The sequence below is a fragment of the Maylandia zebra genome, linkage group LG6, assembly GCF_041146795.1.
Source record: "Maylandia zebra isolate NMK-2024a linkage group LG6, Mzebra_GT3a, whole genome shotgun sequence".
NCBI lineage: Eukaryota > Metazoa > Chordata > Actinopteri > Cichliformes > Cichlidae > Maylandia > Maylandia zebra.
In genome coordinates this window covers 35,699,757-35,842,947 of record NC_135172.1, presented here as the reverse complement: position 1 = coordinate 35,842,947, position 143,191 = coordinate 35,699,757, and the positions used below count along the sequence as shown (strand labels likewise).

The window sequence follows — 143,191 nt, the reverse complement described above, 5'->3', positions numbered from 1 at the left end:
GGAACAATTAGGAGCTTTTGGCTCGTAGTTGGTATTGTAAATTGGAACTGTGATAAAGTATTGCAAACTCTCTTTTGTTGCGGTTTTGGTCTGAGTTTCAAAATTGTTACACCTCTGGCATTTCTTTACGTGTGTGCTGATTAATTGGATGATGGTTACGTCAGTGGGTTCCTTTGGCCTATCAGCAAATAAAATATCTTAATCAATTGCAGCCATTACATTACAGCATCAAATTTGTCTTTGTACGCGATCATTCAAAGAGGTTTCTTTATTTTCCCAACACAAACAAGAAAATGAACAACAAAAACTAAATAATAGAAAATGCCAACAAAACATTGGATTAATCATCAGCCATACTGCAAATTTCAAGCAGCTACCAGCCCAGAATTTCACAATCTTTGCATCATTAATATTAACATCTTTTACATGTATCATGGTTACAGGACATATGAATTTTGCATAAAATGACTTAATGAAGAGGCCAAGATGGCACTTTTGGTTTCCGTTGATGCTCAAAATTAGCATTAATCATAAACATGTTGTATGTGAAAGGTGTTTACAGAGGCAAGATACGTTACAAAAAGAGCAATTAGTTTTAATAGTTTGTATAGTCATAAACAGCTCATTAGTGCTATTCAAGCAGTAAAAAAATGTAAACATTGTGAGCATCAGCAGTGGCAACACTAAAAGGAACAGCTGAGTGTGCTTTAAATGGTGAGGTTAGAGACTCCAGCTGGCAATAACATAGCATTTCATGCCTGGTCAAATGCACCCTTGGCTCCATAGTGTAGTAGTTTACACATTTGCTTAACAAGCAAAAAATCCCATGCTTGATCCCAGGAGGAGATGCACATCTCTTTGGAGTTGCGTCAGGATGGGCATCCGGTGTAAAAACCTGCCAGATTAAATATTTGTAGAGCTTCCTGCTGTGCCGACTCATTGTAAATCAGGGAGCAACCAAGAGTAGCTGCTGATAAAGTGAGTTTTGTGTTTGTTTTTTTTTATGTCAGACAGCTTCACTGTGGCTCATCATTGTAATTTCTATTCCTCGTGACTGTTTTTCCTTCTATAGTCAGTAAAAAGACTGATTGCAACAGAAGCTGAGCTGAAGCAGTGGTCGACAGTGGAACCACAATGTAAGTTATCAGTTCTGGTCAACTGGTGATTTCAGGTTTCTAAAAAAAAAAAAAAAAAAGATATAAATCATAAATGTTGTGTACTTTATCTTTTAATACAATTGACCTTTTTTATTTTTCATGCAGTGCTGGCAGAAAATTCTGAGATTTTGCTCGAAGCAGGAAAAGAAGAGGTGTGGTTAAGTTAAACAGTGAACTATTGCTTTTGCTCATTTACATGCATCACTCACTTTATGCAATCTTTACTTTTTCCATAGATGCACAAGCTGTGCTCTGAACTTGAGATGGTTGCTTCCTGTTTTGAAGCCAAAAGAGACAAACTGAAAGAGACTAAGGAACTGTATGTAACCCTTTTGTTACACTGTACATATTACATTATTTACTGTCCTTCTTCTGGTTTTATGGATGCCTTTCAGGATTGGATGAAGGAGACCATCCAGAGACTTTCCCTTTGCTATACTTTGTGTATAGTTGTGAAAATGTGATGCTTGTGTGTTTGTTGTTAGTGAGCTAAAATGGCTGGAGGAGAAGAAACAGGTGCTGGCTGCTGCCAGTGGTCACAGTGAACGACTTCAAATTGAAAAGGAGAAGTTGTCAGAACATACGTGAGTAGGATGGCAGCATCACACTAAACCAAAAGGGATCAGGTGTTTATTTACACAGAATAGAGCAGAAAACAGAAATGCTTCAAGGGTAATATAAATTAATTCAGTTGAATTAAATTTTATTTATACAGCGCCAAATCACAACAGCAGTCGCCTCAAAGTGCTTTATATTATAAGGTAGACCCTACACTAATACATACAGAAAAAAACCCAACAATCGTATGACCCCCTATGAGCAAGCACTTTGGCGACAGTGAGAAGGAAAAACTCCCTTTTAACAGGAAGAAACCTCTGGCAGAACCAGGCTCGGGGAGGGGCGGGGCCATCTGCTGCAACCGGTTGGGGTGAGAGAAGGAAAACAGGAAAAAAAGGCATGCTGTGGAAGAGAGCCAGAGGTTAATAACAAGTATGATTCATTGCAGAGAGGTCTATTAACACATAGTGAGTGAGAAAAGTGACTGAAAAGGAAATGCTCAATGCATCATGGGAATCTCCCAGCATCCTACGTCTATTGCAGCATAACTAAGAGAGCATTCAGGATCACCTGATCCAGCCCTAACTATATGCTTTAGCAAAAAGGAACGTTTTAAGCCTAATCTTAAAAGTAGAAAAATAAATCTATAAACTTGTTGATGCATGTGCATGCATTCTTCAGGATACTGCAGGACATCAAGGAAAAAATACAGAAAATGAAGGTCTACCAGGAAAGGCTGATGGAGAGCTTGGCGTACATCCTGGAGAAGCACGTTCCTCTCCCTCAGGAGGATTCCAGTACAAACAAGAAGAAGAAGGTGTAGATTATGGCTTTGCATGTGAAAAGTGCCTTATTATGAATTCATTGCACCTTACAGTCTTTTATCTTAATTTTCAGAACGTTCCTCATGAGATTCATGAAAACTTGATTTCACTCAATGAAATTCTGGAGGTGAGTTTTTTCATACAAAAAAAACGAACTGTTTAACTCGAGTTTTTTTTTATGTAATCAAAAAAAATCTCAGTATTTGGCTTTGGACAGGTAGGTGAATGAAACAGGTGATGAGGTTTGATATTGAGGAGAGAAATGTGAAAGGAAAGATGGACCGCATAGAGGCCCCCTGTGTTGGTGTCAGGAGAGAATGTAGCTTGGCAGCATTGGATGGTAGTCTGTATGATGACTTTGGGCATGAAGAAGAGGAAGCGAGTGAAGGGAAGTTGAAGAAGGAAGAATGTTGTGGAGAGTGCAGGAAGAGGTTGAGGCAGGCTGTCAGTGGTACGGAAGTGTTGCCAGATGGCTGGCAAAGTAGAGCTAATGTTCTGGGGGAAACTGCCCAAAGGTTATCCTCTGGACAGAAGAAAAAGGACAAGGACACTTGGTTTTGGAAGGAGGAAGTAAAAAAAATCTGTTCAAATGCAGAGGTTAGCAAAGAAAAAGTGGGATAGTCTGGGAGATGAAGAAAATGGATGAGTGCTGGGAGGTTAGCAATGAGAGAAGTGGCAAAGTACAAGGCTTGAGTTATATGTGAGGCTGGACACTAAGAAAGGTGAAAATGACTTGTATGAAGCATGTGATGTGATATGTAAGACGTTATCACAGAAATGGAAATGTGCTAACAAGTGAAGAGAGTGTGGTGAGCGCCTGAAGGAGCTCATGAATGAAGAAAATGAGAAAACACAATCCTGAAGAGTAAGAGGATCCCTGAGGAATGAAGTACAGATTTTCAAGTACAAGGGTGATGTGCATCTCTGTAGCAATTATAGAGGGATAAAGTTGATGAGGCATACCTTGAAGATATGGGAAAGTGTTTTCGAAACTAGGTTGAGAAGAGAGGAGATGATTGGTGAGCAGCAGCATGGCTCCTTGCCCAGAAATAGCACTACAAAGTCAATGTTTGCTTTTATAGTATTAATGGAGAAATATTGAAGGTCGAAAGGAGTTGTACTGTGTGTTTGTATATCTACAAACAGGGTATGATAGGGTGCCAAGAGAGGAAGTGTGGTACAGCATGAGGAAGTCATGTGAGGCTGGTGCCAGACATGTACGATAACAGCCAGACCTTGGTGAGGTGTGCGGTAGGAGTGGAAGATGAGTTCAAGGTGGGGTGAATTACATTAGGGAATGGAGTAGTAAAACATTGATCAGGAAAAAACCCCTAAATTTTCATCCCAATATTTGAAATACTTCTGTTTTGAAGATAGCTTCACACATAGTGTTTCCTTTTTTTCACATCAGCCACTGACACTTTTGTATGTGACTGAAAAGTATCCTAGATATTGAGATAAATAATAGATTTTGCTGAAGATAATTTAATTATCTCTGATAAACCCCCCCAGTTATCAACCTCTAGGAAAGAGCTGGCACTCCACCAACAGATATTTGACCTATTATAGAATAAATATGTGTTTAATTATTAACAGCTGCATATTTCTTATGTCGACAAGTCACATATAAATTAGCCCTATGTTTGTTGGCTGTGGTGGAACTGGAAATTATAAAAACCCATTGTTAATGTTACATTTTCTATAGAGATGCTGTTTAAGGCCCTATTTTAACCACACAAGTGCAAAGAAAGCAGCAGGTCTGACGCATGTGGACTGTGTGGGTGTGTCATGTTGCTTTTGTTTATCAAAGTAAAAGGACAAAAAGGCTGACGTAAGTGCTATAAAAGCGAGAGTGTAGTGATTAATCGATTCACAGTAATGATCACCCATGGCAGCAAAAGCTGATGTGTACCAAAAGGCATGATATCAACTTAACCTTTAGACCTGAGGGCAGCTTTTATGATTTTTTTTTTTTTTTTTTTTTTTTTTTTTTTTTTTTTTTTTTAAACTTGTTCTGTGATTGAATGTTTCTGTTCTTGATAATCATGTAAATATCCTATATTTTTGTTAGTGGCCATCACCTATTCCTTCAATAAGTAAAGGAAGTAAAGGCAAAATAAAACTCTAAACTTATAAAACTGTTTAAACTTGTACCTTTACTGCAAATATGCTTCAGCCTGGTCTTCATCTCCCTTTTTATAAACCTGCAGATTCTCATGAACAAGGCTCTGAACACACCACACGACCCCTATGTGGCGATAGATGACACATTCTGGCCACCGTATGTAGAAATGCTGCTCCGTTATGGAATTGCAGTGAGACACCATGAGAATAACTTTAAGCTCCGCTTGGAAACCTTTTTCTGAAGCACTGGTGCATTAAAAATCTAAAGCACTGTGCTGAAACTGAGTCTGCTTGTGCAGGGAAACCATTATGCATGTTTTTGTAAGCTAGTAGGAAGTCCATGGTGGAGAAACAGTGATGCTAGGGTGTTCCTGAATTTACTAAATGCATGTGTAACATTTCTATGTAGATACTTTTTTATGGTTGTCTATTTAGACTTCTTAAATACTGTTTAGTTAAAATGTCTTGTAAGCGCACCTATTTTTCTAGTTCCATTTTTACATATCCAAATGTTATTCAAATGTATGAGTGTTTTATCCAAAGTATGTGTTTCTAGAAATCCCATGTGTATGTCTGTTTTTCATGAGAATTCATATTTATCAGCATAAATTTAAATTAATCTTAATTTTGGTTTCACTTAACTGTTTTCTATTATGTTTGAAAATTAGGAAAATATGTTCAGTAATGGTGTGTGTGTGTGTGTGTGTGTATTTTGTTTGTGTTTATACATTTTCTTGTCCATGTTTAATAAATTTGGAAACTTTAGATGTGGTGTTGCTATGTAATTATTGTTCCGAAGAAATTATCTCTGGGTATCTTCATACTGTTGTACGAAAACAACTAGCATAATGTAAATGTTTTAGTGAGGTGATCATTTAATCATGTTTAAAACTATGTTTGTACTTACAAACAATGTACAGAAAATAAAATACGAATTGACAAAGTGAAATCGTGCAGATATTCCACACAATACAGGGAGTGCAGAATTATTAGGCAAATGAGTATTTTGTCCACATCATCCTCTTCATGCATGTTGTCTTACTCCAAGCTGTATAGGCTCGAAAGCCTACTACCAGTTAAGCATATTAGGTGATGTGCAACTCTGTAATGAGAAGGGGTGTAGTCTAATGACATCAACACCCTATATCAGGTGTGCATAATTATTAGGCAACGTCCTTTCCTTTGGCAAAATGGGTCAAATAAGGACTTGACAGGCTCAGAAAAGTCAAAAATAGTGAGATATCTTGCAGAGGGATGCAGCAGTCTCAAAATTGCAAAGCTTCTGAAGCGTGATCATCGAACAATCGAGCGTTTCATTCAAAATAGTCAACAGGGTCACAAGAAGCGTGTGGAAAAACCAAGGCGCAAAATAACTGCCCATGAACTGAGAAAAGTCAAGCGTGCAGCTGCCAAGATGCCACTTGCCACCAGTTTGGCCATATTTCAGAGCTGCAACATCACTGGAGTGCCCAAAAGCACAAGGTGTGCAATACTCAGAGACATGGCCAAGGTAAGAAAGGCTGAAAGACGACCACCACTGAACAAGACACACAAGCTGAAACGTCAAGACTGGGCCAAGAAATATTTCAAGACTGGTTTTTCTAAGGTTTTATGGACTGATGAAATGAGAGTGAGTCTTGATGGGCCAGATGGATGGGCCCGTGGCTGGATTGGTAAAGGGCAGAGAGCTACAGTCCGACTCAGACGCCAGCAAGGTGGAGGTGGAGTACTGGTTTGGGCTGGTATCATCAAAGATGAGCTTGTGGGGCCTTTTCGGGTTGAGGATGGAGTCAAGCTCAACTCCCAGTCCTACTGCCAGTTTCTGGAAGACACCTTCTTCAAGCAGTGGTACAGTAAGAAGTCTGCATCCTTCAAGAAAAACATGATTTTCATGCAGGACAATGCTCCATCACACGCGTCCAAGTACTCCACAGCGTGGCTGGCAAGAAAGGGTATAAAAGAAGAAAAACTAATGACATGGCCACCTTGTTCACCTGATCTGAACTCCATTGAAAACCTGTGGTCCATCATCAAATGTGAGATTTACAAGGAGGGAAAACAGTACACCTCTCTGAACAGTGTCTGGGAGGCTGTGGTTGCTGCTGCACGCAATGTTGATGGTGAACAGATCAAAACACTGACAGAATCCATGGATGGCAGGCTTTTGAGTGTCCTTGCAAAGAAAGGTGGCTATATTGGTCGCTGATTTGTTTTTGTTTTGTTTTTGAATGTCAGAAATGTATATTTGTGAATGTGGAGATGTTATATTGGTGTCACTGGTAAAAATAAATAATTGAAATGGGTATACATTTGTTTTTTGTTAAGTTGCCTAATAAGTATGCACAGTAATAGTCACCTGCACACACAGATATCCCCCTAAAATAGCTAAAACTAAAAACAAACTAAAAACTACTTCCAAAAACATTCAGCTTTGATATTAATGAGTTTTTTGGGTTCATTGGGAACATGGTTGTTGTTCAATAATAAAATTATTCCTCAAAAATACAACTTGCCTAATAATTCTGCACTCCCTGTATATGCAATGATCGATGGTTTCAGCTACCAAGTACTTAAAATACTTAGACGGTTTTTTGTGTTTATTTTCTTTAATTGCAGAGATTTGTTTAGGGCCTTGCTTTTAAGGCTAAGCTTCCAGTTTCTTGGCGGAAATGTTAAAATTATTTCGTCAGAAATGTTTTGCGTCATTCAACGTCACGCCTCCCATCCAATCCAGTGAGGCCGCCGCGTCAGCTATAGAATACCTGTGGGCGGAGAAGCGATTCCGGTTCCGGGTGTTTTCATATCCCAGTCGGAGGCGATCATACCTCTGATTATGCTATTTTATCGGAAACTTTTCTCGATTGACCACTGAATAAATTAGAATTCTTTTAATTAAGATTGCCCGATCAAAGCCGACAGCATGGCGACACGCTCGGAGAGAGAGAAGGCCCAAAAACTCAACGAACAGCACCAGGCCATCCTGTCCAAAATGCTGAGAGAGGAAGACAACAAGTACTGCGCCGACTGCGAGGCGAAAGGTGTGGTGTTCGTTTTGTCGGCGATTTTATTGTTTAACTGTACAAAGTTAGCAGTTTCACTCAGAATCAAACAGTAACGGTAACTAACAGTATAACATCCGCGCTTCTTAGCTTAGCTTAGCTAACTGGCCCAAGCTAGTCACCTGACATTCTTCCCTTTAAGCTAAACTAAGTGGTTAACCAGCATGCTAACTTCTCTAAAGCTACATAAGCTCCCCACAGGGCTTCTCCCTCGTCGCCGTATGCTTAGTTACCGGGATTTGCAAGCGGTAAACAAACTGTGTCAGGTCTTTCTAAGAAACTTCAGCCAACTTTTTTTTTAATTAGATCATTGACAAAGAATGTAGAACTTGCATCCTACGTTTCAAGTCACAACAAAGACTAGAATGTTTGAGTGTTTCTTCCGGCGTTTTTGTATCTTCACCTCCCAAACTGGGTTTAACTGTCATTAACAGGTCCAAGATGGGCATCCTGGAATCTGGGGGTATTTATCTGCATCCGATGTGCTGGCATCCACAGGAACCTGGGAGTGCACATATCCAGAGTGAAATCAGTCAACCTGGACCAATGGACAACAGAACAAATCCAGGTACTGATTTCTTGTTTTTCCACTTTTCCTGTGTGCATTGCTGAACTGACCTACCGGGCAGTAGCCCTGGGGGCTGAGAGGTCAAGGGACTCTGGGTCTAAGTCCCTCTGGACTGATTTGCTTACTGGCACAACATGAATACAAAAAATGCAAAACAGCTTAAAGGTGTACCATAACTTCTATACACTGAAAATAAATAAAGCAGAAAATGTAAATGAACACAAGAACTGAATGCATTTCTCCTTTTTTAAATGTGACATTTAAATGTCTTTGCCAAGTATTCCACTATTGGCTCTCTAATCCTTTTTTATGTACAGTAAGCATAAATATGGTTAGAAACTGAAATGTTTTTTTTGATTGGGCATATGTGTTCTCCACTAAATGTAACCTTCCTTGATGGTTCAGAGCTGTTACAATATTGCTGATTTTTCATTTGCACTTCAGGAAACTTGGCCAGACACAAAAACAGGAAATTCTGTTCAGTGGCTAAAGACATAATTTCTTGTCCGTAATGTGGGTCAAGCTTTAATTTTCATTTTGCACTGTCATCAGGACTATCAATACCCTTCATTTATGTCATTTAGAATTTACTTTAATAACCACTTTTTAAACTGCAAATTACTGTACAAGTGAACTTGCTGTCATACTAACAACTAGTTGACATTTTAATGACAGCTTCAAAATATCCAGGCTTGTGTTGTTAAATACTTAATTGCCAGGAATATTGAAGAAATATTGGTGTCAAACCTCAGTCAATGACTAAAACCAAAACTGATTGCAGTATTTTTAACCTTAACAATATAAACTATTCAGTCAAACTGCATAAGTTGGCTTATCACCTGGGGGCTATTTTCTCATATCTGAAAAGTGCCACATAAGGTATTGTACACCCATTTTTATCTGTTGTGCCATATTTGTTATGAGCGAACTTATCATGTGTTTAGTCAATTGATTGCCCCAATGAAACACTGTATCCTAACATTATCCATTTTGTTTACATCTTTGTCTTCTCTTCAGAGTATACAGGACATGGGTAATACCAAGGCCAGGCGGCTTTATGAGGCCAACCTTCCAGATAGCTTTAGAAGACCTCAAACAGACCAGTATCCTTCGCTTAGAGTAAATCCACAAATGTAACAAAAAAGTGCCATGCAGCATATGTTTAACCGTTTTTTGCCTTTTCTTGGAGTTACATTTTTCTCTTAACCCTGACCTCAGAGCAGTGGAATTCTTCATCAGGGATAAATATGAGAAGAAGAAATACTACAGCAAGAATGTGACCAATGGCACCAGTGTATGTATCAACTAAACATTTCATGAAATTATTCATTTATTGTACTATTTTCTAAGTTTAGTCTGTTCTTGGAGCAAATGTAACCCACATAATTTCCTTAGTTAATAATAAAGTATTCCGATTCTGATCTAGATCTTCATAATGTTTTGTACTCACTCATTCTTCTTTCTTTTATTCTTTTTTTATCAGCCAAAAGATGGTAAGAAAGAAAGGGAGCCCGACAGAGGAAGCAAGGTGTCATCTTACACCAAGGTAAGTCTCGCATGTATTCCAGTAATAATAAACCTGTCTCAATATGCCCTTTAGCATTGTTTTCTTATCCACACTAAGTTTGTTCTGCTTTTGAATTTTACAACCCTTTCATTTTTTTTAAAGAGTGAAGAGTCCAAGCCAGTTCCCAAAATCAGCCCTGCTAAGACTGCAGAACCCTCTGTGAACCTACTAGGCCTTGGTGAGTGTGAAAATGATTCAAGTTTAGCACCACCGCCAGAGGACATCCTTATTGGGGGATTTAGTGAGAGTAGAATGTGCTGTGGGAAAGTTCTGACTAATATATTGTGTACAGAATTAGGATAATTAATATGTCTGAGTTTATTTGTTTTTATTTTTAAGTATAGATAAGTTTCCAAGGTGATATCTGGATGTAGTACATGACATCTAGCAATCAAAATACACTGTAATTTACACTGTAAAATCACTGTTTATGTGATGGTGATTACCTCTACACTTTGCTCAGCTCTGCATCTTGATGCTGTGGTGTTACCTGAGATTGTTTACTCTTTGGTTCAGCGTTAAAGATTGTCTCCACCCTTAGCTGTGCTATCTTCTCGTTTCAAACATGTGGCTCTGCATGTGTTTACCAAACAATGGAGGAGAGAGAAAGTACCATATTTAAAGGGTTTGGTTGCGTCAACTATCAGCATATCTGTAACACAGCAACTAAACCATCTCACTTGTAAATGATAGATAGCAACACCATTTGGTCTTCTCCGCTGTCTGTATCAACATTGCGCTGACGTCTTTTCAACACGCTGCTGTTACTTGTGGCTGTGATATTATTTCTGTTGCTTTCAATTTAAAAAACCACTGCAAGGTTTTTGAGTTGAAAAGAGGAAGTGCTTCAGCTGCTGCAGTAGACATGTAACTTCTTGTTTCTACTTTAAATCCTGATGTTTATCTAGAGTATAACTTTTGTTGGATCAGTATTAAGTAAGTGTAGCAGGAAAGAAAGAAGAAGGGGCAACACTGGATTGCACAACATAGATATCTCTGCCATCCTTGCACCAAGTATAGGTTTTCTTTTGGCTTGATTGCTAGATCACTTAAAGTAGGTCTTTTAGTACATGCAAGGTTTTCTGGCATGGATAGATTTTAGCAACTTCTTCCAAAGCGTTATTAACTAAGGCACTTTTTTTTTTCTTTTGTAGAATTTTTTTTCATTTATTAATGCATTTTTGACAACTTTGATTTCTCAAATGGTCAGAAATAAAGGAGAATGCATAAACACAAACATGTTTCCTTTACAGTATGAGGACAAGCTCTGTTTGCATAAATAGTCACTCCCCAAAAGCTCGTTCTGAGCCAAGAGGAACTCTGATGTGAATGGAAATGGAAGTTATGTATATTTTTCTGTCTTAATGTTCAGCTGTTTTGTTTGAACAGTGTGCGCCTTTGTCATCAAATTGTGATATCTTCACATTAGTTCTTGCTTTTAAATTTCTGTACTTTATTTTTTTCAGCATTATAGCTATGATCGGTTTTTGGTTCATAGGAATAATTCATTTTATTAAAGAGGCTTCCTTTATTTACAGTTAAAAGAAGATGCTGTTGTGTTTTTGACTGGCTTAAGGGTTGCTTGCATTATTTGGATATCATGTTTACTGTTATTTTTCTTCTGTGGCTAGTGAGCTAAATGGGCTAAGCTGATTAATTTTTTATTGCGCTAGCTGTTGTTCTCACTGCGTGGGCAGCTTTGTAGCTGTGGGAGGTTTTTACAGTTGAATATTTAAAAAAGAAAAGAAAACATTTTATGAAAGCAGTTCTGTTCACTTTTAACACCCTTTCTATGTCAATTAGCCTGTTCTATAAGGATTATATTCCTGAACTTTAAATAAAGATCTTTTAATTAATGCAGACCACAATCAGGAAATGGTCAGTGGGTAGTGGGAACTATTATTTCCTGATGTATTTTTTTTAAGTTCCACCTGTAAAACAAATTTTTCCTTCTTTCTGTCACAGACGCACCAGCAGCTGCATCAGCTAACAACGGTAGCACAAGCACAAGCCAGAATAATGACCTGGATATATTCGGCCCCATGGTCTCCAATCCCCTGCCCTCATCCACATCCACAGCTCAGTTTTCTCAGGTAAAATTGAGAAAGCATTTCCCAGTTCAGATTTAAATCCAAATTCCGATTATTGCTCAGCAGGGCTTAACAGTCACTGTTGCCTGGTTGTAAAATTGAAATTAAATGTGCAGTAAAAAATAAAAAGGCAAATGATAACCATCAGCGTCAATAGCCCGCATGACAGTATCACCAGTGCTGAGAGACAGTGAGTTTAAATGAAAGAGAGGCAGAAACACACTTCAGAATATGAATGCAGTAAATCAGGCACTCTTGACTTAACATTGAAATGGGGCTTAATGCAGTGTTTACTTTTATTATCACTGCATTCATTAATTTTGATTAATCAAAGAATTTATCAGTTAGGTATAAAATTTAAATATATTAATACTTAGTCAATTTAATCAATAATTCTCTTTTATTACCTATATTATAGAGATAAAGCCTATCTCTGTCGGCTACTAACATCTCACTAATAGATCACAGCTGAATCAGAGTAATCATGCAGAATAGGCCCATTTTGTATTTATGATCTACATTTATACATAGCTAAAAGAGGCCCCCCAACAAGACCGCCCAAACAGTACTGTTATTGAAGGATCTACTGCTGTTTGTTAATGGTAGTTGTCTGCTAATTTGTAAATTTTGTTTAGTTGCGTTTGTACAGCACACAATAAAACCGTGTGAGCCATAGATTTGTCACAAAAATGGGTGCTTTTTTTGTCATCGGACTTTAAATCTTCTAAACATCTCAATCTCTTTCCTGCCTCCAGGTGAGCTCCAATAACTCGGCAAGCACTCCGACACAAGCTCCAGCACCTGGAGTGTCAGGAGGAGTAGCCAACTCAGGGTCATTACAGGGAGACCTCGACCTGTTTAGTGAGAGCAGTAGCACCACTAAAGCTGATGACGCAGCCAAGAAGCCCCTGTCCAAGGACTCCATCTTGTCTCTGTATGGGACTAACAGCATGTCCCAGCAGCCCCCCACCGGTAAGGATTTACACACAAACTGAAATAACACCAGTGCCATATTGTAAATTCAACCCTGTTACGAAGAAAAATCTATTTTATGTAGAAACAGTCATGCTTAAAACTTTAACCACAACTCTTTTTGACCTATGAGTCCTTTTAGTTTTTATTGGATTAATTAGTCTACATTGACAGCTTTCGTTTTGTCACCTAATAGATGCAATTCTTTCCCTGCCATTGATGAGCTAGAAGATGCAGAAACCCTGGATTCTTATTTGTTATTTAAATGCAATGCAGTATTTTAAGGTCATTGATCCACTGAGTTGAAAATAAACTGGTTCTTATTTTTTTGTAAACTGCCTCCTTTTCCCTGCAGTACCTTAGCAACACACCAGAGGGCCACAGCCCACACTTTGGGAACCACTGCCCTTGACTAATACTTTGCTTGTTAAAGTAATGCAAATGTGGTGACATCACATGATCCACAAGGAACAAGTAGATACCTGTATTTTGCAGCTCAGTCTCACAGAGCTTTGCTGACTTATTTTCCTGCTTAACTAACAGACTCCTTAAAACACACAAGCAAGTTTTCAAAACAGACCCATACCTCAAAAACTAACTTGTTTTTTTTATGTTCTTGCCTCCTCTCAGCTGGCATGTTCATGGGCCCCTCTCAGATGCAGTTTCCTGTCCAGGCAGCAGCTGGTTACCAGGCCTTCCCTGGTATGGGTACAGCCATGCCACCCACTACTGTCATGGGTGCCATGATGGCTCAGAGCGGTGCACCCATGATGGGGCCCAGTCCAGGAATGATGGTTGGGATGACGATGCCTAATGGCTTCATGGGGAACGCGCAAGCCACCGGTATGATGGGCATGGCCCCCAGAATGATGGGACCACAGGGTGGTGCAATGCCTACAGGCATGATGCCTGCTCAGGGCATGTATGCCATCCAGCCTGGCCAGCAGGCTCAGTGGAACATGGGTCAGGTAAGGAAATAGCTTCGCTGTACTGCAGCATTGTGTGAGGTTATTTAACAAGAGACCTCATGTTAAGACTTGTGCTACTGGTTTCAAGTATGTCACAGTCACAGGAGACTTTTTTTTCTCAAATGTGACCACACCCAGAAGAGTTGGTGCATTGCAATTACAATGAAGCCCTCTACTGTACACTTTGTAGAGATGGAGCATCCAGTATTCACTAGATGGCAGCACAAGCATGCAGCAGATTTGTAACTATGCACTAAATCCCTAATATATACTGTAAGTAGTTTAATTGTAAGTGTGGACACTCAAATTGAAGATGAACTTAAAGCAATCTGTACACATGCTATAAAAATTGCATGCTGTCTGTACACAATTATTTCCCATAATGCAGTGTACGCAGAAATTGTAGGAGCTGCTCACAGCTGTAAAGACTAATCTATTATTAGCATAAAACATTACATTATTTAGAGTTTTATTACAGTTAGCACGCAGGGTGGAATTGGGACACAGTCAGAACTTCAGTAATGAACTACTAGCGGGTGGATGGGTAGTAGTATAATGTTGTCCCAGTTAATCTTCAGTGATTATTTCTAATCCAGGCAAGGTGTGGTAATAAGTCAGATGTAGGTGATCCTGCTCTAGTGTTACTCACACTAACCTCTGTAACATCCCCAGGTGAACCAGCAGATGTCAGGGCTGACTCTGAATGGTGCGGGTGGTCAGATGGCCTTTGGTCAACCTCCGTCAGCTATGGGCGGGTGGGCTCCCACTGGTTCTGGCCAGACTCTGAGCACACAGCTATGGAAGTGAGCCTTCATGCGGGTCGGTGGTTGGGCAGAGTAAAAGTCGAGGTTGCAGGATGTGCTTCTCCGTACCTCACTATGAACTGATGCCCATTTCGATCACAGACCAGCCTTCAGAACATGAAAATTGTATCTCTTTTTTTTTTTTTCTCTCCTTCTCCCTTTTCTGTCTCTCTTTCTCTCTATTGTGTGAGTGAATTGGGAGTCATACAGGATTACAGCCTGGCAGTTTCTGCCTGTCGTATGGTTTTTGATCATAACTTTTATTTTCCTTTTTTGGAAAAAATGACAAGAAAACAACAGTCCCATCATCAACATCGACATATCAGAAAAGCTGCAGGACCAGTTAAACAAGCTTTTATTGTATCACTGTATCATTATAAGATTATAGAACATTTAAATGAATAGTATTTAAAGGGAGAAGGGTATGACTATGAGGTCAGTTGACACTGCTCCCAGATGTACAGCGCTGTATAACCTTCTTTTAAAGTACTTGGTGGTTCCCCTATAAAATTAAAGTGATAATAAATAATTTCCTTTTACGTGTGTTCTGTAAAACAGATGTCAAAGGTTTTTTTTATGTCTCAAATTGGTGAAATGTAATTGTTGCAGGGACACACCCACTTTTATTTCTCTCATTTGTCTAACATTCGATCTAGTTCTGCTGTGGCCCTAAAAATAAACACAGTGAACTTAATAATCTTCACAACATGTACCCTGGATGCATTCTTGTTAGCGGACTCACACAAAGCACTTTGGCCTTGTACATAGATGAAGCACGAGACTCCCTCTTCACAAATCCACTAGTCTGCATTCCTATTGTGCTTCTCGATCCTGGGACAAGCATTCAGGCCCAAAGTTCATAAAATCATGAACTAAACTGAAGTTCCTGATTTGATGTGTTTTTGTTACTTAGTCCTTACAATTTTAGGACACAGGTTACATTTATGAATTGTTTTCATGGAGGCAGTTGTTCAAAAAGCGTTGGTTTTTCACACTTGGGTGGGGTTACTGATTACATGCAAACTATTCCTGAGACCAACTGAACCACACCCAGAGCCACCCCTTCAAGCGGAAGAGTCATACGGGAAGAGAACATTGTCGCTGTGAAATACACATTTTTATCATCAAGATGGAATGAAAAATAGACGGTGGGTACTTTGCAAACCAAGAACATCCCCACGTGAGGTGGTTATAATTCAGAACCAGTAATGTACACTTCCATCTTCTTACTGAAGCAATACTTATTGAATAGTCAAACTTGGCACAATCAGTTTTCTCATGAGTTGCTATGACCACGAGTCACTTGAACTCATGGTCACTGTGTCTTGATTCTAATTTTTAATAACCATAATTCAATATTTCAAAACCATGACAAAATATCCCACAAATATCTAATTGGATGAACTAATTATATCCAAAAGGTCATGTATCACAGCTTGACATCACATTGCTCTGCAAAAACATCTTTCGTAACATTATCCAGAACCTGAAATTGGGAATAGGATAGAAGGAATTTACCATATTTTACATTTGAAGTCATGATACTACCTACCTACACACGAGTTAACTCGAATTTTACTGCTTGGTAGAGACATGTAGCCTCTGGTTGCTATTCTAATTCCCAACATTGAGAGTATCTGACATTTAGCACAGCACAGCTCTCTAAAAGAGTATGTTGCTGCTGTCCTCTAGATGACAGTGTTGAGACAGTGGAAAGTTTTAGCTGGACAGAAGTATTTCACAGCGACTTTAAAAAAATGGGATTTAAGACCCAAACTACACTGCACCATAGTGCGGACCGAGAGTCCCTGTGGGCTGTGAACCAAAGGCGTTTTTCTGCTGTGAGTCACTCCTCCTCTTGTAGAGCAGAGTGGAAGAGGTTCGCTGGACTGTGGTTACATTATTTCAGTAACTTGTTCTCTGTGCACTGCTAGTAATGCCAACGCATTGTAGCCCTTCACTTGAGCTAGAGGCTTTTATTTAACAATAGAGCTCTGTATAGCAGCACAATGAATCTAAACCAACACAAAGCATCTTCAAGTAAGTCAAGTTAGAGCTTGTCTCCTGAACTTTGATGGATATTCATTTCAGCAACACAATGTAGATGTGACTATGCCATGCTCACTGTATTACTGTTATAAAGTTTAAGTTAGGTGCATGAGAGCAAGTCTCTCAGTAAAGAAGCAACTTCTTACTTACCAAAGTGTGGCGGTAACAAGCACCTGGTGGCAGTGTAACATTAATCTTTGTAATAGAAGGCCAAGTTATATGATAAGTCTTTGCCCCAAATCTCCTGTCTTACTGATAAGCTATGTGCTTACTATTCTGCGGATATACGCTCATGGTGTAATGTGTATTTACGTATTTGATTTTATTTACTTGGTAACTTGCTGAGTTTTCTCCCTTCCTAACATTGCTTGTGCAGTATTACATACAGTATATAAAGTTTTTTATATAGCTGGTGCAGTGAATGCTCTTTTGTTGAAGTTAATTTGTGGGCCTTGCAGGAGCTGGAAAATCATAGTCAGACTATGTGTTTACAGCCAGTAGGGAAAATATGCTTCAGTCTGCCTCAGAGTAGTTTTGATCAAGTGGTTTTTGTCTTTTTCATCCGGTAGTTATTCCGAGTTTTGTGTTTGTTAAATGGTATTTTAATTGTGTTCTTTTCAGTACACAAGACATGTCTTTTGTTTCTCCACCTATTGCATGCTAGGATGTGTTCCTCTACACATCCACCCAGCTTATGGGAAACTTTTAAAAATGGATGTGGTTTGAAAAATCAGTTTTACAGTCATTGGAGAAAAATGCTACAGGATCAAAGCTATTCTTTGGGATAAGCTCCCTCTTTCATAGTAGTAAACATTATTGTAAGCACAGCCTTGCCTAAATAGATGCATACTGGTCTTCACGCTGTGGCTTATCAAACCAGCTCTACCTGTTAAACAGCCACCATTCAGTTAAGTCGGAAGGATATGTGTCCCTGAAAGGTGTTCAGTGGTGAGAATGTGCTGAAAGCGAATACTCTGCTTGCACAGGATGATCAAAACACTTACAGAGGCTTGAAAAATAACATGCAGCTCATGCTTGGCAGGGCTTGAAAGCCCCTTGAATTTGTTTGGCCTTGTTCCACTCTATCTCTCAACTGTTTCTGCGCCCTGCTGCAACTCCAACCCAGTTTGAAAACTTTCACAGTAAGGTCTGATGCCATGAAGTGTTTGAGACCTTTAGCAAAGAGGTTAGGCATTCCTCTCAGCTTGTATGGCAAACTGTACAATGCTCCAGAATAGAGTCCGCCATCCGAGTGAAGAATGTTCCGGCTTTCACCAGCCCCTTAATGGACTTTTTGACCCTGAACCATTAACAGTGCTGCCAATAAGTACATCAGGCTGTTTCAGACATCTTTAATACTTAACTAAACATTTTTCTGATAGGAAAGGTTAATGTACTTTAGTTAAATTCCACATTGATATACAGCAGGCCTAGTGAAGTGTTGAATAAACTCTGCTTTCTTAGTATAATCTTGTTATCAATTGGGTCAAGAAGTAGTTTTGAAAGGTGCAGTAAAGCTTCTGTACTACGTCTGTGCTAAATGCCTGCTAGCAGCCAGCTAACTTAGCTAAGCACAAAGACTGGAAACTGCTAGCCTGCCCAGTCAGGAAGAAAGCAAAGTGTTTTGTCCAGTGTGATGAATTGCTGTTGACTGTGGAAATTCAAAACTGTGCCAATAGATAAGCTGTTATTAAAAAAAAAGTATGACTACAACTAAAGGTTACTGTTGCAGTTAGGGTTGCCAACTCCCTGAAAAATAAATAAGGGACACCTCGTGGCCAGGGCCGGGCAACCCAGTTGTCTTCACCCTTCCCAGTGTGGTAGCTCTTTTTTTTGTGTGTGAAATTATTTTTTAACCATTTGACTTGAATTTGATTTAAGCAGATGCATATTCTTTGTGATATGACCATATGGGAAACAAATGATCATTTAGCCGTTTATTTTTAACTCAAAATGACAACATTAACACAGTAAAACAGGTCTCTTTCTTAAACAGAAGCCTGTCATGCTTAGCTTTTGAGGATATAAGTAAATCTTTCTTTAAAAGAACTCTGTCCTGCTTAACTTAAAATTATATAAATTAATAGAAAACAATAGAACAAAATCATTCTTGTAACTGTGCACATTTAGTGCATTTAGTACAACTGGCTTCAGTTGAGGTATTATTTCAGCTTTTCTAAAGCTAATCAGGTTTGTAAACCCACTTGTTCCCATGATTACGCATCATAACTCATCATCATTATTCATCTATGTATTACTTTTATGTATTAGTGATCTATTTGTTGTAATCATCTATCCTTGCAGTTGTTTATTACACAAAATAAGTTATATTATCACACTTCTGGCCACATAGCGCTGATATTCACTGCACATGCCCATATTAACCTTAACCAGAGGGTTTAAACAACAAACCAGTGTTTACATACCATATCTGCTTCTGCCTTGGCCTGGTGGACAAGAAATTGGTTAAGGGTTCCCCGAGCTTTCACGCCCCTCATGTTCTTCATGTGCCCACCACTAGAAGCATGCCTATGGAAAAAGTGCGCCGGCACACAGTGCAGTGCGCTTTAAAGGTGTTATGGTGTATTTTCCCAGCCAGGTGTTTCCCTTTTCCCATTCCTCCCAGTACTTTTGCAGCCTATTTTTCTTTCTCTGAGCGAACAAACATTGCTGCTCTAACGCTGGGCTTACACTGTGCGATTTTTGGCCCATTTTGAGCCGATTTTTGAGTCGTGCGACCGATTTGGTGATCGGCCCGATTTTGGCCTTCATCGTGCATCGTGTAGTATACGTGGGGTAACGAGAAGCGATTAACACCTCGAGCAGCTCCCGATCATCAATCGCTCGTGAGCCGCTCACACTGCTCACGCGCAAACACGTAAACGTCGGTGAAAAAGACGGCGCAGCACGGCAGTGCAGCGTGTGATCTGGACACAAGTGATGGAGGCACAACTTGTAGAACTTTGGAAAGCTCATCCGAGCCTTTTCGATGTGGCATCACAAAATTATCACGACCACAACAACCGTGAAAATAGTTGGATCTACACTGCTGCTCATTCACAGCTGCCTGATCATGTTTTTTTATTAGCAATTTAGCAAAGTTGATGGTGGTGGTGTGTCTGTGTGAGTGAAAGACAGAGAGAGAGAGCGACAGATTTTCTGTTATAACCTTCATGTTATGGAGGCACAGGGTGAGCACTCAGGTCGCATCAGAGCATCGGGCCGTATAGTGTGAGACCCTGCATCGTGACCTGCAAACTTCTAACCCCTGCGAGTCAATCGTGCAGTTTGAGCAGGAGCTGAATAACGTGACTGAAAATCGCACAGTGTCTGCCCAGCTTTAGGTGTACTGTCGTCCGAGACTTGCACCGCAGTGTCGGCGTTTGTTTCCCTGTTGGCCATGCTTCTTGTTGTGGTCATCTGTTGTCTTCCGGTATTTTCTCCGTAAGCGACCTTTCATCGACCAATGAGATGAGCGGTAATCTGAATTGTCATACTCGAATTGTCATAAGTGTGCTGTCAGCTCATTGGTCACAAAGCAGGAGAGGGGCTGGGAATTATGCTTTCCAACAAAGCGTTAATTCCATTAACATTTATAGACTACTTTTGATTCTCACTGTATTACGGGACAAAGTGCGTCCCTTATTAGCTCAATACGGGACGTGTGCTTTTGTTTCTAAATACGGGACGATTCCGTATTTTAAGGGACGGTTGGCAACCCTAGTTGCAGTTTATGTTAAATGTTACATGCAAGGTATTGTGTGAAGGTTTCTTGTATGGATTAAGACACTAATCGTGATAACGCTGTTCTACCTTCTAGCTAATGTATGATGAAGGGTAGGTTACCGCCTGGATGGGGCACATCTGACTATGAAGCCAAGAGACACTTCATGCTCATACTTTGATGTGTTACTCATGAAGTAGGCCTGCAGTAAACAACTTTCTTTATGATCCTATTTTTGTTTTTTTATCCTAATAGGGACCAGCATGGACTTCTTTTTAAAACCACAATAATATTTCCCTTGTAGCAAGTAGAAAACATACGGGTTTAAGATGCTTCCAGATGTCTTCACTTTTCCCTTGAATTAACTTGAATGTTCATCTTTATAGCCTGTGATTCAGCGGATGGCGAAATTAGCTTAGCCTGGCACTCAGCACCACCTAAAAGCTGGGATGTCATTTTCTGTCTAAGTTAAATATTATACCAGATAAGTTGTTAAAACAAGTGGTGAACACAGCCAGAGATTAGTGATACTATTGCAGGGGATGAAACCACTGTATGATGTGGAAAGGTTTCTTTTACACAAAGACCAAATCCACTAAAGCCAATGCTGACTTTAACAATCAGTTCATTATTAGTTTGATTGAGCAGAATTTCTGTTATATGCCAAGTGTCTTCCTCTTTCACTCTACAAGCCCCAGGCTAGCCTTGAATGGCAAGCAGCCACAACAGTGGGAAATACAGAAATCCTGTTTGCAACTTGGCAGCGCTTTTTATGGGGTTCCTTTATGCAGCCACGTGCAGACAGTTATTAACCTGTTCATGCTGCACATGACATGACAGCTATTTGTTGTAACATTCATTATAAGGTGAGGCTCCTCTACAAATTAAACCAAATTGCTTAAACACTTCCTCTTCCAGTTATGTGGGAAAGTCAGTGGTTTATAAATCATTCATAAAATTGCAGTGATAATATATAATGTTTGGTCCTCTGTTATAAAGTAATTGGTTGTAAAGATTTCGGTCAATGTCATGGCCCACTTGTCCCAGATAATGGAGGAAACTTATATAGACTGAGGGTGATTAAAATTTTTGCAATTCAGCCTACAGCCTCTAGGATGGTACATCCATATATGCCATTTCCAAAAGGCAAGGCAAGTTTATTTGTATAGCACAATTCAACAACAAGGTGATTCAAAGTGCTTTACAGAGACATTAGAAACAAAAACAAATAAAAAGCATGATTTAAAATTGATTAAAACAAGCAAACAAACTAACTAACTAATTAACAAACAAACAAACAAACAAAACAGTATATAAAATCAAAACAGATAAAATCAGAACAGTAGATAAAATCAGTAGTTAAATGTAAGTTTTGAAATTTAAGCTTAAAAGTGTGGATTTGGTGCTTTATTCAAATGCAGCTGAGAACAGGTGAGTCTTCAACCTGGATTTAAATAAACTGAGTGTTTCAGCTGATCTGAGGCTTTCTGGGAGTTTGTTCCAGATATAAGAAGCATAAAAGCTGAATGCAGCTTCTCCGTGTCTGGTTCTGACTCTGGGAACTGATAAAAGACCGGATCCAGATGACCTGAGGGATCTGGAAGGTTCATACTGGGTCAGGAGGTCACTGATGTATTTTGGTCCTAAACCATTCAGAGCTTTATAGGCCAGCATCAGAACTTTAAAGTCGATCCTCTGACAGACAGGCAGCCAGTGTAAAGACCTCAGAGCTGGACTGATGTGGTCCACTTTTTTGGTCTTAGTGAGGACTCGAGCAGCAGAGTTCTGAATGAGCTGTAGTTGTCTGACTGATTTTTTAGGTAGACCTGTAAAGATGCTGTTACAGTAATCAAGCCTACTAAAGATGAATGCATGGACTAGTTTTTCCAGGTCCTGTTGAGACATCAGATCTTTTATCCTTGAAATATTCTTGAGGTGATAGTAAGATGATTTTGTTATTGTCTTAATGTGTTTTTCCAGTTTAGGTCTGCATCCATCACTACACCCAAATTTCTCGCCTGGTTTGTGGTTTTTAGGTGTATAGATTGAAGTTCTCTGGTGATGTACCAATTGCTTGTCTAATCTTTTGGATTTTTTCTGTGAAGAATTTGGCAAAGTCATTGCAGGCCATGGTCGAATGAAGTTCAGCTGCCACTGACACAGGAGGGTTTGTTAGCCTGTCAACTGTAGAAAATAAGACCTGAGCATTATGGCTGTTTTTAGTGATGATGTCAGAGAAGTAGGACCTTCTTGCACTCCTCAGTTGTAAATTATAATTGTGAAGTTTCTCTTTATAGATGTCATAATGAACCTGGAGTTTTGTTTTTCTCCATCTGCGCTCAGCTTTCCTACACTCTTTTTTTTTTCATTTTTCACTAGTGTGGAGTTTCTCCATGGAGACTTTTTCCTTCCAGAGATAACCTTCACCTTAATGGGAGCAATAGTGTCCATTTCATTTAACATGTTAGCATTGAAGCTATTGACGAGCTCATTGACTGACCCTCTGGACAGGTCAGGTGTTAATGGGAAGACCTGGTTAAAAATCGCACTACTGTGTTCAGTTATACACCGTTTTGTGATCACTGCTGTTGATATATTTATGTGGGCTGAGATTTTACTTTCAAAGAAAACACAGTAAAGGTTTGCTGTGTCACCCAGCACAGTTTCAAGACTAAGAAGCACTGCCACAACCATACAAAATGACCTGCAGTTAGAGACCATTGTTTGGTCTGTTACCAGAATTGGCAGGTACATCCCTGAGCACATGATGCATTAACAGGTCAGGAGAAGTTGTGGAGAATGCTCAGCTGCTTACATCATAGTTAGCTGGTTTGATGATGGGTCAGTGGATCAGAGCTCGACGGGCTAGACAACAGCCCCCCGACTGCCATTAGGGATCTGGATAAAATCCTTGGATCCATCGACACAACAAGGCCCAACCTCATGTGGCGAGAGTATGCAAGCAGGAGATTTCCAAGGTCAACATCCGTCGTCTCAATAGGAGCACCGACATTGTCAGGCATGCATATAAGCACATGGGGGCCATACAAACTACTGTGTACAATTGTTGCTACAATGAAATTCTGGCAAAATTGACTAGCCCGCTGCTTCATTTTTTCACTTTGATTTTCTTGGTGTCTTTGAATTCAGCCCTCTGTAGATTGATAATTTTCATGTACATCAAATGATGTGAATCATCCTCTTACCCAGTCCATGTCCGTATACACATCCAGCATGGTGTTTTTTTCCCCCATTGAGACCTGATTTTTGAGCAGTATAAAGGATGGGTCTAGCCACCATGATATTTTGTAGCCTTGAACTGACATTGAGCAACTTGTATAGCCACACGCTAAAGCATACAGTGCCTCATGTTTTACTGTTACTAGTTTCATAATTTACAAAAGTGTACCATGCTGCATTAGATAGTGATTGAGATCCTAAACTCTTCAGGAAAGTTTATACGGAAACGACAGCACAGTGGTGCAATGGTTAGAACAGTTGCCTCACAGCAAAAGGATCCTGGGCTGGAATCCACCAGCCAATTGGGGCTTGTCTTTATTAATCTGCATGTTGTCCCTCTGCCTGCATAGGTTAGTTCTGGACACTTGACCTTTCTCCCATAGTCCAAAAACATGTCTGTTAGGTTAATTTGTGATTCTAAATTGGCTGTAAGTGCAAATGATTGTCTACCTGCCCTGGACTGGGGATAGACTGGTGCTCTACTCCACCTCTGGGACTGCTGGGATAGGCTCCATCAGTCTTGAACTGGATAAGCAGTGAAGAATCAATAGAGACCATAAATCCTTCAGGAAAGTTTTTACAGAGTTTAAAGATCAAATGAGCAATAGGGTCATTATTTCACAAACTCCAGTGACTTTATTTTGCAACCAGAGGAGTTCCCCTTTTTCCAGTCAATAGAAAAAATGCAGGTTCAAAGCACTTAAGTGGGGGCTTCAAATTTCAGACCCAGATTAATCTTTTTAATGCATTTCAATCTTCACAAACGTTTTCAAGCACATCAGCTACTGCTGATGTGCTTGAAAGCAGTCATTTTAAGCAGTAATAGATGCAAAGGCAGACCTGCCCTAAGGTAACATTTGTAATGTAATGGTATTGTCTAAGTCTGAGACTCTTCAGAACTGCTGCTGGACCCTATGACACAGATTTTTGATAATGCACTACAAATATAAAAGTTGCTTGATGAAAAAAGAAAAACATCATAGCACATTTTAATCACTGAAAAAAAAACATACATTACAAATTGTCAGTCAGTTGCTTTCCAGAGTTTTCTAAAGATGGGTCCAGCGGGTTAGCAATAATCTGAGTAAAATAGTCTGGAGTTGGTTCAACGTGTTTTTATGACCTCTGCTGTGAATTTTTATCTTTATACCAGTGTGGACAGACTCTGATGTGCAACAAAAATGGGTCCAAATATGGGTGAGAGAATCTCCTTAGAGAGGGGTAGAAGTTGCAATTTAATCCACTTCTCTTCTTGCCAACAAGCATTACACCATCACTTGAGAATTCGCTCTAATTTGAGAGGCTGTGACTTAACACACACACACAAATAGGCAGAAATCTTGTCTCTCTTTCTTTCTTTCACACGAAACATACAATAAGCTAGCAGCAACCCCACCCTTAACAGTTTTTCATCATGACAGCCCACACTGGTCATTTGGCTTCCCTCAGACTTCATAAAAGGGGGCAGAGTTCAGTACTGATAGCACAGTGTTTGCACAATGACTCTCTTTGTTCAGTTAAAGGCTGTTTGTATTTCCACTCTGTGTTTCTGTCCTGGCCGGTGTGTGTTCTTGTTTCCAGGTGACAGTAGTTACACAGACTTCATATAAAAACTTTTGAAAACCCACATGGGGCAAGGATTAGTCAACCATCTGGGTGTGTCTTTCTCTGAGTAAGACTTGGGATCATTTGCTTCATTTGAGTTTCTTGTCATGTTTGAATTTTTCTAACATCAAGTTTGCCATAGATTTCTGCCCGGCTTCTCCTCTAAGTCCCAGTGCTTTCCACACTGAGCTGTTAACCATTGTTCACCCTTTCCTGAAAGCAGTGCTGTTACGTAACACAGATTTCCACAAGCCCATATCCCACCTCCCAGAAGTTATCGGTTGCCATTGCAACTGCATAAACAGAGCAATGTTATGGAGGGGGAAAAATGTATACCCTGAGTATGTTCTGAAAGATCAGTAAAGTGACAAAAACAACACAACTCTTATATTCACTGGCAGATTTATTTTTCAGAGACACCACACACACAAACACACACAGTACATCAGGAATTTCGTCTTCTGATTTGCAAACTTGGATCGTGAACTCTTAAACAGTTTTTTTTTCCAACATTTTTCAGTACAGTTTCCTCTCATTTAAAATCTTTTATTTGTGGGAGTATGTGTGTGTGTGTGAGTGTGCGTGTGTCTAAGAACAGCTTGTCCTGCCAGCTGGAGCTCCTAGCTGGAAGTGCACACAGTGGTGGTTGTGACTGTGGTACTTCAGCCCCCTGTTAAAAGAAGAAAAAAAAATTTATGCTGTGCTTCTAGCTTTTATTACAGGAACCCATCAAGTCTTCGTGGTATTTGTTAAATAAGACATTACTTACCTGTACTAATTGGTCTAACAGTGAGAAAAGAAGTACGGTGCAAGAAATGAGTGCATTTTCACGTAAGGAGTCTCAAAAGCACATTCACCTGTGTCTATCTGGACTCTTCTGATTCCAACAGGCTCCTGTAGGTTGCAATTTCCTGCTCCAGCCTTGACTTGATATCCAGAAGCATCTTGTAGTCCTGGCCCTGTTGCTCAATGCTGGCACGAACGTTGGCTAGCTCTGCTTCAAGCATGTTGATTTGGTTCTGGAAGCCGGCGAGCATGGCGCTGTATCGAGCCTCTGTCTCTGCTAACGTGTTCTCCAAAGCCCCTTTCTGTTAAAGTGGGAGGAAAAGCAGAATTAGGGCACACAAGTAGTGATGCCTAAATCATGTTATCTGTACGTGCAAACAATTCAGTGTTTTAGGTATATTTGTTCTTAGGTATATATGTTTTTCTATACTGTTTTATCTCTCTTTATGAAAGTATAAAAGGCAAATGCATTTAAGTGCATGTGTCTTTTTCTCCCTGAGTGTGTTTGTTGCAGGGAGTGTTCAGTGACTAACTCCAGCTGAGCACAGATAATCTGTGGGAGTACAGCTTCTGAGCCATCCAGTTCAGCATTCCTTCAGCTTTCTTTAAACTCTTTTATGTCTCCCAGAATCTGGACAGATGTCTGTGAAATGTTTTCCTGACCATGAGGCCCTCCCTCCTTCCTTCACTGCTCCAATCATTCTTATCTCGCTCACTCGCTCTCTCTCCTTCTTCATTCTTGCAAAAAAACCCTTCCTTTCCTGCCCTCCCCTCTGCTCCACACCCTCTGTCATTGTCCCTTTCTTCATTTCTTTTAGACAAGACAGCAATGTGGGGATTTTGATCATATAAGGCAATATCAGTGAGATGTGAATAGATGGGGTTTCATGTTTTTCTTACCATACTAAGCTGAGACTGCAGCTCAATCTCCAAGCCCTGCAGTGTGCGCCGTAGGTCACTGATCTCTGTCTTGGACGTCTGGATTGTCTCTGTGTGGATGGTTATCTCTTTTGTCAGGGTTGCCGACTAAAGCAGGAAATAAAGACAAAATTAGATGATAGTAGTTACTCATCTTGGCTTCAGAGATTGTGTTTAATTACAGGATAGACTGCTGCAGGCCTAAACCTAGTCATTTGCAATGTGTGGGATATAATGACTTTGTTTATGTGAAAATCTTTTTACCTTGTCATTAAACCAGGCTTCCTGATCGCGACGATGTTTATTGGTAATTGCTTCATACTGTGCACGGATCTCCTCCAGAACTTTGTTCAGGTCTTGCTGAGGTGCGGCATCTACCTCTACGTTGACATTGCCTGTAAGCTGAGAACGCAGTGCTGCCAGCTCCTGAACAAACAGAGAAAAAAGAGGGATTTAGATCTGTTTGATTGTTTCAGTTTATTCAGCTCTACAGAATAGATGATTCATCTAGCAGTTTGTATATAACTGATGGCTTGTAAATTCAAGATATCTATAAATCACCTCTGCATGATTTTTCTTCAGGTAGGCCAGCTCATCTTGCAGGCCTTCGATCTGCATCTCCAGGTCAGCCTTTGTCAGGGTGGTCTGGTCGAGCAGGCGGCGGAGGTTGGCAATGTCAGCCTCAACTGACTGGCGCATCATCAGCTCATGCTCGAATCTAATCATTTTTTTAAAGTAGAGAACATTGATATGAGACAACAGCCACTTTAAGCCATTGTGTTTAATCTTACAAGGACAGTCAGTCCACAAAATTATAACAGTTCTTGCTTACTTGGTCTTGAAGTCATCAGCAGCCAGTTTGGAGTTATCAATCTGGAGCAGGATGTTGGCATTTTCCATTGTGGCGGCATGGATCTTAAGAGAAGAACAACATTGTGAGTTAGTTTTGGTTACATCACTATACATTAGTTAGCTTAGGCTGGTTTTGATTTTGATCTGTTGCTAGCTTTGCATACTTATGTTAACTGTTAACATGCAGTTCCTCTGTGCTGCAACACCGTCTGAAGTGTTGCAGCTATACTAAATGATCACGCACAGTGTCACTCAAAATGTGTCAGTTTTCCTTGCTTAATTTGAGATTTTGGAATTAATACATACTTGTTAACTGTCCACTAAAACACCAAGTATTCAGTAGCACAATAGATTATGCAGTCTGTCATTATGCCTATCATGTATGTTGATTTTTGAAATGCTTCCTTGTTAACCATTTACAGCACAACAGATATTTGAATTTTCTGGTATTTAAGCAGTTAAGCTGGTACACACATACCTTGTCCCTCAGGCCGTTGATGATGTCCCAGTACTTGCTGTAGTCCTTCTCAGCTGCTGGTCCCTTCTTCTCATAGTACTCTCTGATCTGTTTCTCCAGCTTGGCATTGGCTGCCTCCAGAGAGCGGACCTTCTCCAGGTAGGAGGCCAGACGATCATTCAGGTTCTGCATGGTGGCCTTCTCGTTCAGGCGCACTGTTCCCTGGTCCAGGGCGCCTGACAGGTCAAAGCCACCGCCACCCATGCCCAGGCCGCCACCCATCCCCATGCCGCCACCCATCCCCATGCCTCCTGATGAGGACACAAAACGTGCACTGGAAGCAGAGATGCGAGGTGTTGATCTGAGGCTGAACCCAGACACACTATGGGCCTTCTGGGGAGCAGCACTTGATGTGAAAGTGCGGGTTTGTCTGATGATAGACATGATGGCTGTCTGCTGGTCAAGAGAGGACGCTAAAAAGAAAGAACCGTTACACAGCTGTAGACTGCGGCAGGACTCTGGGGTTTGATAGAGAGAGGCAGGCTGTTGATATAGTGCTGCTGGTGTGGGGCGGGCCTGAATGGGAGGGGCAAGGTGGAGAACTGGGCAGGGAGTTTTCTGTTACAGCTTTAAAGCGACATTTGTTTTCTGTTAAGGACCAGGGTTTGGTTTCTGCACACCCCTGTGAGGGAACTCTTATGGAATGTGTGTGTGTGTGTGTGTGTGTGTGTGTGTGTGTGTGTGTGTGTGTGTGTGTGTGTGTGTGTGTGTGTGCGTGCGCGCGCGCGCGTGCGTGCGTGCGTGCGTGTGTGTGTGTGTGAGGACTGTTAGTACCGTATGTATGTGTGCATATCTTTGTTCGTTTTTGTATTAATACATTTTGTGTATGCTTTTATAAATACCTGCCGGTATAGTCATGATCACACCACCCATTTGGTATCTCACTGTAAATGGAAAGGCTCCAGATTTGATGTTTTTGCAAAGTGCTCATATGAATGTTCCACCATAGGTCAACATTCATATGAGCACTTTGCAAAAACAAAAGTTTCCATGAGTCTCTTTCACTTTAAAATCCACTGATGATAAAATCAAGCTGTAGTAGAGTTAGTCCAAATGAAGCATTTAATCTCACAGCCTTTAACCTTACAGTGCTTTTTACAGATGAACAATTTGATTAATCTTCTGTTTGCAAAAGACTTTGCTGTAACGCCATGCATTTGTCTATACCGAACAGGTAAAGTTTTTAAACAGCTATTTTCTAAAGGCAAAAAAGAATAATAAATGATTGTGGACTATTTAATTTAATTTATGACCAATGTTTTTCAGTAACATGTTAATTTGTCACTGTGATGGCTCTCAGTTAGATAAAAAGAATATGTAATAAATAAATGTGTTACTGGGTGCTGAATGCATTAAACCAGCCTTGACCCACTAACTAACATTGTTTTCTGTCTTTTCAGTCAAGAGAATACATCAGCACCCATTGTTCACTATTATCACACACAACATCCCCCCTCAGTCTTGTATCCTGTGTGCGTGTGCACGCGCTTGTGTGCGTGCGTGCGTGCGTGCGTACGTGTGTGTTTGCGTGTGTGTGTCCGCTCTTTTTGTTGGTTTTGGACTGTGTCACAGTTCTTGAGCGATGACACAGAGCCCCAACAAATTGTGCAAGCAACTTATGTGTTAGCACATGAATGTGTGGGTGGTTCAGTGTGCACACATGTGTGCGTTGTCATTATCTCAGTGTTGGGCTCTGGCCAGTTTCTGTGCTCTAGCATCTGGTGTCAGCTGGGGGAGACGAAAGAGGCACAGGGGGATCAGTTTACAGTCAGAGGGAAAAGTAAATCATGCTTCTTTTGTACTTTGTTTAAGGGGCAGAATCTGGCCACTCTATATTTAGCTGGGTTACACAAGCTACTTAAAAAATTACAGATACAGATTTTTGTCTAGACTACATCTGTACCGTTAGAAGCTCTTAATACTCATTTTAACCTTCAAACTAGAACTCACCTTTGCTTTAATTTACTTTTTTTACTTTTGTCATGTTATTTGACGAGCGCGGCAATGCCACTTTCATGCCTATGCCCAAAATATGATGCAAAAAAATCTCGATGGGTTGTTAATGCCTGCAAGACACGGGTCACATGACCAGAACTAGCCACAGAGCTATCAGTCCCTCTTACTTAAAATCTTGAAATGAATCAGTATTGCACAATTTATTAGGCGCATTGGAGTGAAACGTGCATCTTACTATAAATTCTACTTATGACATTTATAAAGATATAATTGTGGGCCAGAGTGCAGGAAAGCTGCTAGGCAACCAGCAGTAACTTTGCATGGTCAAAGTCAAGCAGCTAGCAGTAGCTTTCTGCTTAGAGTGCATATTTATATTTAAAGTGCACATGTGTAAGAAACCGCAATGGTCTTTTTAGAAAGTATAAGTGCCCTGCAAAACCTAAAGCATAAAGCACCTTCCAAATATGCACTTGTTTCCATCAGTTTGACAGCATCTTAATGTGTATACTTCACGTCTGTGTTAAAGGCCTGGTCGGCACGCCCAAGATCCCAACTGTGCATGTCTGTGTGTATCCCAAAAGGATAAACAACAAAAACATACATTTTAAAATGTCCGCTTTGCCCCCATCTCCAAATCATTTTTGCACTTAGGTTAAAGCATTCCTCATGTATGATGTTTTTTTTGTCCTTTTAAAGGAAATAGATTATTTTTTAAGAGCCTGTATGCAAAGGGTGGGGTCAGGCACAGACATTTAGACAAACTTAACATTCAAAGGTGTGGTTACACTAAAGTTAGTGTTCTCTCTGTCACTGTCTTGTGAAGGTCTGAATAAAGCCCTGAGGGTCATTACAACAACGAAACAATGTGTATTTATGAGTAACAGAATGCTTCTGCGTCATCAGGTTGATGAAGCAATCAGTATTTCATATTCTTTTAAAAACAGCTAAGATTTAATCCTGCAGATCAGTTCATCTCCTTATCAGTTCTACTTTGTTTTTCCAAAACACCATTTAAGAAAAATAAGCCTTTGTATAGCTGAAATAAGTTTGTTTTTGTTAAGTGTTAAAGACTAGGTGTTTATTATAGCCTTTTACGGTCTTTAAGTGTCTGTGAGTTACAGTTTTCCCTTGACTTGAGTGGAGATAAAGACATGTCTAGTCTATTTGTATAACCCTTAATCACCTTTAATATGTAGCGTCTCAGCGGGCGTGCCAGCACTCATATTATGAAAACAGTGAATGAAAGATAATTCCTCTAAACTAATATCCTCACAGTGAGTATGTAAAAAACTCCCACTGGAAGCTCAAAGGGGAAAAAATGCACCAAACCCTGGGGGAGTTGGTGCTAGGTTTCTCATGAGCTCTGATCTTATACACAACATGCTGTCTAAACAACACTTGGAAAAAAAATTTTTAAACTGAGACTTCCTGGCATTGTAACCGATAAAGCATGAATCAAACCTGGCACAGGTGCTGAGAAATATGCAGGTACGGGCAGATTCATTACCAAAACAGATGAGTACACTTTAGAAACGTGTTAAAACAGAGTGGTTGACCTCATGTCTGACTTGGGTTGGTCAATCAAGCTGGGTGTTTTCACTAAAACCAAATTATGACTCATGTATTCACAGCAGGTTATAATCTCCATGACAGGCGACTCACACAGACACCTTTCTTCTTAATGTCCATTTTTATTTAAATATCAATGCAACCTTCAGTTACAATGTATTCACTACGGTGATGTGATGCATGTGACGACAATGTCTTCAGACCTGAGCTTCAAACTCAAATTGATGAGCTTTTTGTTATCAAGCTGATGATGATTGAGAACAAAGTCTATGCTCAATGTTTACTAAAACATCCTCCAGAGTCCTCCATCAGTGGCCTAATAGTTAAAGCTAAATCATTTAAATCCTGTTAGCCGCCCCTTCTACCTTTGTGGCAATCCTAAGGTGTCTGACCGTGTCCTTTATGATGCTTTTATTCATACTGAGTAATTTACTATCTCATCCAGTAAAAATATTACTCCACCTCCACCTACTTCAAAACCCTCAGGCAAATTGGCTTACTGCTTACTTGCCAAGAAGTCAACATGAAGATAAGATCATCTGATAAAGAGTGTTTACAACCTGCAGCCTGTTCAGATAACACTCTGTTTCATGACTTGCTTGACAGCTTTTGTGACTATTTTTTTATCACAGTATTGCTTTTCTTTCTTCTGTGTATATCATGATAAAAGTTCATGAAACAACAATGCACTCTACTACCTGCAGTCTTGAACTTCATTTTATTCGTCTGAATGAAAATCTGTTTTCTGGCTATGTTACAGTCTTTCATTGAGGTCCCACAGTTGCATTTCGTTTTAATAATGTAGACTGACTGATATGAAATTGCACTTTTTTTTAAATGCTTATTTTTAAAATAATAGTCCGATCAAGATTAACTCAATTTGAGCTGTATGTGGCTCTTAGACTAAAATTCATTACCCATGTTTTAAGTCCTTACATCTAAAATAAACCACAAATAATGACTGCATAGTGAAGCAAACTTGCAGCTAACAGTAACAGGGGGAACAATAAAGTGCTCCATTCATTGTGTTCAGTTTCCTTTTCTCAGCTGTAAGGACTAATGAGATGGTTTCTATTCAATGTTAAAACAAAAAGAGTCACAACCTAAGAACATGAGAGGAAGCCCACTGTTCTCCTCAAAGTTACCGTAGACTCAAAACATCAAAATACTCCACTATTTGGAAGACTGTTTGTAGCATAGCAACTACAAGGATGGCAGTGTGCATGCGTCACTGTGTATACCTGAACCTTATCTATTGTATTCTGCAGTGTTCTGGATGGTTTGGATTCCTTTATCTGAACATAACCGAGCAAAGTGTCCTTGCCGTCAGTTTCGTTGTACAATGAGAATGACAGTTGGCTGGTGTTCCCATGTCTTTCACAACCAGGCTACTTTCTTTATTAATAATTGGCACATTATATCATATCAGTGCCATTTTATTCTTTTTTATTGCCTCTTGAAATCTATTGCACACATGAACCAAATAAAGTTTAATTATTGCCTTTTTATTTGTAGATTACACCAGATCAAATGTATCTCATCACACTCGTTTTTTAACACATCTCTTGTATTTGATACCTGCAAAGCATTTTATTCATCGGAGTTGGTTTTTACAACACGCTGTAGACAAACTGCAACGTTAACAACAGAATTATGGTGTATCCTCTTGTATTCTCTCAAGTGATGGACTTACACATGCATGTGTCAGACACGGGGACTTCTTCAAACTGGCCAGGTCATGTGAACTGCTGAAATCATTTAGCACTGTTTTAACAAAATGTTCACTTGTCCAGTATTTTGATTTAAGAGCAAAACTAATCAAATTCAGCTGCACCTTGTGATTTGTGATAACTAGCATCTACACTAACAGGTAAAGATATGCATGGAAGGTTAATAGATCACAGTTATGTCACCCGTTGGTGTGTAAAGATGCAGTTTAGTTTAACAGAAGAGAGGAAAGTGTTAGATGATTCAGCTAACTTTGTTGGCAAAATGCGGAAATCTGTATCGGTGCATCTATTAAAAGTACTATTTGGACCTGCATGAATGCAAATACTCCAGTTTCGCTTGCCAACAGGATATTAGTGCACTGGCCAGACAGAAAGCCATAATTCGAGCATTTCAGCACATGTTGGCATTCTAAATTAACCTCAAGTGGCCACGATAGGAAGTGCGATTTTTGGCACTTAATCAATGGAACATTGTTCAGGTCGAGGTTGCTCAGTAAACACAGAAAAATACAATAAACAGTGTCTGTGATAGGCTCATTATTGTCATGTTACCATGCTGATGCTGGCAATACAACTAAAGCAATGGGACAAAAGACATGGTTGAAAACAAAAGTAAAGCTGTAATTAAGTAATTCTTATTAGTTTCAGCATCTGGTGTGCAGTTGTTTTCAGGGAATACAAATTTAATAATTCAAGGTATTTGTGCAGGATATACTGTGCAGCCTTACTGCACCAGAGTGTGTCAATATTAACTCAGTAATTAATGAGAACAGTGTCATTGCATGTTTGTCTGGATCTATCATCTATTAGGGAGCTCCCAAGTTATATGAACAAATAAATAAATAAATAAAACATCCTCAATGTCTAGCTATGAATGCAACTCCGTCTTGGTTACAGATATACAATGCACAAACAGTAGGGAGTGGAGCTCATTGCAGAGAAAGTATGAATCACAGTCTGTATGGAGCAACACAGTCCTTAAAGTCTCTAAATGTACCACACCCTTCCACAGACATTATCAGATACACTTTAACTATCAGGTCTGTACCACACCATCAGCAATATTTCTGACAAAGGTCCTGGGCTAATTTATTGACTGAAAATTCAAAGTGTGAGTGTACCAACCTGTGTGTATATCTATATGGTGGATTTTGTGTGCTCGGTTTATATTCCCTCTCTCATCATGCAGTAAATCATCAGCTGTGCATAGACTCACTCATGTCCATTCATCAACAGTAGTTTGAGCAAACTGAAGTGTGTTGACCCACCATGGTTCATTCCAGCAGTGAAGCCACTGTTCAATGTTTTAAAGGGGAGCTTCTTCTCTTCTCAAAGTACTACAAGCACTTTCTGGATTCTACTTAATTACCTCAGCGTTTGGTAGGTGCAGCTAATTTAGTGCACCTAAAGCTACCCTCTGCAGAAAATGAAGGAAAGAAAAGTACAATTTAACTTCCATCTGCTTACATGCTTGGTCTGTTGTCTATTCTAAAAACATCTAATATATAAAGAAACTAATAGAACATAAAAAGATTAGACACAGAGACACAAGGAGAAGGTCAGATAAGGTCTTGTTGGGCTAATGTACTCTCACAGGGCCACACCCTGCATACAGGTGAGATTCTCAGTAGAAGTGCACCATCTAGCGATATCCAAAGGTATCACTTTTGTATCACACACAGAACTGCTCACTGTGTAGATTATTAAGCATGTTTTCAGTGACTCACCCTGCCACACCCAAAGGGGTCATGAAAGTTGTGTAAAGTGAGAGCAGCAGGTATGCTAAACTTAATTTTCCAAAAGACAGTTCGTCATCATCTTCCTCTCTTATTGAGGCATCTGATAGATAAATACAATCAATGATAAAAGGAAATTGATGCTGTAACATTATTAGTTTAATAATAGATAATCTTGCAGTTAAAACATGAATATCACGTCACAAAACAGGCACACAGTCTTGCTCTTCCCTGAGACGCACAGAGTCACATACAAAGTGTGTAACTATTCAGCACACGCTCATTCGCAAGTATGCACAGAGTATCCAACATGTAATGACAGCTGCAGAATGTTTCTGATTTAATGACTAAAAGAAGCTGAAGAGTAAAAAGAAAAAAGGTGCACAGTGGAGCTCTGGATCTTTATTGCAAGTCAAAATGTGGGTTCCTTTTGATCTGTCTGCCTGGTCTTCTTGTTGAAACAGCAAAATTAAGTGGGTGTGGAGAGCTGATGGAAGGTGGTGAGCCCATGCTTGGTCAGGATTGGTCTAAAGTTGAATCTTGTAAATTCTTCTCTTGCCCACCCCTTTAAACACTGGATGATCATTTAACCATACGATATAATCATTTAGATCCATTGCTATCTCAGATTTGGGATCAGTGGGATTTAAACTGATAATGCTGTGACATTGGAATTCACTCTTCCATAAATCGATTACATTTACCCTCGTTGAACAGCTGCTGTTACCATCTATGAACTCTTATTTTCAAAAAAGAAGTTTTTCAACTTTTTAAAAAGCATGCAAGTGTGCCTTGATATGCAATCAGATATACAAATCAGTGAACCTGTAGTAACACCACAAGGCATTGGCGGGAAGTGCGACATTATTCTCATGTTAAACTGAACTAAAAGATCTTTCAACAGTGACCTGAGGAAAAGTTTTTGAAAGGATTATGGTAACGTGAAAAGTTGTCCGTCAGGTCAACCAAGGCTATCAGGTTGCTTCTTCACTGGATGGCTGTTAAGCCCCCGAGGCTTTGGGGAAAGCAGGCTGACTTTCCAAAACTGACTGTGTTGCTCAAAATCAGTCAAAATAAATTGAATAAATAATGAACTAGATGAGATGACATGAATAAAAAAACACATTAAGAACTGAACGATTTACTGCAATGTGAACAAGGTATTCTTGTATCCTCATTGTTTGTACCTTATAGTTACAGTTTTTTGCTGTCAATCAACATGAGCTCAGTCATGTGAAAAGTTTTCAAAGTCTTGATGACAGCTCAGGGGTTTTTTACCGTTTCTCTGAGCTTTGCACAATCAGGGCTTTGGGTGAATTTTATGCGAGTTTCACTCAAGGAAAGATTGAAGCATTTTGTTACCACATAACTGAATACTCCAGACCAGCATACTAACAAGATTAGCTTTTTTTAAAGGTCGTCACACTTGTTGATGATGCTAAACGGAGATATAACACACACACAAACAACACAGTCTAAAATTGGACTACTAAGTCAAGTGTTTAAAACAGGAATCACCTTATCAATAATAATATTATTTATTAAAAAATATAGTTTGTAGTTTCTGTGCTTCTAATGCTACTTTCTCTCTTGCAAAACAGACTGAGACTGACTGTCATTCCTTAGATGCAAATCAACCATCACTCATTCCTTTTTCTGGCCTCTCCCAGCTTATCGGTGTGACTGCTGAATGAGGAAGCTGAAGAGCTCAAATGATGGCAGAGAGGCAGCCAGGCTATGTGACTGAATGATGATAGGTTGGTGGGGGGAGGGGGTACAAGGTGATTGTTTTCTCTCATGAGTATGGCCTGATAACTACAAACCAGTAAAACCAGCTGGCGCATTCTCGATAGGTTAACATCTTACTTTTGCAAGTTGTTTATGCAATTAGTGAAACATATTACATTTATCAGTATCCTACTTGTTGTGGGCCCAAAAGATTGCTAATACTTTTATAAGACAATCAGCTATAAGCGCTAATTAAACATAAATTTCTATTAGGTATACTTTCTCTAAAATGCCAGAGACATTCCACTTAGGACATGTTTGTGTTTTAGTGTCTCGCTCTGTGGATCTTACTTGATGCCCCATCAGCAAATTAACATACTCACAATGGCAGTGGTGACAAGATAATGTTTGGCAGGTGTAATGTTTACCATGTTCAACCTCTTAGCTTAGCATGATCACTTAATTGAGCTTCTGGCTGTGTATTTGCCTACCCTAAGATATATTACATTTTAATAGTCATTTTTATTTAAAAAAAAAATTAGCAAACAAGATTTAAAATTGCTAATTAACACAGAACTGCTGGTGGCTCGCGGGATCAGCCCTGTGCTAGATTTTCCTTCCCTTTGTATTTTCTCCTGTTCTGAAATTTGGAGTTTCTTGTACAGACAAGTGCTGCATGCTCTTGTCTGTGTGATCACTTAAAATATAAACACATCCATTCATTTATTGTGTTACAGTTACATTGTGTAAGTTTTAATTAATACAGTCTTTTGTCTATTGCCTAGAAGCTTATGTGGCAAAAATAACGTCAGCTGACATAGAGTACCACACAGGTGAAATTATCGCTGGTATGTGTTATTTTTGTCACTGCTATGAGTAAGTAGGGTGAGTGACTATTTTACAGGATAGCTACACACTGCAGTCTCTTAGGATTAAAAGAACCTAAACTTTCACTGTTTTATACATTCTCTGTAACTCTGGAGTACTTAACAAGACATTTAACATTTTAACAAACTGCAGTTTATATCATTCTTATTTCATATCCACACTTCAGTGTAATGCAATTCCACCCTAGGATAAACAAAGTATTCAGATTTGGATTTTGAAATGTATGTTTTTCTCATACCAACATCTAAGCAAACAAAAGGGGGGGCAAAAAACAAACTGATGAAAGGATTATCTAGAAAAAGGAATTTTCAACTTATCACTGTGCTTTCACTGAGTTGCAACAAAATGTGGAATCACAAGTTTGACCTGAAAAGAGGTGAATGAACCCCTGCCCACTGGTCACCACACCCATGGTGATGGAGAGATTGCATAGAGGGGTGGGGGGGTTGAGCTGTCAACTGCATTCTTACCTTTCAGCGTATGCAAGGCCCATCCCACTTTGGCAACTATATAACCACAATGCCAAAGTTAGGCACTCAGCTGCAGATCAACTCCAGTTATCCTACTTGGTTCACATCAAGACCCTTCAACATGTCTATGAGGACAAGAAGCTTCAAGCAGAACACCATGAGTGTCTATGGTGGAGCAGGAGGTCGTGGAGTCCGTATCTCTTCATCCCAGATGAGCTGTGGAACACCAAGCTTGAATCTTGCTGATGGTCTCGACCTCCATGTTGGGGCCAATGAGAAGGCCACCATGCAGAACCTGAATGACCGTCTGGCGTCATACCTGGATAAGGTGCGCAAGCTGGAGAAGGAGAATGAGCACCTGGAGAACCTGATCCGGGAGTGGTACCAGAGCAGAAACGTGGTCTCCCGTGACTACTCGGGTTACTTCGCCACCATCGAGGATCTGAAGGAAAAGGTAAGAGAAAAGATACAGATAAGAGTCTGCCTGAGCAATTCCTGCTTGTCAATGTTCATTGTAAGTGTAACAGAAGAGGTATCTTTTGGTATCTAACTTTTCAGTTAGATGAGCTCATTCATCATTGTCAAAGACTTAGATACTGACCCATAAGTTAAGTTAAGTCCTGAATATTACAATGTTAATTACACAGAGAAGCAGCACAGGTGTAGAGAGGAACTCAAATGTTGTTACCTGAAGTAAGAGCTTGATTGTTTTCTGACTGTTTCCATGTGTTTTTGCCCACTCATAGATTTGTATTGCCTCCATGCTCAATGCCAAGACCATCCTGGACATTGACAATGCAAAACTGGCTGCTGATGATTTTAAAGTGAAGTGAGTGTGCCCTCTGTATGTTTATAACCCTTCTACATTCACATGTACACATGTCTGACTCACAGCTTCTGATTGTGATAACCTGCTGACTTGTCCATCTGCCATTTTGTGTGAAATTCACTCAGGTATGAAAGCGAGCTGGCCATGAGACTGGCAGTGGAAGCAGACATTGCTGGTCTGAGGAAGCTAACGGATGATCTTAACCTATTGAGGCTGGATCTGGAGACTCAGTATGAAACCCTGAAGGAAGACGTCATTAGCCTCAAGAAAAACCACGAAGAGGCGAGTTTACTGAGAGGGCAACCTTATGAGATCACATCTGTTTTTCATTGCAAGCTTTTGTGGCTGGCTGTTCATAATTCACACATGACCCATGTTTTACCCCTGATAATACAGAGGAAATGCAGTGTTAGGTTCATGCTTTTATAAACAGCTCTGCCACCTTCTCCTTTTCCCTTTGCTGCCCCTCTTCTCTCTGCACACTTCCATGTATTCTTCTCTTTCTCCATTACCTCATTGCTTCTGTTTGTTCAACACCCGCACCCACCACACACACATGAACACACATGCGGGTGTTAGAGCCAAAAACACGCATGACTATCATAACAACAGGTAGATTATTTTGAGGATTTGTGATTTTTTTGTGAAATATTTTGTGAAATTTTATTGCCCTTTGACTTCTGCAGGATGTGGTTCTACTGAGGACTCAGATGGGTGGCCAGGTTAATGTATCCGTGGACGCTTCTCCCTCTCGAGACCTTAACGAGGCTATAGCAGAGATCAGGCAGCACTACGAGGGTGTGATTGCAAAGAACAGCAAAGAGCTCGAATTGTGGTATCAAAACAAGGTGAGAAGTGAAGTTATTATTATTATTATTATTATTATTTCCATGAAGTGATCTTTCAACTGGAGTGAAACATATTATGATGTTGTGTTTCTGCTCAGATTGCAGAAGTGGAGCAGGAAGTGCAAACACAAACTGAGGTTCTGGTCACAACACGAAGAGAGATTACAGAGCTGAGGAACACTCTCCAGAGACTGGAGATTGAACTGCAGGGCCATTTGACCATGGTAACACACATCAGTTTAATGTCACTGGAACTGATGTCATTTTATCTGTCCATTAAGTATGACGGGAATGTTTGCAGTATGTCACACAATTGCTGACTGCCTATTCACTGAACAATTTTCTTCTGAAACTCAAACAGAAAACATCTCTAGAGGGAACTCTGGCAGAGACCCAGGGACGCTATGCCATGAAGCTAACAAACCTTCAGAATATGGTCAAAAGCCTGGAGGATCAGCTTTCCCAGATCCACAGCAGTATCACTGACAACAAGCACAAATATGACATGTTGCTGGATCTCAAGACCAGGCTGGAGATGGAGATTGCAGAGTACAGGAGGCTGCTGGATGGGGAGGATGACAGGTAAGACCTAGTGAAGAGAAAGAGGCAGTGGAGAAAAATGAGAAAATATGATGAGAAAATCATGAGTCAGGGGAGAGAACATTAGAGACAGAGGGGGAAAAATCTACGTTTGTTGATTTTGTTGAAATTGTTTATGATATGAATGATTCAGACTAATGATTTCTCTCCCACCCCCCATCCGCACCAGCACTTATTGCAGCTCAAAAAAAGGCAAGAAAGGTTTTTTTTGTATCATTCGTATCATTTTTTTTAATTATCCAAATTATATCATAAATTTACATTAGATACAGTTTTAAGAAATGTCTTGAGAATTTATCATGTTTGTTTTTTCTCTTCTTTTCTTTAGTGGTCAAAAAGGTCATCACAGTGGTGGAGAAAATTGTGGATGGAAGGGTGGTGCAGACCAACGAGACCGTTGATAATCTGGGTCAACTTAGGGATGAATAGATAGAAGCTCGTGGAATATGGGATGAATGATCAAAAAATAAAGATCATGCAGTTGAATTAAAGTTTCATGTGTGGCGTCTACATAAATGTAAAATTATTATGTAGGTTTTCATCTCTTTTGTCACTTTATAGTAGATGTGCATGTGGCATTAGTCAGTGTGGTTTTATTTAACATATGTATGACATGAAAAACCAGAAATAACTGTCAATTTTGCAGCTTTAAGGTGAATTTAAGCCCCTTTTCTGTAGCCAATCTCCTTTCGTAACAATTTAAAGGGGTTGGTTTTATTAAGAAGCCACCCTTTTAAATTGTAATAATGCTTTCATTTAAGCAGACAGGCTTTGAGGTTATGACTGACAGCTGGGAAACTTTGACGTGGCTGTAGCTGTTAGCAGTCTGTTAAGCTTTGCCTCGGCAAATTTGAGTCACTCAAAGTCATGTATGTTGTGTTGGTGCCTGTTGAAGTATTTTAATGAAATTCCATCAATTTTCTCAACCACTTCTCCAATTCAGGGTTGTGGGGTAATGGGACTGGAACCCATCCCAGCTGTCAGGAGTGAAAAATGCAGTGAGAGAGACAGACATTTAGGCTTTAAAACAGGGGTTCACAAATCAGTGTCTTTTTACATTCAGTCTATGTTGACTACCAACATATTTTATCATAAATGTGGACAAAATAGGGTTTTATGTAATGTAAAGTCTTTTCTTGTTCCTTAAACCCCTGGTTAATCAAATTCAGTGAGTACCAAAAAACTGTAAGCTCAAACTAAACAACCTTTATACATATGAGACACTTCTTCTGACAAAAAATAAATTTATCTCTCCTGAAGACAAGTACAAGGAAAAAAATAACAAGCTGTTAAAATTAGTTTAGAGCAGGTACTAAACAAATTCTCAACCCCATCTCTACAAAGCTTGATTAATTCAATTCAATTTCAATTCAATTTTATTTATATAGCGCCAAATCACAACAAAAGTCGCCTCAAGGCTTTTTTTACTTCTTATAAACTTAGAAGTAAAATTGCAGAGTATAATAATAGTTTCTGCCTGGTGTAGGTACAGGGAGTGCCAGGAAAGAGTGGGTTAACCCTCTCAGGCTCAAATTAAACTTTTTGTTGCTAATGCACAACCAAGTCCTGCAGTGGTACTTCTGAGTAAAAAAAACTCATAAAATATGTATGTGGGGTAATCAGGTTGTTAGTTTTTAACTGTTGCAAATCGGCAAAGCCTGCCTTGAGAGGGTTAATGATGGAGTGACATAATGATCGGTTTATAGTAAAGAGATTCAATGATAATAATAATGTTGTTTCTTCTGATTGCACAGACATTGTTTGCTTACACGCTTTAACAACTGTGTCTCTTTAGAGTTCACCTACCTGTGGATATACTAAGTTAGGTTTTTTGGGCATTTTGTCTCAGTGGACAACTTCTGTTCAGAACCAAAAACATTTACCCCAGAGGTTGCTATATTAAAGACACATTTAAAAAAAAAACATCACTTAGCTTATCAGTATCCTTACATTTTTAATGATCTTTCTAAAACCTAGACAAATGTCTTCTAGTGTTGATGCACACATTCCCTGCCCCCTAGTGGCAAAATGTTGGTTGATGCAGCTTTAATCACGTGTAATGAGACGGAGAAGTCTATCAGAATCCACATGGTGAACATTTTGCTCACATCACATATGTTAGGGGTGGGAAGATCCATTAATTTTAATGAACAAAAACTTGTTGATTCTTGATGTCATACACACGTTTTCCCTCATCACAGGTGAGGACGACTCAGAGTACAGACAGTGGACTCTGGACTTTGTGGACTGGTGTCAGCAGAACCACCTGCTGATCAACGCTGGGAAAACCAAGGAGTTGGTAGTGGATTTCTGGAGATGCAGACCCACCACACTGACACCGGTGAACATCCAGGGAGTGGACATTGAGATAGTGGACTCTTATAGAGATAGTGGGTGCTCACCTGAATAATAAGCTAGACTGGAGCCACAACACCGATGCTCTTTACAGGAAGGGTCATTGCAGACTCTACCTGCTGAGGCGGCTGAGGTCATTTGGAGTACAGGGAGCGCTTCTATGACTCTGTGGTGGCATCTGTCATATTTTACAGTGTTGTATGTTGGAGCAGCAGTTTATCTGCAGCTGAGAGGAAGAGGTTGGATAAACTCATTAGGAAGGCCAGCTCTGTTCTGGGATGCACCCTGGACCCTGTGCAGGTGGTGGGAGACAGAAGGACTCTGGCCAAAATAACATCTCTAATGGACAGAGTCTCCCACCCCATGCATGTAGATGTTGCTGAACTGCAGAGCTCCTTCAGTGACAGACTGCTGCATCCTAGATGCATGAAGGAGCGTTTCTGCAGGTCCTTCCTCCCTGCAGCTGTCAGACAGTACAATCAGAACTGCTCCCAACAATCATAGATGTTTACATCAGCGCTGTATCTTGCACTATTTTATAAACCGATTCACACTATAACCAGGGATTGCCTCTTATCTGTATTTAATTTTATTTAATTTAATAACAGTATGGTACTCAGTTTTTGGTAACCATTGTCCTTCATGCAAATATGTAAAAAATGTGTATGTTTCTGTTCTGTCTTGTGTACTGTTTGTTTGTATATGTGTCTTTCTGGCTGTTGTAACACCCAAATTTCCCCCTGTGGGACAATTAAAGGATCATTCTATTCTGTTCTATTCTATTCTATTCCAAATATGAAATAAAGTCTAAATGCTGACTGTAACGTGTTTTTAAATGTTTTTGTGTCATCGTGTACTCAACAGGTTCAGAAATGTTTTACTTTATTGCTCTCTTTCTAAAGACTATAAAACATCTTAGGCTCATGTGTCATAATGGAAATTTTGAAAAGAGGCACAGTCCTGAGTAATCATTACTTTTAGCTTTTCTATCTAGCAAGATGGCCTCAGGCTGCAACTTTATATTTGCTGTTATGTTTAATTTAATTCTCAGCCAAGTTTATATTGTCAAAATACTAATATTATCTTAGTATTCACCAATGTCATGAAATACCTTATGAAATATAAATATACCTTTTAAAAATACCTTCTTGGTTGATGAAAAACTGTGGAACTGTCACTATCATGACATTTGAAATTAAGTAAACACAAATAAGACAAAATTCAAGTCAGCAAACTGAGAGCCTTTTATTGCATCACGTTAGTATTTGAAGGATGTAGTAGCGACTTAGATGTGGAATTTGTGTACTCCAGAAGTTGTGCTGTGTTTGCTGTTTGAGACAGTTTAGGTACGGGTGGTGTGGGTACTTGAGGACACCACCTTGCCATCGCTTACTTCCTCAGTGATCACGACCACTTTTTTATTGGTGACGCTGGAAGATCCAGAGCTTTGGATGCTGTGAAAAGTACAGAGTTGGTGTTAAAATCAGTTTAAGATTTAAATTTGCGGAACTAGCTTATGGTGAAAGGGCTGAATTCTTCATTTTTCTTACCTGCCCTCTCCATCCAACAGCCTCCTATACTCTGCAATCTCCATTTCCAGGCGAGTTTTGATGTCGAGGAGCATCTTGTATTCTTGGCTCTGGCGATCAATATCAGCACGGAGCTGCATCAACTGTTCCTCCATGCCTGTCACTTGCATCTGGAGGCCTTGAAGCTTCATAGAATACCGCGCCTCTGTTTCAGCCAGAGAGTTTTCCAAACCTGCTTTCTATTGAAGAAAGGAAGGGGTAAAGAAAATCTGTCAAAAATCTGAAGCTGGGATTAGTGAATGAGTTCGAATAAAGCCAAATGATTTTATTTACCATGCTTAACTGTGACTGTAATTCAATCTCCAGGCCTTGCAATGTGCGACGGAGGTCAGTGATTTCTGTTTTGGATGTTTGCAGAATTTCTGTGTTCGCAGTCATCTCTTTGCTCAGCTCATCTGACTGCAACAGATATGAGACTCAATGCAAAGTTCATATATCACTAAATAACTTCGAACAACAATCTATGCATTGAAAATCAGATCTTCTTCAGTCTTACCTTTTGATCAAACCAAGCTTGAAGTTCTTTCTTTTTTTTGGCAGTTATAGATTCATATTGGTCACGGATCTCAGCCAAAACACTGTTCAGGTCTTGTTGTGGTGCTGCATCCACCTCCACATTGATCTGACCACTCATCTGGGTTCTCATTGCTGCCATTTCCTGGTGGACAAATGGTTCAGTATTTTAATTGAGTTGGTTGTATTGTACAGTTGAATAAATTTGTTCCATTTTTAATTTGCTTGAATGACTGTTCACTGTTTTCTACTGACCTCCTCGTGGTTTTTCTTAAGGAAAATGAGCTCCTCCTTGAGGCCTTCTATCTGCATCTCCAGGTCAGATCTGCATAGTGTCAGCTGATCCAATAGTCTCTTCAGCTCAGCAATATCTGCCTCTACTGATGTACGCATAGAAAGCTCGTTCTCATACCTGCAAGGCCACAAGTGATGAGATATTTCATCTCAACAGTTCTGTGTTTGTTTAGTGTAAATTAAAAATTCACAAGGTTCAACAGCATTTAACCACTACTATCCCTTACTTGGTTCTGAAGTCATCTGCTGCCAGTTTTGCATTCTCACAGGCCAGAAAGATGCCTCCATTGACAGAAATGGCATCCCGGATCTGTGTGATTATGAAATACCATTTTTTAAATAACTACTACATGTCTTTATATTTGTGCAAACATTAAAAACAACTGATTCTGACTTATATTTCAAAAGCAACTTCTTAAAGTTCATGCATTTCATAATAAATTAAAACGTGGTGTAGCATTCAGATTCACTACTCATGTGACATACCTTATCTCGCAGGTCAGCAATAGTGGCCTCATAAGCTGAGTAGTCACGGGCTGAAGGGGAGGTCTTATTTTCCAAGAACTGCCTGATCTTGAGCTCAAGTTCACCGTTGGCCTTCTCAAGCTTGCGCACTTTCTCCAAGTAGGAGGCCAGGCGGTCATTCAGGTTCTGCATGGTGGCCTTTTCATTGGCACCAACATTGATATCCCCGCCGCCAAAACCTGCACCACCACCAAAACCTGCACCACCACCAAAGGCTGCACCACCACCAAAGGCTGCACCACCACCAAAGCCTGAACCGCCGCCAAAGGCTGCACCGCTACCAAAACCTCCACCACCACCTCCACTGGAAAAACCAAAACCACCACCACCACCAGAAACCGAAATTCTTGCTCCGTGTCCACCTGCACCACCGTGCACGCTTCTAGCATACATCCTTTGGACACTGCCTCCACCTCCACCTATGCCTGAACCTCCAAAGCGCCCAGAATAACTGCTATTGGATGTTGACAAAGACAGCATTGTGAAGGTTGCTCAGGTGGTCTGACTGCCTTGAACAGACGGAGATGGCTGAGATGCACAGCTCTGCTGCTGGACCCTTTTTATGCTGCAAAAAGCTGCTGCTGCCTTCAGTGTGGGTGGTGTCATGCAGGCACAAAGGGAGGAGCATTACCTAAAATGGGTGTTCAGCCCAAGTGTTCACACAGATATGCATTTTGTGCAATCATAAAAAGGAGAAAGTAGGATTAAGTATTTACTGCATTTGTAAGGTATCCAAATTTTACAACTGGCTTCAATTCATGCTGAATATTGTCATTATTTCATTCAATATTATTCTGTATTCCGTTGTTCGATATTATTGTGGATAAGGACACCAGTATCTTTATTATTGCAGAACGTTGTGTAAATTGTAAAACAGCCACACCCATCAACATGTGCCTCAAGTTAGTTATACAGTTAAAACTGTTCTGTCAGGTGATGGGACCTCATTAATTTTGTAGCATAATTTTTGAAAAAAAGAGCCAAACCAGGCAAGCCACACCTGTTTTGTTCCCAAGGTAATAAGCACTGCAAACACAAGTTGTTTTTTTTACTTGACTCTCAGCCAGCAGCACACTTATTCTCACACATCTTTTTTTCCCTCAATGTTACCTTAAAATATCATCTTTTATGTGTTTGTTCATTTTGCCCTGCAATAGCCTGCAGGTTTGCCTAGCAGAGTATTATAGATGTCAAAGAAGACTTAGCCTTATTCAAGATTTGGCACTGCACTGCTGGAAAGCTCACCAGAAATGTGCTTGCTTGTTATTGACTTTTCTTGGCATTGTACTTTGACGTGTGCATCATGCCTGAACAAGCTCTTGCTTGTTTGCTTCTTTCCATCTCTCCACACCAATTTTAAGTCATTTACAATACCCTGGGGGATTTTGCTCAACAGTTCCACATCAGTCTGGTGCAAATGTTAGATTTACCATTTACCTACCATTTACCTATCTATTTGAAAAATTGCAAAGCATTTACCTTTTCTCTTTACTCTATAGTGTCTTTATATTCTTTTCTTCTTTTTTTCATTTTTAATGTAGAAAATGATTCTAACAATGCTTTTATTTTGTTTCTAGCCAGTAAAAAGTTTCCCTTTGCCTCACAGAAATGACTGCTGCAGAACTTGCACATACACAGTAGATTTAGCAATTACTACTTAGAAAAACCAGATGCTGCTAATCATTTGCAAGTTGCAAAGCTGTCTCTTGCATGTGCTAAACAGCTGTAAATTATATCTGAGATGCTGACTGGTTATTCATAACAGAGGATAATTTATGTGCACAGAGCATAACAAATAGTGCACTTGAATCACTTAGATGAAGTTCATCCCTTCATGTCATTTGCTAAATATATATTTTTGGATTTTCTGCTGATTAACATTTTAGAGTGTATAACATGCAAAAAGATTGGTCAGAAAAACAAATGTTAAAGAAATAATAATGTGTCGTAAATGACAGAACATTTTTAGCAACAAGCGTCAGTGTCATGAAAGTGATTCAGTAACGCTGACTTACTATATTACTACCAACACAATTGATTTAAAAATAAATAAATTACTTGAATGAAAATAAATTTGTTACTGTGAGAGTACAAAGGAACATTTATTAACTTCTAGGTATGAACATTTTAATAATGTGGCTAATTGGCTGCTGTCAAGAATCCTGTCAAAATGATGAACAGCTCATGTTTCCTTAGGCATTAGGCAAAACCTGCACAGACAGGAATCTCATACTCACTGATCTGTAGATCACGAAATCAATGGAAAGCTACACAACATGACAAAGTGCATTCACTTAAATATTTTTACTTACTTGTGCTAGAATGAAACATTGCATGAAGAAGTATTAGAGTTAGTTTGGTTAGTTTGGAGGTGTTTTAAAACTTGCCACCCCTGCCGTCAGCATTATGTTAGCAATTAGCCAAGATTTTAATTCTCCAATATAACCACTAACTTCTACACCCAAGAGTGCACTTCCCTTTTTCATAAAAGATGATCTATTGATGCAAATCCAAATGTAAAGAAAAGTAGCACAAACACTTATTTTATTCACAATAGAACATAGAATTCAAGTCATACATTTAAACTGAGGAAATGTATTATTTTAAGGAAAATATGAGTCCATTTTGAATTGGACTGCTGCAACACTTCTCTAAAAAGTTGTGATGGGGGCAGGAAAAGGCTGGAAAAGTAAGTGGAATTAAAAAGAAACAGGTAGAGGAAAATACAACTAATTAGGTTAACTGGCGACAGTTTAGTAACATGATTAGGTTTAAAAAGAGGATCTTAGAGAGGCGTTTTTCAAAGGTACAGATCAGTGTAGGTTCACCAATCTCCTGAAAAAAAAAAACATTTAATGTAACTCAACGTATAACTTAAGACTGAATATTTCTTCATCTAAAGCACATAATATCATCAAAAAGACAATCTGGAGAAATCTCTGTGCACAGGGAACTGAAAATCAGTACTTAGATGCTTGCGATCACCCTCAGGTGGTGCTGCGTTAAAAGCAGGCATGATCCTGTCAATTCGCTGTGCCAGCCACAAATACAGGTTAAAGCTGGATCGTGCCACAAAGAAGCAATATATGAGCATGATCCAGAAAAGCCACTGTCTTCTCTGGACCACCAAAGCTCATTCTAAAATGGACTGAGGCAAAGTGAAAAACTGTTCCATGGTCAGACAAATGGAAAGTTGACATTCTGTTTGGACAATATTAACACTCCATTCTCTGGACTGAAGCAGAAAGGGTCCGTCCAGCTTGTCATCAATGCTTAGTTTGAAAGACTGCATCTCTGCACTGGGGAGGATTAGTTGCCATGAAACTGCGAGCTTGCCTCTGGAAAGGCACCACCAATGCTGATATCTTTTTCAGGCAAAGATTTTTCATATTTTGGTAAAGTATGTGTTTTAGTATAGTAAGCTAAACCACATTCATTCCAATCCTTTCACCAATTCAAAACATCAGGTGCATCATGAAACAAAAAGCACAACACAGAAGAGCCAGGACTTTGGGCAGCTATATCAAACAAGAATGGGACAACAATCCTGTCTCAAAACTCCAACAACTGCTCTCCTCAGTTGCCAGGTGTTCATGGACTGCTGTTAAAAGAAGACAGCCGATGCTACATAGTGAAAAACATTGCCCTTCTGTGTTCTATTGTGAGTAAAATATAGGTTTAGGAGATTTTCTAAATCTTGTCATTCTGTGTCTATTTACATTCTACACAGGGTCCCAACTTTTTTGGAATTGCATTTGTAAACATGTTGAATGGGGGGGGGGGAAATCAAAATAAAAAATGAATTTTCACAAAGGTCTTGTTCAAGGTCTTGTACTAAATATATATTTTAAAAAGTGTCAAATGTTCGCTTGTTAAAAAGTCACCGGTTGCCTTCGGGTGTGGGCCTACTACGCTCTTGTTGATTGCGAAACAATTTGCACACTTGTTTTCTTTGACAGTAAAAACCGTGCTGTGGTTTTACATCAGTTCTGTTGATTAGCGTAATTGTATGTGTAGGGTAAGGTGAGCTGTTGTGTGAAGTATGAAATTATGAATGAAGTATGAATGGTTGTAATTGAGATATTCCTGAGAACCAGTGCTGATGCCAATCACTTAAAGCCATAATCAGATCTTAAGAAGATAAGACTAAAAACAATATTCACTACATTTATGCCATTGTGGAAGACTATTGTATATAGCGTGAAGGAGAAATGTACTTGCAGTTAAACTTACTGGACTTTTGCCAAAAACCGTGTCCATAACTCTTCTGACAGATTTACAGTGTCACGTATCCAGTTTCTTGGAATGTCAAAGGCGTGTTCAAGCCTGAGTATAAAGTGCCTCATTGACAGAAATAAATGCAGCTTGGGGTGAGAACAGGAACACCATGTTTAAAATGTGCTGTGACATGATCAAATAGCTTAGAGAGCTTTTTCCTGGGTGTGAGTATGTTACATATGAGCCAGTATAAAACAATATCTCCCCCCTTTAGGCAAGAAAGCGAGAGTTCTGATGATTCATTACAGAATCATTTGGGGGTTTTTTTGCTCATCTGCCTTTCTCCATGTGTGCACTCTCAGATTTACAGGTACAGCGAAAGTCCATTTCATTCTCTACAGGTATAGTCTACACAAATATAACTATTGCGACCAGTCGTGTATACATTTTTGTGGTTCATTTTCAGGTGCATTCAGGTGTATTTTAGCACAAAGTCACAATCTTTCCAGGAGTGGACAGCAAATACAGCCTAAAGTCTGAAAACCTCTTCAGGCCTCAGCATGTTAAGATCATAACAATTCAATACACTAAACTAATGTGGCTTGTTTGAAAGGGTTTTCAGGAGAAAGAATAATATGGCTCCAATGCTTAGGTTTGCAAAGTTGCAATTGAACAAACCACGAGACTTCTGGAACAATGTCTTGTGAAGAGGTAAGACCAAAAAAGAGATGTTTTTTCAGAATGCACAGAACAGTTTTAGGCAAACCAAACACAGCATATCAGCACAAGCACTTCATAGAAACTGTCAGCATGGTCAAGGAGGGGTAATGACGCAGGATTGTTTTCCACTCACAGGATCTTGGCACCTTGCAGTCACTAAGTCGACCATATACCAAAGTATTCTAGAATTGAATGTGATACTAACATCTATTCAATTCTAGAATACTTTGGTATATGGTCGAATTGAATTGAATGTGAATGTGATACTAACATCTAGGGCAGCACGGTGGCACGGTGGTTAGCACTGTTGCCGCACAGCAAGAAGGTCCCGAGTTCAATTCCTCCATCAGGCCGGGGTCTTTCTGTGTGGAGTTTGCATGTTCTCCCCGTGTTTGCGTGGGTTCTCTCCGGGTACTCCAGCTTCCTCCCACCGTCCAAAGACATGCAGCTTGTGGGGATAGGTTAATGGATTAATCTAAATTGTCACTAGGTGTGAATGTGAGTGTGAATGGTTGTCTGTCCCTATGTGTTAGCCCTGCGACAGACTGGCGACCTGTCCAGGGTGTACCCCGCCTTTCGCCCTATGTCAGCTGGGATAGGCTCCAGTGCCCCCCGCGACCCTGAAAAGGATAAGCGGAAGCGGATGGATGGATGGATGGATGGATACTAACATCTAAAGCTTGGCCTAAATTGTGTCATGCAAAAAGACAATGATCCCAAGCACACTTGCAAATCTACAACAGAATGACTGAAAAAGAAAAGAGTCAAGGAGTTGCAATGGCCCAAAATCCAAACCCCAACTTGATTGAAATAGTGTGGCAGGCTCTTGAGAGCTGTGCATGAAATGAACACCCACAAACTTCAAAGAACTGAACCAACAATGTACAAATGAGTGTGCCAAAATTCCTCCACAAAGATCTAAAAAACAGATAAAGTTACAGGTGACTTCAAGTTACTGCTGCTAAAGAGGCTTCTACAAGCTAATGAGTCATGCTGTATGCTTTTTTATCACTGCATATATGTGGCTTGTATATGAGCAGGAAACATTTGTAACGTACAAACCACAAAGGTACAAAATAGACAATGTCAAGGTTAAAATGACAGTACCACAGACGGTACCAGCCCACGCTGTGATATGTCTAAAGGTGCAATAAGGTACTTTTTTCTGAGAATGTTTTGAGTTATTATGATTCAGGCCCAAACTGGTCTCTGTTGCCTCTTCCAGTGCCCTGCAATGACTGGCCACACCCTCTATAGCAAGGAACATCTCATTCAATAGGTCTGGAAATTTACAGCAGAGACAGCATAACAATGTTCACTGAGACAGATTTGCTTTTTTTACCATTAAAAAATTTGGGGATATAGATAAAGAGACCATGTGCACACAGTCAAACCCCACAATATCTATGCTATGCCGTACTAATATTCCCTCTGTAATGCAGGCAAGCAAGTAAAATACACAATTTCTGTTTCTTTTTATCAAACATACACAGACTGAGTGCAACAGAAAAACACACGTGCACTGAGAATCTGCCCACCATATGTGACTGCATTTTGCTTTTGAAATTATGCATAAGTTTGAACCCCTGAGGTAAATGTAACATTTGAATTTCACTTTAAAACATGACCTTATGCACATAAATTAGGAACCTAAGTTGCATACGGTCCAACAATTGTACAATTTTGTATGAACTACTTATGCTCAGGTTTAGTTTTAGATGATGAGTTGTATGAATGACTGCTTCGCCTTAACTTGATATTTCTTTGTGTAGAAAACAGCTGAAACAGCAAGGTTCACTTTTACAATTAAGGGCGATAATTACGTTTAATAGCACTTAGGATTGATCAGTGTGGCAAAGTACTGGAATACAAAAGCACCGAAAAGAAGGCAGTTTTGGGTTGAGTCATTTTAACCAGCAGATTAACTCATCAAAGCACTGAGAAGCTTTTTGTAGATCTCAAGCCTCCACTTGATTCAGCTCCACCCAAATAAAGATGCCTGTGATGAATCAAACATAATCTTCACTCATACTTAGAGCACAAGCTTGCATAACACAGGTATTCTGTGATATTTTATTTCTTTCCTTTCTTTTGTGTGTTTCCATGCCTGTGATCCAGTGTCACCCATTTTTCCAACAGTTCGGAAATAGCATCTGTAATGCGCCTTCATTTTTATGCTCTTTGCAGATCTTTGTCTATTGTTCTGTAAGGGAAACTGATCATGCTTCTAGAAGTCTCTTGTGTAGCAACAATCTGTTTCCACTTTAGCAAAATAAGCTTATACAATCAATCCACTGAAGTTGGGCCAGGACCACTGTTAAAAAGAAAACCAAAGGCGACACCTGGTGGTTAAATATGAAATTACAAGCTAAATACATCATTTGTTTTCACATACTCTTGTGATTTTTACCTCAGTAGTCAAACGAGAAAAGTACAGGAGACAGTGGCTTTATATTTTAAGTTGATTCTGTTAGCTCTGTGATTAAATGATCCCAAAGCAAGGTCAGTATTCAAAATATACTCCTCTTCTGGATGTGAAAACACATTTATAACTCAGAATAAAAAATAATGATAGTGATATTTTTTTCATTTGCGGTATATATTGGAATGAAATACAATCAATCAGTCAATCATCATTATTTTTTTCAGCCTTTTATTCATAGTTTGGTTTCATAGTTATCCAAAGGCTCGTGCACTGTGTAAAGATGAGCATTTTCTGCATTTTGCAATGTTTCGATTTATAATGAGATGAAAACAAAGAGAACTCCCCAGAAGAAACTAGCGTGCACTTTAACAACTTAGAAGCTCAGGTGAGGGGAGCACAGGTTACTGAACTGTTTCCACTTGGGTGGCCTCAGAGGAGGCGACCACCTGTCCATCAACAATTTCCTCGATGATTGTCTTCACTCGTTTTTCAATGTGGGGTTTACGCTCTGCAAAGACAATGCATCGCATCACTATAGTGTAAAGAGCTTATTTCAGTTTTACTGTGACAAGATCTGAAGTTCTGGTTCAGTGAGTGATGGAGATTCTTACCTTCCACTTCTACGACCTTGCTGATGACCACCACCCTAAGAAGAGCGTAAACATTTTTTTAAAAACATTTTTGTTTGCTTTAATTGATAATCGATTAAAAACAGATACATTTTTAATTTCTTACTCCTTTTTTTCATAGTGCTCTCCTTCTAGCAGCCTCCTATATTCAGCAATCTCCATTTCCAGCCTCATCTTGATGTCCAGTAGCTCATTATATTCTGTTTGCACCCGCAGAAGAGAGGCCTTCAGCTCCTGCAGCTCAGTCTCCAGGGTGGAGATGGTGACCTGCAGTTGTTGAAGCTGAAGACTATAGCGACTTTTCACTTCCTCCAAATTTTCCTGTAGGCATGTAATCTGCAGGACAGAGAGGTTACAACAGCTCCATGTGAGTACAGTCAGTGGGAAGAATCATTTCCTCTCTGTTACAGCAAATTAATATATGTCCTGATATGTTTGGAAAAAACTGATTTAATTTTTTAATCATTCCCCTTGCGCTAACAATTAAAACATTACGAACCTAATGTGCTTCAAATAGCAAAAGTAATTTTAACCAGGCTCGACATCTGCTGATGTCAACCAGTATGAAGCATTTCCCAATCAAATGTAGGGAAGCTATATGTATATTTGTCCTTTATTTGTTTTATTAATGTTTTTTTCATGTGTTTGTTTGATTTTTTGCAACATACTTTTTGGCTATTTTCTCATTTAACTCAGCTTTTGAGCAGAAATACACCACCAACATTATTTTGAAATTCATAAGTTCATGAATATGGTTTTTCATGACTGTTATAAACAGGGGGAATTAAAATAGCAGATAACTCTTAATTCCTTAAACATTTAAGGGGTGATTAGTGTTCTGTTATTGTTTCAGATGATGCATTTTATATTCTAGGATTCTATTTTTTTTTTCATTTGCTTGCTCAGTCACTATGTGTTAATAGACCTCTCTGCGCTGAACCACACTTGTTATTAATCTCTGTCTCTCTTCCACAGCATGTCTTTATCCTGTTTTCCTTCTCTCACTTCAACCGTCTTGAGTTTCTTGCCACATTGCAAAATGTCACAATGATTTTAGTTAAAAAATATTGAAAGGTCATGATCACATGTGAGTTCATAAAATACGGCAGTTATGTTATGTCGTAGTGTTGAATACTGATTATATTTTTTAAATGAGCCTCCAAGGCAATGTTTGTTTGTTGTCTCTCCTCTCCTTGTTTCTCTTTCCTGCCTCCTCTGCTTGCAGCTGTGTCACCAAGATACCAGAGATAGGTACAATATGAGAAAAAAAGAGCGGGTCTGCTACTTCTTAGCTTCAGCAAGCTGAGATTATTAGACCTAACACTGCGATGTGCATTTGGCTTCAGTTACAAAACCTTCATATCCAGTACTTTTGGGTTGTTATTCCATACCTCTGTGTGTGCGCTTTGCCGGCTTATCATCAAACTTTGGTAGGTCTTCTTCAGAGTGGACAACTCTTTGTGAAACGTTTTCACATCTGTTTGGGAAACAATGATTTCCTTCTGGAGAATTTCCACCTTTTTAAAAGAAAGCATTCAAAATTCAATAAGAAAATTTAAACTTTTTTTTTTTTTTTTTTAAGGATCTACCGGAGTCGTTTTGAACATTTTAGGAACCTCACCTTCGACTGGAACCATTTCTCGACTTCCAGCTTGTTCTTGCTCACCACAGTTTCATACTGCTCCCTCATTTCCTCCAGGACCTTTGTCAAATCTGTAGAGTGTGCACTGTCCACCTCTACATTTACAGAGCCACTGCATTGGATGCTCAACTGGCTCATCTCCTGCAACATGCAAAACAAACAAACAAAAAACACAACAACAAAAAAAAGTGTTTAAATCTCCAATCCATCCAGAAGTGTAAGCGCTTCTACCACCAGCAGATGGCGACACTGCACCATGGAAAGCATTGACTCACGCAATCTCTTTAGCAGTGTTTAATAGGTTTGTTTTTCTATTATACGCCTTTTACCTCCTTGTGATTCGCCTTCATTTGCGCCAGCTCTGCTTTCAGATCCTCTATGCTTAGCTCCAAGTCACTGATGCCAAGAGTCAAGCTGTCGCGGACTGCTCGGAGACGGGATACGTCAGCCTCCACGGTCAAATGCAAGTTCATCTCCATGTCATATCTACAGAAGAAAAGCAGCCCTTTCAGATGCCATTATTTTCACGATTTTGATGGGGGTAACGATTGTATGGTCTCAAAAGAAAAAAATAAATAATAAAACAAAAACTCCCAAATGTAGTGGGATTTCTTTTCATATTTGGTATAAAGTAATATGGGGTAGAAAGAAATACCACGGAGCAACAAAGGAATGTAAACCTACTTCATTTTAAAGTCTTCCGCTGCCAATTGAGCATTGTCAAGCTGCACGTGGATGGCCTGGTTCTCTGCAAATCTTCTTGCAATCTAATTGGAGAAAATGAATAAACTGTCTGAAATTCTGACCGCGTATAGGCTATACTCTTCATTTATTGATATTGAGCAAATTATTTTGCATTCCGCAGCAGTTCAGCTTTCTTTGGATGCCATCTATCAGTCACATAGCGTACAACGGGTTCTAACCCTTCAAATCCACACTTCAGCATTAATTGGTGTCAATAATTTTTGTGATAGTAAAACAATGGAAAGATGTTTCAGTCGCCTGCATAGATGTTTACTTCGGGTGTTTGGCAATGTTCGAGGTTTCGTGTGTGTGCATTGTAAAATGGTTTGCTTTTCAGTGTGTTGTGTTATGTAAAGTGTGAGAGGTACCTCGGCTCTCAGGTCACTGATGGTGGAAAAATAGCCACCGTAGTTCTTGGTAACAACAGTTGACTTTTGTTGACAGAACTCAGCGATGTTCAGTTCCAGCTGCCTATTTTTGGCCTCCAGAGAACGCACCTGCACATCACGAGGAAATACTGGTTCATACAAGCAGGCTATCATTATTTGTCTGAAAGCAACTGTTCTACATTTTTCCATTTGGTAAAATTTCATATGTTTTTTTTTTGTTAGTTTGTTTTGGGGTTTGGGTTTTTTTTGTGTGTGTGTTCATTATTGTATGTGAGTATGTTGATCCTTTACTCACTACAACAATATAAAGACACCCCATTATAAGTGCTGCATGAAAAAATTCAATAAGATAAGAGAAACCTTAATTAGTCCCACATGTGGGATTTTTTTTTTTTTTTTTTTTTTTTTTTTTTTGGTCAAGTACAAGTTTAAAACAGAAAGTACAAGTTTAAGAGCAGTAAAACATTAAGGGGAAAAAAGCAATAGAATAGGATAAGATAATAGAATAAAGGGGGTTAGGGTTAGGTCAATATGTACTGTTAGAAACTGTTATTTTACTATATGGAAATTAATCTTATTATTTATTAACTAGTGATTACAAATGCAAATTGTTAAAAGTAAATAAAGGGGGGGAGTAATTCTTGCAACTAGCGCTCATCAGTAAAACCTACTTTTGCCAAGTAATCAGCCAGGCGGTCGTTGAGGTCCTGCATGGTTGCCTTCCCATCTCCGACTACAGAAGTCTCTCCATATGAGCCCACGGACCCTAAAGAGAAGACAGAGTTGGATCTTGAGATGCGGGTCCCATAACCTCCAGCTCCGCCATGCACACTGGGTGTGTAGCCAACAGAGGACGTGCTACTCTGCTTCCATCCGCCCAGGCTGCTGGAACTGTAGGTTCTCTGCTTAACGCTGTAGCTGCTCTGCTGGGTCAAAGAGGCTGCCATGGTGACAGGAGGTTGTCGTGATGCGAGGCTGATGGTGAGCACAGAAGGAATGTCTCCGAGGTGTGATCCTGCAAGACACAGCAGGGTATTTTATAGGGTTCTTAGTGAGGGGGGCAGTCTCAAATGCCATGCAACAACAACAGTGTGGTATGCAGATAATAGTTTTTGTTGTCTTTGTTTTTGTTTCCATCGATTGGGTGTGTAAGTCTTCATTAGACAAACTTTGATGAAAGATAAGTGGAACATCTAGTCAGACAGCTTAACTGATAACTATGCTGAAATCCAGCCAAAACCTAAGATGTGGCTAATTATTTCTTCTTAACTCATTACACTTCCTACTCGTTACTTTATGGGGCACAGATGAATGCTAAGATGATTTTAAGTGAGTTACCCAAAAGAAGCTGAAAAGACAACAAACAAGAGTAAAATAATTATATAAAAATGGGGGGAGAAGGTATTTGGATGGGTATGATCAGTTTCTTTTTTTTTAAATTAATTTCACTGCATTTGATAGTTAAGTTTTTTTTTCTCTAAAATGCAAGTCAGCAGGTGCATCATGGCAGGTAGCGTGATCAACTTTTTCATGTTCACCCTGACTGAGAAGGTAAGTTTAACAAAAAGATCACTATCACAACCACCTATGAGCAGTAATTATGCCTAAGCCAGTGGTATTTGTTAAGCCTTTCTGGGGGTGTAAGACAGCTTCATCTGCACATACCAAACAATGAGTGGTATGTTGGTAACAGTTTTAATACAAACAATTTGCAAAACCAACAAATACGCTCTGTAAAAAACCCAAGAGCTACATCTCAGAGTCTACAGGCCTCAGTTACCTTGAGAAACACTGATGAAAAAGATTAGACAGCACAGTGGAAAGCCTCTTCTCTTTAAAAAGAGCATGGCAGAATAGTTTGGCAATGCAAATCTGCCTCTGAACAAAGCACAAGATTTGTGTAACAATGTACTTTGGACAGACAAGATCAGCGTGGAGATGTCTAGGCATAATGCACGCAATATCAGTACAAACAGCTCATACCAGCTGTAAGGCACAGTGATGGATATTTCAGGGTTTGGGCTTATTTTGCAGTCACAGGACCTGGGCACCCAAATTCCAGACCTTTACCTGACTGAAATGCCAGGAAAGGACCTTAACAGAGCTGTACAAAAATGAAAGTCAGCAAATCTGAATAAACTGTGTGTGTGTGTGTATTCTAATATAGTATCTTTAAAATAATAAGTAAACAGCAGAGCTCTGTAATCTGTGTCTGTGTTCTTGTATTATGTTATTAGTCTCTCCTTATCTCAAACTGCACCACACAAAGACACTTGTGGACAAAATGAAAAGTATTATATGCACGAGGTTTTACATGCACTCATGTGAAAGAAAAAGGATTTAACTATTAGAAACTGGTTCCTCTGCACAACCACAATTTTGTTTGAGAGGCTAAAGCTATTTTTGTTCTGTGAATTGAAAGAAGCAGACAACAACATTAATAGCTGTTGGCACCATAAATGATTTTAAATATACACCCGTCCAAATAGAGCTGTGAACTCTGTTCCAGACCACCACCCCCACCCAAACATACCAAAACAAGACGCTGTCACACCTTTTTCTCTGGAAGCTCAGGTAACATGTGGTCAGAGTAAACCTTTCTGAAGTGACTAACAAGAACCTGAAAATCATTTTAACCTTTGTGGAACACACCCATACTGCTGACATGCATGACTGAGTACACTGTAGTATTTTACATGGCACTATTCAGTGGAACCGACCTTTACATGTATACAGATTTCAGACCTAAATGCCAAATAAGCTTTACCATATTGTTAAAGAGCCTTTAATCAGCCCTCACCACAATTTGTCTTTAAACTTCAACATTTCTTCAAAACAATCCTGTTTGGTATTCTTTATTGTGGATTTTACAAAAAAATCATTTATGGAATATCAGCAAAATTATTCCTTAAACTGCGATGTCCGATTTTGGGATATATTTGGAATTTCAAAGGGAAAGTTTTATCGGGAAGTTTTGCATTGGAAACACTACTCATGTGTAATGTAGACGTCTTATCATAACCTTTCACCAGCATGACGGAATTTGAAGACACGTACCTGAGACGAGACAAGAGAAAATCAGTGACAGTGACTAAAACCTGCACCAAACATCCGATGCAGCCTTGAGCTAACAGTGTGTGTGGGTATGAATCTGAACTAAATAACAAGTGAAAGGAGCAGTTTGTCAAGAGCAGGTGGTGTCTGTGGACATTATCAGATTTTACTGATGGGTGTGTGTCCCTTTAGTCTGCAGATAACAAAAATGAAATATTTAGACCAGTAATAATCTGTCTAGCAGTGTATTAGAAGATATTAGACTGAGGTTGGATAAAGGTCACATATGCCTTTCTATCAACTTGCAGGCTCGTGTTCTGTATGTATTACAAATTAGTTATAATACCCTGAGGCAGTTTGTAGATTCATACATTGAAGTACATTTGCTGCTCTCCATTGTGCTGTTATCACTTTTATTGCATAAATCAAAGTAGCAGACAATCATTCACAGCGGACAGACCACACTTTCACTGCCTGGAAGAAAAATATATGAAGGCTGAGTTTCTACAAGCAGTTAAACATCACACATTATCAGGGGACGCTGGATTCAGAGTAACTGGGACACTTGAAAAAAAAATCTATACAGTACTGTATGTAAACAGAGCTAATGTTATCCAAGCAAGTATGACTTTTGCTAAAAGGGTGGTGTGTACGTCATGTGGAAAGTACAGGCTGCAGCATGACAGTAATAAATTATGCACATTTTATATTTGATGTATCACCGTTTAACTTCGCTTTTTAAACATATGTCAAGAAAACGTTTCACAGAAATGTTTACAGCCTGAACATTATGAAGGACATCTGTGTAACGTCTATGTAACTTTCTACTTTTTTTTCTTTAAAGCTGCAGGTAAATACATTCAATCCAAGTATGAATGAATGTGATGTGTTTTGTTTTATAATTGGGGGTAATTTCAATGATGATTCTGATTCATTAAGTGATTTTAGGTATCTTGTTTTCACTTGCTTTACTTTCACTTACATAGTTCATGCTAATATAAATAAATATCTGTGAATGTGATTGCGAATGGTTGTCTGTCTCTATGTCTTAGCCCTGCGTCAGGCTGATGACCCGTTCGGGGTGTATGACTCTTGACTCCATGGTAGCTGGAATAGGCTCCAGCCCCTCAGCGATTTTTTTAATGATAAATGGAAGAGAATGGATGAAAATATATAAAAAATATGAAGAGTAGCAATGTAAACAACATATAATGTGCAAATTGAAAGACTTGTATAGTATTCTCAATAAATACTACCAGTTAAAAAAAACTGAAAGAAATGGGACGTTGTTTAAATGTACGTTTCTGTACAGGTACAGGAAACCTGTGTTTCCTCCTCCCTAAAGTTGACTTTTTAACAGTGTCTTTATTGTTACATCAGATTTGTATTGTTTTAAATGGTTTCTAAGGAAATATTGGATTTTCAGTGTAAACACATCGAGTTGTTTTATTGTTATTGCAGTGCAAAAGAGGTCTTAAGTGACAAATATAATGATGTGTTTCTCCATGTAAACTTGCAGAATTTCCTTTGCGCACATCCTTTTTCCAATGTATCCATCTCTTAATCAAACGCTCTGTGGTGAACACCATTATCAGTATTTGATTGAAAGCCATTATGCTGACACCAAACTTGGGTATAAAAGAGACAGCCTGCTGGGAATCAGCAGTTGTGCACTGGAGACATCACGCTCATCACACTTTGTTGTGTACATATCTCATCCTATCTTCACAGGTACAGTAAGTTTGCCATTTTTGATACCTAATTTTTTTTAGAATACATCTCATGTTTACTCAAATGTTTCTTTCTTACTGCGCAGAGAGAATGTCAGGGAAAGTTTTCGTGGTATTTGCACTGCTGGTTGCTCTGCTTGTGTCTGGAGCAGCTTCCCCAACTGAAACCGGAGAGACTGAGGAGACAAATGTTCTCAAGCAGCTTCTAGCTAAACATGAGATGGCAAAAGACTCGGCTGGAAGACAGAGGCAAGCACCCCGCACTCACTCTGCACGGGTGGAACGACGGGCGCACCTTTCAGTTGATGAGCGCGAGATAATGACCAAACAAATAATGCAAGCAATTTCAGGTATGCTGCAGACTTGGGTGGGAAAGCTCTGTGATTGTCATCTTGTTTCACTTCAGCTAATTAGAGCAATGTGTGAATAGGCGGAGGTCCAAGACAATGCTCAGATTTGCATACTGAACCCTTTTGTTTGTGGTTCATGTACTGTAGGAATGGTTTGTTCACAGAGCTGATGAACTCCGAGTGCATGACGGATCGGGACTACCAGGGCTGGGTGGATTTTGGCCGCCGGGACACAGAATGAGGCACATCACAACAGCTGGAGAGCTGGCGCACTGCTTTTTTGTTCAGATTTTATAAAAAAAGTGGACGTTTACTTCCCATGCAACTTTCGAAATAAACAGTTTTGCAGATTTATTGCACTTGTTTTTATTCCATATCTTTGGTGATGAGTGGACGAAGAGTCAAAAGTGAACTTGGTGGAAATGAAAACATTTATTCACAGGTGGTACAGTTCACGCACACACTGACATGTAGAGTTACAGCAAACAACAGCGCACAGAAACAGTCGTTTGGTTAATTTAAGTAGAAACACAAATCTCTGTTTATGAATTCTTCCCTTTTAAATCCACATTATCCTGTGGCTTTTTCGCCAGAGCTGATTGATCAACCAGGGTGATGCTGTTTAAATTATCATGATAACTCTTGTACTTATTACATATTACTTATTGCGCCTACTGTCACAGATATCACTCTGAAATGCCCAGCGTGATTTCGGTTAAATTTAAATCCCAGTGGTTTAAAAATTCCCGATGACATGATTTATACAGCAGATTTATACAAACAAAACTTTGAGTCACTGGAGTCAACATGTTGCTTCACCGTCTTCCATGCAGCATGCAAATCCGATTTGGTTGTGGTGAGGTTTGGCTCAGAATAAAGTCCATAAAGGCGTAACTTTAAACAGCTTAGAGGTGAAATGGAAGTGTGCATGTGAGAGCAAGTAATGGACTGCAAGGCAGACTGCTTAATATTATTAACATTACTCAGTTCAGTCACTGGATCGTCAGGCTTCTTCTCAGTGCTTCTTTCTAAGAATAGTTTGACAAACTTATATACTATATGCTTTTGTCAACATAGCAGCGAATAAGCAGGAAGACCAGACTGCGTTTTAGTGCATTTTCAGGGACAGCATTGGTTTGTTTGTGGTTTCTCTACTCTCAGTAATTTACAGCACATTGTCTTTTTTCATTTCCCTAAATGACAGTTATTATTTACACATAGCTCATGTTTCTCTTTGGAAACTAATAAAATGACGAGTGAGGAGGTTTTTTTAAAACCAGTGATTGCGGGTGGGGCAAATTGTAAAAGGAAAGTCAAAACACAAAAGTATAAAATATTTCTTTTCTTCATCATTTTCCTTTTTGCGTAAAAAGAAGCAAAGTGTGAATCAAACAACACAGCAGTGATCAGGTGGTTTTCCTGAGATGAAAATGTCCCACATGTAAAGAATAATTTACCGTGCACAAGTTCATAGAAAAACATTGTACTGCACACTACCAATAACTGAAAGTATGGCTCTAACACATTCTGTGGCTTTTCTTTTCAAGACACGGGTGCTGTGGTGGGCACTGAAGTGCACAGTAGGAATCGCATGGCTTTATGCAAAGTCACTATGGTGAATGAGAGAGGAGTGTGGAGGTGAATGCATCACACTTTCGGAGGAGGTCTGACTGCTTCCCTGTCTTTGTCACTGGGGCCCCTCATCCCCCAGGCTGCCACTCTGTGCAACCCAAGACTCTGAAGCTTCTCCACCAAGTTCCAGCTAAAAATGTTCCTTCGTCCTTCTTTGTGTGAGAAAAAGTCTCCTCTTTTGTCTGATACTGTAGAAAATGAAGGTTTTCCAGTGCGGCTGTAGTGCAGGTTGTGGTGGGGATGACGGGAAGCTGAGATGCCGCGCTCTTGCAGCAGTTGCAGGAGTCCCAGTGATGAAGTGCTAAGCTCTGTGGTGGCTGTCTGGCCTCCCTGGCCAAAGTCCTGCTGCAAGGCTGGTGAAGTGCTCACGTGCTCACGGTCCCGAGAAGGTGGCAGGCCGAAAGAGTGAAGGCTATTAAAAAAAAAGAAACAAACAAAATATTAAAACTAAATGACATAACATCTCCTCTACAAGCACATGCATATTCATATAAACCGACTGGGAAAAAAAGACGATGTGAGACGTTTTGGTTAGTTTAGCACATCAACACTAAAAAGTGGAGAAACATGATGTTAATATCCCAGTGATGAGGAAAACAGATCTGGTGTGGAAGAAAGTGGAAGAGATGGTAAAAAATATATATATAATAAAAAACTCAAAAACAAGTAAGAGCAGATGTTACAACGGTAGGCACAGCGTTAGTAGAAGATAACATGCATAACGGAAGTAGGACTCATGGCGCATCAAGTAACATTTACAGACCTCCCACTACATCCTACTTAGCATCTAAAAGCAGTGAACCAACTTTTTAAATTGTTTTACCGTGGAAGGCAATGCAGTACATTAGATTTAGGTAGATCTATGTTTTATAAATATATTAAAATGTTTACACAGTAAACTCCTTTCTAGACTTATTGATCACTCATTTCATGCACAGAGTGAGGACTGGAAGTGCTGGAGATCATGCCTCTGTCGTTAATATTACAGACACTAATCAAGCATTCAGAGTGCATTTATAACACCAGGCTCTTACTTTTCCCTGGTGGCTCCTTCTAGAGTTGGAGAAAGAGCCTTGACAGACGTTTTCTACCATTGAGAGGGTAAAGAATGGAAGTTAGGAAAGACAGAGCAACTGCAATCTGTAATATCTATACCTGTTTAGAGTGGACCTATTGTGCTCATTTTCAGCTCCACAATTTTATTCTTGGAGTCTAAATTAGTAGCCTTAGAGCCTTGGGGAAGTAATTCATTCAAGTCATCTTCTGTATAAAATGAACCATTTTAGTGTTGGTGCCTTTAAAGCCACCTTTCCTATAAGACAGCTTACTTCTGATTGGCTGTCCCTTGCAAACAGAATACTTAAAAAGCAGTTTGTGGCTAAGAGCTATGTGCCTGGGATGGCCATAGTGTTAAGAGCATACACAGTGACCTCATTATGTCAAACTTTGCCCATATTTAGTATCGCTGCACACAATTTCACAAAAAAAAGAAAACAAACAATTTAGGCCCGCTTTAATGAAACTGACACTGGGAAAAAAAAAGTTTGGGTTAGTAAATCTAGTTTAAAAGGTTAATAAAAAATCCAACTAACACTGCCTAAAGAGTATTTACCTTGGCCAGAGCTGTGAAAAAACACAATGAGCAAAGACGAAATAACCCCAAAACAGTATGTTCTTACCTAGTGGAGAAGGAGGGGATGATTAGGGAGGGTTGGAGGACTTGGCAGGTGGTGATGGGATGTGTGGGAGGGGTCTGAGGGAGGTTGGGACCCGATGAAGAGACTGTGAGGTCATGGAGGGGAAAAAGGTAGGTTAAACTACACATGTGGGAAAGGACACACATCTAAAGAGTCACTAAAAGACTGAATGAAGATGAACCCTGCACTAATTTTGCAAGGAATGGGAGCTATCCTCTATAATGAGAAGATATGCACTTCAGTAAATATGTCATCTGGAATTGAGTAGAAATGAGACAACTAGTTGACTTGTGTGTGTAGTGTGCCAATGTGTCGTACCCATGCCGTGAGCTCCAGAGAGGTGTGACAGGTCTGGCTCATCCTCCTCCAGGTCGTTCAAGCTGTAGACGTGCTGTATGTCAACTTCGAGCTCCCTGAAGTCTTTAGTTAGGACTCCCGGGCGTGGATGCAGGATACCTCCCAGGTTTGGTTTGGCCAGCTGCTGCCACTGGTGCAGAGTCACTGAGCCTGAAGAGTAGAGATTCAGAAGGTGTTGCCACTGAAGTGTGTGGTAAAAAAATACAGATGCATTACAAATACTGCTCTCTGAGCAGGGCAGCTTTTCATCCGTGGCATTTACTACAGAGGCTAAGGTGAAGAAGCTCGTCATTTTCTGTCTTGTTTTACTTTCTTATGCTTCATCAAGACTGCACAAATGCTGAAGCAGGTTTGAAGACATGATTAGAGAAACATAAAGCTAAAAATTTTACCTTCCAGAGGTTTGACAATCTGCAGACGGTCAGGTAGGTAGGACCTGGATCCTCCCGAGGAGCCACAGGAGTGTCGGGAGCTACCGTTGGAGTAGTTGGTGCCTGTTGAAGCAGCTGGGCTGGAGGCCAGGCTGTAATTTGGCGTCAGGAAGCCACTAGAGCCCTCGCCTTCCTCACTGTCTGCTGCCAAGGCACGGAGTTTACGTTCGCGTTCCACATCGAAGAAAGGTCGGTCAGAAGAGTGGTTCTGCTGGCGGACTGAGAGTCTGCACAAGGCAGTTTCGAGATCCTGGCCTCCTGGTGTGCCTGGTTGACCTAAACGTTTTGGCCCACTAACGCTAAAAAGAAAAAATTAACAACATTATTTTAAAGTCAACATCCTACAGCTTCAAACTGTATCCCAAAATGTAAAATCTGTGTCGAATCTTTAGGCATTACTGTGGCATCTGATGTGCAGTCTTACCTGCTGTCTTCCTTCTGAGCATGATTGGAGCTCGGCTTGTCTTCCAAGTTCAGGCTGGCATTATCGGAGCCATAGTAGCTGGTCCGAGGGGTGCTGTTAGAGCTGGAAGGTGCGGACACCGGGCTGGAGCCTGGCACACCTGGTGAGTGGCATTGAGACCGCTGCCTTACAGCCTTGTTCACCACTTTCACGGTTTCAAAAACACGCCAGGGGTGGTTCCTGCCAGAGGAAACAGCAAAAGTAATGACATGAGTGTCTCTCTTACACATTCACACTCCTCCAAAAAAATATTCAGAATTGAAACTCATCAAAATTTTACACAAGCTACAGGGGGGAAATTGTATAATTGCCATTCATTTAGAAGCAACAAAGAAAACCCTTCAAACTTGAACTTAAAAGATTCTCCTCTGTTTGGAGACTCTTTTAACAAAAGAAACTACCAGTTAACAGTACCAGTATGGTACTGATAAGCAAAAGGGGTCAGTGTTGGGATATACCAAGGTGTCATGCTGTGTCAGTTAAAATTTAGCTGTAACAGTTTTAAGTGTAACCTACAATACCTTTAAGTCTATTAGCTTAACAGGCCTGCTGGCAAAGTGAATGCCTCACGCTATGGATCTTAGGCTGATGCAAAGAGTGAGGCAAGTCTGAGATTCTGTTTTTTCAAATAAAATGCGTTATTATATATCAGTGACGTATCTTTCAAATAGTATATGACATATACTATTTACATATATATTGAATAAATAAATGGTCAAATTTGTAATTGATTTTCACTTCAATTTGCATTTCAAATTCTGGTTCACTTTGTTTAACATTTTGGTTGATGATGTTCTTGTTCTTTGTAGTATATTGTCTCCTAAAACAAAAAAATTACCCAAATACGGGGAATGCATCCATACAAGAAATTAAATCAACAAACTACAGATTGCTTTGAATGCAAAATGCCATAACAAAGATGCACAGAGTGAGACACAGATGAAAGAGAAGAAAAAGCAAGAATAGATGTGCGTTTCATTTTTCACGTTTCCTTTTTCATTTCTACGGATCATTTTTCATGGGGGTAAAGTCACTGTCTCCACTATTAATTTGTTCAGAATTTCACAGACTGATTAAAACATATTTGCAATGTTCTTCTTCTTTGTTTATACAAGAGAACGCAAAACAATAAAAATTATACTAGTTTGTAATCAACTACTGGCCCACTCCATTTTCCTGACACCATCTAACACCTTATAAAATCATTAATTATCAAATACAAAACTAACATTAAGCATTTATTCAGCTAAATCATGGATGGATGTCAAGTAGCGTCATTACACACAATTGACATTGATGTAGTTCTTTTAACAGAAAACATTACGTACTAACAAAACGTAAGTCAAGTAAAACTTGTTATTCCCTGAAATCCAAATCGCATAAATTTAATCTAAAAAATTACCACAACAACACATAAACATGTAACATACTAAACCTTACTAGTAATTATTTTCAAACATGCATCAACTCAGTCAGTACTATTGTACCGGATGTTTTTTTTCTTCTGTAAGGAATGTGTCTAATAAAAGCTGAGCTGCTATAAAAGTAAAAGCCACTTGACGAAGGCATTTGAGTTTAAGGTGTGATAGGGCAGGGAGTGGAACTACCACAGAATTTAAGTACTTAAGGTATAAAGGTGGTTTCCCAGAGCTGAACTTGTTTAACTTTAGTTATCTCTGTAGTTCTAGAAAATAATTCTTATGAAAACAGGAACATGAAACTACAACTGCTACTCAATATTCACGGTACAATCTGGTCAATTTAGACCAGACAAAGTGGATAAGGATTTTTTTAAATGTGCATATAAGCCAAACAGACGCAGGTCACAGACTCACTTGTACTCTGAGGGAGCTGGGGTGTCTAGGCCTTTGCGGAAAGTGCCTTCAATCTCTGCTGCCAGTGAGTCCATGGGGAGGACTGAGGCCAATGAAGTGTACCGCTGCACGGTGCTATTTGGCAGGCTCTTGTTTCGAAGATTTTTAATGTCCTCTCGGGCTTCGTGGAGCATGTCCTTACACTCTGAGTACTTGTCCTGCAAGTCCTTGAGCTAGAGACAGGGGGTGACAAATCAGTCAAACTGTAGATCAAGGGGGGGAAAAGTGTCATGCCACTGACAAAATACACAGGAGCAGCTGAATATATATGTAGAAGCTTGCTATGATAAGCTTCTACACATACACATTTGATAATAAATCACCAAGCGGTGCTGGAATCAGCATATCTATCTAAAGCCAAAAATGGGTTTCTGTAAACACCTCAAACTCTACATCTGTGTCTATATTATGAGAGCTTTTCAGCCACACACAAAGACAAATCAAAACTGAGCTCATGTAATCATCTTAATCCAACACCAAAAATGCCGTTGAAGTCACAGAGATTACAAAGCGAGTATCTTACCTCAGATTTCAGTTTTTGCTGGCTCTCACGGGAGGCATTCAGCTGGTGGTTTAACTCCTCGTTCTCATGGGTGAGCTAGACGGAAAGAGAACAGAATTCAAAAAGTTTTAACACAAGTATTTAATATAATCCATAACAAAAGCTGTGCACATGTGTGAGCCTCTCACCCCTTTGCAGCGTGCCTGCAGGTCAACGATCTGAGCGAGCAGCGAGCTGATTTCCTCCTGCTGCCTGAGACAATCCTCTACTTTCCGCGCTAGCTCTTCCGACAAGTCAACCACCTGCTTATTGGCAGATGCTGAAACACACAAGTCCCATAAATTTCCTTGTGCCTGACTTATAATTCTCATTTTCATTGACTGAAGCAAGACTGTGACACTTACAGAGCTCATCCACACACACCATCATCAGCTCCTGTTCTTGCTCCTCGTAGATTGATGTCTCCGTTGAGAGCTCAGTAGCCTGCAGAAAAAATTATTAATAATCAATTATCATATGTGATGCTGAACAGCAGTCTTGAAAACTCTGTGTGCAATGTGCAAAGACGCACTGCATACTGTACTATTTATTTTCAAATAAGTGAATAAATAAACACATAACAAACAGGAATATCTCTTTAATTTCAAAGTTAGTGCATACCTCTAATCTGAGCTTGCGGTTCTCCTCCTCTAAACCTTTCAGTTTCTGCTGTAGGAAGTCATAGTGGATGAAGTTGGTGAGTGAACTTGATGATTCATTCCTTTTCATTCTAAAGAAAGAAAGAAATGCATTTATATTAAATAAAATCCAAATTTTTATAAGAAAAGTGATGAAAATGTTGATGTTGTGCGCTCTGCTGGGAAGGTGATTGGCTGCAGACTCCCATCTCTGCAGGACCTGTACACCTCCAGGACACTAGGGCGTGCAGCTCGGATCATAGCTGACCCTTCTCACCCTGGACGCAGTCTGTTTGACCTGCTCCCCTCAGGCAGGAGGTTCTGGTCCTTTCGCACCAGAACCTCTCATGAACAAACCACATGACTGTTCCTACCACTAACACATGACCCTACACTGTGCTCACTGCATCATTCCATGTTTGCACCGATCACCACCTGCACTCATGTATATATCTATCTACTTAGCACTTTTAATTTTTATTTTTATGTTTATTTAAGCATTATCTGACAGTATGTTTGCACTAAGTACTGCAGCAATTTCCTAATGTTGTAAACCTGCTCAACATTTGGCAATAAAACCCTTTCTGATTCTGATTCTGATTCTGAAAAAGAGTGATCAAGTGCTAAGCCCTGTATAAATAGGCTATTTTATAATATAATTAACGCTCAAAATAATTAGCATGGATCACTGCGATGAATCTAAGTTAACAGAGTCTAATAATGTGTAATAGGAATGATTAACTGCTGATGGGGAGGGTTTTACTAGCTGAAGACATTGAGAGGATCAGTGGGGATGTTCTGACGTCTGTTTACTTATGTATAAGCCCAAGGTAGTAACCAACAGTGTAAACACAATCCTTCATAGCGGACATTCACCATCATAAACACTGAGGAACATTTTGGTACCACTACAGCATGAAGTCCACTGAAAGTACTTTGTGATAACATCTTGAAGCATAGTTAGAGTATAGGATGCATTGCACCTCTGTTACAGATTTTTAGACAAATACAATTTTAGTCAGAAAAAAGCTACATATGTTAAAGTAAGACTTATACACAATATGCAAAACAAGTTGCCAGCAGCTCGTCATCATTCAACCCTGTGCGTTACACCATGTGCACATTTGTGTACTCACGGTGACTGCGACTGAGCGTTTTCAATCTCCTCAGTGCTCGCATAGAACTGAAGGAGGTCATCTCGCATCGAGAGCTCATGGCGCAGTTGAGCAATCTAGGAAAACAAGTCACGATCACTTAAGCACAGCAGAGTGTGGCACAACAAAGATGAAATATTTCCATCTCGCTATACAGGTGTGTATCAGGAGCCTTTCTGTTTACCTCCTCCTTTGCAATTTCAAGCTGTTCATCCAGCATTTCATTACGTGCCGTTAGTTCTTGGTTTTGCTTCAGGAGGGACTGGCCAATCCGTGCTGCCAATTCCAGATCACGCTCTTTCTGCAAAGTCATAATCAAACATATAAATTAATAAATACGTTGAGATATGTTTAAGGTTTTAAATGATTTGATTACACTGTACTAATTTAAACCGTAATTATGTAAGACCAAAATGTTAGTAGATAGCACTGAGAGAGGTGACAAAAATATGCAGAAAACTGTGGCAAACAGTGATGATCTGTGAGGCAGATAAGTCTAATCCTCTTAAATTCCATTCATCTGCTGTGTGTCTCTGTCTTACCTCCTCCAGCAGGTGGGTGACCGCCTTGATATCATGATATGTCTTGGTGACCTGGCCAACTCTGTCTGAGGACAGCACTGTGGGAGGAGTGAGAGATGAATTTAATGAATGAAGGAAAAGACATAACTGTAGATGGTAATGGAAGAGAACAGCAAGAAGTCAGTCGTGCTAACAGCAGGATGGTGTAAGGCTAACTAGACAACTAGATTGCTTTTGTCACTTTGATCTCTTGCCGTTTCTACTTTACAAATACCTTTAATAGGTTACATGATATTACGGTGTAAAGACTTTCCTGATATTTCTTGTCCATTACTGTAACATCTCTTTCTCTTTCTCTATTCAAAGCTGCTGTGCTTGGTTGCATTTGTCGATGCACTGGTGAACCTGAATTATCAAAAAGATAAAAACAAGATGTCCACTGGAGTGAAGAAAGACCCGCCTACCTGATAAAGTTACATTATTGCTATTTATCATTAACCAGATCTCGAGACACAACAGCTCCACATGGTCAGCCACAAACTGATCCTCTTAGCTTGATCCTTTTTAGCCCAGATAAGACGCCACTAAAGACCTCGTTCTCCTGGATGCTAATATAGGTCTATGTACAGGGACTAAACTGACTAGGTATTCACACCAGGAAAGGATAACAGTGGCTGGCTATTGACCTGTAACTTTGTTTACATCCTGTACAGTGAAGTAGACATAAACAAGCCAGTTAAAGCTGAAGTGGCGAACAGGATTAATCAGTCATTCGTTTAGGATAGATAAGACAGATTTTACATTAATAGCATTCATGTAATCATCATTTCTAAATTTCAATAGGTTAAATTATTTTTCAGACATTTACTAATAGGTATGAGGCGATCGTGGCTCAAGAGTTAGGAGTTCGCCTTGTAATCAGAAGGTTGCCGGTTCGAGCCCCGGCTTGGACAGTCTTGGTCGTTGTGTCCTTGGGCAAGACACTTCACCCATTGCCTACTAGCGGTGGTCAGAGGCCTGGTGGCGCCAGTGTCCGGCAGCCTCGCCTCTGTCAGTGCGCCCCAGGGTGGCTGTGGCTACAATGTGGCTGCCATCACCTGTGTGTGAATGGGTGGATGACTGGATATGTAAAGCGCTTTGGGGTCCTTAAGGACTAGTAAAGCGCTAGATAAATACAGGCCATTTACCATTTTACCATGAGATCGTGGTTTCACTTTTTTTCTGTCTTTGCAATAATGCCTTTAATTATAGGTACTGTTTAGTGGCATGCCTCATTTGTGTAAAATGCATATATACAGTGTTTTAGAATCTGCTTAAAGATGTGCAGACATTGGCTGGATTAGCTTACGATTCTGTATGCAACATCTCTAAAGTTAAATAATCTTACTTCAGATGAAAGCTTAGCTAAAGAGATGGGAAGCTGCCTGGCACACAATTAGACTGTCCTGAATTTGGCCTAGAAACACAGTGATTGGATAGCTGTGTCAGTATCTAATCAGCCTAATGGAAGGAACCCAATGTTAGGCTGGACTGTACCGCATTGCTCTGTGTAAGAACACTTTATATTGGCCATAACTTATAGCATGAACCACATCTACAGGATTTATTTTTACTAAGATCAAAGAAAAATTTGGTCATTGTCAAAATATGTGAGATCAGGAACTTAATTATTTTGTTGAAGACTTCTCAGGAGCAGTAGAGGGGATCATGTGTCAAAGCCAAAGAGTTGATTCTAGGACACACACAGAGATGACAAATGATGCTTGCCACCCTTTGGATTCAATTTTAATGCTCACATATGTTGGCTATGTAACAGGTCAGCTGGCAGGATAATATGTTTCTCTCAAGGACACTGCAGCAAGGCAAAAGCACTTGAATACCCAGCCTCCACTGAATGATAACACTAGCTCTGCAGGTCTGCATCATAAAAGTCAGGTCAGAGATACTGTCTAATGTCTCGTATTAAAATCCAATCTCTTTAAAATGTGAGCATAATCAAACAAATGCAAGTGTTACAAAAATCCTGAAATTTAATCTGCTAATGAAAAAATGTCACATGTTCAGCAACATTTCAACAATAGAGATAAGACTTCAAGGTCAATAATAATCCAAACTGGAAAGGAAACAGCAAATCATCACAGTGATGCACGTCTACTTGTGCACTAATGTGATGACCACAATAGAATCTGTAAATTAACAAAGGTTAATCAGATAATAGGTTAACTTCTTTAAATCCTATTGTCCTGAAAGTGCAGTGCTAAGGGGAAAGTCTGCAGCAGGACTACTGGTAGGAACACATTTTCATTTTCACATATCCAAAACAATGACATGTTAAACCAAGAAGAAACACTACTTTTTTACATTTTACTGCCTAATCTCAGTGGTTACAAGAACATTAAACTGAAGTTAGAGTACTGTGTATTATTTACACCCTCTATCCCACTGGCCAAAATACCTAATCTATTTCCTCTTAACCCAGCTGTCACGGCACAGAGCAGATCCAGGTAGAGGTTTTGGGGTCTAGGCTGAGCTAAATCTAGTCAAGTTCAATGGACTGCAAGTCTAATACTGTTCCTTAATGACTTAGGTGCGCTTATGACGTCTGTTAGGTTGAGGGATCAGACGGACATAGATGAGCTCCAGGAATAACATTTACAGTGATCATTGATCTGTATTGTTCTGAAGGTGACCATTTGATAGGATTGGCAGGATAAAATATTTGTCTCACAAGACTTCCTAGTGCAAATCTGTCTGTACATTTTTAGTGCAGTTTAAGCAAGTCAATAACAGTATTAAGGGACAGATCCAAGTTAAAATACATGTCACTAAAAAGAAATATAGGACTTATATTTCTGATTAACATTTGGTTTGCACCGTCATGCACACCCACACAACATGCAGCACAGAGGGGAAAAAACACAGCTATAAATGCACACATTAAATAAAAGGCCTGGAACATGTCACACAGTCATTCAGATAAAAACAAGCCTACATAGACATGCATTTACTTATAAAGTACTAGAGCAGTACCAGATTTTTTTTTGGTATACAAACTGATCTGGAGAAAAAGCAAAAAAAAAAATTATGTTATGTAAAATGTCTCAATTTGGCAAATGTCAGTTTAAATTGGTGCATTTTAATGCACCAGTCACATTTAGGAAAAAGCTCCTGAAATTATAGGATTGGAACTAGAGCAGCAGTACAGTAATGCACCTGCAGTTGTTGTTCCTCAAAAGCACATCTATTAAACAGTAGTCATTCTTAGAAAGAGAAATATGTCTAAATTCTCTAACTTGTCCTGCAAAAACTAAAGCTAATTTTGCTTTTTTCCCCCCTTTGTTTGTTGCAGGAGAAAGGAAAAAACATATATAGTGTAACGCTGGATCCATACAGTAAAAAGAGAAAACACAAAATGGAATGACCGAGAATTATAATTTGATCGCTTGCATACACAGCCTGGTTGTGCTGCTGCAGCATGCATGGGCATACACACTCACAGGTACTCTGACCTTCACAACACTAAAAGGAAAAACTGAAACTGAATACACTTACAAAACTTTACACCTCTTGATGCTCTAATTTTGAACTAAAGCTTCAAGCAGGGTCTGCAAAGACTCGCTTTTTGTTAAAGGTTAATCTTCATTTGCACAGTGTATCTTCAGTGACACAACTGCACCCTGCAGTATACGCAGTTCACCATTAAGTATTAAAGTGCTTAGATAACGAGGACCATGACAACGCAATGTACTACAGAGTACACCAGACAAGAATATCTGAGTTGCACTTGAACTTGACCTTTAATATTTTACTTCTACATTCTCTTATTTCTATTTTCTAAGTATGAGCTCTGCAGAAGAAGATCAGCACATCTCACCTTGTGTCACCTCCCTGCAAAGGTTGTCATTGTTGTTGTTGTTATTGTTATTGCTGTTGTGGCATTTGTTCTCCTCTGCTATTTCATCTAAAAGACTGGAATGGCTCCTCTCCTCCTCGTCTCCCTCAGATGCTGAGGAGCTCCACACCTCCATGGTGATGGATGAAAAACTGCTCTCTGTATCTCCGTCCATGGGTTAAATCCCTCGTTCTTCTACTCCTGCTGTCTGTCAGCTGTGCTGTGACAAACCATTTGTGTCTCTGGCATGAATCTGCTGGCGTGTGTGTAGGGTAAAGCAATATCAACTAGACTGTGTGAGTGAGTGAGTGTATACGCCTCTATTTGCGTGTGCATGAGAATGTGAGCTGCTTGTTGTTAATATATAATCCGTCAGACTGTAAGGGCCATCTGTCGTCATGCCTGCCTCCCTTCACCTGGCCACGTTGGACTACCGGGTAAGAAAAGAGGGGGGGAAAGGAGAAGGGGTAAAGGAGGCATCAAAGTCTAAATGGCAAGCCATAAAATCTGATATTTATTAATTATTGTTAGCAATAATTAAAAGATATGAGTGACATGAGACTACAAATGACAATAATTCTGGTTGGGGCATTTGGTGCAGTTCAAAAGGATGCTGCACAAAGCCCACCCACCCCTGTAAACTGAGCAAGATAGTAGCTTCCATCCATGCCAGTGGCTGGTCTAATTCTCCTCACATACGCAGTACCAGATAGAGGAGGGGGCTCTGCGTAATAGTGGTGCAGGCAGAGTCACACCCACTCCCACAGGGGACTGATGGAGGCAAAAGCCCCTGTTCTTAATTACTGAGTAAGTTTTCACAGATAATAATAAAATGAAGAAGTTTTTTGTTTTTCTCTGTAAAAATATTACAGACACTAAAATAATATAAAAGTCACAAATATTCTACATCTTCATCATATATGTCCAGTCTGTGCATCTTGTGACTTCAGTTGTTGCCCAAGCCAAAGCAGTTTCTTACAATCAAATATTTACCTTCTAATTAATTTTTCACCCACAAACTGACCGTGTGCCTGTCAAATTCTGTAAAAGACATTCATGCATTTGTTATTCCCTGAAGAATGCACGTGAATTACGTGCACGTCCACGGAAGGAATGGTTCAACCATGAGACAAGAGACAACACAACTAAAAGAAAAGCAAATGGTTATAAGGAAGTAATGATGTGTGGACTTCGCCCTTAGTAATAAAAAAAAGTGACAAAAGCTTCACTTTCAAGTCACCAGCCAGAAACAAAAGAAAACCTGTAGTCTAGCACGTTCATTAAAAAAAAGAAAATCCTGCAGATATAGTTCTTAAGATCACCTTATAAACTTTGAGTAAGAGCTCAATAGCATGAAATAGGACCCTTGCGTAACTCATTGTGTGTTTCTTTGTTTACTAAGAGTCAAATGTTACTGATAAAAGTCTGCAAAGTGAGAGCTGATATCATTGATATGAGCTGATATGAGATCATATTCATGCAGGGGAACACCCTGGAAGGTCACTTGCTACCTTGTTTTGCTTCAGGGCATCTACAGAAAAAACGTTGTGCACAGTCGTCACGTAGTGCTCGCATCTCTGGTTGTGATAACTTTATGATCCTTTATGGAAAGGTAAAACATGAATCAATATCCAAATATGCTGGAGAACAATGTTTCTAATTGAACCAAAAAATCTCCTTTTACTGCATGCCTGAGCCGCTTCATGGTTACTTCCCATGCACTCCTTGTTAGGGATCACTGGTTTTGTGAATCATTACTGTTATTTTTGATAGCGCTAAAAAAATTATCTTAATACTTCCTTGACAAACTGGCTATACTACTCATTGTTTGTTCAGTTCATATACGTTTTCACATTAGGTTAAACAATTTCCAATGCTAAACAATTATATTTATTTTCTGACCAGTTACTTACAAGAAAGTCTCATTTTTAGCTCCTATATGTTCCACAATGTTATAAGTTGCTACATTGGTTCTTTAGAGCAAAAACTTAGCAGGTTTTTGGCTCTTTAGCTGTATGCTCAAAGAATGCAGAAAGAGCAAAGTACAACAGTAAAGCTATAGGCTAAAAAACCAAAATAATGAACTGAGTGGGGTCAACATCAGTGATTATATGTGGATTTAACTTACAACATAGAGCACCTTGAGACAACGCCTTTATACATTGTGTATGTGGTTTGATCTACTATCATTACATAAATATTATTAAACAAATTCAACATTCGATGACGCGCCAGATACTCTACACAATGCTAAAATATGCACCAATTTCAACATTAACTGTGATCAATATTTAGAAAGAGATTTAATCTCAATCCTAGAAATGATTGAAAAGTGTTTTTCATTAACTAGCATTATATCAAATGAGTCCAAGACTGCAAACGAAACACAAAGAAAGAGCACAGAGGAGCAGGGTGTGAGCTTAAGTAAAGAACTCAAACAACACCATATGCCACATGCCAAAAAGAGTCACAGCAGCATGGCACAGTCTGCATGGGTCAGGTTAGTCTGTCCTGTTCCGTATAGCAATACGTGGGTTGGCATCACGTAGGTAGAGCCTATTTAACATTACGAGGACACAAACATGCAATCCTATTACTATAAATCAGGGCTATAGGGACAGGAAACCACTCTAACTCCTTTTTTAATTTTTAAAATATAGAAACAAGCAAAAACACAATATCAGGTAATGGGGCAGTTATTTACATATTTAGCTTCATATATAAAATTATTCCTTATGAAAAGAGATCCAACTATAATGACAGAAACATACAATAGTATAATAGTGTATAAATGTATTAACAAAATTATTAATTCAATATTTAATACCTCAAAGAACTACAGAATCCAATTCTAGGATTCTCTCATCAGCTGTATTTTATAATTTGAGAGCAAGTCAACATGTTTCAGGACAATAACAACAGATGCATTGAGTCTTGCAGCTACTCTATAGTAGTTCATGATGACTTTATTTAAAACAGAGGATGTATTAACATCAGTGTTGCAAGTGACTGCCAACATTGTCTTTGTAGTGATGTCAGAGTCGCCATTAGGATATGCTGTTTGCGGAGCTGCAGCATAAACTGCTTAGAAGTCATGACTGCTTAATCGGATTAGTGACATTTGACATCTGCGACTCACCTAAATGTGGTGCGTGTGTGCGCGTGGGGGAGGTTGGGTGCACAGCACGACCAGAGAGATGGAAGGTCCTTTTTATTTCTTACCACCAAGTTTAAACATTATGAAAAGGAGCTTCCTGAAATATTTATTCTCCATTTAAAATAATAAAATAAAACATTTAGCATAAATGGAAATGAAAGGTTTAATATTTAATATTCCAAGTTTAATACTCGAAAACTGTAAGTTTGTATGACTAGTTAGTTTATCCAGTCTTTGATCAGAATAAAAACTAAATGCACTATAGCAATGACACATTCACCAAACTTTATAGGCCATAAACACAATAATGCAGCTTACTATTAAAATTTTCATATTCACTCTTGTGAGTACTGTTCCCTTTATATCTTTACAAAGCAAACCGAAACGTGCTTTGTGTGCTGCACAACAGCTAACTAGTCTGTTTTCGATTACTATGTTGACAGGCGCGCCTTCACATTTATTGTCTTTCCTTCAGTACCTTATCGAGTACAAAGCGGCCGTGAGAACATTCTTGGCCAACCATCAAAAGTAACATATTAATGTTCAACGAACCAAACCTAAACTTTACTCGGGCAAAGACTGAGCTCTAAAACAAAAGGCAAAAAATTAACACAATGATTGTTTGATTTTTCTCTTGGGACAATCTCTACATTTTAATTAATTCTTACTTCCCTGTGACAATACGCGTTTTTATTCTTGTGATGTTTTAAAGGTAAAAACAACTATGAGGAGCTGAAGTCAGTACACGTTTACTAAATTAAATAAACTTTTTTTTTCCCCCTATGGCAACAATGAAACATTTTGGGAGATTGAGCCCACTAAAAAGGCAGCAATTCAGGAAAGTGAAAGACTAAACTTTAACACAACTTAAAATATTTTATCATCATGTTTATCTATCGTCTGTAAACACAAGTAGAACTTAATTTTGCATGAATCCATAGATACTACAGTTTCTGTTACAATGGCAAAACCAATTCTGCATAAATATAATTTGATTGACCGCAAACGTGCACATTGAATAAAGACTCAGAGCTGGAAAACTGAAAACTGATTGCAACTTCTACAAAAGGTACTTTGAGTCAGGGGGTCATTTTCCATACTTGGATTAACGTTTCAGCTGGATTACAGCTTTGTTCACGATCTGATGTCATCCTGGAATTACCTCTTCTCTGAAACTGTTTGGTTGGTTGTCAAAGTGATATGTCGGTAAGGTCAAACCTACTCGGAAACAAGTTAATTTAACATAAACAGGATTAGATGGCAGCCTTAAACAGATCTCAGTCGAAATATCTACCCGACCATGGATCAAGCATTCTTGTAGAAGGAACACACTGACAGAAGGAAAAACATTTGAAATTGTAATTATACTGTACGACTTTAAATATGCTTGTATTTTTTTAAAGTGAGAGAGTCACGCTAATTCAACTAGAAGAGACAAACTAGCATAGGGTAACTATTAGCACATCAGAAAAGGAGCTTAGCTTGATGACGTTCCCTGCTACTGCCACCAAACATTTACGTATTAAATGAACGAATTACACAACAGGGCCTGTGATAATCATAGACTGTATATAAAACACAGACTTTAACGTCTGAAGATAGACATCAGTACACATATATTTAAAGTTGCATTTTTTTCTAACGTCCTGCAGGGGGAGACTGTGGTAGCAAAAAGAGATCTGATTGAACAGAAGTACAAGATAACAACCTGATTGCACAATTCCTTTATCAATTCACGGCATATATAAACAGGAAAAAAATAAAGTAGTAAAGAAAAATAAGGAAATTTGTGTTTGGTTAATTATTTCTTTGTTGCAAAAATGCTTCTTAGCAATAAATATGTATAATAAAGCTTCCAAACTACTGTTAGAAAGTCTGTTTATTCCCCCTTAAATGTGCCACATCTAATGCATTTGTGGGTTGAGCAGCAGAGATGAGAATGTGGGCTCTGCCCATGGAAATGTTGGCAAATCTTCTCTACCCCAGGTACTCTCTAACCAGACAGACCACACACAGCCAGTCTCTAATGTCCACTCCAGAGAGGCCTTCAGAGATGCCAGGAGGCCTGCCATGATGACTACCCTTCATCATCAGGCCCATTTGCATTGGTGTCAGCAGCATGTGCGCTAGAACCTGAAAATGTGAAGGAAAGTTATGTTCAGCAATGACTCCAGATTCTGCCAGTGGCAGTTGGATCCTAGGGTCAAAGAGATGCTATGCTGATTACGGCACCAACAGGATATCTACTTTTGTTGGAGGCGGTGTGATGGCGTGGGGCGACATCTCCCTCACTAGAAAAACAAGGCTTGTTTTGGAGTTATCTCAATGCAGAGAGATATCAAGATGAGATTCTGCAACCAGTGGCAATCCCATATCTCCACAGTCTGGAACAGAACTCTGTGCTCCAAGATGAGAATACTCGCCCCCATAGAGCAGGGTTTATTAGAGACTACCTCCAAAATCTGGGAGTGGAGAGGATGGAGTGGCCTGCCTGCAGTCAGGATCTCAACCCTACTGAACACCTGTGGGATCAGCTTGAGCTTGCAAAGACAGCAGACAGCATTCGTTCCAGAATGAATAACACAATCAAACTGGCTGACTTTCAACAAATGCTGGTAGAAGACTGTGACGCTGTCCCACAGCTGTGCGTGACCAGCACGAGGAGGAGGTGTCAAGCTTTTGTGCCTGTGTATGGTTCCTCCACCGTTTGTTAAATTAATAAATTGTCACAATGTCTTGTTTCTTCATACTTCAATCTTCAAATCCAACAAACAACACCAAACAAAAGCTGTTTGGCATCAGCAGAGAAGATTTGACAAGTTTTTCATGGGAGCAACCCACATGCTCAACTCTGCTGCCCAACCCAAAAATGAATTTCCCTTACAAATGTCTTACCATTTAAGGAGAAAATCAACAGGCTTTCTAATAGTATAGGATTTGTAGCAAAGAAGCATTGTAAAAAAACAGGAAAAAAATCATCCAAACACAAATTTCCTTACTTTTAGTGTGGTATTATTTAGAAAATCCTACATCTTCAATTATCTCAATCACAAGATTTTCAGAAAATCTGACCCCTGCCCTTGACCTTAGAGGGATTCTAAGATTTTTAGTACATGCACCTACGATATCAATCACAAAATCCTGAGTTTCGTCATTCTTGAGTTATCGAATTTACAAAACTTGGGTGTCCACGCTACGCACCACCCGGGGGAGTGGCGACAATACCCATTCAGCCTCTAAGGGCAAAGAGGTAAAAACCCACAGCAAACAAACAATCAATCTTATAATGAATGAAAAAGAAGATAATGTATGTTTTGGAATGACTTAAAGCAGTGGTGTCGAACTCCAGGCCTCAAGGGCCGGTGTCCTGCAGGTTTTAGATATCACCCTGTTTCAACCCACTGAATCAAATGATTAGTCCATTACCAGGCTTCTGGATAACTTTAAGACATGTTGAGGAGGTAATTTACCAATTTAAATCAGCTGCACTGGATCAAGGACACATCTAAAACCTGCAGGACATCGGCCCTCGAGGCCTGGAGTTCGACACCTGTGACTTAAAGTAATAACTTTAATAGAAGAGCTGATGGTTTATCCTGAAGAGAGTTTTCAAACAAAGACATTCCAGAGTATTAATAAACTGAAACAGTTTTGATGTTTAATGTTTTAAAATTCCTTCACTGTGCATGTTTCACAAACAGCTACAGTACAATAAGTTTGTTGCTGCTTTAACAAGAGTTAAAGAAGTCAATAATCCATTTTTATAGCCTTTCTAACAACAACTTTACAGTTCAGTCAGAGCTGAAATGAAACAGTACTCACAGAAGTATTTGAGTGTTTCCTCAATCTGGTCATGTGTGAGTCCCAGTACGACCTCTGGTGGCACCAGAGGGGTGTGCAGCCAGTCGTCGTTGTCATATCCAAACACACTGTCTGCTCGAAGAGTGTAGTTGGGTTGACCCTCTGATAGGAGGCTCACTATCTCAAGCTCCGGCAGATCTGAACAAAGGTCTGAGTGTGGGGATTGTTTGTGTGCACATATATGTTTTTAATGAAGATTGATGAGTGTATGGATTAATATGAGAGAGAGGAAAAACAAAAAGAAAGTGGACATTAAGACCCAAAACAAAGCCAATGTCACCTGCAAGTGTACACTGCCCTCTACTGACAGATGATTGAATCTGCAATGCAATGCAATCTCTTAATACAGTGGTTCCCAAACCTTTTTTGCTAGGCCCCCCTTTGTTTTACAAGAAAAATGTCTCCCCCCCACCTCCCGCGCGCATGCACACACACGCACACACACGCACAGTCACATCTCCAACCACACACACCCATATTTTGCTCCATTATTTCACACCTCAAATATTTTGTAAACAATTAAGCAAATACAAGTAATTTGCAATAAATTACAGGTAGTAATAAAATAAACTACTAACTCTTTTATGCTACGTCCACAGCTACACGGGTATTTTTGAAAACACAGCTGTTTCGTCCACACGTAAACGGCGTTTCGAATCACCGAAAACTGAGATTTTTCAAAACTCCTGTTTTGCGTTTACGTGTGGACGAGGAATGCAGAGTTCGTCACGCAACGTCAAAGGTATGTGCCTTTTTCACGTCACGCTGTGCGCCACGTTATTGTTTACATGAGATGAATTGCAGAATGGCAGATAGTCAGATTAACAGTATTTTGTCTCTATCTTCAGTTTTTACACTTTGTTTTTTCAACATTGCTATCAATACATTTTTCAAAAAATGCCTCTCTGTGCCTCTCTGTCACACGGACAAACTGTGGGATACTGTTTGTCCGTGATTTAGACAGGGGGAACAAATCGTGGCAGGATCAGCCTGATATTATTTGTATCCCACTGTAACTTTACTGTATAAAGAGCTGTATAAACATCTCCAAAATGTCAGGAGTAGTTAGTCATTACAAGAAGTGTTTGTGAACTAAAAATCAAGAATGTGGGATCCTGTTTGTCCGTGATTTGAAGAGCCCAGCGCTGCTCCCGACGCAGGGAAAACCAATTATGCAGGGGAGACCTATCTTGACACTTGTGCAGGTGAAACCAAAGGACAGATATGCTTCACCATATTTTCTAGTCTTTGGCTTAGAATGAAGTTGGTTTGGAAACATATTCAGCTATGCTTCATCTCCTGCTTTGCGTTTGTGTGGGCGTCCCGTACTAGCAGTGTCCAAGCGTTTTGGGTTTTTTCCCCTTTTCATACTGCGCCCTCCCTGCAATGGCTCTGCCCCACACTTTGGGAAGCTCTGCCTTAATAGATGCACACTGAGTCAGAATTAACTGAAGAAACATGCAGATCAGCTTAGTTCACTTGTATATTTAGGTAGGACACTGACTTTCAAACCACCATTAAAAAAAATAAAGACCTACCAGTTAGAGTTGACACATCATGGCAGGCTCGTTGTCCCAGCTCACTTAAGTACCCCTGTGAGGCAATGTGAAGAGGCTGAGGGTCCACGTCCAGGGACCCCTTAGCCTCCCCCTGCCCCTCATTGAGGGAGAAGGCTGACTGGGTGTCCAGATGGGCCTGTGGGGGCCAGAAGGGAGGAGAAAGAGAAGAACGAGGAGAAGAAGTGAGGGGGGTTGAGACAGGGTGGGACAGCTTGGCTGGGGCTGGGGGGTTCAGGGTGAAGGTCAACTCGGAGCCAGGTGTCCCACTTGGAGACTGAGGCCGCCCGGTTGCTCAGGGGGAAAACACAGGCATCCAGGGCATTGGGCTCTGACTGAGACTGAAGGTAATGACTAGAGAGAGGACAAAGAGGAAGAGAGAGGAGGAAACAAAAGAGAATAGAAACATTAGAAGGTTTCAGAAACCATCTGCAGTTATCTCCATGACAAAAAAAAAACAGTTGCAGCTAATGTTGTACACATTAGAACATGCACATATGTATGTACAACAGTGTTAATTTCGCTGACTGCTAATTTTGTCAACAACCTTTTATTTATGACGAAAGTGAGACAATACCTAAAGGTGGGATGAGTTTGGAAGTGATCCAATCAGGAGTAATATCCTTGTGCAGTAACATTATATGTGTGAAAAACTCCGTTTTTCCTGAAGAGCAGTTATATGGATACAAATCACATTTGATCTCAAAGAAACTACAACACTTTGTAAACTGTTTGGAGAAACAGTCCAAACTTCTTAAAGTATATTGTTTAAAAAGAAGAAAACACAATAAACATTTACAAAATACAATATGATTCCCTTAAAAGTAAATACTCCCCAGAAAGTGAGCTGCCATGGTGGAGGTTTGTGCTCTCGGAGTGCTTCTTGTTATTTTAAGTAATGCAAAACAACAAGAACTTGTCACATACTACATTATCTCACCTTATCCGTCCTGTCTGAGTCACTCTAGCTGCTGTGGGAAAATTTCCACAAAAACATTTTTAACTGTGTGTTCATAGATATTGGAAATATTCTCACAGAGCTCAAATAGCTTATATTTAGCGCTGCATTATTTTTGAAATAATGCCTCTCTTACTAATTGAAGTCACAGATAAAGGCTTCCTAGTTTACCCAGGGGGCAACAAAAGGACATTTGATACCTCGGCCAAGTTATTGCAGTCAATAAAACATGTTGGCCAGAGGGCAAAGGCTTAGTGCCAATTAAAGCAACAGCTACTAGTTCAGCTTGGGCAATATGCACATGACACAAGTCAAGACTACAGTTCCACCATCACGAATTAACCCCCCGCCACGAGTATCCCTATCACCACCCCCCAGATTTCTCTTTATCCACATTGGTGTCTGTTCTCCACTGCACAGCCCATCCAATCAGGTGAGTGCTTTGGTTTGTGGCCAACATGCTCAAATTAGTCCTCTCTCACACTACAGTCACAGACTTCAGCTTTCATATTGACCTAACCTGACCTGACCCACAATTTCTGACAATAAATCTATGAGAGGTTTGAGGAGAAAGTACAGGTTCTAACTAAGACTTCTTCTTAAAGCAATAAAATAAAACTGACCATGGATAGAATAGGTATGAACTAAATGAATTATTCTATACACACAAAAAGCTAAAAGAGAAGAACAGTGACAGCCAAGCTTCTCATGTTAATGCGATGTCAGTTACAATTTAGCAGTTACACCACTGGTTAGTTACCCCTGAAGGCAAACAAAACCCCTGTCACACTGAGGGGTGACACTGGAGGCACGGTTATTAGTTATCTCTCTTTCCTTTGTATTTCTGTCCTTTTAGTGTGCTACGCATAATGCCAGTCAGCTGATTAATCAGCTAGGACACGATTCGAGCAGACCATAATGAAACTGCAGAGATTATTGCACCAGCGTCTAAAACAAGAGAAAAAAACTACACAAAACAGACTTAAAATGCCATCAGAGATTTTTGAAAATGTACCCACAACTAGGATAGGGCCAGAATATAATCTCACAAAACAATGATAATTATGGTGTTTTGTGCTATTGGCTTGAACTGAAATAGTGTGATACAAGCAGATAATCACGCTTTTGACCTTGGAGCCTAGACTGAGATGAACTCAGCAGAGGTAAAGGGTGTTTGAAAAGCTCTACATTGGTACTCTGTGCAAACAATGCCCTTCCAGGAGGGTGTGTACGTGAGCTGAGGCACACAGAGAGAAAGATAGAGCTAGGAGGGGGAGGGAGAGAGGACGCCTGGACTCGAGGCTTTTGAAGGAAGGGTGCATTTGACACAGAGGGACTTAGGAGAAAGGGTAAAAAAAGACAATGAGTGTCAACACTTTCTTTCACCAGCAGATTCAATAAGGTAGACTCTGCACACTAGCTGAAAACCTCTTTTCTCTTGATCCCTTCTGCACTGCTCCTAACAGAACTGGCCTAAAACTCAGTAAAAACAAAAGTGCAAGTTATTTGCACCATTTAACACAAAGTAGCAGTCTTCCTTTTTTGCTGGTTTTAATGTTTCAGATAAAGCATTTTTTTCATTTGACATTTCTTCCAAACTGTCAAACTTTCAAAGTAAAAGCTATGTAGCAAAGGAACTGTGAATAGCCTTGACCCAAAAAAAACTGTAATCAACCAGTTTCAAAGGAAACAGGCAGTTTTAATGATAATGAGGGGTTTTTCTACACTTTTATTTTTATATAGTAAAAGAGAAAAACAGGGAGGGTGTGAAAGCAAAGTGAAAGGATTTTGTAAGCATTTAACAAATCAATAGCAAACATATCCCAGTAAGCCAGGATCTTACCTAAAGAGCATGACAATGTTTCATGTTCGATAAAACATAGAAAAAAAAAAAAAAAAAAAAAAAAAAAATTATATATATATATATATATATATATATATATATATATATATATATATATATATATAACTTTAATATCCAATCACCTTACTCACCAATTCAGAGCAAGACATTTTTAGTAAAATTGTGCGAAATGTGACTTAAGAACTTATCTTCTTTAACATATATATATATATAAATTCGGAATAATATTTTAAGAATAATAGTTATAAATATACATTCTTGTACATTTTAATATTTTGTATTGTTTTGTGCAAAATAAAATAACTCTTCCTAATTTGACTGAACTCTATAAATAAAACAATGTGAGGCATTCTGTGGGGAAATTGTTTTCTCAGTAATCAAAGATTTGAGCTGATTAGGGAATAAAGCTACACGTCACTTTGTGACGTCACAAGTGTGCAAATACTTTGGCAAGTTCGCGTGTGACCAGGGAAAGATGTAAAGTACAGTTCATACAGGGACACACAACAGCAGGGATCAGTCTGACTGCACTTAAACATCCTTTCCTTTCACAAAGAATGGTCCAGTAAAATAAAATGAAGCACCTTTCGTTAGCATTTAGATCAGGTGTCCTCAAAGCACTTTAGGGAGGCCACACTGAAAAAATACACACACACCAAACACTGTTAGTGTTTTTTACGTGTTTGCTCAGAGCTACCTTGGTATATGTTTGCTGGTTTAGAGCTGTTTTAACCAGCAGTCTCCCCTATTACTTACACAGATATTCATATTGAAGAGAGATGCTCCTTCTTTTTTGATCTATGCTGCTATATTACAGCTCAAGAGCCGTACAAAGTGTTACCAACAGCTGCCTCTGGGTAAACTTTGAGATCTCTGGATTTGGCAAATTTGGCTTCTTATCATGAGTATTATTTTATGTACCATTTCATGAAGTTAGAAACCTCACTGAGCAAAATTTAATAAGTAAATATTAAAGGACAAAACTGGTTCTCAAATAATGGAGTTAGCTTTGGATCTCACAAGGACACAAATAACCTTTCAGAGTTTTTTTTTTTCGAAGGATTGTTGCCATTTTAAAAGGGAAAAGATGCTATTTAATACAGGTTTTCTCCGTTCACTGCACTTTGTAAGAACAGATAAACATGGAACAAATATGGTTTAGAGCAAAGGAGGAAAACAAAAACAGTGTTGTCACTCAAACAAGATACACAAGTAGCTGTTTGCTTGCAAAGCTTTCAGGGCAATCTGGTGTCCAAGGACAACAGAGTTAATAAAAGCTATTTAAGAGAAACTGGGAGATTCTAGAAGCTTTAAATAAAAATAATGAAAACATGTGTCATAAGAGGATGAGTCAAGAGGCAGTGTATTATAAAAAATGTTTTTTATGTTTTACTTCCTATACTGTGACCTTGTGATATTATAAAGCTAGCATCACAACTCTAATCACGTTTTTAAGTTGTACGTTATTTAAAAGCTTCATCGATTTTCATGAATCATTCTGACATCAATGATCTGTTAAAAAGTCAAGATTCAAACGTCAGGTTTGATGAAATATTTGAACTTTATCAGCTGGGAGGATAAGATGACCTAACAGTTCGTCTACAGCACAGATAAGTGGACGTGCATCAGTCCATGCGCTAAGGGCACCATTAAGACAACAAACAATACTTACAACCCGTTCAGTCACACACACACACACATATGCATGCACACATATCACAAGACTTTTATAGTCCAATCCAACGGCAATATATTCTTTGACGAGAAGTGCGTGCACATCCGTGTTACCAGCATATGCAGTAATCTGCTGCTAAGGTTACAGTATCTGTGATGCTCACCTAAACTGAAAGTCATGGTTTAATTTAATATTTTGCTTGTGACATGGCAGGTAAAATATAAGACTGCATATAAACAGAAGACAAAAAGTGAAAAGTCCCTGACAATAAAACACCAGAGCTACTATAGTCTGAGCTGCAAAGTTTAAAAGGTAATGAAGAATTTTTATATTTTAACAGTGAAAACAAATAATGACAATGACAATATTTCTCACATAATCACACACAAACTATTTTTTCCTAATATGAAATTAATGTGTCAGTCTGATAACTCTAATTCCATAAATATCACGTAATCATAATCATTACTGGACATGTCAGCTGTTTTGAAGCACCGAGCTTCACCATAGCAATGAATTAGGAGGGCAAACTGTTTGGTTAACCATTAGCAACCAATACCTAGCATGTTCCCATAAAAGGACACGTTTATTAGTCATAAAGGAGACGCAGATAATGCTGTGAAATGGGAGTTTCAAGTTCACACGAACACGGTCAGGTAGACTTGTGTCATCGGATCATTTGACCAACACAAATACAGTGCGAAATTACATCTATGGTACTATTAATAACACATCTATATAAAATTACCGCCTACAAATCTGCACAATGTAAATACAAAGCCTACATAATGACAAAAGACAGGTAGCGATGCAAATACATAACAAATATTGAAGTGCACCAGATTTGAAAGTAGGGTAGGCAGAGTATCAGGTTCAAGTGAAATATAGACCTCACTATTCAGAGTCATGTGAAAAACTGCACCTATACACCCTCACGGCTTCTATAGGAATTTTGAGGGTAAATCAGATGCACTTCTTTAATTGATCATCAGCAAGTGTGACCCCCTTTATAAAAAAGGAAGTTTTTGCAAGTTACTTGCCTATATCATTCAGGTGTTTGCTAACATCTCCATAAGGAAGACGTCCACAAGGAGTGGATGTCCCAGCAAATTCTCTCCAAGGTCAGACTGCACAATGCTCAAATAAACTGAAATTGAAAAATCTATAGCTCTATCTCTGATTCTATTGGACTCAGTTATCAAATGTTAAAGTTCATGACAGTACAATTAGAAAAACTCAACAAGCGACTCAACAAGTCGTAATGATTACCAGAGGAACGATTCTTCTCTATTAAATGAGCATAGGAGAACAGTTACCATTTGCAAAGTTGCATCTGAACAAACTACAACAGTTCTGGAACAAGGTCCTTTGGACAATGAGACAAAAGGAAATGTTTGGCTAAAATGAACAGTGCCACATTTGTCGAAAAAAAAACAGCATATTAGCACAAGCACCTCATACCAGCTGTGAAGCATGTACATGAACTCCTCTGTATACCAAAGTATACTGGAGTCAAATACGATACCATTTGTCCAACACCTGCAGCTTGACTGAAACTGGGCCTTGCAACAGGAAACTGAGCCAAAACTTAGCAGCAATTCTACAACAAAATTATTAAAAAGGAAAAAGAAATCAAGGTGTTGCAAATGTCCCGACCTCAACCCAACTGAAATTCTGTGGCGGCACCCTAAGAGAGCTGCGCATAAGGAAATGCCCAAAAACCTCAATGAACCGAATCAATGTTGTAAAGAAAAGTGTGTCAAAAATCCTCTTCAACACTGTGAGAAACAAAAGAAAATGTATTGTTCCATCAAGTTATTGCTGTTAAAGATGGCTCTACAAGCAACTGAATCATGGGGTGGACTTATTTTTCACAGGACTCTATGAGGTCCTCTCTTTTTCATCGACTGTATGTCAGGATTGTATGTTGGTTTGATGTTGCATGTCATAACTTGTTTGTTTGTTTGTGGTGGGGTTTTTGTAAACCCGTGCCAGTGTTTGCATTTCTCTGTGTCTGAACACTTCAGTGCTTGAAATGCTTAAAATGGGCGGCTAAAGAATCTAAGATAATTTTTTTAATGGTTATTACTTAATCATAATGAATTGGATGAAATGATCTTACTGACCTAAAACTTCTAAAAATTGCAGTGACTCCGGCCTGCTTTTTCATTTCCTTTTCTGCTTTTTATTGCGATCAAAGCCTTTGTAAGATTCCATGTGTACTTTTCCACAAATTGAACAATTAACCGACTTTATAGAAAATACCAGCATCGGCCTAAAAAGTTTCTTGGTCTGCATTGCCAACTGAAAAATCGCAGAATTCAAGAAGCAGTCCCAATGACAAAAAGTGAAGGAAAGAGGGACAGCAACTTAATATCTTTAAATAATAACAACTGAATATATAAAAACTTTATGTAAAAAAAAAAAAAAAAAATCATGCTGGTTTTAAGGTTACATTTCCACATCAGCTAAGAGCTAGACGGTTTGTTATAAATAAACATGGTGATGAAATAGAAATCCCATCAGAAGAGGCACACAGGGAACAATAGGGGATTTTACTGTGAATGTCACCTTGACAACTGGGAGAGTTATATCTAGACAGTCAATGTGAAAGAAAGTGGTCGCAAAAACCTAAATACCAAACATTCACTCCTGAAGGGAAATCTGCTCTGTTCACTCAATATGTGGTCCATTAAAACTACAAGGATCTGCTGTTTGGAGATGCTGAAAAATGTTTTGCTCTTCAAGTTAGTCCCCACAACGATACTTAAGATCAGGAATTACAACTATTCTGCATAAAAAAAGTAAGTAGGAAAGTAAGCGATTCAAGACAGAAACGCTACTGGAAGAGCAAAAAGCAAGGCCAGAATAATTAATACAGACTGTAAAGTCTCATCAGGACTATCCAAAGTCCTAAGTCAGGCAGTAAAGCAGGATTACAACAATCCTAATTTTTTGAAAGATGTCATGATGCAAGTTGATTAGTCATACATTGAAGAAGGACCTTTGTAACTGAGAACCAATCCAATGTGCGATACATTCGGTGAGCTGCATTGCAAACATTGTATCAGAACCCATTGTATTAGAAACCAAGCAGCCAACAGGTCTCTGCACAACTTTTTGGGCTATTTTCGGAAAAAATGTGGTGCATTTGATAGCATGTTTTATTCTTAATCTATAATCCCTTCTCTGATCATTTAAACAAGCAAGAGACTATTGCAATATGCAATCATGGGTAATGATAGAGGCCAACTTTTTCAGTCATAAACACTGAATGGATGTTACACCTTAATACCCATCACACAAATTTATTTTTTAAATAATGGAAGTCTCACTTACATTCATCACATCTGACAGGACTTGAAACTACTGTGTGACATCTAATTTTTAGGGCTGTTTCAGAAGAACAAAGACACAAGCCTAAAGCGAAGTTTTAAGAACTGCTGTGACTGATTGGCAAAGATAAAATAATCAAGAGACTTGAATAGCTTGTGGCAGTTAATCGTGTCCTGCTTCAAGCACAAAGCAACATTATTATACAAACAAAACATCCTTTCATTGACTTCAATCATGCTGACAAGTACCAGGAGTGGATGAAAATAAACAGATCATGTCTTTGCTGCTTACATTAATCAGCCCACTAAATACAACAGGACAGCTTGCTAGAATGCTAATAACAGCAGACAAGCTCATGAGTACTCAATATAAAACCATGAAAAATACTCACCGGGGTGCTGCTGTAGCAGTTTTCTTAGCATTTGATTTTTTGTGTGCAGTGGGTAAAGGTTCCTTTATTGTTTCCTGATCAAATGACTTGCTTTCTCATGCTACTGCTGGTTTACCGGCCGGCTTCTGTCCTGTCAGTAAGAAAGAAAGCAACAGTGAGGCAGGGTGGAGGTGGGGCTGCAGGAGCAATGAGAGGGAGGAGGAGGAGGGACGTCCAGGCAAAAGCGGTGCTGGTTTACTATGCTGTGCGCCTGAGCCACAAAGGGCAGATAAAGGCAACTTACAAGAAGGAAAGGACACAAGTCTGTCAGTTACCACATGTTTCGGTTATCGTGATAAGGCGTGACAGAACTTCCCTTTTCCTCATGTACACAATGATTTGCATCATTCAAATACCACAGAGATCCAGGCTTTAGCCTTAACTGTATTATCCCAATTAGATTTAATCGTATAGCTGGAGAAACAATGACAAGTTTCCTAACACAGCAGGTAACGGATTTATAGCTAGTGATCAGTCATTGATTATTCACTATCTTATAATTAATCTATGGACATAGATTTAATCTTACAGTTTGAAAATAATTACTAGTAAAAGGTTAATTGTAGCAAATGTTTACATATAGCTCATCAGCAGTGGTGTGTGTACAGAACCTAATGTAACGTGCAGCTCACCGGATAACAGGCCTCCACTTGTTTTTTAAATGAGGCTTAACTTAATCATGTGAACAAAACACAGTGTATCAGTTCAGACAGAACATCAGAAAAAGAACGCTTTTTATTAAAGTCCATGCCTCCAAAAAACACTTCTAACCGGTTTTGGTCATTTTTTTCTCCACTTAGTCTAAAATAGCAGCAAGACTGCCACAGTCATGATATCATAGAAAATGAATAAATATTCAATGAGATCACATAAAATGTCCTTCAAAAAGCATGGAGGAAGAAATTCCTTCGCTGTGCTGAATACATTTTTAAAGGAGCAACGTCTACATTAAACATTCTTGTTTACTGACTGAAGGAAAGAAAACACTGTAAAATGAGAACTTTAGGTAGCATTTAAGATAATAAAAATTGAAATCTAACACCATGTAGAAGTTTCTAAGAAAAAAAATATCTCAAAAGAAATAAAAGGAAAAAAACACCCTAGTCTCACAAATTTGGGACTAGAAGCATGAATAAAGTCAAACTTAATAATAAATAATAATGGATTGCATTTTATATAGCGCTTTTCAGGACCCCTCAAAGCGCTTTACAATACCACTATTCATTCACTCTCACATTCACAGACTGGTGAAGGAAAGCTACAGTTGTAGCCACAGCTGCCCTGGGGTAGACTGACATAGGCGAGGCTGCCATATCGCGGTAGGTGAAGTGTCTTGCCCAAGGACACAACGACCGAGACTGTCCGAGCCGGGGCTCGAACCGGCAACCTTCCGATTACAAGACGAACACCCAACCCTTGAGCCACGATCGCCCATAACTTATAAGTATTGATTAAAAGTGAAATGAGTGGCCCAAAAACAGCAGTTTTTCTACTGTCATATCAGTATGAGATGGACTACTTGATTATTGATCAGTTATTGATCAGTATTATCCATTTTCATTTTATAAAGAGAAACAAAAGTCCTTAAATGTTATAAACCCAATGCTGCACGCTTACTCAGACAAACTTTTTAGTTACAACTTTGGATTTTAGCAATTACGACAACAGGATAATGAGGATAAAACTATTTTGGATTCACTGTGAAACTCCAGTGGAACCCAAAAAGGTTTGTGGATTGATTGTTAGTGGTTGTCTGCAGCTTTTGGAAGGTCTCTCATTTCTGTTCAGGAACTCCAACTAGTCTGAGCCTAAATCCCCACAAGACACCTCTGTTCCCCCACCACCGTCGCCTAACTTTTAAAAACTTTTTAAGTTATTGTTCATTTAGATTATATTCTGAATTTACAACAAACAGTTCTGTAAATCCATTAATTTTTTTAACGAAAGGAATTTTAGTCCTAAAAATAAAAATCATTGTTATAACTGCGAAATTTTGAGAAATGTTGCCATATTTGAGCAGCCTTAGTTTAAAAACTGTATTATTGATAATGCCACCCTAAAGTGAAACTCAATCAAATACACACAGGCAAACAGATTCAACTTACCAGACAAAATCTGTGAAGTTTACTGGCTTATTTATTTTAAGTAAGGAAAGAACAAAGCATCATTTTTCCTACCTCTGGTAAACGCTAAATATATTACCTTGTACCTTGAGGAGGTCAAGCTGGTGTTTGTATACCTGCGTGATTACTTATATAGCCTGAGGTGTCCACAGCTCCACTAGACTATTATAAAACCAAGTCCAATTTATCTGAACAACCACGAGAAAAAACAACTTAAGAAAGAGCCTAATCTTTGTAAAAATGCATAACGTAATCAATTCATTCCAATTAATAAACAAGAAACATGTGAAATAGCTCCCAAACAGTAATTTTAGCATTTCAAATATATATCTTTGTTAAAGTATTTCAATAATAGGTGAACAGTAAAACACGGGTTAATTATTCTTTCCCCTTGGTTGTGTTACATATTCCTGAGCTACAACAAGCTTAGATTTAACAGTGTTTACTATTCTGCCTTTGTGTTGTCACTGCTTTACATCTCGGGCAGCACACAGTGAATGCAGGGCATTTTGTACACAAAGGTGTCATTCATATCCCACCGGTTTGTGTGTGTACACAGGGTGCACCTTCTGTGAGTCACTGCTGCCTGACTCTGTAGTAATGTTATCATGTGCAAGCCTACAGGAGCCATTGTTAACTTCAAGACTACATCCTGTAAGAAGGGGAGACTGAAGGACTGCTGAGCCCACAGGTGCTATATCACAGGAAGTGATAAGGGAAAAAATGGCTATTGTACTGAAAGGAGCAAAACCCCCATTTTATATAGTAAGAAAACTACTAATTATCCTAATGTCTTAATGGGCTAACAGTTGACCAGTAATCCTGTCACCTATAGTCATTATTATGGATAACATAAATATCAGAACCCCAGAGAAGTCAAGCATGTCAGTAGTTTATTTATTTATTACTCTCAGTTTTATTTAGGTTTGACCAAAGTGTCACTAAACTCATATTTTAAGTTATTCAGATTATTAAAAGATTAAAAACATGACACCATGAACACCGCAGCATCAACACATCCACCCACAGAGGAGTCGCCCACCCTCCCGCAGCGTTACGGAAATATCCTTTCGCCACCTTTGGACAGTGCAGAAACAAACACCGAGGCGACATGTGAGCGACAAAAGTGTGTGCGAAATGTCAGCGAGATGGTGAAGAAAAAGAAAAAGGTTAAACTTACGTGTTTATTTCATGTGTATCTGTTCAAGGTCGTGGTCGGCGCTGAAGTTTCCCTCAGCAAACTTGAGGCTCAGCTGAACGGCTGGTCGTTCCCTTTGGTCAGCTTGAGAGTGAGGCATCGTGGGACATGTAGTTTTTCCAATGACGCGCTATATTCCCAATTTAAAAAAAACTTAGAAATTTTACAAGCTGCTGATCAATTCATTGATTTGTTTTGGGGTCTGTATGTCTATTTGCATGTTTGTCCGTTTGTGTGATTATCTGCAAAATTACACCAGGCTAAATTTCATGAAATTTGGAGAAGTGCAAGATCGGCAAAAGAAGAACACATTTGGAGTGAACCCAGATCAGTTTCCTTGAAATTGCAAAAACAGTCTGTGGGGTAGAAATGGGCGGATCAATCCAAATATCTTAGTATCCATACTAACACTTGTATCAGTATTAGATCAATACTTGCACAAAAGGATCAATACTTTGTTTCCACCCTCTAAGTTCAGTATTTAACTCCTTATAATCTGTTAAATAAATGCTTTTATTTTGGAATTGAAAAAAATATATAAAAATAAAAATATATGGTATCAAATCAGTATAAAAATTTGGACAGAGAAGTGTTAAAAAACAAGAAAAAATAATAACTCAATCACATCCTACAGTAAAAATAAAAGACTATAGTATTTCGTTGACCATTCAACCCCAGAGAAACATCCAAACACTTTCATTTCCCCTGGTGTCATCTTTTGCATCTTTTAAATGACAGGATAGCATGTGCAAATTGATTCTGTTGAAGCAACTCGTCACATGAAAAGTATTTCAAGCCAGAGAAATCACATCACACCCTGTGGATATTTTTAGGCATCCTATCTGACGCTGTCTGAGCTTCCACAGGGTGTGACAGACAGGTAACAAACTTTCACTGTTGAATTAGATTACAAAAAGCTGTGAATGCAACGAGATGCTCCTCTAATAGGTAAATACATTTTAGCATTTATTTGACACTTGGAATAAACACATTTCAGATTTTTTTGATTTGCACGTCTCCTGCGTAACCACCTCTATTAGCGACAGCAACCTCTCTCTGTCTGATACCTGTCGTGTTGTTATTATGGAAGGGATGTCTGTAGCAGCTATATGTTATTTTAAGCTGCCTCTGTTATTTTATCTACGTCTTGCCAAGCTATAAAGGACTCCAACATGTGAGCAAATGCCGACCTATTTTAACCCTGAAAGCAAACACGGAGTGGATGTGATCACATGACCGATGCCGATTGTCTGAGTCTCTGTCTACCTCTAGTGGTGACACACTGAATCTGCCAAAAGATTTAAATTGTCTGTTTAATTCAGTGTTCAGTTACTTATGAGTTAACTTTTGTTTGAGGTGAAACAGCTCCCAATTTTAGACGGATTTATAACTTAGCTGGAAGATTCTGTCAGATTTGCGATACCAGCTAAGTTTCTGAATGGAGTTATTTTGTTTAAGACAAAATAGACAAGTGATCACAGTTCCATCATGACAAGTGAGTAAGCATTTGTCATTAGGCTTCATAAAAGGGGAGTACGTGAGCCAGCGTTGAGTGTGAGTTATTTTGTAAAATGATATTTTTAAAAGTCAACCTCATAGGAAGTTTTTCTGACTACATTTGTTACATTAACTTTTACAGTTTTCTAACACTAAAATTGTATTTTATACTCAAAGTACTAGGACATCTCTTACAGTACTCTTCTGTGCCTTTGCTCCATAACTTTTCCAAGTGGACAGCCACCACTCGAGTGTGCGTCTTCCATTTGTTAGAGATGATTAATAATTTACCACAGTCTCCATCAGTGCCGTCAGTTTGTGGTCTGCGCCAGGCCACTTCCTCTCCCGAGGACAATAGGCCCATTTCCTGTGGGCTGTGAAACAGGCGAGTATTGTAAAGCAGAGACATCATATCACTGTGTTTTGCCCTTGAAATGAAAGACAGACTTGGCTGTGTAGTCTGATTCATGACATGTTTGGTAGGAGGTTACTGGGTAAGTCTGGGGCCAAGACGACAGACATAACTGCAGACGATTCTTTGACCTGTGTGTACGCAATGTTAAAAAAGGAAACATATTTAGTGGGCTGTGTCTGGCATTATGTGGGGCATTTTATATCACCTGTGTCACATTACAAAAGCAGACACGTGAGCTTACTGAGTGTAACCGCACAGCCTCTTTAATGTTTCTACAGGAAAGCGTTACAAAAGAAAAGGCATCAAAAGCTGAAAGTTGGATCAGTGCTAAAACAAAAGTGTTTTGACAGACACAGCATGAGCTGCAGTCCCACATGGATCCCACTCTTTTAATTCCTGGCTAATTTTCAAAATAAAGAGCCTGCTGTGTTCTAGACAAAGGCACCATTCATGTCACTGCAGCCCCCGTGTCCAACATCCAGGGACATCTTAGAAAGCCAAAGTTAAAGGCTTGCAAAATAAAAGTTAAAGTCATACTTGTGACAGTAAAATCCAGAATCAGACAGCAAGTTGAAGTCACTGTTCCATTCAGTGAGCAATCTCATACTCATCAAGCCCCCCGAGCAGCTCGTGAAAAGCCAAGAGTGTCAATTGGGCCTGAAGCTATTTTTAAAGAGTGGACTGTCGGCCCTCACATTCACTCCGACAAATATAATGGCCTATATAATCAGCAGTGGCCTGATCTCCCTCTGCTGCTGTCTCTTTCTTTGTTGGAGGCACAGATGATAACTGTCACTGTGGTCACATAAGGGAGAGCCATGACAATACAGCCCGAGGCAGGACTGAGAACTCAGCCTGACCTCTATGAGTCCATCCAGTCTGAGTGTTTCATATCGACAGTTAGAGGAGCGTCTGCTCATAGCCAGTGTGCTGCATTGTTTTTAATATGTATTCACCAGAAATCTCATTTTCCCATTATTTACATTTATATATACTAGCACATGATCATCCTACAGGATTGTTGGCTTGTTTGCGCTTCTGGCCGTGAAATTAAAGCAATACAGTGCTTCTATTAGGCTTGGACATGCATAAATGCAATAAACAAATAAATAAACACATTAAAAATGGTTACATTTAGCCAAATACTCTGTGGTTGCTGGGCAACACATCACAATAACCCACCCACAATATCTCTTATAGATAAGAGCCTTAAATACGACCTAAGATATGTCAAGTTTGGCTGCTCAGTTCCTGATTGTGTAGGAGGACATGCACAGCACAACAAACAAATACAGAGACAGACAGTCAGGCAGAGATTTCAAGATAACCTGGACAAAAAAAAAATATATATATATACTTTAAACCTTAGTAGCCCAGAGGACTGGAAAGTTTTTGCCTGATTAGACAATTGGTATGACAGTAAACAGGGAAACAGGCATTGAGAGCTGTATTTGATTATCAGTGGAGTTGATTCCTTGAGGTTAAATGTCTAAATTAATTAAGTCGTTTAAATTCTTAATTTTTGCTAAAACATTTTGGACGCTTGTCTTGAAAAAATAAATATTTTTATGTCTGCTCCACACCAATTAATGATGTCTTTATTTATGTCACTCACTATTTCCTTTTGTAAATTTTTGAGTATATGGAGCTCAGAACATTATTATTTTTCCCACTTTGTTTTATTTTCATATACCTCTTCAAATTTTTATTATTAATGCATACTATCTATACTGTAGATATTATAATTTACCTTGTACAGATGGATTCTTAAAAAAAAAAAAACCATTGCAATGAGCTAAATGTGACCTAGTTTTTGGTTGGTTTGTTTGTTTGTTGGTTGGTGTGTGGGGGGGGGGGCTTCCTCTTCTCCGCATCATGTTCATGAGGGTAGATAAGGTGGGTAGATATGAAAACATTAGTGTATAGTACATCTTCACTGAGTTTTGTCACTGTTGAGATTTTTAATTTCAAAAAACAAATTAAGCATTTAAAAACTCAAAATAGAATTTTAGCTTCTGATTTCAAAACCTCTTTCTACTGAACATGTATTCATTCTGATGTAGTCTCGCTTCTCTTTCTGCCACTTCCCACATAGAGCTTAAAATAATGATGAAAACTCCACTATGTCAAATGCGCATGACGCAGACACACATAATCAACATTATCAGTATCTCTGTCAACTGAGTGAGTATCGCTTCCCGACTGCTGTGACTCATTCTTTGGTCTGGTTTCGTGTTGTAACCGTAAGGTGTGGTCGATCGTCATACAGGTGAAAGACATGGCTGTTAGCGCTCGATTTCACAGTAGTCACTACAAGAAATAGAACATAAAACACACTTAAACAGGCTGCAATACATATATGTGGTGCTGTACACATTTTGTATACCGTGCTTTACAAAATCGAAAGTATTTTTTAATCGGTGTCAGTCAGTGTCCCTTCAAATAAAAGAATGAAGTTGACTTTGAAATATTCGCTGTTGTATCAAAGGGCAAAACAGTGACAATCTACGCACCGTAGCAACGGTACAATAAAGACAGAAGTAAACTTTTTAAACCGAACTAAACTGTTCAACTTCACAGTTTATTGTAGTGCCTAGCCATAAAATTCCCTCCCATTGTGGACGATGTGGGTGGAGTCTTCGAGGAGGCGGAGTCAGGGTGAGGTAACGCTCCTTTTACTCATTTTTTTTTGTTCAGAGGACTGGTGGCCAGCTGCAGGGAGGCAGAGTGTGGAGAAGTGAAAAGAAATAAAGAGCGGAGTCTTGTGCCGACCAAAGGAGTCATTAGAAACAAGCAAGCACGGAATAATCTAAAATACGGCCGTGTGTTAAGACAGGTAAGATTCACTAAATCTACCTTTTCCGACAGATTTTACTGCCCTTAGCGTCTGTGAACGCTTATTTATGTATTTATCGGTTTGTTTGGTGTGTAGTTATTATCGTTTATTCTATTAAAAAAAACATCTTATGTGTTTGTGTGGGGTAATTTCGTTTCTCTTTGTTGCTTACCTGGATGCAAATTCAGATGCTTTCTATTAGGAATTCATTTCCGCATGCCTCAAACCACTACTGCCTGTTGTTAGGGAGCAGCCTACTGCGCCAGCTCTATAGCCACCAAAAGTTTGTTCTCTTGTGGTGGACAGTTTTTTTCTTTCTTTCTTTCTTTTTAAACTTTTTAAAGTGCAAGAGCTCCCTTACTCTCTCTCTGCCCAAAGATAACGACATTTAGCCCCAGTATCGACCATACAGCTACACGTCGTCACTTGTCAATAGACCCCGTCGTGTCGTTGGTTGTTGGTGGTGTTGAAGATAAATCGCTTGGATTTGTGTGTTTCCGTGAATCGGAGACAAAAAAAAAAAGATTTTGCCATTTCTATTTCGTCCTTTAACAGAAATGGTGTAAAAGTCACACTGAAGCAGACCCAAAAACAAAAAACATTTTCCCCGTTAACTTATGAAAGATCAGTGGATTAACATAAAATTAGTAAGTAGGTGTTTTAATTGTCTAGTAATGGTGGGTATTATTCACTATTTTTAATGTCTTGAATGTCTATTTTTTTTATAAGAGGTTGGGGTTTTTGTTTTTTTTTTTAGCTTTGGATGTGGTTGGACAAAAACAAGCACTTTCACATCAGATCTTCCGCTTTACCAACTATGACAGTGATGTTGAGTCTGTAAACAAACAGTGTTAGCTAACTGTGCCTGAGGGGATGAGTTGTCCGTGGGTGCACATCTGTAACGTATGACAGTGATACATGCTGATGTTTCTTTACCCACCCCCCACACTCCTACGCTGTGCTTCAAGGCAGCAGTGATGTCTCCAGGTGTTGCCAAATCTTCCATGATGTCATTACCTTTGCAGATTCTCAGGACTTGACAGGACAGCTAATCCTGCTTAGGGAGCACAGGAGCACAAATTTCTTTCATTTGATTTCATGACTAAATCCCCTGAAATCAGCATCCCGTTCAAATGACTTTTATCTTATCGGCTTTTTTCTTATGCGATTAAGTCATCTGCGGTGTCCTCTGCGGCCAACTTTAGTATAGTTTTAAAGTCCTAATTTGACACAGTTGGATTAGGGATTGGAAAGTAAACAGAGCCAATCACTACACCATCAAACTCCAAATCACATTATCCATTGTTCTTTTGTTTGAATTATCTGCAAGCGTCACAAAGCAGCAAGAACAGTGCCAAACAGGTTTGTGGTATCCAGCTGCTTTCTCTACCAATGTTTCCAGTTGAGTTTGCTGACTGTGTGCCAGCTTTAACGGGACAGGGTGCCAATACTTTGTGCCAGAATGGCCTTGCTGAGCTTGCCCTGTGTCATCAAGTAGGAAAGCTGTCCCTGTCTGGAAAGAGTGGATGGGTGGTGGGACAGCAGGGGGGTGACTTACTGTAGATTTCACAGCTACAGCTGTGGTGGCACGGTGATAATCTCCCCCCCCTCCTGCTTAATTCCCTCATACTGTCCTACATTAGCAGAACAAGAGGCCAGGAGATCCTTCGGTTTTAAAAATAGGTCTACACTCTTCAAAGGGGATTACTGTATGGCATACATCCCGCCCTCTTGGTTTTATTTTTTCTGTGGATTCCCCGTCTTGCTTCTGTCTCAGTCCAACGAGGCCTGAGTCCTTTCCAGTTACAGGTGCTCAGCGCACACATTGTGCGACCTCCTCTGTGTTTGTATGTCAGTCCGCCTTTGTGTTTTACTGTTCCCATGGAGAAAAGGGCACAGAGATAAAGTTTCCCGTCAGCTACAACAAGAGTTTCTTTCTTTTAAGGTTGTTTTTTGGGGTGGGTGGGTGAAATAAAAGTGAAGTGGCATGACCACACCAAATCTGCAAAGGGAAAATCTTTTTCTTTCTGATATTATTTATAGAATACAATACAGCTTAGATAAACTGCATTTTCACAATACAAGAATGTGCAAAAGACTGAATGAAGTGAAGGAATAGAAAAGTAATTTTATTTACACTCGACATCCAGTCTGAGTGCATGTTTAAATGTGGCGACTGTGCAGCCAGTGTGCACACTTCAGTATTTGACTGCTGCATTAACCATTGCACATATTGTTCAGGCCTACTAAACATACAGTATGTCATACGGGTACTGGGGTTCTTAAACTGTGACAGAATCTGTCATAAAATTTCTGTGGCCTGTTTCATTGTTGTCTTCCGTGCCGCGATATCGCTGGTTATGCTTGTATGATGAAACTGAAATATTTAAAATTCATTAAGGTACAGAGAGAACTGGAAATGCATCAGAATAACGGTGCTTATTTTCTTGGTCATTATCCAATCAAATGGTTATTCCAGCACCTGTTCTAAACTGGGTCCAAGCTAGAAATTATGTGGCCATTCCTTAATAACTGTTTTACCCTGCACTGCCACATGCTCAGCTGCTACACCCTGCTACATCTACAACACCCCCCAGCATTCTTTGTTTCTGCATTATGTTCTGCTAAAAAAGCTTTCATATAAGTCCAAATTAGACAAAATACACACATCTATTATTTGTTATCCCAAAGTAACCCCTCTAACAACAAGTGCTTCTATATTTTCAATCTTTTCAAACCAGCAATAACTCAAAATAAGTGGCAATTAATTTTGAAATGCATGACATTATCCTTGAATGCAGTTATTAAATTATTAGAAATGTCATCCAAAAATTGCCAGTGTTGTAAAAGATGCCTTCTGTCATGACCAAACTCTAACTTGAGTGTCTAGCAGGGTGCAGTTGAATAACGCTGAGCAAGTGAAGCCGACATTGCCCAGCTGAACTCTACTGATGACAGTCCCTGAAGTTAATTATTTACCTTCAGCAGTTCTCTTGGTTGGATCAAGCAAGGGCAAGAAATGGTCCCGTTACTTAAGATGTCAAAGGCCTAATGGCTGTTTCTTCTCATCACTTGCACTTTAAAAAATAAAAAACATAGGCAAGTCTACCACATGGGTCATTTCAAGTCAGCTCTTATCAAAGCTGTGTAAAAAAAACAAACAAAAAAAAACAACTCATGCATCATGCTAACAGCCTTCTAGAAATAGTTGAATCCTCCTGCTGTCATCATGAATACATTACCAGTGATAAGTTTTTCATTACTTACTGTGTGTCCACACAAAGAGGGAGTGAACTGGATTCGGCACTTACTCAAAAGTAGGGCTGCCACAAACGATTATTTTGATAGTCGACTAGTCACCGATTATTTTTGCGATTAGTCGACTAATCAGATCCATTGGATCCATTGGACGTACAGCTTATTGCAGCATGCATCTGCTCTTATATAACTATCATTAGCTTACAGCTTTAAGTGTTTAAGGTATGTGCTAACTAAAAATAAAGACAAGGTGATAGTTTATTACATTTTAATGAAATTTGCAGATTGTTTCGGTGAAGTTTAATAAACTCCTTGCTATCTAAAATATAACGGGACACCGGAGTATATTCTCGAGCATCTCACACTTCTGATAATCAGTTGTCTGCTTGACGTTTATTCAGCTGTGTAAAAACTATAACTTTAATCTCAGCCAAACCGATTTACTCAGGAACAAATAAAATACTACAAAAAGCCAAACAATAACATTTTTAAGTTATCTAAGTGACTTATATATGTTTAACCTGAGTAGCGAAAGACGGTGGTGGGTTTGAAAACGATTTGCCGGGAGTCTGGTGTTCTCATCGGCGCTAGTGAGCCTAGCCCCCGGCTAGCTATCGAGCTAGTGGGTAACAGACGTCTCCGAAAACGTCGGAGCGCTTTTGAAAAATATGTGGTGTCTTGATAAACTGAGCAAATATTTGAGGTTTACACAGCTACATTCTCGCCTGAAAATATGTTAAACGTTTATTTTGTGACCCACAAAGAATAATAAGAGTAATATTAAAACTAACTAGCTGCCGCCATTGTTGGAAACTGAGCTGGGCTGCGCTATGAATTCTGGGACAGAGTTACTTCTTCTTCTTCGGGGTTTAACGGCAGCTGGCATCCTTGTACATGCAGTGCTGCCATCTTCTGTTTCAGTCCGTTATTACACTCTTAAATCCTACTACTTATTCCTGCGTCTTTTGCGATCTTACAAAGCTTCAAACGACGCGTCGACTATTAAATCAGTCGTCGACGATTCTGATGGTCGACGTAATCGTGACTAGTCGACTAATCGTGGCAGCCCTACTCAAAAGACAAAGTTTTCACACGTGGATGATTTTTGATGAGTCGTATGTCTCAGCATAGCAACTCTGATGAGTTGTGTCATGTTATTATTTTCTTTGCCTCCTCCCTATCCCTTAATCACACTTCTACGAGAGATTCAAGAAAGTAAAGGCAGAAAGGGTGTGGTTGAAACAGAAAGCAAATCAGTGGAGAAGCTCAGCTGTTAATTAGGCAACGTGAGGTCTCTCAAGAAGGGTGGTTTTGCATATGTTGAGTTCAAAATCCATGCTTTAGTCACTGTGGTTGCTTTTCTTTGTTCACTGCTTTTGAAGGATTTTATGCTCTCATGAGTTGCGAATGTTGTGCAACCCTGGCGCCTGTGAGCACTTTTGCAAAAAACTGCATAAACTGAAAAAAGCATGGGCGTTTGAGACAACTGACACTATTATTCTTCCCTCTTTGTTCCTTGAAAGTTGACATTTCCCAGGTTTTCATCTGACAACAACACTGTACGAACCAAACGACGTGTTGTCGGAATAAGTCACTCAATTTTTAACAATGTTAGTTTTGTTTTAGTCTTCTGGAAGATGAACAAACTGTGAATTCAAACTTGTCAGATGAACTTGCAGTACTCTTTAGGGTCCCTTCAGATTTTTGCCCTGCTCTCCCAAGCACACCCCTCCCGCTCCCTCGTGCCTCTAATCTCCCTGAAAAATTAATCATCTGTCACATCGCCTCAGTGCTCAGATACACACTGGTGCGTAGCAGTAGCAGTTCAAGAAAAAACTCCCTGTCAGGCCTTTAAAGGGGGCTTTAGATGCAGCATTGGCTACCAAACTTGGCCCGTGAACACACAGTGCCATCTTGATGTGCTTCAGCCTTTTTGGTTGCGTTCAGTGGGGACAGTTGAGAGTGGTTTCCTTTTCACAGTAACAGCAGTCAATAGGACAATGCAGCTACTCTTTTCCTCTCTACACTAAACAGAGTAACACAGATGCTCACTGTGCTATCAAAAACTCAGCTCGTCCACTTCCTTCCTACCATGAACCAAACAACACGGGGGGGGATCCTTCTTCTTGTTGATAAAAACATAATTCAAGTTTTTTGTTTTGTTTTTTCACATAAGATTTGAATTACACATAAAGCTCAAATATTCCACTATTTAACTTCCACATCTTTATGCTGAGCTCTTTTCCTGGTTTGAAGATAATCTTTGGACATACCTCTACTCCTCCCACAGTATCTGACTTATCATGAACTTCTGTGAACTTTGTTTCTATGCGGGCATTGCATCTGAGTGTTTATTGCTACAGAGATTACACCCCTTTCTACTCACTCCTCCCTCCTTTATCTGTTTTTTGTAATCTGATTCTGGTCTGGACCCAGGCACCTCCTCTGAGACAGCTCACATTTCCTTTGATTCACAGAGAGCTCCCACGGAGACCAAACAACTACGCAGCAGTTTACAGCCACTGCACTGCATCCTCTGGCCTAAATCAGCTTATTAAAGCTGCTGCAGTGAATCAACTGACAAATCAAGGCCCATTAGATATTCTGTTGCTTCGCTTTCTTTCTTTTTTTAAATTCTTTGGCTGAGGCTGCTTGTTGTTTTGGGAAGGCTTCCAGATCAGGGAAGAAGGAGATGCACTCTGCCACATTTACACAAATTCACTTGGTGTGTTGCACAAGTGCATAGGAGTATTGTGTTGTTGGCTGTCTCTTCTCTCTAGGCACTTGGTATGGTGACGTTGCGCTGGTCTGGATTTGATCAACTGCCTGTCACAGTCAGTTGACAAATGCTTTCTCTTAGAGTTTGTGCTTTACACAATCTGGGCTTCAAGCTGTGTTCTTCCCCAGTACCTTATCGCAGTTTGTAACTTCTAATAAACTTCCCATCTCAGAGCAGACAGCCCAGAAATGTTGGTGAGTCAGACAATGTTGACCACCACTTCCTGTCACCCACCATGGTAAATCCATTAGCTGTGCACTGCTTCACATCCTCCCTTATTGATTTATAGCAAACAGCTATCCAGCCCCAGCTGCTGCCATTACAGTGTCATAGTATCTATTGTTGTACAAGTAAGGCATGAGGGGGAACCAGAAGGGTTTGTGAATGTGTTAACTTGTTTCCTGTCATGGCAGCTGAACCCCGGGTCTATGGAGAGAGGATGCAGAGAGGAAAATGTCAACTGTACTGCAGACTCAGCTGGCTGAACTGGCCATTTACTGTGTCAGGAGGATTGGGCTGTGGGAGTGCAGGGTGTGTGTTAAAGCCATCTGGGAAACGGTTTATTGCAAGAAGAGTGTGGCTTACATGTCTGGGGACATGAATGTGATTGGGTGTGTGCATTTGCATGGGAGGCTGTCCTGTATGTCAAATTGTTTATCTATTCCAGTGCTATAGGAAGCTGTTCACTAATATAATAAAGTTTATTTGCTTGTTACTTTAAATAAGTTTAGCAAGGTTGTTCACACAGCCACCAGATAAGGATGTTTCTAAAGCCCAGTTATAATCCTCCCATAACTGTGAGAAATGTTTAATTATCATAAACAGTTTTTTCCTTCCTTATGTAACGGAAAGAAAACATGATGGAAATATGAGTATTTCTCTCCTCTCTCTACATTAAATATGAAGCCGCTGCCTGAGGACAGTTAGCATAGCTTAGCTTGGCGTAAAAATGACAGGTTGTAGTTTCACAGGAGAAAAAAAATATGAAAAAAAACATATTTACAAATATTTTAATATTTAGACCTGTGATGCTTTTTTTTCTCCCCCCCCCCCCCCCCCCAGTATTTATGCTTTAAAACAAAAATCCATAGAAAGTAAAACAGAAAAAAGCAACAGAAATATTATTTACACCCCAGCCTGCTAAATCGACATGTGGCTCAGCAACATTTACTACAAATACTGTAAAGTATGTGAACAGCCTCTTGAACACAACTGCAATATGAGCAAAGTTTATCTGAAGCCCCCCTGGGCCTCTTGCCTGACCTGATTCATTCCTGCTGTGATACAAAGAAGAGCTTACACCAGCAAAGTCAAAATCTGGCCTGCTGGAATGTTTTTCATTACTATGCTCCGTTTGCAACTGTAAAGCTATAATTATTGGGAGGATACTGAAAGGAATAAAATGTAAGATCCCCTCTAGCCATTAGGTGTATTCTTCCTCACACATCCAAGCACTCTTCTGCCACACCCTTTCTGAGAGCCTGTCACTGCTGAAGAGACACTCCCTTTCCAACATGCCTGAGGGATTTGCATGATAGTAAATGTGTTCTCATTACAGAGATTAGAGTTACTCATCCTTTGTCACAGTAGTCTTGTCCCTACAGTTTCTCTTAGTTTCAGCAATTTAACATTTCTGAGTAAGTCAGTGAGTAAAGTTTAGATAAGGTTGGTGTGTTCTCCCCTTTTCTTTATTATTTTTTTTCTCTCCCAGAAACAGATTGACGACTCAGACTGAATATGCAACACTAGTGTGGAATGTCACAGCAGCGTTTGAGCGCTGGGCCCTGATCAAGATCCATCTCTGCTTTGCTTTTCTGTTGCAACTCACTCCTCCCTCACTGGCAGCTTTTACTGATACACATTCCTGGTTTTACTGTGCAGGCTTTTTGGGGTTTTTTAAGCCTCCTAAATCATCATCCGCAGAGGCTGTTGCTTAACAAGATAGTGGGAGGTGACGGGTGTGTGAAAAGTGTTTTCCTGAAGTATGGCTTCATGTCACTGTCTGTGTGGGTGTATAAATGGCAGTGGGAATGACTATTCAGGAGAAAGGCACTTCACAGTGAGAGTGAAAGGACATATTACTGATTAACTGGAAGAGAACAAAGTTCAGTCACAACAGCACGCACCATCAGCTCTTTGTTGGCACTGAACAATGGGAGAAGGCTGGGTTAGACTTTATAATCATCAGAACATAGAAAACTGTGTTCACTCAGGGTTTTTTTTTTTTTTTTGCTTTGATCTTTTATTCTTTTAAATAATTTGTAGCCTACCCCTTCCCCAATAGATTTTTTTTTCTCAAATGGAGGAAAAAAGAGAATAAGAAAGCCCAAGAGGAAAAGACAAATTATCAACAAACAAGTGCCCAGAGCTTCAGACTTTAGATTGGACAGCAGATAAAACCCTCACAGCACAGCGTTTCAGCGGACTTTCAGTTACCTAGACAATATGCGGGGCGTGTCACTGCATTGCAACAGTTGACTGAACCCGCTGCCTCGCCCAGGAAAACAAAGACTACACAAACACTGACCCTGATTTACAGACAACAGGAAGGTACATACATTCTGCACCAAACTCAGATGTGTACTGTTTGTTATAAATGGATCATTATACTTTTATCTGTTTTAAAACCTTTGAAAAAGTTAGTGAAGCTGTATCTTGTTTTTTGTCCAGTTGTTCCCGTTGCCCTGTTAACCAGTGCTCGTAATTTTTTAAAAGGTGGCCACACCTTTACTGAGAAAGGTAGAAATGCACGGGGAATGTTGGTACAGTTGTGTTATCTGTAAGGTAACGTGTAGCTGCAAGCACAGACAGCCCTCTGTGGCCTGGTCCTGCAGGATCTCAAGTGAGACTCAATACATGGGAAACTCGTAGAGGAAAATGTTGCCAGTGCACATGAACCGTATAGTAAATAACTTTGTGTTGAAAAGTAAATGTGTCGACGTATAAATGAGTTTTTCGTTAAACAAAGTGGCGCGTACAGAAAACTGAGGACAGACGCTGAAAAATGGTGAAAATTTCTTCTTCGTATCAATTTTAATGAAAAACAAAGCCGCTAGCAACAGTAATGCATGCACATCAGATCAAATAAGTAGCGTGAGAAAACTAGACTGACTCAAATACATTCTTTGTTCTTGTTTTTACAAGTTGTAATTGCATGCCCATTGATCAGCTTCAATTCAAGTATTTTCCATTTTCTTAACATTGTTTAGTACATTTTGTTCCATGGAACTGAGGGCGCGTATAGGTAAAGGTGGTAATTTAAGTGTTTATGGCTCATTATATGCTAGCACAGAAGCTTGCCATTGTGGGTTTTAGCCCCAACTTGTTTTATTAATAGTCAAGACGGAAGATATGCAGAGCTGCTTATTACATGCAGAACCACAGTAAGCTAAAAACAGCTGTCATACAGAAGGGTTTTGAAGATTAAAGCTTTTTTTTTTTCCACTTGCTTGTTTGTCTCTACTGTGTGTGGATCATCTCTGTTTTTGTAATATAGTTTTTGTTATTTATGGCCATTTATGCAACAAGCTCTGTGAATTAAATCTGAGATTTCTTATTCTAAGCGCGCTCTCAGAAAATGCACACACCCTCATATATTAAGTACATCTGTAGCAAAACCATCACACACATAACCCATCCCGGCGATATGTTCGGCAAACAATCCTGTAAAAGTCTAACATTTGAAAACGCTCATAAGCAGCAAAGTGAATGCAATACTGTAGACTGTATGACACATCCAGTGACCAGCAGCTATTGCGAATGCAGGTTTCTCTGAAATTCAGGGTGAATGACATTAAGACTACAGAACTATGCAGAAAACTTCCATGCATGTTGTAACCATGGGGGTTTATTTTGGGTCTGGGAGGCCACTTCCAAGAATAATCTGTCTTCCTGTATACAAAAACACCACTATTACATTGAATTTTTCTGAGAGGATACATTTACGTTTTCCTCATAATCTTTTCTAAATATTTCACATGTACTAGTTTTGCTCTTTTTTTGCAGAGGGTTTAATGGCGAAGCACATTAAAAACCTAACTGCAGTTCAGCCATGTAGAAACCTGTCGGGGGTGAGAGGAAGTATTTGCATGATAAACCAAGAGCATGATGAACAAACATGCACCGACAGGTAGCAGGTAGTTGCACAAGTTGGGGGATTGTTAAAGTGAAACCAAGTATTTAGCGGACTTAAGTAGTTTATTTGGCCTCTATGATTAAGGGTCGTAGTTTTAAAATCCAGGTTTTTTGGTGGGCATGTAAATATAAAGACAAAATTAAAGTGAAGGTAAGGGTGTGTGTTGTTGGGGTTTTTTGGTTGTTTTTTATTACTTTAAAGGTGTGTTGGGGAGTCATCTACATACACACTTTCAAAGTGGAATTGAAACCTGATGAGCAGGTTCCTGATTGCCACATATCAGCAGTGGGCTGCTCCCATGACTGCATGGGTGGAGACCTGGGGTTAAAGGTCACTCACCCTGCTTAGCATTTTTACATTACAGCTGTCACTTTACTCACTTTGCTCTCCCTTCTCTCTTTGCAAGTCACTCTGCTCAGTGCTTTAATTTCCAGATCAGTGTGAACACTAAGTGGGGAAGTGTCCAACTCGTGCCACCCCCATACTCAGTAAGCTGTCTCGTGCAAAGAAGTAGACAGTTTATTCACTAATTCGTGCAAAAAGGGTTTGTAGGAATGCGTGTATTTACCCGTTGTATGAGGTGAAATGGTGGAAACACTGACGTTGGATTTCTCTGTGTGTTTGTTTTTAGGTTTGCTCCATCGGAAGAAAGGATGGCAATGCAGAGTAAGTAAATCAGCTCAATTTCATGATCATATTTTATGTTCCGATTTTTATTTCCTCTTCTGTAAATTCTGTTTTGACAAGGCAGCAGCTTAATGTTGGTTGTATTTGTGTGATTCGTTGATTTCACCTCAGTCTCTATCACTTCATTCAAAATAGACCTGAACAGTTTGAGCTTGACCTTTTCTACTTCCAAGTATTGTGTTCAGTGTTTGCATTGAAATCACTTCCTTAAAATAAAGTATAACTACAGGTTCCTGCTATAAAATTTTTATTACTTTGGTTAAAAAAAACAACTGTGTTTATCTTGGGAGAAAGAAAAACTGATCTACACAAAGGTTTTAATAAAGAGCAGTTTCTTAATCTTCATGAAATCTGTTAATTACTTTAAGTTACTTTTAAAACCTTTGATTTCCTCTCTCCTTCCTTGGCAGTGCGTGAGATGGAAACTGGCAAAGTAAAGGTGGCAGAGTGGCAACAGACGATGTATGGTCTAGACTCAGGCATCCAGTCTGGAGCCACCACAGTCAGAGATGATGACGGCGATTTCACCATATCTAAGCAGTACACCATGACCAGCACTGTGACAATGCAGGAGCCTGGTAAGGACAGACCAGCTAACATGCTGTAACTTTGGCTTAAATACACCTAGACTACATCATCATCCTCATCATCTCGCTTCTCAATAGACATGGATCCCCAAAGCGTTATGACCAGAGCTCAGAGGGTGCGAGCTGCAATGTTTCCAGAGACACTGGAGGGAGGCACCACCATTCTGTCGACTCAGACAGACCCGTCCCAGATGACTAACGTCCAGCGCCTGGCCGAGCCCTCTCAGATGCTCAAGACCGCCATCATCCATCTGATCAACTACCAGGACGATGCCGAGCTAGCCACACGTGCCGTGCCAGAGCTCACCAAACTGCTCAACGATGAAGACCAGGTGATGAAAACGAAGATGTGCCCGCGTCGATACAAACAAACACAGTCTATAAATATTTTGTTAAACTTTCTAAAATAATTACTAAGTCATTAATGGATCTAGCGAAGGAATAAGTTTAAAATTGTGCTAATAATAAGACATCAATACTGTGGTCATGTCTGTGTGCTAAATATAGTGCTGGCTGCAGTCTTCATGCTTATACTGGCATGAGGATTGATAACAATAAATCCGAATCAGTCAAAACATCACAAAATATGCCAGCCAAACTCAGTTCACTCATTCTTGTGTAATTTCCTTGATGGAAACAAACTGTAAAGCGTTAAACTTGCTTTCCCTGGGGATTGTGTACTGCCTAGCCCACCACCCTTAGCAGTAGCTTTCTATTTTTGACCAAATAAGTCAAATAATTGAAGGTTATCTAGATTTCTGATAATTACTAAGTGAATATCAAATTCAGAAAAAAATGCCATGTACATTGTATTACCTTCTGAATAGGAAGATTTAAGAACTTTGGTGTTTAATTTTCCCTTGTACAAATTAACTCATACCTTCCCCTTCCATCTCTCATAAGGTGGTAGTCAGCAAGGCTGCACAGATTGTGAACCAGCTTACACGCAAGGAGGCATCCCGCCGTGCACTGATGCAGTCCCCTCAGATGGTGGCGGCCGTGGTGCGAGCCATGCAGAACACAAGCGACATGGAGACGGCAAAAGCCACGGCCAGCATCCTCCACAACCTGTCCCACCAGAGAGAGGGCCTGCTCTCTATCTTCAAGTCAGGAGGAATCCCTGCTCTAGTCCGCATGCTCAGGTGCTGCTGGTTTACAAATGGGTCAAATTTTCACTTGTGGTCTGCTAGAAATACTTTTTTATTATGGTTAATAGGACATATTTGCATTAAAAACTCAAAATATTTTAGAAAAGTCACTCAAAGTTGCATTAAATCCTTGTTAAGATGCGCTCTGTGGCAATGTGTTGAAGTATTTTCCAGTGCAGCTACCGTGCAGTTATATGTAGAAGGAAATAACAGTTTGTAGTAAGTTTTTAATATTATTTGAGTAAGCTGCCAGCATTAGCCTTCAATGCTGGAAGCCTGGTGGGAAGCTTTATTGTTCCTCCCATCAGCTAGATCTAAATGGAACAAGATGATTAACTTCTGTCCAATGAACAAGTGAGCTTTTGACTCACAGGGATTACTGGTAAGGGCACTGACGTATTTGAAGCTTAGGCCATGCTCACTATGAGCTATCAACCACTAACTAATATATACATATATCTGGTGGAAAATAAGGAAAAACACAATTGGCTCAAACGAAAAATAGACAGGATTATTTTGTGACGCACGCTAAACACGCATGTTTCTCTTCCTCGTTGCTCCCACAGCTCCCCTGTGGAATCTGTGCTCTTCTACGCCATCACCACGCTTCACAACCTGCTGCTGCACCAGGAAGGAGCTAAGATGGCCGTTCGTCTGGCAGATGGACTGCAGAGAATGGTTCCCCTGCTGAAGAAGAGTAACCCCAAGTTCCTGGCCATCACCACAGACTGTCTGCAGCTGCTGTCATACGGCAACCAGGAGAGCAAGGTGTGTGTGAATTTATTATTTTAGTTTGCACTTGTTTTGTGTTTTGTTACCACGTGCTTACGTTACACAATGACTGCAATCTGAAACCGTCGACAGTGCCGTGCGTGTGTGTGCATGTGTTTTGCTTTGGGTGTGGCATGAGAACAGAGGTGTTCAGGTGCTGGCTGGGTGTGGTTGTTTGTTTGCTTAGTGTAATGAATTGACAGGTGCCAGGAAAGTCATGGCTTAGTTAGAAGTGTGCATTGTAAAATGTAAGAATTTGTTTTCATAAAGGTCTTTGTTTAACAGCTGATCATCCTTGCCAACGGGGGCCCCGAAGGTCTCGTTCATATCATGAGAAACTACAACTACGAGAAGTTGCTGTGGACCACAAGCCGTGTGCTCAAAGTCCTCTCTGTGTGCCCCAGCAACAAACCCGCCATTGTAGAGGCTGGTATGTGATATAGGTTTTCTGTGTTGAAACACCTGTGTGCACAAGCTAGTCATACAGGTGTGTCAGCTTTGTGTTATCTGAACAGGGGCCAATGGCTCCTTGGTAACTGTGTTTCTTGATAGCATAATTTATTAAATGTTGTTGAGAGCTGAGTAATTTTACTTCTCTCTTCCCTGCAGGTGGCATGCAGGCTCTAGGCAAACACATTACTGGCTCTAGCCAGCGTCTGACGCAAAACTGCCTTTGGACTCTCAGGAACCTCTCTGATGCTGCCACCAAACAGGTCTGAGTCCAGCTTTACTTACTTACTTTTTTTTTTTTCTCACGTTCTTTTTGCTATATTTCCACCCACCAGTAACTAATGGGGAATATCTATCTTTTTTTCTTTCTTTCAGGAGGGTATGGACAGCCTGCTGCAGCAGCTGGTTGGCCTGCTCAGTTCAGATGACATCAATATGCTCACCTGTGCGACCGGCGTCCTGTCTAACCTCACATGCAACAATGCCCATAACAAATCTCTGGTCACTCAGAGCAATGGCGTTGAGGCTCTCATCCATGCCATATTGCGTGCCAGTGAGAAGGAGGATGTGACTGAACCCGCCATTTGCGCTCTACGCCACCTGACTTCACGCCACCAGCAGGCTGAGATGGCACAGCATGCAGTGAGGAAACATTATGGCATCCCTCCCATTGTCAAGCTGCTCAACCAACCCTACTACTGGCCTGTCATCAAGGTAGTTAAAAGAGGGAAGGATATTCTAAAGTGGGGCAAAAATGTGCGCAACAGAAATGTGGTAATTTATGGAAGAAAGGATCTGACTGAAAGAAGGTGGTTTTATGCTGGAAAAAATATTAAAGACTGTGAAATAAGTACTTTAAAGAGTTCAGTGGTAGACACTGGGAGCTGGACAGATGGCCAAAGTGGATGGCAAGTAGGGCAGAGAGCCAGAGTTTCAGCCATCCTGAAAGAGCATGAAATGCACATGACAGCAGGAGCAGTATGTTTTACAAGACTGGGATTTAGGGGGAAAAACAGAACACCACATTCTAATGAAAACAAAAGTTTGAGATCATTCCAGTCATTTTACTTGCTGACCAATAACAGAACTGCATAATCAGTCTATCTTTGCTTGTTTTTTCTTGCCTGAAGGCTGCGGTTGGCCTGATCCGTAACCTGGCCCTGTGCGACGAGAACCAGGCCCCTCTGAGGGATGCAGGAGCAGTCCCCCGTCTGATCAACCTGCTGCTCAAAGCCCACCAGGATGCCCAGAAACATGGCTCATCCAACCAGCAGACATACCAGGTACATGATGGGCTCATGTCAAAGGACGTTTATGATTCCTCTGTCGACATTGTAGCATTTCTGTAGAATCACATTTTTTCTATTCATGTTTTGTTCTCAGGATGGAGTGAGGATGGAGGAGATTGTGGAGGGCTGCACAGGAGCTTTGCACATACTAGCCAGAGATCCTGTTAACAGAGCAGAGATCGCCAATCTCCAGACCATTCCTTTGTTTGTCCAGGTAAACAAAGAAACAGAAACGAAGCCTTTACAATTAGCTTTGTGACGGCCTGTCTATGAAATGCGCTTAATAAATAAACTTCACTTACTTACTTTCAATTCGCACTTATGTTTGTTTTTCTTAAACTTATTTTTTTCTTGTCTTCTACAGCTACTCTACTCTCCAGTGGACAACGTGAAGCGCGTGGCAGCAGGCGTCCTGTGCGAGCTGGCAGTGGACAAACCATCAGCTGAGCTCATCGACGCCGAGGGCGCTTCGGCTCCACTGATGGAGCTGCTGCACTCCAACAACGAGGGCATTGGTAAAACATGCACATAATGCACTGTAATTAGCTTACTGTAACGTAGCATTTAGTCATAGATGGAAAATAACAAAGTCGATTTACTCAAGTGCTGTGCTTACTGTAAGTGCAGTTTCCAGGCACTTGCACAAGTCCATTTTGCGAGTCATTATACTTTTCTACGCATTCCATAATGAAATGTTGCAAACTACATTTTAAGAATACACAATAATGGAAACATTGTTGTGTGAAATTCTGTTTTCTTGTTGTTAGGTTCTGTCTTTATTGTAGATGCTACAGAAACACCAGCTTGTTGTCCTGGTTAATTCAGTTTAACAAACAAGAAGATATAACATGCTAATATGTACACTTTAGCACTGCAGGTACTCATATTTTGGGCTGTTTTATTCTGTTTTGTTGTTGTTGTTGTTGTTTTTTAAACCCTGTTTCCATTTTATTTTATGCTGACGCAGGTTAACTGGCTGTAGCTCAGGGGTGGGCAATCTCAGTCCACGAGGGCCGGTGTCCCTGCAGGTTTTAGATCTCACCTTGGGTCAACACACCTGAATCACATGATTAGTTCGTTACCAGGCCTCTGGAGAACTTCAGGACATGTTGAGGAGCTAATTTAGCCATTTAAATCAGCTGTGTTGGTTCGAGAACACATCTAAAACCTGCAGGACACCGGCCCTCGTGGACTGAGATTGCCCACCCCTGCTGTAGCTTCACATTTAGAAGCTCTTGCAGATACAACAGTCTGTCACTATAATTACATTGCTAAGGAGGAAAAAGCCCAAATGAACCAAATGAAGTATAATAAGCCTTAAATAAACAGGATGTAGCTGCACATTTCTTTATCAGGAATGACTTCAGGTAGGAAGGATTTCACACCAAAAAAATAAAATGCATTTTTTTGTCTTATATGCTCTCTGTTATACTTGTAAACTCTAAAACGTTGAGCTCTAGATGTTTAAAAAGGCTACGCTTACTCATAGATCAACCACTGTAAATCGCACTGTTGGTCATTTTATTTTGCACCAATGTGCTGAAGCTCAAAGTAAAGGACATTCTGTTCCAGATATTAAGCTTTCAAAGTTTATTAACTAACGCTGACCCCGACCACTGACTGTTTTCTTATTCTTTCCCCTCCAGCTACTTACGCCGCAGCCGTCCTCTTCCGCATCTCCGAGGATAAGAACTCAGACTACAGGAAGCGAGTGTCTGTGGAGCTCACACACTCTCTGTTCAAAAACGATCCCGCTGCCTGGGAGATGGTGAGTGGGTGTGGCACCCTCTGATGCACCAACACGACAGCTGAAGATTAATGAAGATTCTCGTAGACTTGTTTATTCACGTCGGTTGTTTCTGTGTCAAATACATCTTGGCATTTTTGTGGCATTAAAAATCTTTCTATATCAAAGTGTTGGCTTCATTTGACCTTTGCCCTCTCGTGACTTATCTGCAGGCCCACAACACAGCTGTCATGGAGGGACCCTATCCCGATGGTGAGTAACTGTGGCTGAAATGTGCACATACAGCACATTCCTCAGCAGTGGGTCACTACACCACGGAGAGCAGCCGCAGCATGAAAGCGCAATAATTTGTTAGCAGGTTGCCTCCCTGCTGCTGCTTACAAACTACTTTCATTATTTGGCAACTATAAGAATGAGCTCATCACAAAGCTCAGCACAAAAAACAAATGGCTACTTATTTTTCATGTACCGTAAAGTAAAAATTTTAATTTGAGATTCGCATGAACCGTCAGTTATATCTTCTTAAATTAATTTTAAACTTGCTTTTTTTATCAATTCTTTCCATCTGTGCTTTGTTAGTTATATAATTTTTCCCCAGTCAAGGTGTATTATACCAGAATCTAAGAAAATCTAAAACGAATACATTGAAAACAACATTGTGTTTGTTTGTTTGTTTCTGTGTTTGATTTCCTGATACATCATTTCCTTTTCATTATTATCAAGTTAAGGTCTTCCTCTCGCCCCCATTGTGGTGTTTCTTCATTATCTATGTTTGCATCTTCGTCCTATCCTTTCCTTTACTTGCCTTTTTTCCTTTTATGGTTTTGGTATTTTGTTTCTTACTCTGATCCAACTAAGTTAAAAAAATAAATCTTTTTTTTTTTCTCCCTCAGTTTGATCCCAGTAATCCAGAAATGTGCCTTAATATAATAATTACACATCTTGTTTTGCAGAGCTAGATGCTGGTTTCCAAGGATACGGATATCCAGGTGACATGCCCATGGACAGCATGGATGGAACTATGATGCATGACGAATACGCAGCCAGTTTGCCCTACGAAAGACAACAGTACCCACCTGACCATTATTAAGGTCAGTAGATGCTAATGTTACTTCAGCCAGTCATCTTACTTTATTTAGACTCAGCTGATCGGGACTGTGTGAGAAATAATGCCATTTGTTTGTGTGTGTGCACAAAGTCCAAGCTTCAAAAGCATAATCTTGAACTTGTATAAGTAAAAGATCAAATTCTTATGTTCTCTGGGGTTTCTTAAAAACACAGAAGAAACACTTAAATGCCTTTTACAGCGTGTAGAATTTATCTCTGTACTTTTTTGAAATGTTATTTTCTTGTTATATATTGTGATCAGCCACAATATTTAAACCACTTGTGTGATATCCACTGTATAAGATCCTGTGGGAGTGTCCTGTAGTGTCTAACAGTGGGTCATTGACAGCGGATGATTTGGATGTTGGGAATTGTGAGGCGGCTTCTCTGTGCAGCCTGAAATTATCAGTAAAAATTAGATTCTTGGGAATTTGGCGATTGGGTAAACATCTTAAGCCATTTCTGTGGGTGTTGCGAGGCGTGTCATCCACATTAATACCGTGACCTAGCGTTTCCCAGCAGAACATTAAATTATAAAGAGATGATCAATGCCATTGACTTCACTTATCAGTGGTTTTAATGTAGTGTACTAATGCACTTTAAAAGCACTGCAGCCTGTACCTCTGAAATGCTTTAACAGCAAAATGTTATCACCCTTTTTCAAATAAAGTCCTGCTCATTTCAGAGCAAGGAAAAAAGATAAAAACACTTTTTTGTTTTTGTGAAATAATAACTTTCTTTTTTTAAATTGTATTCTTTCAGGGGAAAGAAGCAGACGAGGAGAAGGCAGCAAAGAGCTGATTTAGGATGTAACGGGACACAGAAGAGTAGAACGTGGTCATCACGAAAGGTCTTTTTCCTCTGCTCGCCACCTGATGTAATATATACAATTATTGCCGAGTATGGGACTCATAATCTTAACAGGGCTCAACTTTGTTTTATAGCATAATTTTGCAGATTATAATTTTGACATTGATGCTTGTAGTTTGTTTTGTTTTTTTAAGAACCTTCTAAGAGTGAGTGCATGAGTGTGCGTGGTTGTTTACGCTTTTGGGTGGGTATTCTATGCCAAAGATATTTTATTTTGTGATGATAATCGTAGCTTTTTCTTTTTTTAAGAAAAGAAAGAAAAAGAGAATAATAGTTGAAAACACTGCCAGAGGTGGCTCAGCGTGCACAGTGCACCAACTCACCAACTCCGCTTAACGCCTTTGTAAGACACATTTCTGACTTTGCTGTAGTTTTGGCTCTATATACTGTCAGTTTTCTCACACCGTGGCCCAAGAGTCAGCGAAGAGGTGGTTAACGCTCCTTTCATGTGTCACAAAATTTAGTAGACGTGAGCAAATGGGGAGAAGCGGAGATACTCGAGCTAACACTGTACAGCTGCTCCCTTCTCTTCTGTAATCATCTGATGCGTTTTATTTGGACTGTAGTTGATCAGTACGGTTGCTTTGTTTGTTTGTTTTCAAGAGTCATCTTCAACTTTTATAAGTTATTTACTGGGAAAGTTTCACATTATGCACAATTACCAGAAAATAAGGAAAGAGATGCCTTTGATTTTAAAATGAATTTAGAGAGGAAATCATATGTAGCCACTGAAAAAAAACCTCATTTACATACTTGTGCAACAGATTTGTCCAACTCCGTAGTAAACACATGAGATAATACAGCTGTGGTTGAAAAAAAAAAAAAAACTACTGACAGGGAAATTTGTCTTTCTACTTATTAAGAGTTTTTACTTAAATTTTGTTTAATAAAAATAAAGGATATATATTCAAAATGTTCTTGTGTTCATGTTTATTGAGTTATAAATCAGAAATGTGCTTTTTCTCGTTTTCTGTACATCCATTTTCTTACGCTTATCATTTGGGTCCAACCCAGTACGAGGATGGTACATCTAATGGTTGTCTGCTGGGTTTATATCGTCTGTTTAGGCAACACCCAGTTGAACAGTTTCTGATTATACACCTGCTATTTTCTTTTTGTTGTTTTTTTTAAGCAAGTTCTTTATTACTCTTGTCATTAGTAGTCTGATTCAAAGGCAAAAATGGTTTCATTGGCTACACTGCTTTCAGTTTGAAAATAGACATTTCTCTACAAAAAAAGTCATTTAATTGTGTTTCCAATTTATGGGTAAAAGAAACATTTCCTGCCGCTGAAGCTTTAAAGATCCTCTCGGAGCCAAATTAGTGCTGAAGGTGTTCAAGTAAGAGACGACTGCAACATCGGTGGAGAGGACGTATTGTTTGTCATATGTTTTTATGATCACCCTGAAAAAAATCAACAAGTTGAAACACATTACAAATAAAATATAAATGAAGTGTTGCTGAACATGCTCCATGCACCTTGTTTGCAGATGAAGTCGTGCCAGGAACTTCTTAAAAGCTCGGCTCTCATTACATTCTGCTGCATGAATGTAATGCACATCATAATCTGGACAGGTGACACCCTCTTAAGCACTGTTTCAGCACTTTTTAAAAAAAAAAAAAACAAGTAATCCGAGCCAGACCCATCAATCATATTTCAGTAGTTTAATGATTTTTGCTTTTGCATAGCAACTGTGTGATTTTTAGTTTCCTCCTCACCATCGTTACTATGCCCATATAGAAAATATATTAACACTTTCATTAAACTATTCAATGAAAACAGATACATCATGCACACAATATGCACAATTATAATAAATGTGAGTGGTGAGCTCCATAAGAACACAGAGAACAGATAAGAACTGATAATATGTAAGATTATTGCTTTGATTTCAAACTTAAAGCTATCCTCTGTTATAGGACAAGAGTGATTAGAGAGAGTGTGTGATACTTTACAACATTTAAGAGTTATTCCATTTGTTCCACATCTGTATAACCGGTGCCTCTGTCTCACTTTAGTGTGTAAACACATGCAATAGAGAAATATTGTAATAGTCATAATTTAGAAAGAACGTCATCAAATTTTAAAATCGCAGCTGCTTGTGCATATCTGCTGCTTTCTTGAGGAAACTGTTCATTAGCACTTTTTGTTTTCGTCAGACTGCAACATGGCGTACCTTTAACGCTTTCATTCGTATGTGTAATATAAAAAATAAAATCTCACATTTCCCACAAGTCAAGTAATTTTGCATCAACACTTGACTCATTCTGCTCAGTCTATTCATTAAAAGTATTTTAGAAAATGTGTGTTTGGGGTCGGTATCTTTAGGTCACTGCTACTTGAACCTTGGACCGCTGTTGAAGCTCAGAAAATTCATCCACGCTGGCGATGAGCTGCATTTGAGCCGAGAGCTCCAAACAGGTGGGAAATCTGTTTTCTGTCTATGTCCACCAATGCTTAGATCACATTATCAAACATGTGCATGGACTGCATGATGTTCCCATCCTGAAAAAGAAAAAAGAATTCTGTATTTTCAGCAGCTGTGGATGTGTAGCTGCACTGCTGTTTGAAACAGATATTATTATTAACCTTCTGACACGTCTCAAGGAACTCATCCATCGTGACCACTCCATCGTTGTTCTTGTCCATTTTCTGGAAAAATGCAACAAGTTACAAATGATGATTTAACTTTTAAGTAACTAAATGACTTCATTCATGACCCCAGTCATAAATGAGGGGATGTGCAGATGTGACATTTGTAATTATAAAATCTACCTCTCTTACAACCTTTCACAGTTTTTACAGGCTCTGACCCATTTGTGCTGAAAAAAAATAATGGAAAGTTCTGTGACATAATTAATAACAGCCAACCTTGTTACGGTCTATCATGACCCTATATTTAACCGAATAAATATAGCAATATGGCAAACACAAATAGGAACATTAACTATGAAAGTTTAAAATGTATTGACCTCATTCTCCAAGTTTAGTTTTACCAGGTGCTAAAAGTTCTTTCACATATTTGCAAAATCCTTTAAAACCTGCATTGTTTACATTTGTGTTTGTGAGCCAACTAGACATTTCTGGAAATGCTCCAGTCTTGCAGGACAAAAATTATTTTACCAGATGACACAAAAAACAGGGATTGGCCTAAAAAAATCTATGTTCTATAGTAACTCTAGGGGGTAGCTTAAGTAGCCCAAACATCATAGCTCAGGCTTTCTCAGTTGGTGTGAAGTCCATTCTACCTCGTTGCCTTTGAAAAACCAGTCGACATTTCAAAGGGACTCAGAAACAGTAATGGAAGCTGGGGCTGCCACTATGGATCATCAATGAATTCCTTTCAGCAGGTCCTCCCATAATCATTGACGTCAGGGTTTTTTGTTGGGTTTTTTTGCAGCTTTCTGGCACTGCCAACCGCCCATTTTCAGTGGAAGTCCATGGAACATGTTCTAGTTTAATCACCACTACCAAATTGCTGAAAAGGTGGATTCCTGCTTATTTATGTTGTGCACAGGAATGAAGATACGCCTTCACCTGCCATCACTCACATGCAGGCAGGTGACACCATGCTTCCCAGTAATCGAGAGTGGGCTGTAACTTGGTAAGATATACAGCAATCTATTGAAAATAGTTCTGGTTTTATTAGATCTGAGTTAAGCTTTTGAAAATGTGGATCACACAATCTTATTGAATAAGTCTCATCAGGCAGTGGGTGTGTCTGGATCAGCATTAGACTGGGTAAATGCTGCTTCATAGACAAAAGTTTTTTTTGTTACTATCATCGGTTTAAACCCAGAAACGGCTGCTTCGAGATGTGTTGTTCCACAGGGATCTGTTTTCTGAGCTACACTGTTTAGCTTCAAATTTTTTGCCTTTTGGACGATTATTCATCATTTAAAAGCCCAATTTAGAAATAAAACATGTCTTTAAGTTGGGTTATTTTTGTGTGTATGAAGCAGAGCAAAAGCAAAATATTCAAATTCATAGATATCCACTCTCTGACGAAGCTGGCTGTTTAACCCACAGCTCCACATTTACACTAATGGGCACAACAGTGACACAGTAGATAAAGTAAATGCTTTACCCATCACTTTCAGTACATTCTGACTCACTTTGAGTTCAGTGTTGGAGATGTGTGATGTGTGATCTGATTATTTGTGAGTTTTTACCTGAAAGAAGCTGTCAACATGCTCTTTCGGTGCACTATCTTTCATGTGGGGGTATGTATACTTCCCCATCATGTCATAGATGGAGTGCATTATTTCTGTCATCTCCTGGAAGAACAGACAGAAGGAAAATAAATATGAAAAAGACATGAGCTGCCAATGTAATAAAAAGAAAAAAACAGGCAGTGATTGGTTGGTTTACCTCTCTGGTGATGCAGCCGTCCTTGTTGATATCATACAGATTAAAGGCCCAGTTGAGTTTATCAGTGATGGAGCCTCTCAGGATGATGGACAGACTTATAACAAAGTCCTACAGCAGGGAAAGAAAACAGGCACTAAAAGTGAAGACCACAATAAAGACAAAAAAGGCACAGACAAAACTTTTCAATATTTGCTGCATTGATACTATGTTTTATGTTTTTTCAGTTCCAACCCTGTGTTACTGACACCCACAGAGTTTCACCAACAGAGTGAAATCATTTTAAAAAGTAATGAGATTTATACAAGATGTGCACCAAGAACAAAGCTTTATGCTGCTTTCTTCCAAACTCTAAGAAAAAGTATAATCAAACTACACAGCATAGATAAAGAAAAGGACAGTAAAGAAGATGAAAAAGGAAAAGGGAAAACATCTCTGTGAGCTGCAGGGAATGAAAGGAGGCTTTGAGGTGTGTATCTCACCTCAAAGTTGACCGAGCCATTGTTCTGTGTGTCAAAGGCTTCAAACAAGAAATGCGCATACATACTTGAATCTGCAAAAGAGAATATAAGAAAGCAAGTTACTGTAACTGTGCAGCAGTCACGTCAATGATTTTGTGTAATGACAGCCTAAACTGACAGAAACAGAAAAATATTAGAGACATTAAAGATGTGGACAGGTAATTAAATGTGCATCAGTTAAGAGGTAATAGTGTTTTGAACTGTGCTGCTCAGTCGTGGGTTGTTTATCGCACTTTGTAAACATGCAAAAACATGCAAATGCATTTTATCTATGCACAAATTATATCAAGCACAGATACACAAAAAGTCTGATTTCAAAATGATTTAATATATGACTGCAGATTCAGTTAAAGCCAGATAAACACATTTAACAAGTATACAAGCACTGTGCAAAAGTCTTGAGCCACCCATCGTATATATTTGGCTGGGAAAATGGGAAATAGATGTAGCAAGTTTTTTAAAAACATGTGCAAACATACCTGGAAGTACAGTGTATGAGACAAAAACAGAGTTTGTGCAATTCTAACCGAAAGTCAGTATTTGGTATGACCTTCAACACAGTCTGAACTCTCCCAGGCAAGCTTTCCTGTAATTGCATTAGTCTTCAGAAATAGTTCCCCAGGCTTTGTGAAGGACTTTCAAAGCTCTTCTGTGGACGTTGGCTGCCTTTTGTTCTGTTCTCTGTCATGACGATCCCACACTTCTTCAGCAATGCCGTGGTCCGTGCTCTGGGGAGGTCAATCAATGACTGATTGTGTTCCATTGTCTGTTTTTCTATTCAGGTAAGCTTTCACAGCACTGGCGGTGTGTTTGGGATCATTGTCATTGTGAAGAATGAAGCTGTTGCCAAGCAGATGCTTTCCAGATGATGGATCAAAATAATTCATAATTCCATAAATTTTGACAAGATCCTCAATAACACTGACTGAAATGCAGCCCCAAACTATGACAGAGCCTCCAGTGTTTTACAGAGAGCTTTAGACAGCCACTGTTGTACCTCTCTCCTGTCCTCTTCTGTACATACTTACTACATTCTGAACCCAAATTTTCACATTTTAGTCCAGTTCTTGTGTAATTTGGACTACCTCAGCCTTTTTTCCCTGTATCACTTCCTCAAGAATGGCTTCTTCACATGCACCATTTCTGATGAAGCTTTGAACAGTATAACGATCAGCAGAAGGGCCAGATGCATCTCTCAGGTCCTGTTTCAGGTCTTTGCTTGATTTTCAGAAAGTGTTCATGTGCTGTAGATTTTTTAAACCAGTCATTTCCAGTCAGCCATCCTTCATGGTTTTAACAAAAAATTGTTCATAGGTCAATGTTAAGTAGCTTTCCTCTGTAAATGCTCAGGACTGAAAAGGAATGAAAAAGCAGCTAATGCCCAAAGAAAAGCTTTGAAAGACCTTCAAAAAACCTGGAGAACTATTGCTGAAGACTGTCAGGGACCTGGATCTGAGGGGCCCAGGGTCCATGAGCAGTGTGGACTCATTATATGTGTTTTTACTGCACTGTGCTGCTGTTCCTGTGCTTCCATGCTTGTATGTAGAGGCCGGTGTGTGTGGGTGCGGCTGGTCCGATAGGCCAGGTGACAGGCACTTTCAGGCCTGGTGGGTGTGGCCCTGCCAGGTGGCTGGCCACACTTGAAGATCATGCCACGCACCTGCAGCTGATCAGCCTCGTCGGGGGAGCTATTTAAGAGTGTGATTGCGCTCTGTTGCGTGAAACTCCATGTCAGTTTTCCTAGTGACCCAAGTTTAGTGAGTGTATTAAAGTTGTAGTGCTGTAGTTAAGTGTCCTGACGGCTGCCTCTGTTATTTCCCCCCAGGAGGAGCGTGGAAAACAAGAGGGCAGTGAGGACGGGTTGTGCGGACACATGGGAGCGGAGAACACCGAGCACGGTTTTTGGGAAGAAGACATGGCACGGGAGTCAGGGGAGCGCACGGGGATTTATTATGTAATATTTACATCACTGTAAATAAACGCACTACATTCATCGCACAAGAGTCCTGCGTTTGGGTCCTCCCTCCCCCTCATCCCCATGGTCTCCCATTGCAGACCGTGACAAAAGACCGCTTAAAAAAACATTAATAATCTGGTGCCTTGGAAGCAAAATATGAGAGGTGGTTCAAGACTTTTGCACAGTATTGTGTATAATTTGACCCTGCTTTTAAAGATGAAAGAAGTGTTTATAACCACAAATGTGTATGTTATTTGTCACTGTCATAGTAAAGCAAAGCTGAAAGTATTATAATTTAAATACATATTTGAATTGAACGCACCTAACCAGTTCAATCCTCAGTGAATACATTGAAGACACATGAGACAGAACATTTCCTCCTACCTAGCTCCTTAGAAAAAAAATTGAATAAAATGTAAAACATGGGATAAAAGGAAGTGAGTGTGACTGACCTCCCTGAGGGAAGAACTGGGAATAGATGCTTTTAAACGTCTCCTCATTCACCACACCACTCGGACACTCCTGTGGAAATCATAAAATTATTATGTGGACCAAAAAAACCCTTCACACATACTTTCCAATGCACATAAATAGCACAGTAGAGCCACATCATAATTGATGGTTTTCAAGTATTGCGCATTCATTGCAAGAGGAATGATCAATGATTTCCAGGAAACGTTGACTGACATTTTTGAATCCCCGGTAGAGGACCTGCAGCTCTTTTTTGCTGAATTTGGTCTGCTGTACAAGACGGTCAAGGCCCTCAGGTCTGTAACACACTGTCGATAGTTCACCATCTTCAACTATGCTCCCTGCATCGGAGGAATGAAGACAGAAAGGAAACAGTTTCTCTTTGAGCGTCCCTGAAATGACGGAAACTTTAGAGAGGAAAAGGCAAAGAGACTAAAAGAGTAAAAATCAATGTTTTGTTTGTGTTTAATTTAATTGATGTGGTGTGACAAAGTGCGTGTCCTAACACTTGCTTTGATCAACTGAAGAGCTGGAGCCAGAACGACAGCAGGGCAGCAGTTTGAGGAAGCGCTGCTTTAAGGTCTTTTTATTGGGTTTGGATGGAGGATTACCTGGAAAGAACCAGATCAGACCAGAGATTAGAAGCAGACTCAGTGGCCCACAAAGTCAGCGCCATGCTAAATGGATAAAACACTGGGCAAACTAGACTCAAATACTTGAAATCACTTGTCTTGCATAGAAATAAGTTTGCTGACCTGGCTTTGAATCTGTGTGACCCATTACATCTGTTGGGACAGGACCCAGCAGAGTCGAGTCTCAAGTCCGAGCTCCTCTAAGATACAGAAATCAGCTGACAGATTCCTAAATTTTTAACATTATTTAATCTAATTTCTCTTTAGATATGAAAAGAAGTTTGTGTCATTATTTATTTAACTATAAGGTCTCTTTAAATATAAATTAACTGGTTTTTGGAGTCAGCAAACACAGCAACGGATTATCTGTAATACTAACACAGCGCTGCAAGCATTGCTGACAGTGTGGTAAGCATTTAAATAATATAGCACTTTTCTACCTGAGCACTCAAAATGCTTTATACAACATAACATTCACACACAGATTCATACAAGCACCTTTTTCCTTTGTGTAAGTGCTTTCTATCTAATGTTGTTCACACACTGATGGATGCATCAGGAACAACTCAGGGTTCAGTATCTTGCTCAAGGGTACTTTGGCATACAGACTGGAGCAACCGGGGATCAAACCACCAACCTTCAAACTGTAGATAACCCATCCTGCCACCGCAACCCTAAAAACTGAACGGCAATGCTGCCATAATGTTTAGCATGTTTACTGTTTGAGTTTAACATGTTAGAATGCTAACTTTTGTTAATTGTTACTAAAACAAAATAGCCAATAGAAATCTTGGGCAAATTCAAATTGTGATGGTGCTGCTAGGTGAAAACTCAGAGAACAACCAAATTCTTTATGGTTTCAAAAAGCTATCTTCTTCATTATCTTTTAAAACCTCCATATTTTTGACTAACTCATTAAAAAGCTGTAGCATTAATTTAGACGCATTTACCCAAAGTGTGATGTTCCTGTACCGGTGGACCTAAAATAATGCCGGGTGAAGTCAAAGATATCAGAACTACAGAAATCACACAACAGGGTGCTAAGAGAGGAACTGTGCTACTGCACGAGGTACTCCATGTAAGAGCACAGCGAGACAGTGGTGGGGTCACAGTAGGAATGACAGGATTGGGATTATATCAGGGTTCAGCTATGAGCCCCCCTCTTGTTTGTAATGGTGATGGACAGGCAAACAGCAGGAGTCTCTGTTCGAAGATGGCATTGGGATCTGTAGTGAGAGTAGAGAGCAGGTTGAAAAGAGACTTGAGATGTGGAAGTATGCGCTGGAGAGCAGAGGAATGTGGATGACCTTAAATAAACCATTGAAAATCAACAGACAGCACAAAATTGAGGTGAAGAAGAGAGTGTAGGCAGGGTGGAGTGGGTAGAGATGGGTGTCGGGTTTTTTTTTAACAGAACGGTAGCAGCAAGAGTGAAGGGAAACTTTACAAGACCTGCTATGATGTTTGCGGAGACAGTAACACTAACAATAACACAGCTGGCAGAACTTAAGATGCTAAGGTTTTCTTTGGGTGTGACTGAAATGGACGTGATTAGAAATTAATGTATCAGAAGGAAAGATCAGGTCGAGCGATATGGAGACAAAGTTAGGGAGACGAGGCTGAGATAATTTGGACACCTGCAGAAGAGATATAGTGGAAAAACTGGACAAAGAACAATGAAGGCAGAGCTTCCAGGGCGGAGGAAATGAGGAGGACTACAGAGAAGATTCATGGATGTAGTGATGGAAGAGGAAACTAGGGAAGGTCACATGAAGGTAGATGATCTGCTGTGGCAACCCCTAAAGGAAGCAGCCAGAAGAAGAAGAAGAAAACATATCAGGACTTCTCAATTATTAATTAAGTCGCATGTTTGCGTTCAATTATTCATCTGACAGAATTCAAACTTGTGTGACTAACTGACTCTGAACCATCCCTTAGTCATTTTTCTAAAGGCCCAGGCAGTTTAGGGACCGGCCATAATGCACTGAGAACCTCTCAGTTCCCCTCTTCTTACTTCTAATGCATTTAGATGGCACTTTTGCACGTCATTAACTTTGTTTCTTCTCTCTCCTCCAGTTTATTTGTTGTTCGCTTTGCCCCTTCTCTCTCTTATTGAACCTGCATTTATTGTTTTCATGTCTGTTTTTCACTGTGCCATGCTCCTCTTCCCTAGCTGCTCTTGCACCACACGCCCTCGAGACCGGATCTGCTGAAGACATCTTCTTGCTAAACAAATCCACTGTTAGCAATTTCTATAAACTCTATAATTTTGTAGCGATATGACTTTGCAATATAAAGTTAATTGGTTAATTACTAATGCTGTAATTTGGTGTTATATGAATACAACTGAATTGAATTGTTAAAGGCTCTTGATTGTGTTAAGCTTGTTTAGTAGATTTTAGCCTCTTTTCCAAAGCCAGACACAGAAATATTATATTAACCCAAAATAAGCCAAGGACAAGCAGAAAGTGGATAGGAGGGGATGGAGAAATCTATTCTGACATTTACTTCCTTTGCTCTGCTTGCTGCTTTTTTCTGCTTTCTTCTCTTATCTTTTTTTTTCCAGCAACGACTTTCTGAACTTTAACTTTTGTCTTAGAGTTTTCTCAGACAAACCAAGTTTATTTTGTGTAATACAATATCACATGTAAAGTTTTACAGACTTATAAACATCAAGACAAAATAAAACAAAGTCAAATAAAACCATTAAAACATTTAAAATATGCAAATATACTATGATAAAAAAAATATTAAAAAAGCTATGAAACCCTGCAAAGACGGTGAAATAAGAAAGAGGTAGACAGAAACATAAAGAAAGAAAACAATCTTAGAAATAACTGAAGCAGAAGAAAGTGACGCTAATGAAGGAAAGCGTCCTCTACTTGTTAACTAGTTTACTAACATAGTGGTAAGGCTGTGGTACCATGAAAACAGACATTCATATTACTGGTTAAATATAGCATTAAAGAAAATTTTAAAACATTCTTGGAAGCGCTTAGATTTATTATAAGTTGTGATAAAAACGGGATGATTAAAGGTCTAAAAATTAAAGTAGTTCTGTAGTCGCCAGAGAAAAAGTTTTTTTCTGCCACCAGAGGGCAGTGGTGCGTTTAAGATTGTGAAGGGCCTCCAAGTCAAATAAAGGGTGAACAAACGTGTGCAGTCAGCAGCAGCAGTGAATGGCTTGAGATCAGACACAAAAAGAACTGCAGACATACACACAGTCCTATTGATCCAAACACTGGAAACAGCAGAGGAAATTAAAAAATAAGGTGTTTAAATAATGATGATGATGATCATGATGATGGAACAACAAATAAAACTGTTTAACCTGTAAACTTTTTATTCACAATAAAGAGAAACCTATGAACCCACAAACATCAGTCGCTGTTAGCGGATGCTGCAAATATGAAATATAAGACCCTTTGCACGTGCAAAACAAGCAAGGTGTAAATTGCAGTAATACATCCAAAGTATTAAAATGCACAGTAAAACTCTTTTCCTTTTTTGCCTGTAGAAGCAAGCTTTTGTCTTCTTTAAGCAATTACTGTAGCTCCCAGGGTGGCAGTAACTGTTCAGTGCACTTATCATGAACATCAGTGACAGTGGATGCTGAGGATATATCAATCAAACTATCAAATATAGCAGCTGCATGACCATGGAAAAACAAACAAAGCTTTATACAGCCTTTCACACAAATGCACACACACACACACACTCGCGCTGCATGAAAAACACCTCAGATTTGTGATTGAATGTGGCAAAATTATAAATGACTTTTAAAAAAGCACAAAATAAACTGTAAAAGGAACAGAAAGGCTCCTTTTTTCAGGGCATTTCAGGCCACGAATACTTCCTAAGTTATTAAAAACCCATCTGAGGGAATCTGTTTGATGTGACTGTTTTACACACAAACAACACTGGAGGTTGTTCTTGCATAAAAAACAGCTACTAAATGAGCTGAAGCACGCTTTATGCTGCTTTTGTGAGTTCACAGGTTCATAAACATTAGCGGGACATTGTGTCATGATTTGATTCGTTCACACAGTTGGAAGATGAGCAAAAGCAACAAAGCATACCTGATTAATTATTAAGCAACTGTTCACCTGTCCCATACGTGTTGCAAATGAGCACCATATATCTGCAGGGGGTAGCTGGAGTTATGGATGAACAAAACTGAACAGCTATTTCAGCCGATGTTGACATTTCACAGTACCCAGCAGCTATTTGTCAGTTCAAGAGACCCTCATGGGTGACTTTGATCGCGTAAATCAATTTGAATAAATGCAGTCCTCTGGGGTAGATCAATGTTCGCTTTCCCATCGTTATAACTATCTTTACAGCCTCTTTCACCCTTTGGTATAACTACATTTACAGCCTCTTTGAGCCATCATTGTAACTATTTAAAGCCTCTTTCATCCACTGTTTCAAAAAGCACACAGGGGGGAAAGTAAGATTCACTGAAAGAACGAAATTAAAAGTTTCTGAAGGCCAAGCTGAAGATATTTCTCGGCAAGTTTTACTCATAAAAGGTCAATAACTTTCTCAGAAACCTTGAGCAGATTTTAAAGCTTTTGATGGGCCTGACGATTAGGCTTTTGATGAGCTGGATCAGGGAGATGACAAAAAACATTGAAGTGGTTGAAAATATTGACTTTGGAGTTCAATTTAATCATGAAGTGAAAGACTTAAATCTTCAAAAGGAGATTCTGATGATTTTACTTATAAAAAATGTATTTTCTATTATTATTTCATGGGGGGGGGGGACAAACCCTGAGAGACAATACACAACCTGTGACCTAAGTATCAGTATATCTTTCACCGATTCTTAAAAATCTTTTACAGTTCATTATAAAAGCTTAATTAATCTCTAAAGTAAAAATAATAATAATTGGCAAAAGGTGAGTTAAACCAACAACTGTGTGTCATTTAACTGTAAGCATTTCATGCTGACTTTAGGAGGCCATGACAGCCTATGCACTAAATGAACATTTGTAAGCTAATGTTGCCAGGGGCAACAGCTCCTGTACTTACAATAATCCCCCAGAAGGACGCAGTTCAGATTATAGATGTCCATTTCATGAAAAAGAACTGACACACGCAAACATACTTAAGTTTGCTCACTCGGGGCTGACAGCATGAGCTCTGCAGTGATCATATCAATAGTTTTATCTCATGACAGGCTTTTATTTTGAAATGAAATGTGTAAGTGTTGTATATTATAGATGGCTTCAGGTGATATTTTGATCCTTGAGTATTGTATAAAAAATGTCTGAAAATGATGCCACTTTTCTCATTCAAGCACACAAACATACATATCACAAGCATGTTTGTTCACTCGAGGAAATTATTCTGTCACACGACCATAAGCTGTATATAAAAGACATAAACAGCCTTTTTCCGCTTTTGTGTTTTGTAGTGAGGCTCATAATTTTAAAAATAAATATTATGCTGTGTTCAATAAGACTGAAGCTGGTGACTGAATCCATAAACCCATCAGTAAAACAGTCACGGAGGTCACAGTATAAGGGAACCAAAGGGTAACTTTTATATAAGAAAACATCAGTGTTCAACCAAAGGACTCAGCCGCTTCTGGCCAAATAATGCAGGTTCGGGGCCCTTTTATAATGCCTATACTTTTCAGACCAAGAAGCTGTTTTCATCTTTTAGTGAAGATAAACCTTTCAATCACTCCTTGGTGGCTGACTAAAGTGTAGGTCAGAAACCCCATCAGCTCCATGTTAGTGGATGGGATGTGGGTAAAACTAAAACATTAAAGTGCAGCTCAGACAAATGTTTCCCAAGGTTTATTTCTGTCATTTCAGATATTTTTATCATGATAGTGTAGGCTGAGGAGTTTATTAAAATTAGTTCTTTGAGGCTATAAAATTGGATATGATTACATGGTGGACATACTATGAATGTTTCATATTTCGGTACATCTTTATAGCCAGTCTGTAATTACAACACTCACGAAAATATTAGTCCCAAATTATGACTAAGGTTAAGATTGAAACATGACATCTTCCTACCAAAACCTACGAATTTAATTAATAAACATGTAGAAAGTTGTGAAAACTGCTCCTGGCCTTTTGGGTTTGAATGTATTAATTAAGCACATTATGTGTTCATCAGTGAGCTTTAACACTGATTATCTTAACTTTGGACAAAGGGCTAAATGTTCACAGTTTTTATGTTGAGGTACCAAGTCCATCCATCCATCCATCAATCAGTCACAGAGTGGATTTGTTTCTAACCTAGTAAAGTCTCGAGTTCTCTTTATTTCATGATCTTCTAGGTGAGTTTACTTCCTTGTGTTCCTTCTATTCTATATTTATTACAATCTTTAGGATTAGCTTTGTATTTTAGTTCCAGTTACTGTTTGGTATTTATGTAGTGCATGATTTCTGCCTTGATTTCTTTAAATTCCACAGTGATCCTGATTCTTGGTCATATTTTGAACCTTTGGTTTCCTTCTGTATGGGATGAGTTTGTATGAATATCCCAGTCTTTCTAGCAGCTTTTGTGGAATTGTGATTCGTGCCACCTTTTTGCCTTCTCATGGTTTTTCCAGGTTTGTGGTGTCTGTGTTTGAGCCTTTGAATAAAGCTCATCTTTTGTTTCATTACTGGTCTGCATTTGGGTCCACTTTTTGAACTGAATTCTGATAAATCCATCCATTTTCTTAACAGCTTATTCAATCCAGGGTCATGGGGGCACTGGAGCCTATTTCAGCTGACTTTGGATGAGAGATCGGGTGCACAGAGGACAAGTCGCAAGCCCATCATAGCAAGCTGCTTCCAAGAATTTCATATGCAATCTAAGCAGATTTCCCAAACCATCAACCAATGCCTTTTTAACGGTGTTTTTCTGTGACATCATGGTTTAACTGTCCCACAGAAGCAGGCAGCCTGTACTACTGTAATAAGTGTAGTGCACAAAGGAATGTGTATCTATAATGCATGAACCAAGAAGTAAACAACATGAGGATTTCAGCAGCTTTACAGAAGAACGGTTGGACATAAAGACCATGTAGTGTTCAGTGTGAATTTTATCTGATGAATATTTCAAATACACTTTAATATAATTTTCCATAAGCATATGTTGCTGTTAGACAAAAACCATGGAGATGAAAGGAAGAGGCTTCGGGCTCTGCTTCACTGTTTAATAAAACACTTTGTTTGTGTCTTCTAAACACCTCTTAAAACCTCATGCACCTGTTCTCTGTTTGTTTAACCTGCTGCTGAGTGCATATCACACCTGCTATTGAGACAGCAACTATCAGCTATGAAATAAACTGTCATCTGTATAACATCTATCTCATACAGTACTTTAGAAACATCATATAAAAAACTAAATGGTGCTGCTATGTGCACCATATTAAAGGGGTTATTTTTACACATTTATGTGGTTATTTTTAAAGGAAAGGACTATTTAGGGAAGCTGTCAGAAAAATGACAGGCCAGCCTGCCAAAGCAAAGAGAGACCTGCGCGTGTGATCTCTAAAGAGGATTGTGTTTGCAAGCACTCGTGAGAAAAATAAACCAGTGAAATGTCTGAAAGAGAGAAGAGCCTCACTGATCTAATTAGGCTACGAACACTCACACTGCTAGATGTAATTTTAGGTGACGAGAGCCTGTTTTGCAATATTTTTCTGTTCTCTTGCTTTTCACCTTCAAGGCCTACGACCAGTGTGATTATCTAAACTACAGTAAATCCACATTGAGATTTTTATCATCCTAACTACTCATTAGCATTACTTTGTTCATATAAACAAATCTTTGTTTTCTTTTTTCTTTTCAAATTAATGTGTTTGTTCATTTTTCACTCCTTCAGCTAGTCTGAGAAGAATCGTGTTGCTATGCTGTAACCAATTAATGGCACTGATGTTTGAGGAACAAATTCATTGAACCATTATGTCAATTATTTAATAGTAAGGTGGGGAAAGTGCCCAGATAAAAGCAGACCGGCATGATGGTGATGTCTTCTGACTGCTGCTTGTTTAGAAAACTGAAAACAAGAAGAAAAGAAACACAGCTGAAAACCTAAAGATAGGCGTGTGGCTGTTGCCAAATTTCTACAGTGATTAATAATGATTTCTGATTAATTTTCTGTCCATTAGTTAAATTATTAATTGATCAGTAGCACGGGGCCACAGAAGGGACTGCTTTCAGTTAAATTTATAGCTAATGGCTCAAATAATACCACTATTGCTATTATTTACCCATCTTTTATTTCACATACAGTCAATTAGTTGTAAATCAAACACTAACTTCTTTACGTTAACTCCATTTATTATTTACATTGTAACACATTTTCTTCTTGCTGAGCCATTCATATGGAACATTATTTATCTTATTATTAGTAGTAGTAGTAGTAGTAGTATTATAGTTCCAACTAAAAAATAATCAACATATGATGGCGACCTGACATTTTTAGATCTATTAGTTCACATTCTTATTATCAAAAAGTGGGGAGATGGTGTAAAGTTCATTTCAAAGGAAAATACCTGTGAGATCAGACTCTGAATAATTAATCAGATCATGCTGCTGTTTGGGGGAGCTGTAGAGCAGGGAGTTCACGTGCACAGACACTCACTAATTGTTTGATTGTGGTTTGTTAAAAGTCCCACAGTCGAATATCAATGAGCCGAAGTCTTCCGTCAAACCAAAACTTTCATCGCCGCAGTGAAGGCGCACTTCTTAGTGGAGATTTGAGCCAGGCCAGCGCCAAATCATTAAAAAATACTATTAAAACAAAGAAAGGCAAGAGTGACATGACGACACGCCTACCTGTGAGTGGGTCGTAAGATCTGTCCAGCTCTCTGGAGTCTGACAAACTCTGATCCTGACTCGTGGATTTCATGCTTCCCTCCCTCTCAGTTCTTTTCGGATCACCAAGCTGAACCTGCAGGATCTGTGCGAGCCGCAGTTTATCTACGACTTCAGCGCATTCACTCCCGATTGCATGTCACTTTTCTATGAGCATCAGTCAGTGTGGGCTGCAAATAAATGAACGACGGAGAAGCAAAAGTCCGCGCAAAGCTCGTCTGTCTGCTCCCTGCACTCCCAACTACAACTCTCTCTTCTTCGCGCTTATCAACAGCGCAGCGTCCACAGTTTGAAGGACTTCAGTGGATCTGAGGTTCAAATGTACTGCTGACTTTAATTTTCTGCCAAACATCCAAAGTCCGCCTGCCAGCTGGAGCGTGTACAGGTGTCCTTGCAAAGACGCGAACAGAGAGAGAGAGAGGTAAACCATCAAAGCTGGGAGGAGTGATGAAGCAAAAGAGGGAGTGGCACAGCAGAGGGATGTGGGAGTGTGTACCTACTAATCTATGCCTGGCTCTCTGATGGATGGTCTCACCTTGGACTTGAGCCGCTCGGCATCCTAATACTTGCGGATCAATATCCTGTCAGCTTCACGTCCTTGGGTTGGCTCAACAGAGTAAAAGAATGACTCACTCGTATTTTTTCAAGGTAGAAAAAATATTTGAATATTATCTCCATGAATGCACACCATGGAGACACCATGCTATAGCTGCTTTTTGTAGACTGTAGAGGCACTCTTTCATAAAGTTGCATCTCTGTGAGGGTGTAGCTTTTACAGCTGTGCTTTGAGCTGAATATCAGAGGTGGAACAAAGAGGTGGATGAACCTCTGGCCACCTATATAAACAGCACTGAAGCCTATTTGAGCAATATGCACATACAACTGGAATTACATGCAGCAACTAATGTTTCTCAAACCAAACTTTTCTCTGTTACCCACATGGCAAATTTGAATTTTGAGGTTTATCAAAAAATATTAGACTCAAAACATGTAGACAAATGTACTGATTTTCAGCGGGTATAATATTTTTATGGTTCCCATCTCACCAGCGTAGAAGAACTTGCACTAAACAGAACCAAAGTAAACCAGAATATTGGACAAACGGAAACTCTTTACCTGATAATAGTAACATCCAAGGACTTTTTTTTTTTATTTTTTGCAAATTTCTTGTTTTCAGATTTTTCTCTTCTTCAGGCTAAAAATAAGAAATACTCAAGACCCGGTGCCACATAACTCGAAGTTTTTGGGCTCATAATAAAACTAGAATGGGAGCTTTACAGCTTTATAGTCGTTTCCACATGAAAAGCAGCACTTTTCATGATTAGCAAATGGACTTTTGCCTTTGAATTCTCTCATACAGAGAGTGATGTAAGTGAGAATACCTTTTCCAGGAAAAGCTGAAATAATCCTTGTTGGGGATAAATGGTGTAGTAGAGCTTCTTTAAAGACCAGCCAGCGAGAGAGGGATTATTGTGTCCCCAGTCAGAAGACTGATGGGGAGGGGAGAAAATATCTATCAGCTGCTGCAAAAAGAGGAAAGCGCAAGGCAAAGGTAGGACACAAAGAGAGGTCTGGTGAAGCAAAAAATATCAAACAGAGGGATGGTGGCGCATCTGAAGAGGAGGCTGAAGCAACAGAAGGAACACAGACATGAAAGAGAAATAGGAGAAGACGGAGGTAACACAGTGGAGAGGTATTTGAATATATTATGCGCCTGGGGACTGTTAAATCTCGCAGTATTGATGGTGTTTATCTCCCACAGGGGTTTACAGAGACATTTAGCACCTCTGCAGGCTGGAAAGTGGAGCCGACAGATAACCAATAATGAGCTCTGATTGATGCCTGGAGTTATGCACAGTGCAGGTGGCAAGCAACACACACACACACACATGCATGCAGATACAGTAAAAGTATGCAGGACAATCCGGCAACAAGTACAAGCTTCCAGAGAAAAGGACAAAAAAGTGGTGCCGCATGACGTAAGGAGTTGTGCGCCTGCTCACATGTATCTCCACAACTCAGTCTGAGTTGATCTTGTGTTTTCTGCAGATACAAGAACACACAAATAAAGAAATAGGGTTGACAGAGGGGGTTCAGCCAAGACAAAGTAGGCAATCTCCCCTCAGATGAATATTTGATGAGAAGGGCGATATGCCTAAATGAAACATTATAAATACGCTGCAGCGTTAATGGGTTGTCACAGTAAAATACCCGGGCTTGGATCAATCCGACCGTCTAAGCCATCGTCAGTGCAGACACGAACACACACTGTAGAGATTATATCAGGGAGTTAATATAGTGCCCAGTACATAATGCTGACAAATGTATCAGGGGGTTTCATGTAGATTAATATCAGGGGACTGTAGTATAGCTGGTTAAATATTATGTCACTCTTTCCATAGCACTCACAGGGGCAAATACTGTGAGTATCCCCAGTATATACAAAACCACATCATTATCTCAGGAACAGGTTAAACTAACATAATACGTGTCCATAAGAGGCTTGTCATTGTGTTTTTTCTTGCTCACAGCTTTAATTAGGTGTATGAGCAGCAGCTGAAGACATTTTTATACAAACGGGCTTTTAATTAATTTTAACTTGTACAGTGGGGCAAAAAAGTATTTAGTCAGCCACCGATTGTGCAAGTTCCCCCACTTAAAATGATGACAGAGGTCAGTAATTTGCACCAGAGGTACACTTCAACTGTGAGAGACAGAATGTGAAAAAAAAAAATCCATGAATTCACATGGTAGGATTTGTAAAGAATTTATTCGTAAATTAGGGTGGAAAATAAGTATTTGGTCACCTCAAACAAGGAAAATCTCTGGCTCTCACAGACCTGTAACGTCTTCTGTAAGAAGCTTTTCTGTCCCCCACTCGTTACCTGTATGAATGGCACCTGTTTGAACTCATCATCTGTATAAAAGACACCTGTCCACAACCTCAAACAGTCAGACTCCAAACTCCGCCATGGCCAAGACCAAAGAGCTTTCGAAGGACACCAGGAAAAGTATTGTAGACCTGCAGCAGACTGGGAAGAGTGAATCTACAATAGGCAAGCAGCTTGGTGTGAAAAAATCAGCTGTGGGAGCAATCATCAGAAAATGGAAGACATACAAGACCACTGATAATCTCCCTCGATCTGGGGCTCCACGCAAGATCTCATCCCGTGGGGTCAAAATGATCATGAGAACGGTGAGCAAAGATCCCAGAACCACACGGGGGGACCTGGTGAATGACCTGCAGAGAGCTGGGACCAAAGTAACAAAGGTCACCATCAGTAACACACTACAACGGCAGGGAATCAAATCCCGCAGTGCCAGACGTGTTCCGCTGCTGAAGCCAGTGCATGTCCAGGCCCGTCTGAAGTTTGCCAGAGAGCACATGGATGATACAGCAGAGGATTGGGAGAATGTCATGTGGTCAGATGAAACCAAAGTAGAACTTTTTGGTATAAACTCAACTCGTCGTGTTTGGAGGAAGAAGAATACTGAGTTGCATCCCAAGAACACCATACCTACTGTGAAGCATGGGGGTGGAAACATCATGCTATGGGGCTGTTTTTCTGCCAAGGGGACAGGACGACTGATCCGTGTTAAGGACAGAATGAATGGGGCCATGTATCGTGAGATTTTGAGCCAGAACCTCCTTCCATCAGTGAGAACTTTGAAGATGAAACGAGGCTGGGTCTTCCAACATGACAATGATCCAAAACACACCGCCCGGGCAACAAAGGAGTGGCTCTGTAAGAAGCATTTGAAAGTCCTGGAGTGGCCTAGCCAGTCTCCAGACCTCAACCCCATAGAAAATCTGTGGCGGGAGTTGAAAGTCCGTGTTGCTCGGCGACAGCCCCAAAACATCACTGCTCTCGAGAAGATCTGCATGGAGGAATGGGCCAAAATACCAGCTACTGTGTGTGCAAACCTGGTAAAGACCTATAGTAAACGTTTGACCTCTGTTATTGCCAACAAAGGTTATGTTACAAAGTATTGAGTTGTATTTTTGTTATTGACCAAATACTTATTTTCCACCCTGATTTACGAATAAATTCTTTACAAATCCTACCATGTGGATTCATGGATTTTTTTTTTTTTTTTTCACATTCTGTCTCTCACAGTTGAAGTGTACCTCTGGTGCAAATTACTGACCTCTGTCATCATTTTAGGTGGGGGAACTTGCACAATCGGTGGCTGACTAAATACTTTTTTGCCCCACTGTATGTCTGATCTTATTGTAAAGCACTTTGTGATTTTTATCTGTGAAATGTGCTATATAAATAAATTTTACTTACTTATGAGAAAGGCAGAAAAACGAAAAAGCGAATGTGAAAAGAGCAAAGTTGTTTCAATAGCTGTTGTGTTGATGGGAGTGACAGGTAGCCACCTGCAGCTACAAAAAAAAAAGACTTTTTTGCTTTTACTGTTAAAAAATGACTGATATCTAGTAATGAAGAAAGAAAAGGAATGGTCATGGGTTTTTTTTATAATTTATGTTTCTAAAAAGAAATTAATTGTATTTTAACTTGTGTTATTTTAGCTGACAATAAATATCTGACTACTGCATTCCTACTCCTTACAATTCCCTAAGGATTACTATGACTTGTAAGTGCAAGTATCAAAGGCCCAGCTGTTGCATCTCAGACACCTAAAGGTTTTAAGCAGTTGTTTAAGAAAGGACAGAGAAGCAGGAGGTGGTGTACCACCACTGTCTTCTTTTGGAATTTCTAATCATCTGTCTTTCTTCAAAATATTACAAAAAAAGAAATGTGTTTGGTTTGGTAGCAGTGCTTTTGTGCTTCTTTATACTAGAACATGTCACAGCCTTCCTTGTGTCATGCAACAACTTGTCCCAAACTGGAAATTGTGATAATGTTAGGTATAAACCTCACAGTTAACTTAACATTGGACTGTAGACAAAGCAAATGCCACTGTAATGGTTCCTTTACTCATTAAACAAACAAAAAAAACAAAATAGAAAGTTAATATTTTGAGTTTTCTAACTTTTATTACATTAATATATAGCGTATTTTTTCTGAATTTCAAGGTAAAGGATAAGATTGTGTTTGATGTGATTTTTACTGAATGTGAAGATGAAACTGACCATATAATATACACTCACAGGCCACTACATTAGACACACCACTTCAAATTGGTTTGAGTATTTCAGAAACTGCAGATCTCCTGTGATTTTCCCACACAGTCATCTCTAGGTTTATAGCGAAAGGGCTGCAAAAGAGGAAAAAATCTAGCGTGTGATTGTTCTCTGGAAGAATGGACTGCCCCGAGCTTCGAGTCTCGACTTGTGCTATAACATTTGGAAGGTAGGGTCAGAGTGAATCCATGGATCCATCCTGCCTTGTAAAAGTGGATCAGGCTGCTGCTGGTATAATGGTGTGGAGAAAATTGTCTTGGGTGACTCTGGACCCCTTAAGTACCAACTGAGCATTGTTTAAAAACCAGTGTACCCACCTCCTGCTTGATGCATCTTGCAGGATAAAATAACATGGCAAACATTTGAGTTCAGTAACAATGACTGTAGTCAGATGATCTCCAGCCAGGAGGTCTCAGTCCAAGAGCGTACTTTCTTTCTTGCTGTGAGGCGACAGTGCTATCAACTGGATTCATTTTTTAAATTACAGCATTAATGACATCAGTCAAATTGATCTATAACAAGTTTGTGAGAGATTGCAACTATAACTGTAACAAAGTGTGCATAAATGGTGATTATTTACACTTTCATCATACCTTCACTGATATTTTTAAATATCACAGCAATCATCAATCAGGTGATCATACAAAATAAAATCACTGCTTCTTTCTATTTTAACTTCCACTCATACAAATCAACTCAATAGTTTTCAATTTTAGGCCCAAATGTGATGCAATATTTATGCGTTTTGAGGCAACAGTCACTTTCCTTTCTATTCTAACCGGCCCTAAACACAAACAAACCTGAAAATGCTCAACATGAATAACAGGGGCGAGCAACATTTCCTGTTTCCACAGTGCCATCATTACTCAGATACAGCATGCTAATGCCACAGAGTTTACCTAAAACCTGATTGCAGGTTATGAGGACAATATCACTACAGCTTACTAGTTCTCTGATGTGCACCGCTGCACAAGTCACTGATGAAACACACTGCATTGTAATTAAGATCGAACAGAAGTGCAGAGTCACTGTAAGTAATTCCACTAGGGACTTTGTGGGCTGCATTAAGATGGTCCAGAGTAGCTATAATTTGCCTATGTGTTATGTATGCTGTGTACACTGAACTTTTGTGTGCACTGTGTGTGAATTCAGTAAACAAGTCACATCTGATTTAGGAGCAAAGACAACCAGCAAGCAGCTTTAATGCCATACAAGTCAAACCAAACAGCAGAGCCAGAGGCTGCGTATTAACTCGGAGTTAGCTTGGTATCAGATTGATTACATCTTTTGTTTTAAAGGAGTCCTGCAGAAAAAAGGCACACAGTCCGTGTGCCTAAATAAATTTGTGATTAATTAACACAGTTGATAGGAACCCTTTCCCACAATGGCGTCATCTGAGCTACCAGAAGCAGTCAAACACAATAATAAGTAATACAAGCCCTCAAGATGTATTCACAGACTTCTTATGCTATGAGTTGGATGATGATGAAGGAAAAAGGAAAACAATCAGGAATCTCCTGACAGAAGGATCATGTCTGTTTCTTGCCTGGTGTGAAACTAACTTCCAGCAGCAGGGGAGAGAAGTTTTAAGAAAGCAAGTCAAGCACTACCTTTATTGATTCGTCTGGACTTCTGCAAGCCAGCTGCCAAATATCCCTTCAATAAAGTCAGACTTCTGCCCTCACTGTGCATCCAGATTATTTCCTGCACCTTCTCAGCGTCAGTTTATTCCCTTTATCACAATTTCTACCATCCTCCTCTCTGACCTCTGCTTGCATTTTTTTTTCTCCATCCAAAGATTTAGGTTACTTTGAGAAACAAAAGACTTAGCTGGTGTTGTTTGTGCGAGCCTCAGGGTGCAGACATCATTAGGAAGTAGCTGGAGGACAAAGTTTATCAGAGATACTGGCTAATTAGTTTCACAACATGAAGGGGCAAGAAGGGTAAAAGGCGGAACAGCGAGACTGGAGCAGGAAAGTTTCCACTTTCTCACCAACTATGACCTGATAATACGTTTATTCAGCAGCAGACTATTGATTTTTTGTTTTTAATGAACTACTTCCACATCTCTGCTGTTGCAACAAAACACATTTTACATTCTCATTATATAATCAGGTGTGTGTCTCATTTTCACAGACTTGTTCCCACAGTTTAGAATAACAGGCCTGGTACATGTGAGACCCAGAATCACATTGCATCTCTCTGACTGATTATCATGTTGCAACTACAATCATACATCAGGATCGTTGCATTCAGTCTGATATATTTATTGCAGCTGCTGTTCTCATTTCATTTCATTTCATCCTCTAAGCTGGATTTACGGGGATTTTTATTATTATTTTTTATTTTGAAAAATGTGTGTATAAAGATGATGTCATACCTTCTACATAAATTCATACACTGCTAGTTTGTC

At 39.5% G+C, this 143,191-nt stretch overlaps 9 protein-coding genes across 9 annotated transcripts in view; 4 read left to right on the top strand and 5 right to left on the bottom strand.

Moving 5' to 3' along the window:
* cenpk (centromere protein K) overlaps positions 1-5,428 on the top strand; it is a 7,304-nt gene extending 1,876 nt beyond the window's left edge. The window contains exons 4-10 of the mRNA XM_004538969.5: positions 1,073-1,136; positions 1,263-1,309; positions 1,394-1,476; positions 1,643-1,741; positions 2,397-2,532; positions 2,613-2,666; positions 4,750-5,428. Coding sequence (XP_004539026.1) covers positions 1,073-1,136; positions 1,263-1,309; positions 1,394-1,476; positions 1,643-1,741; positions 2,397-2,532; positions 2,613-2,666; positions 4,750-4,905 — 639 coding nt within the window. The 3' untranslated portion in view covers positions 4,906-5,428. The remainder of the gene's footprint in view (positions 1-1,072; positions 1,137-1,262; positions 1,310-1,393; positions 1,477-1,642; positions 1,742-2,396; positions 2,533-2,612; positions 2,667-4,749) is intronic.
* A 1,984-nt stretch (positions 5,429-7,412) lies between these two features.
* Positions 7,413-15,219, top strand: smap1 (small ArfGAP 1). The gene is made up of 10 exons (XM_004538970.5): positions 7,413-7,701; positions 8,157-8,290; positions 9,308-9,393; positions 9,509-9,584; positions 9,774-9,836; positions 9,960-10,035; positions 11,823-11,950; positions 12,703-12,919; positions 13,550-13,887; positions 14,560-15,219. The coding sequence occupies exons 1-10, from the start codon at positions 7,584-7,586 to the stop codon at positions 14,692-14,694; spliced, it is 1,371 nt and encodes a 456-aa protein (XP_004539027.1). The 5' UTR covers positions 7,413-7,583; the 3' UTR covers positions 14,695-15,219.
* A 10,474-nt stretch (positions 15,220-25,693) lies between these two features.
* LOC101476066 (keratin, type I cytoskeletal 19) lies at positions 25,694-28,856 on the bottom strand. The gene is made up of 7 exons (XM_004538971.6): positions 28,343-28,856; positions 27,845-27,927; positions 27,574-27,730; positions 27,277-27,438; positions 26,995-27,120; positions 26,166-26,396; positions 25,694-25,978 (listed from the first exon to the last, which is right to left on the bottom strand). The coding sequence occupies exons 1-6, from the start codon at positions 28,763-28,765 to the stop codon at positions 26,172-26,174; spliced, it is 1,176 nt and encodes a 391-aa protein (XP_004539028.1). The 5' UTR covers positions 28,766-28,856; the 3' UTR covers positions 25,694-25,978; positions 26,166-26,171.
* A 9,636-nt stretch (positions 28,857-38,492) lies between these two features.
* Positions 38,493-41,226, top strand: krt98 (keratin 98). The gene is made up of 8 exons (XM_004538973.3): positions 38,493-38,912; positions 39,205-39,287; positions 39,413-39,569; positions 39,974-40,135; positions 40,234-40,359; positions 40,497-40,717; positions 40,905-40,927; positions 41,064-41,226. Exons 1-8 carry the CDS (start codon positions 38,508-38,510, stop codon positions 41,162-41,164), a joined length of 1,278 nt encoding a protein of 425 aa, XP_004539030.2. The 5' UTR covers positions 38,493-38,507; the 3' UTR covers positions 41,165-41,226.
* A 3,084-nt stretch (positions 41,227-44,310) lies between these two features.
* LOC101476651 (keratin, type I cytoskeletal 50 kDa) lies at positions 44,311-46,565 on the bottom strand. The gene is made up of 7 exons (XM_012918725.4): positions 45,973-46,565; positions 45,714-45,796; positions 45,448-45,604; positions 45,176-45,337; positions 44,953-45,078; positions 44,641-44,858; positions 44,311-44,544 (listed from the first exon to the last, which is right to left on the bottom strand). The coding sequence occupies exons 1-7, from the start codon at positions 46,489-46,491 to the stop codon at positions 44,433-44,435; spliced, it is 1,377 nt and encodes a 458-aa protein (XP_012774179.2). The 5' UTR covers positions 46,492-46,565; the 3' UTR covers positions 44,311-44,432.
* Positions 46,566-53,597: 7,032 nt separating this feature from the next.
* LOC101476354 (keratin, type I cytoskeletal 19-like) lies at positions 53,598-57,784 on the bottom strand. The gene is made up of 9 exons (XM_076885146.1): positions 57,450-57,784; positions 56,758-56,886; positions 56,330-56,412; positions 55,975-56,131; positions 55,625-55,786; positions 55,395-55,520; positions 54,110-54,339; positions 53,986-54,020; positions 53,598-53,882 (listed from the first exon to the last, which is right to left on the bottom strand). The coding sequence occupies exons 1-9, from the start codon at positions 57,723-57,725 to the stop codon at positions 53,776-53,778; spliced, it is 1,305 nt and encodes a 434-aa protein (XP_076741261.1). The 5' UTR covers positions 57,726-57,784; the 3' UTR covers positions 53,598-53,775.
* A 4,541-nt stretch (positions 57,785-62,325) lies between these two features.
* On the bottom strand, positions 62,326-83,981 carry hap1 (huntingtin associated protein 1; the record flags this gene model as incomplete). Its single annotated transcript, XM_076885145.1, has 15 exons — positions 62,326-63,956; positions 65,224-65,326; positions 65,560-65,748; positions 65,991-66,328; positions 66,454-66,672; positions 68,328-68,539; positions 68,890-68,964; positions 69,057-69,187; positions 69,273-69,351; positions 69,529-69,637; positions 70,682-70,776; positions 70,884-71,000; positions 71,242-71,318; positions 82,092-82,268; positions 83,669-83,981. Coding segments are annotated over 15 exons (2,631 nt in total), but the record flags the coding sequence as incomplete, so codon positions are not given.
* A 15,880-nt stretch (positions 83,982-99,861) lies between these two features.
* On the top strand, positions 99,862-119,759 carry LOC101478427 (junction plakoglobin a). Its single transcript, XM_004538979.4, has 16 exons — positions 99,862-100,018; positions 110,822-110,856; positions 111,288-111,455; positions 111,543-111,796; positions 112,368-112,606; positions 113,179-113,380; positions 113,669-113,813; positions 113,993-114,096; positions 114,209-114,547; positions 114,964-115,116; positions 115,217-115,336; positions 115,487-115,637; positions 116,769-116,890; positions 117,082-117,121; positions 117,823-117,960; positions 118,739-119,759. The coding sequence occupies exons 2-15, from the start codon at positions 110,844-110,846 to the stop codon at positions 117,957-117,959; spliced, it is 2,187 nt and encodes a 728-aa protein (XP_004539036.2). The 5' UTR covers positions 99,862-100,018; positions 110,822-110,843; the 3' UTR covers position 117,960; positions 118,739-119,759.
* Positions 119,760-120,501: 742 nt separating this feature from the next.
* On the bottom strand, positions 120,502-136,096 carry LOC101478713 (A-type potassium channel modulatory protein KCNIP2). Its single transcript, XM_076885144.1, has 9 exons — positions 135,588-136,096; positions 126,672-126,774; positions 126,380-126,500; positions 126,145-126,214; positions 123,697-123,767; positions 123,218-123,325; positions 123,019-123,123; positions 121,436-121,498; positions 120,502-121,351 (listed from the first exon to the last, which is right to left on the bottom strand). Exons 1-9 carry the CDS (start codon positions 135,658-135,660, stop codon positions 121,304-121,306), a joined length of 762 nt encoding a protein of 253 aa, XP_076741259.1. The 5' UTR covers positions 135,661-136,096; the 3' UTR covers positions 120,502-121,303.
* Between the last annotated feature and the right edge of the window lie 7,095 nt (positions 136,097-143,191).

What these genes read in the sequence shown, in the direction of transcription:
- LOC101476066 (XM_004538971.6), bottom strand. Translation starts at nt 28,765, where the DNA reads ATGTCTATCATCAGACAAACCCGCACTTTCACATCAAGTGCTGCTCCC. An exon ending in GCTGATGACTTCAAGACCAA is followed by an intron (nt 27,731 to 27,844) that starts GTAAGCAAGAAC and finishes AAAAATGATTAG; the next exon opens with ATTCGAGCATGAGCTGATGA. An exon ending in TGCAGTCTCAGCTTAGTATG is followed by an intron (nt 26,397 to 26,994) that starts GTAAGAAAAACA and finishes CCACTTTAACAG; the next exon opens with AAAGGGGCTTTGGAGAACAC.
- LOC101478713 (XM_076885144.1), bottom strand. Translation starts at nt 135,660, where the DNA reads ATGAAATCCACGAGTCAGGATCAGAGTTTGTCAGACTCCAGAGAGCTG. An exon ending in TCTACCGGGGATTCAAAAAT is followed by an intron (nt 126,215 to 126,379) that starts GTCAGTCAACGT and finishes TGATTTCCACAG; the next exon opens with GAGTGTCCGAGTGGTGTGGT. An exon ending in ATGTTGACAGCTTCTTTCAG is followed by an intron (nt 121,499 to 123,018) that starts GTAAAAACTCAC and finishes GCATTTTTCCAG; the next exon opens with AAAATGGACAAGAACAACGA.
- LOC101476354 (XM_076885146.1), bottom strand. Translation starts at nt 57,725, where the DNA reads ATGGCAGCCTCTTTGACCCAGCAGAGCAGCTACAGCGTTAAGCAGAGA. An exon ending in GGCAAAGCGCACACACAGAG is followed by an intron (nt 54,340 to 55,394) that starts GTATGGAATAAC and finishes TCTGTCCTGCAG; the next exon opens with ATTACATGCCTACAGGAAAA. An exon ending in CAAGGTCGTAGAAGTGGAAG is followed by an intron (nt 53,883 to 53,985) that starts GTAAGAATCTCC and finishes TTGTCTTTGCAG; the next exon opens with AGCGTAAACCCCACATTGAA.
- krt98 (XM_004538973.3), top strand. Translation starts at nt 38,508, where the DNA reads ATGCCAAAGTTAGGCACTCAGCTGCAGATCAACTCCAGTTATCCTACT. An exon ending in TCGAGGATCTGAAGGAAAAG is followed by an intron (nt 38,913 to 39,204) that starts GTAAGAGAAAAG and finishes GCCCACTCATAG; the next exon opens with ATTTGTATTGCCTCCATGCT. An exon ending in CTGGATGGGGAGGATGACAG is followed by an intron (nt 40,718 to 40,904) that starts GTAAGACCTAGT and finishes CATCCGCACCAG; the next exon opens with CACTTATTGCAGCTCAAAAA.
- LOC101478427 (XM_004538979.4), top strand. An exon ending in ACCCGCCATTGTAGAGGCTG is followed by an intron (nt 113,814 to 113,992) that starts GTATGTGATATA and finishes TCTTCCCTGCAG; the next exon opens with GTGGCATGCAGGCTCTAGGC. An exon ending in GGAGGGACCCTATCCCGATG is followed by an intron (nt 117,122 to 117,822) that starts GTGAGTAACTGT and finishes CTTGTTTTGCAG; the next exon opens with AGCTAGATGCTGGTTTCCAA.
- LOC101476651 (XM_012918725.4), bottom strand. Translation starts at nt 46,491, where the DNA reads ATGCTGTCTTTGTCAACATCCAATAGCAGTTATTCTGGGCGCTTTGGA. An exon ending in GCAGATGACTTCAGAACCAA is followed by an intron (nt 45,605 to 45,713) that starts GTAAGGGATAGT and finishes GTGGCCTTGCAG; the next exon opens with GTATGAGAACGAGCTTTCTA. An exon ending in AAGCTTGGTTTGATCAAAAG is followed by an intron (nt 45,079 to 45,175) that starts GTAAGACTGAAG and finishes TATCTGTTGCAG; the next exon opens with TCAGATGAGCTGAGCAAAGA.
- smap1 (XM_004538970.5), top strand. Translation starts at nt 7,584, where the DNA reads ATGGCGACACGCTCGGAGAGAGAGAAGGCCCAAAAACTCAACGAACAG. An exon ending in CGCCGACTGCGAGGCGAAAG is followed by an intron (nt 7,702 to 8,156) that starts GTGTGGTGTTCG and finishes TGTCATTAACAG; the next exon opens with GTCCAAGATGGGCATCCTGG. An exon ending in ATGTGACCAATGGCACCAGT is followed by an intron (nt 9,585 to 9,773) that starts GTATGTATCAAC and finishes TTTTTTTATCAG; the next exon opens with CCAAAAGATGGTAAGAAAGA.